Below are 135,192 nucleotides of genomic sequence, written 5' to 3'. Positions count from 1 at the left end.
CCTGCCATGCCCACAGCTCCCTCCTCGGGAAGTTCTTTAAGTGCATGTCTACTTTCAAAAGAATTATCAATATCAGCTTCAAACATCTCTTCCAATCTATTTTCTTGTTCTTCCTGCAAATCGAACAGGCGCATTAGAGTGACCATGTTGCATACATGCATACCCGATATTTTGTCGGTTGATTTGAGCGTCAAAAAATTATCTTAAGCATTTCACTCTCAAATTAAAGAAAAAGTCTAAAGCACATCAGTGTTCACAAAATATGATACCATGGGGAAGAAAGGTTCTTCAGTACGGTCCCAACGACGTATTGATCTATCATGAGACCCAGTGACAATAAAGTCACCACGGTCGCTAACTGCAAGACACCAAATTTCTGCATGGTGCCCCTCAAGAGTTAAAAGCAACTCAAACTTGTCGGCATCCCAATATTTTACACGGTGATCCTTCCCCACACTAAACATATAGTGGGTATTCCGCACAAATTTGACTGCCATAACACTGCAATAGAAATAATTATTAATTCTCTATCAGCTATATCGGAACTATAAGCCCATACCAAATCTAGAGAACGTATTAATGAGAACCTGTTAGAATGGGCAAAAATTGATTTGTGACAATCACCAAAATCTAAACCCCAAATCTTCAGATTTTTGTCCGCAGAGCCACTAACCATCAAATCTCCATCCGATGAAATATCCATACAAAGAACTGGGAGTTTATGACCATAAAGGGAAATAAAAAACTTCAGGGTATCCAGATAGAAGACCTGAAAAATTGTTGACATAGTGATCTTAGTATGATTAGCAGAAAGCCGACCATTTATTTGGTTGAAAACAACCACTTATGGTTGTGCATAAACTCAAATTACAATAACCAACTAGTGATCGCCTAACAGATTGTAAAGCTGAGAACAGTAACAATAAAGATAATCAATCGCGCAAATATACACAAAATTCACTATGCTGGCCGAGTTTCCTTTTTTTTTATTTTCTTTGAATAATTTGAATTAATTGAACGGGTTTCTCTTTCCTATCAGGAAGATCTATCTAAGCCATGGAAATTGGCCAAAAAGTGGAAAACAAAACAAATAAATAAATAAACTGACCTTGATTGTGCAATCCAACAGGGCAACTGCAATATATTTAGAATCAGGACTTACGACAACAGCAAGCACATCATTGTTCATTTTTGAACTCCTTATATTAGACACTGTTAGGTGTTTAGTATCCTGCAAAGTAAATCAGTAGACTCAGTAAAATAAAATTAACTAAGTGCCATAACTAAAAATTTAAGAAACAGGTAAGAGCACGTCAAATGTCTGGAAACAAAATTTGCTTCAGAAACCACCAACATCGTATACCCTCGTATACATTAACCAAGAAAAATGAAGGAAAGAAACGTAAAGATCCACTAGTGAGAGAACATACTTGACCAGGTTTCTGAATAAGCTGATACTCCCAGAATTTAATATCATGATCTTCACTTCCGGTGACGAACCCGCTTCCATCGGGAAGTGTTGTAATCGACTTGATAGAATCACCATGAGCTTCTACAACTTCCACGCAAGTACCACTACCAACATCAATAATTTCTAACTTCCCACTTTTGGTTCCAATGAACGCAAACCGGTTACCAGGAGCAAATGAAGCACATAAACCGTATCCAGAGTCAATGGTTCTAAGGCAGGAACCAGTACTTGGGTTCCAAATTTTAACGGCATTGTGACTAGTTGACATCAATAGTGTATTGTCGGAGCTCAGTGTAACACTTCTAACATCAGAACGATGTCCAGGAAGTTCAACAGATAGTGTCTTTGATATTGCTTCGGTTTCAACCGAATATATCTCTAACAGATTATTATTCAAAGACAATGCTAATGTGGCCAATGAGCTCTTAGGAGTGATAGGGGAGAAAGATATGGAGCAAATCTTCTTGTTTGTTCTCAAAGTCTGCAGAATCTTAAAAACATCGGGAACTGTAACCTCTATAGCTTTACTTTCGTCTCCAGGCACAGAGTCGACGTCTCCATTTTCAGTTGACCCACCTTTGGCTTTTTTCTCTTTCTTTCGATGGAGTCTCCTTTTAGCCTTGCGTTTGGATTCAGCTTCATCTAATACACGAAATATTTCTACCATCTTTCCTGCCACTTGACAAGCGAGTAGATTTCCGGACTTATTGAATCTCACAGTTCCAACCCTATCCTTGTTCTGTCGCTTAATGTCACCAAAATACTTCAATACCTCCCACTTGCTTTCAGGGGCAGACTCCTCGCTTTTAGCAACTTCGTTCCCTTGCAATTTAGAAGAATCGTCCCCAACCACTGACTCTTGCTTGATCGTGTAGAATCGAAGTTCTGGGTCAGCTGAACCAGTTACAAGATACCTCTCTTTCAAATCAACATCTATAGACCAAATTTCGCTATAATGACCACTAATTATTTGCACACAATGTTTTGTATCAAGATCCCACAACCTCAAAAATTTATCCTTCGAGGAACTAACAAGCTTTTTACCAGAATCCAAGAAAACGACATCTGTAACCTACATTGTGTTGGAACATTTGAACCAAGCAAAAAAAAAATACAGTTACACACATAACAATCAATCATGAATTTATTAAAGATTATACAAAATCAAACACAAATGAACATAATTAAAGAAAAACCTGATCTCTGTGTCCCAGAAGACGAAAAAGACCAGTCTCCCCCAAGACATCCCACAAAATGATATCATTATCTTTACTTCCAGAAGCAAGTAAAGACCCAAGTTTATTGTATCTAAGGGCAGAAACTGCACCCTTGTGGCCATTCAATGTGGTTTCACAAGTTCCAGTATTACTATCCCAAAATCTTATACTTCCATCTGAATAACCACTAGCTATCTGAAACCAGCAAACATTCAAAATTGAAGAACAACGAAAACCCTAATAAGAAACAAAAAATTACTAAAAAAAGACAGAACTACCCATAATGTAAAATGAAACAAGAAGATACCAATGAAGAGGGAGAAGAAGCAATGGACGTGACGGAAGGAGAAGGTCCGGTAGAGGAGACGGTGGAGAGAGCAAGGGTCTTAGAGCAAACACCTTGTCTGACGTTCCAAACTCCAACCTTTTCTAGGGCTGGAGACAGAATATGTTTTCCGGTACTGTCGTAGCTGATATTCGTATCAAGTGAAGCTATCACCCCAAATGCCGCCGCCGGCTCGTATCTCAGGTAAGATTTTACCATCGCCGCTGCTACTGGTAATGGAAGTTGCTACAGAGAAATAAGTACCTTGAATTTCTTTGTTCAGATTATGAGTTGATATTTATTTTTGGGTGGGGGGGGGGGGGGGGGGGGGGGGGGTTTTCTTGCTGGGTATTCTCGATAAACCCTAATTAAACCCTGTATGTTCAGCTAGTCACGGCCGCTCTCTCTGTCTCTATATTCCGCGGAAAGATAAAAGGGAAGTTTTATAAGACCTCCCCATTTTGTTAAAAGACCTCCCCATTAACTATTTGCAAATAATCATTGAGGGGGTCTTTTAATAAAAATGAAGGTCCTATAAAATCTCCAAGAGATAAATGGTGGTAAGGGAACGGATGTTTAACAATGTTATTGGGCCTTTTAATCCCAATAGGGAGCCTGCCATATGGAGTCTCCCTATGACCTTTTGGGCTAAAATTCTAGAAAGAAAGTTGTCTTTTAGCCCAAATAAATTAGACGGGTCACAGGGAGTCCCCATATGACGGACTCCCTAGACTTGTTGTTTTAATCCAAGATTTAAGACACATGATGTCCATAAGAGAGACTCCACAATGAGGCCCATAATGTAGGCCCAAATTATAACACAGCCAGAAGAACTACGGCAGTCAATTCAACGGTTGATCCAATATAAGTCAAGAATTGAGTCCGAACCATGTTCGAGTTTTCCTTTTCATAAGAAGTCTATTTAATCGGCCCATGTGGATACCCATGTGGATTTGATTGAAGGAAGGTACTATAACGGCTTAACTAGCATAATCTAATTATATATATATATACACATTAACGACAACATATTTTTGTGGGATGTGTTTACAATTGATGAATTACCTATAAAGACTACAAGGGCCACAAAGATTATGTTTAAGTATGATATGATATAACATGACATGTTCTACTTGTTCCTAGACAACCAGAAGCATGATTATTAGGGTCATTAATTAATAGTGGGTCATGCATGCAAGTATCACTTCCACTAAAGGCTAGCTAGGCTGCTACTATATGATGAACATCGTATCATCACTAGTGTCTTCTAAGCCTCAAATCATCCTCCACGTGGGATAAGAGGATGTCATAAGTCCCCTCGAGAACCTCGTGGGATTCTTCCTTCCCCCTCTTCCCACTCTCTCTCTCTCTCTCTCTCAGTATCGATGCATGCCATCGTGACCCTATCAACCTCTCGGTCTCCTCCTGCTACAATATATATATATATATATATATATATTTATTGTAGCTAGAAAATATATCTATCTACCGACTATTATAAAAAGAAATAAAGACAAACAACAAAAGATGAAAAACAAAAACACTAGTTTATGAAACAGAATCCCCATTCCTCTTCTAAAAACTTCCCTTTATATATTATTGAATACTTTGTGTTTTCCAAACTCAAATTTTGATATATACCTCTTTTCATCACCATCACTACCATTGCTATTACCAGGACGATTGTCGTCTGGGCGAGGTACAAGTGCACTTTAACTAAATGTTGCAAGAAGAAGAAGAGAATTTGATACCGTAAGATTCGAACTCTGGTACATGCATGCATGGTATATAAATATATATACATATGTGTAGGTACAGGTCAGGATGGCTGATGAAGATGGCCAGTACTGGGAAACAGCAGCAACAACACAAGAACAAGAAGAAGAAAAAGCAATGGAATTACCTCCGCATGAGGAACAAAACACATGTAGTATTAACTCTAGCAATGCAAACAAAGGGAAGAAGAAGAAGTTCATAGATGAAGATGAGAAAGGAGGAGGGTGGAGAAACTGGGGAAGTGATCATGTAGAATACGAAAGAGTTGATGAAGACGAAGTATCATCTTCATCGTCATTAACAACGGGGAAGCGGTCATTCACGCCGACTATAAGGATACGTAGAATATTGGAAGATTCTATAGAGATAACTAGTATGGTTGACAAAGATGTTTCTCTAACGTCGTCTCTGTTTAGTATTCTAGAAGAAGAGAAACTAGATGTAGTTTTCGAAAACCAATTCAGGGCTGAGACTAGAGTTTCTCATTCCATTCGAGTGAGAGTACAACCCGGTTACGATATAGACGGATTGGAGAAGAAACTTCAGTTGTGGGCTGGTTGTTCCTCCTGGTAAAAGTTGTACTACTCATTGATCACTAAATCACATTTTTCCAATTCAAAATCCGGCCAAGGAAATATATGGCGAAATATAAGTTAATTATTGTTAGAAATCTACCTAGATGATTGGAGTAGAACTATTATTATTTGATTGAGCTTCAAAATTTATGAGCCACATCAATGCCAGGAAACTCTATGTCAGACCCACCACAAAATCCTCAAAAGAGTTTCATTGGAACCATCCAACGAGATCCCATTTGTATAAGTTGAAGGTTGTTACGATGAAGGAAACACTTCCCTTCGTCAAAAAAGAGAGAGAGAGAGGAAGAGTGAAGGAGAGAGAGAAACGCACGAAGAGATAGAGGGATAAAAGAAGATGGCAGTAGTGGTCAGAGGTGGGAGATGAAGGTCAGAGGTGGTGGTCCCAGGTGAAGGGTGTGAAGATTAGAAGGCAAAATGCAAGAAAGTTAATTTTGGACTTAAAATTCCCTAAGGTCAAATTCAATTGATCAAAGTCTATTCCCGATATTTTTTTTGGATGCCCAAAAAGCAGCGATGAAAACTTTTGACTATAATAAAAAATAACAACCACAATATGATCTTCAAGTAACAAGCATCAACATACCTATTAATCTTCTCAAATCATCCAGCACAAAAAAAACTCACACTATTCATACTCCAGACGAGAAGAATGATTAAAGAACCCAATTTATAAATTTCACTTCATTCATCACCCCAAGGGCATATATTTTTGTTTTTGAACCTCTAAAGAAAGAAAAGAAGAGAACACAATCAGTTCACTTCTTCCCTTATAGTAGTTTGTCGTTCCCCTAAGAGTTGCAAAGAATAAAGTAGAACCTTCCAGCTCAGTAAAAGAATTAAACCCGGCCAATGATCCTGCTTTTACCCACATCAGAGATGGTAAACTGTCACCAGCGTTGCTTATCCTGCTATACCGAAGGAGGAAATCTAAGTTTTTGGTTCTCCAACATGACAAATCTTTTTCATTGGCATTTCCTGTCATGCTTCTAACGTGTGACATCCCACCAGTGACGTGGATTGAACCTGAAGATTGTGTGAATTGAGTTCTGTCGACTAGCAGCTTCCTCAATAGGAAATTCCGGAGCATTAGCTGGGGGAGCAGAAGATCGATTCCTAGCATTCGACTGACTTGTTTGGCAATGGTACTGTCCTGTCCCTTGTGGTTGTGTCATCTGCACCAGATTTAGAGGTACACGGTACCAGAGTATTAGAGGAAGGACATTGGTGATCCTTTATTCTGACTTTTAAGATGTTAGATGAAATTGGTTCTACACATGAGCTACTGCCCCATTCACCTGTAGATGATAATAGAGATTTTGATAGTTTGCAAGCAACTGATGGAAACTAAAGCTTCAATTGTGCCATTACCTCCTCAGGGACTGGACTGCTGATTTTTGCATTTCAGAATTATCAACATTCAAGCTTTTGGGATAAAATCAAAATTCAAATAGGAATCAACGTACGTAAGGTTCTCATCAAGCATTTCAAGCTATAGTGAAGCCTCAACGGGGTTGTCAATATCGGTTTAAGATTCCTCCTATATATGGCTGACACATTGTTGGTTGATCAATTCTATCAGCAAGGTTTGGCAGCATCCTGTCTGATTATATCAAGAGGATCCAATAGACCATCATTAAGCTCAAACTATTCAGTGAAATTTTGACCTTCATTGAGTAAGTTCACGGTGTCCTCGACAAAATTTAATAGTCTACTCATAAACATTAAGCACCATGAATTATTGAAATGCAGGCATGCAGCAACAACGGGATTATCTTTTCTGTGTATGAAATTGTCAAACCAAAATGACACTTTTGATAAAGTTAAATAATATCAGGCATTTCCTACCAGAGTTTCAAACTAGCAGGTCAACTAAGGCTTGCTGCTAGTATCACAACTTAGGGTTTACAAGAAGACAGACATTTCTAAGAAGACAATGCCTCATTCTACCCAGTACACAAAACCACAAACGATTCTAAAAAAATTACCTGATCAACTATACCCAATTTCCCTAATCCATCATCTCCAAGTCCATCCATAAACCCTTTTCGTCCCTTCAGCTCACAAGACTCTTATTTCTAACCCACATTCCCTCTCAATCCACCGATCCTTACCAGTCAGTCAGTCAGTTAGATGGAATTAACAAACCCTAATAAGTAATCTCAAATGATTTTCAACAAGAATTAGGGTTTTTCTGGTATCCAATCATTTGATTTGATTATTCTATACTTAAATGATGCGATATTAAATCTAAATTGACGAAGAAAAAAAAGTGATAAATTAGAAACCCTAATTTCAAGATGTTTCCCGTTTTGTTTTGGGCCGCGGGTAGATAATTTCGCGGTTGAAAAAATTACAAGGTCAAATCAAAATCTCAGGTGGTGGTGGTGGTTAGTTAACCTAAACTAAAACCTAACCACAGTCAAACGAGTCATCGTTTATCTTCTAGATTCAAAGATCAAACCTCATCCGTTCGATCTTCATTCAATTCTTAGATTGGTCCCAAATAAAGTCAAAATTAAACATCTAATTGACACGCGGAACAATTTAAAATACCGAGGGAGGAAATTTTGATGTCTTAGAAAGATGAGAGAACGGGTGTTGTTAAGGTTAAGGGCAAGGTGGGGAGGGAGATCTATAACCGTTTCGTCTTATATACATGAGTAATCTTTAGCTGTGGGTGTTATTTATTTCTGTTTGTCGTCTGTCTGATGACAAACAAAATCACTCTCTCACACCTACCCCTCATAGCTTTCTCTCTCTAAAGTTTACATTTTTACAGGAAGGAGGAGAGGAAGAAGAAGAAGAAGAAGATCTAGTGAGTGATGGCTACTTCTTCAGGTCATAATAATTATGATTTCTCATTTAAGATCTTGTTGATCGGTGATTCAGGTGTGGGTAAGAGTAGTTTATTACTCAGTTTCATCTCCCACTCTACTGAAGATCTTTCTCCCACCATTGGTAATTAAAGATTTCATTTTTTTTTTTTTTTTATCTCTGGGTTATTGTTTGATGTCTGGATCATGCATGTATTCATTTCTATTGTTTGTTGTTGGATTCTGTGGGTTTTGGGTGTTTTTTTGATTTTTCACTTCTGGGTTGGTTGAGCACCCAAATTTGTATTTGTAATTCCCATTGGATTTTTATTTCAATTTCCCCTAATTTGTTTGATTTTAGAGTTTTTTCACAGACATGATTGCTGGAGTAATTAAGGCATATGACTAAATTTTTTGTTTAGGGTTTGTGAGAAATTGGATTTCATAACTTGAATGCTTTCTTGATTACACTAGAATGATATTTTGCCATCTCTTAAATGGGTTCTTTTACCTGGGCATTTGTCGAATTCCTCTACTGAATATGTGCAGGTGTGGATTTTAAGATCAAGATGCTAACAGTCGGCGGGAAGAAACTGAAACTAACAATTTGGGACACTGGTATGACCATCTAATTGCTTTTACCATTCTACTATGAGTCCAATATGTAGTGTAGTCTTGGAATTTCTCTACATAATTGGTCGAATCGGTTTGAGTTTACCATCTATTGGTCTTCATTGGATTATATAAGATGAAAACAATTTGTTTGCTGCTTGCGAGGGCACTTTTCGATTGTGAAAACACACATTTTCGTTATCTTGAATTAGTACCCTTGGGATTTTATCAATACAAGTTTCTCTCGTATTTCAATTTCAGCTGGCCAGGAGAGGTTCAGGACAGTTACAAGCTCTTACTATAGAGGTGTTCAAGGGGTCATTCTTGGTATGCTATTTCAACTATGAAAGAGTTTTTATTTGTAGTCATACATCAGAGAACCAAAATTTCCAATTAGCTTGTTCTAGAGCATCCAACTGCTGGGTTATTGTAGTTAGTAATTACTATTACACTTGATGCTTAATTTTTCACTTCTCAGCTTCGAGGTCGGCGTATTTATTCATGTTAGGAGTTAATGCATTAAGCGAGTATTTGGGCAAAGCTTGTTATCTCTGATATTCACTGTAGTTTGGATTTAGCATGAGTTGCATACTTGCTCGAACCATATATTAATATGTGTATATGGTAGTATTTAAAACCATGCCCTAGTTGGGTCATTGATTCTATACTCATGTTTCTTTTGGCTATGTAACTGTGAGATATGCAATGTGTTCTGGTGTTTTTGCTCTGCTCTTTGCTATCCATTGAATAAAAAAATGATTTAGACTGTTGTATCGTTACTCTAGTTTATGATGTGACGAAGCGTGAAACATTTACAAGCTTGTCAGACTCATGGGCGAAGGACGTGGAGTTGTATTGCACTAATCCAGATTGCATCAAGATGCTTGTGGGCAATCAAGTTGACAAGGTACGTCTATTGCCTTCCATCCACTGAAGGTGTTATATTTTGATTTTGGACTTGGGTACCTAATCAGGAGTTTATGTAAAGTTAAACTCAAAACTGCAAGAAAATGACTTCTGATCTTGCATTAGTTAGCGATGTGTTACCTCATTTTTATTTGTAAAATTTGTACTAAGCATATTTTAGTTGGTGATCAGTTCCTTCATTAAAGTACTTAGTTGGAATATTTGACATTGCGAATAAGTTCCTTATCTTTATCATGGCTGTGATTAATTATCATCGTGATTGTGTTACTGTTTCACTTAGTGTGACAGGGTCATTTCATTAGCTTTTCTACAAGTGATTATACGTAATTTTTAGTTTGTATGGGCTTGATTGTGTGGGGAGTGAAATATCGACAATTACGTAATTCAGGATAGTGAAAGGGCTGTAAGTAGAGAAGAGGGGCTTTCTCTTGCACTGGATATTGGATGCTTATTTCTTGAATGTAGTGCAAAAACTCGAGAAAACGTGCAACAATGCTTCGAACAACTTGCTTTGAAGGTACATTTTTCTGAACAGAAGGCGTGTGAACTCTTTCAATATTCATTTAAACACGAAAATAGTTCTCATCTTCATTGTTTCTCCAGATACTTGAAGTTCCAAGTCTACTTGAAGAAGGATCTACTACTGGGAAGAGAAACATTTTGAAACAGAAACAAGAAAGCCAGGCACCACAGAGGGGTCGTTGTTGCTCTTAGATTACTAGTAACGAAATCCAATACCTGTAAATGAAGTTGAAGGCCCCTGGCCACGGGCTTGTGCCAGTTTCGAGGAACTGTTACATTGAATCCTTCCCTAAAAGCTTGAAAACTCGCCAGGAGATGACTGATGTAAATGGTGATTTGTTTTGTTATATCTTGTCGTTATCGTTTTTCTTATCAATTGGGAAGATTTTGTTCCAATATGAAACGGGTAGTAGTTAATGTATATTTGTCTTCTTTTTCTTTTCATTTTGGTAGAACTTTATCCTTTTGATTGATGTCAGAATCAGTTTGAGAATGGATCTTGTAAATGAAATCGACATTTAAGCTACTTTTAAGCTTATTGTCTTGTATTCTACTTCACTTCAGGCACTTCTCTTTCTTTTTCTTCTCCTTGGATATTACCCTGAGATAAACCCTAATAAAATTACCGAGGCAATTAGGGCTGGAAAATCTCTGAAAACTTCACCTGGTAAAGTATCAAAAGGACTCCAGAATCTAATCGAAATGGTCACTTTTTATGATTAATGATGTATGATTCAAGCTGATGTTCAGTCTAGTTAAGTCTATTCAAGTCGGACGACTCAGAGTCGGACACTGGAAAAACAGAAACACCATCTTATCTAATTCCTCCACTTTACATGGATTTTCAGTTCCCAGACTGCAACACCTGCAAGCCCAGTAGCAGCACTGGCAGCAGAACCAACTCCTTAGGCTTCTGGGTGATTGATGAACATCGGTTTTTATGTATCTAATGAAATCTTAATGAATCTGACCGACATTCTAGTAGCAGCCTAAGCTCACTGTACCAGCAAATCCAACAACAAAAACAAGTTCAATTATGTATTAATTTTGTTTTTACGAACTACTAAATCATTGTCGAACTGTATACCTAAAAGTTCTTTTGAAAAGGGGAACAAAATATCAGGCTATACTGCTAGGATCAATTAAAATGTTACTACGAACTATTTCCCACACCGTTACTCAAGGCCTCCAGAACTGTCCTTGCCTCTGTCCCTTCATCTGCGAGTTCAGCTGAGATCTGCAGAGATAAGCAAGTTAGAACCTTATCGAAACTAACAGAAAAATGAAAACTACAAGTAAAATTTCAATTTAGTGGTTTCACAGACCTTCCCGTAGATGTTTACTGCTGTTGGAGAAGCTCCTGTATCCAGTAACAATCTTACAATGTCTGCATGTCCGCCTCTGGCCGCATGATGAAGAGGCTATACATGTGCACTAAATCAGTACTCCAGAATCCAGATAGAAGAACAAAAAAGTAATTTAGAAAAAGTTAAAGTTATAGTTTTACTCACAGTATCACCTTCCACGTCAACAGTATCTAGCATCCTCTTGACAGACGACGGGTCCGAGTTATTTGCATACTCGATGAGAAGTCGAACAATTTCGGTGAATCCTGCAAACACCCAAAAATCGAAAGTGGGTAAACATTACAATCTATAAGGTTCGATAAGAAATGTAATTAAGTAGTGATTGATAAATTACCCCCGGCACAAGCATCGTGGAGAGGAATTCCCCCATCTTCATCCTTGACTTCCAAGCTAGCTCCCCGTAGCAGAAGTAGCTAAATCGAGGACACGACTTTAGTTTTGAACAATTGAAAACAAATAAAACATAATTGAAAATCAGATGGCGAACCTCGACACAAGACAGATGACCGTAAAGACAGGTCAAATGGAGGGCAGTGTCACCATCGTCCACAGGTTCATCAATACTTCCAGTAAAATTATCTGAATTGTTTCAAGAGAAGAAATCGGATGAGCGGAGATATCTATATACAAATACATTTAAGTGCCCGAACAATTAAACTCCTGATGCATAAGCAGCATAATAGTAAAGAATTAAGCAATTAGCAAGAATCTAGCACCAACATTAGCAGTCTGACTCGGCCGAGTAACTCGAGGATCTGCTAGGGCAGTCGGCTCGAGCCCTTCGACGACATGCCAAACCCAATGCACCAACAATTCAGGAGGTAAAAGAAGAGCTAGCGTGAAATGTGAGTAACCCTAATGTGCTATTATTATAAACAAGAATCGATAATAGATATTATCCATCACAATAATCATATTGCATCATTTGAGCAAGAACCCCCAATTATATATATCATACATTAATGTGCTGTTAAAACCCTAAAGTGTAGAAGAAGAAATCAACATACAGTCAAAACCCTAGTTTTAGATGGAGAAACAAATCAATTAATGAAAGAAACAATTGAAGAGAGAGATAGTTGGGGTTTATGGATAATTGATATACCTAGGGCTTGGCGAAGGAGGTTAACGTCGCCAATCTCAGAAGCATCGGAGAGGGGACGAAGGTGGGGAGGGATATCAGAATCAATCTCAAGAGCTATACCTTCTTCCTCAAATAATACTCCTTCCTCCTCTTCGTCTTCTTCCATTCCATTCCTTCTACCTGGAACCGCCATTTTCTCTTCTCTACCGCCGTTTTTTTCCCCTCCGTTTCTCAAGTCTCTTCTTCGTAAAGAGGGACTTAAGTTTTCTAGTGGGCTCACCTTTGTAGTGGGCTCACCACAACAAAGCCCAAGCATGAAAATCAGTGGACCAGAAAGCAAATAGTGTTTTCTTCTAGGACCAAATAGTGTGAATACAAAACATTTGTAAGAAGATTGTCTAAGTCAATTTAGTTTGACCCAATTTTTTTTTTTTTTTGAATATTGGCGACATAGTCATTACAAAGGCATTGATACATCAATACGATGTGATGAGCACGATAACTGTCGAACTGGCCCAAAGTCCAACTAAACTAATGACTCATAGTCGACGAATGAAATGGCCTAAAGCCTACATAAACTACTTTATTTATTCCTGAATTTGCACTTCTATGGGATCTAACCTGGAATCTCCGCATTGCAGAGTAGATGCAGTGACCAACTGGACTACAAAGTAATATGTCCTTTGATTTTTTGGTTGATCGAATAAGGGTCGGTCCTACTATAGTGAAATCTAAGCGATTTTTTTTTCAAAATAATAACTACTCCAAGTTCTTACACTTGGTAGAGACACAGGGTGTTATGCAGTTACTATCCGATGGCAAGGACTTCACATAGTGTTTCATGTAGTTGGGCATTTGTGCCTTTCATTTGAGTTGCTTGATATGTTTAAATTCAATTTTGCCTAAACTAACATTTTAAATCAACAACTCTATAAAAATGACACTTTTTGATGCATAATAATAACACCAATTATTATGTAACAAATGCTGGAAAGAAAATGAAGTGACAAGTAGTTGGAATGAAAAAGAAACCTAGGAAAAGTGTGTAAATAAGGAAGATTATGAGTTGGGATCACACATGGAATTGGCAATTACCTACTCACACTTCCTATCCCCTATTATTCCTTTGTCATTTTATTCAAAACCAACTAATGGAAGTACAGAAACAGATCAAACTCTCTTTTTAACCTTTCCTTGTAATCCAAACAAACAATGTTGAACCTAATCCATCACTTTTTGGTGGTGGAATCAAACTCCCTCAACCCCCCTATCTCTTTCTTTATGTCTATTATAACATGTGCCGTGTCACTACGTTTGTTTTCATTTCTACGCGATCTGATATCTGATTAGAGAACTGAATTAATTCAATTTTAGATTTTAGAATATTTACTTTGTCTATTTTATGATATAGACTCGCCTAGTGAATGGTTTTGATTGATTTCAGAATTCATTTGAGTCAAGTTATTCAGATCCCACTGAATTAGATTCATATAATTGCGAAACAGACCACCTCAAATACAACAACAAAATAAAGAAAAAATAACAACAATAAACTGAAGACCATTAGAGTTCTAACACGAACAATTTGATTACTTGTTTCAAAGAATTGAAAGAATCAAGAACTATAAATATTTATAATGAAAAAAAGAATGATTTAAATACACATTGAAGTACCCATTATGAAATATGAATTGAAAAGTTAGTGAATGATTTTGGGCATTTTATTTTAGTAATGACAACCCACCAAAGATGAGGCAGAGAAAACCAGAGATTGCTTAGAAGTATGGAAATTGTTAAATTTACCATCTCGATCATCTTCTGGTGCTGGAAGATTAAGATCTAAAGATAGAAACTTTCTTGATTTTTTGATTTCTTCATCATCTTCAACAGATTCAGATGAAGTAACTTGAATATCACTTGGGATTTGGGTGGTATTAATGGTGGTTGTTCTATGTTTTCTCATATGACCACCTAAAGCTTGACCAGAAGAAAATTCAGACCCACAAATTGAACATTCATGAACTTTAGATTTGTTACTTGAAGTTCTGATTTTGGGAATTTGAAGATGATGATTATTGAATTGTACTAATTGATTGCTACTTTGATCATCTTCTTCTAATAAACCCAAAGATTTCTTTTCTTGATCTTGATCAAGAACAACAACCATATTTTTAGGTTTCTTGTGACTTGCTCTATGACCACCCAAAGCTTGAAATGAAGAAAAACATCTATTACAAGTTTTACATTCATAAACAAAAAACCCAGATCCCTTTGAAGTTGTAGTAGTAATTGGTTTTGAATTGTGATAATTATGATGACCATTAGCAAGAAGAATTAAACAATTAGCCATATCTTCTTCTTCTTCAGTAGTATTAGTATCTGTAAAACCAGTTGATGAAGATTGAGAAACAGAGGTTTGATTGTAATGGTGGTGATGATTATTACCTGTTGATGAACTTGTAGCCATAGAAACAATAATTGGAGACATGGGTCTTTGACGTTTTGTACGCTTACCCTTTGCTATATATGTTAAATCATTAGAACCCATATTCATAGTCGATTCTTCCATGAAAAAGTAACTGAGAAATCTACAGTAACAGAGAGCAAAATTCTAGTGAGAGAAAGAGGTGATGGAGGAAGCAAGGTAGAGAGAGTGGGCAAACAATATGTATATATATATAGTTGAAGTTGAATAGGGAGGAGAATCTCTGTGAAAAGCGTGAATTGGTCTGCCAATTAATCTTCTTCTTGTGAATTGTGATGATTCCAGCCTTTGGAAGTTAATAGTTTAAATAAAGTAAATTTTCATTCTCTGGTCCAGCTGAGACTCTAGTGAGAGAAACAAGAGAGAGAAGAGGTTGATTGGTCCAGCTCTAGTGTATGAAAATGACACACCTCATCCATTTTTAGAGTTAGGAAATTGTTCACCACTTCCTAATAATAGGGTAAAAAAAAGCACAATTTTGTTATTGTTACAGGAAGATGCCCACCACCCTTGAGGATTGCAAGTATTATGTTTTAAAATGCTTAACTAGGGTGTTATCCTAGTAAGAGAAGCACCATATTCCGTCCCACTACAAATTTGGGATTGTCCACAACCGCTATTTAAAAGTTAGTTAACCCGAAATTCTACCCAAAGTGCGGATCACATTGATAATGTGGTCGCCGGTAGGAGTTGCAAATGGGTTTGTCGTGTCAATGCTCAGATCATGCTCAATAAATATTTTCGAACCATACGACATCATTGTTATTTTATTGAGTTTCTTCTAGACTTGGTACAAAAGAAATGATCAAATGTACGGGAAAAATGGGTTGAAATTGAATGTTCGTAGACAAATTGCCTAGATTTCACCCATTAGTTCTCTCTCGTGGCCCGTTAGGCGAGATCTTAAGCTCCACCTCAAATTTAGGCATGTTTCGTCGATCATCTTGTCGTTTGTTTGGGTATCAATTACATTTTAGATCAGGATATCAAACGCAAAACTAGCGAGCCTCAAACAAGAAAAACAATGGCCGGGGGATGTGGATAAAGAAATTTTCCGAGGTTCAAAGTTTTGGGTGGAAACAAAATTTTGAGCTTCTTCCCTCTTGTTTTTCTCCCACTTCCACGACCTCCACTATAAATTTCAGCAAGACTTTCACCATCTCCGGGGACACTTCTTCCTCTCTTTCTCTATATCACCGGCGAAGGGGATCCTCCCCTTTGCCAAAATCCTAGTTTCCAAAGGAAACTGATATGGTTTCTTCTGGAACCAGACTAGTCTCATCATGTTCCAAACCTCATGTCTAATTCTTTTTTTAACATTAGGCCAAAGTGGGAGTGTCCTTTAGATTTAGATCCTTACCATGAAGCAGGTAGTTGTTATAATGTGTTGTGTGGCCGAGAAGGACAACACTAACTTCATGAATAGTGGTGATATAAATGAGAGAGAGAGAAGATAGGAGAGAGAGAGAGAGAGAGAGAGAGTGAAAATAGGACAAAAATGAAGGTGAACAAAAGTGGAGGAATGGTATCAGTTAAAGTTAAGTGCGGTTCACACTCTCCTTCGCACACTTTGATAACCAATATGACACGCACAGGATCCCCATTATTCACTCCTCTCCCTCACTACTACTCTCTCTTGACAGACAAATTTAGAGAAAGAGAGAGCACTTTTCCTCAACGATTCTCTAGAAACAAAAATGATAGAGAACAAGAAAATCTAAACATATTCTAGACATACATTCTACGTGGCTTGCTGTAATTCGTGTTTTTGATAATTCTAATTCACTTGACATTCTAAACATACACCCTCAAAGGCTCCTCGATATGATGATGCAAGTTTGGAAATACGAAATTTGCGGTCCATTATCTTGTTTTCTCTACTTCTTGATATAACTCAATGTATACCTTTTAATTATTTAAACATAATTTGTGAAATTAGTCATATATAATTTTACTAATGTCTAAAATAAAACATAATTATCTCAAAAACAAAATAAAACCAATGGGCCGGGTGCATGTGCTTATTGACCTCCTCCCGATAACCCCGGACCATGAATTGCTCTACTCAACTACTTACAAATTTAATTCATATTTCATCTTTGACAATCATTGGGTTTCATTGTTTGTCTCAAAACTGTTAATTTTCGGAGAACATCCAAATATAGTTCGAGAGGTTAATACTGTTAATCACGTTCTAATAAAAATTATAAATAACTAAAAATTGATTATATTCTTTCATTCCGAGTAATTCCTTTTATTTACTGTATTTCGATATAGTTTGTCTATATTATTGCATAAAAATGAAGTGTAATCTTGTCATAACATTTATGATAAATTCAAATTAAAACAAAGTTGGGGCATTCAAGGACTTAAATCTCAACCACATAGAGTGATAGAGTAAACAAAGTACATATACTAAATGTGCTTAAGTTAAAAGAGGCCGGCCACCTTTTAGTTTTAATTCCAAAGTCAATCACCAAACTTTTCTTTTATCAAAGTATGATCCAACGTACACCTAAGTCACGTATACTACATTATGTCTCTACAACTATGTGGATCAGCTAATAAGTGTTTGACTAGTCGATTGTGCATTTTCTGTTCGAACCATATTTGATTTCTATTGGATCATTTATTAACTCGTGTTAAGGATCACAAATAAAATAACATAATAGTAAAAATAGATTTTTATTCCTTATGATTTTTAGGACTCAGTAGTTATACAGCTTATAGTATTTATGCAAAAAGAAAAAAAAAAATTGTGCCACCCTAATATAAGGGTTCAGTTTTGTTCAACACAAACTAATGGACTGTGTCAATCTCAGGATGTAGACAAATAAATGAGAAAATAAAAGCTTTGTATTAGGTGATTTTTCACATTGTAGGATTAAAAGTATTTTTTTTAATTAATTTAAACAGTAAGCTTTTCATGAAAGTGTTATTTTGAAATACAAAGGCTCTTCCTCCACAACGCACAAGGTAAACGATTAAGCTAAAAAGTTGACTACAAAATTAACCATCAAGGTTAAAGAGAGTGGACAGGGGAGGGGGAGGGGGGGCCAATTCTATGGTCGCATTAGTTATAAAATTCATGAATAATAAGTAATAGATAGACTCCTTCAACAAAAAAAAAAAAAAAAAAAGTAATAGATAGACTGATAGAGTAAGAGAGAAAGAGAGAGAGATAATGAGGCATAAAAAAAAGTGAAGGTCAATGGTGATTGGTGAGTGGGCAAAATTCTTGGCGTAAGGAGGATTATTCTAGTTAGTTGTGTGAAGCACGTAATAATAATAATAATAATAATAATAATAATAAGCCAGCCAGAGAGGAGTCAAGTACTAGTACTACAATCTAGATATCTAATGAGATTCTTTCCTCACCCACTTATCACTCACTTCCTCCTCTTTTCCACCCTACTTTCTCTCTCTAAAATACCTCAACATGTTATAAGACTTCTTCTCTCTAATAACAACTCAATACTACTAGTTTTCATGTTTTGCTTTAAAGTGTGGACATCACTAAGGTAGTATCTCTTAATCAGATTTGTAATACGACTCAAACCCCAAACGGTCTCGAATTAGATTTCAAGACATTATTTCCTCTATGTTAGTGCACCACCTTTTTGGTGCTATGTTTGCACACCCCTCTTAAGTACTTGAAGTCTTATAATCAAATCTCAGTAGAAGCAGTTTATCATCAAGACTTATCACATATAATTAAGACGACAAATAAAGTAAAGGAAGTAATAGATTTACACTCAAATTTCCAAAAATGACCTTAAGAATCTTTATATAATCTTTAGAGTTAAAGATATCTTACCGATAGCGGTTATAGTGTTTATTTAATTCATGGTGTATTCTATATTTTTTTTTTGTTTTTTTGTTGAACAGTACAGAGTTACATATCCAAGTCACGTCTAGCCTCACTAACCACGTTCCAAATCTTGCTTCTGTTGTTTACCCTACCCCACTTAGCCAGTTTGTCCGCCCATTTGTTGCATTCTCTTGATATGTGAGTGAATCTAATGGAGACGAAGTGGTTTTTGAGCTCGCTGATGCTTCCCATTATTTCCTCTGTCTGCCAATCTATTGCCCTGCCTCCATAATTTATGAATGTGATGATGTTTTGGTTATCACTTTCGATGTGGAGGTGAGAAATCTGCAGTTGAGCTGCCCATTCCATCGCTCTAAGTATCGCTAGACCTTCGCATTCTTCTGCCGTCTGACCTCTGATTTCGCCCGCCTTTGCGATGACGAATTCCGCCTTGTCATCGTGGATGATGCCACCATAGCCAGCAGGGTCATGCAATGTCTTAAAAGAAGCATCTACGTTACATTTCAGAAAAGGAGATTCTGGGGGCGCCCAAGAAGGTGGAGGTTTATTTAGAGGAACTTTTGTCGAGCTATTAAGGGAGAAACTGGAACCTTGGATACTGTTGATCACCTGAACCGGGGTTTGGGTCTTCGAGGCGAAGACATGTTCACATCTTGCTTTCCAAATAAACCATAGGATTTTGGCATAGAGAGATTGCCGCTCGAGATCGACATTTTTCCACTCCTTTATCCAATCCTGCAAATTAGTAATGCTATCTACCCTAATATTGTAGTGAAACCATATAGTGCGGGTAAAACTACAATGAAGCATAACATGAGTCAGCGTTTCCACCCTTTCACAGAAGGTGCAGTTAGTTACATTTCCAATATATTGACCTATTCTCCCCCTCACTGGAAGGCTATATTATATCCTTCATGTATCAAGTCTAATGTAAACAAAAAGATCTCTAGGTCAAGTTAAGAGTGATAATTTTGAGAGTGGTTACCTGTGGCGGTGGCAAGGCAAATATTTTATCTTATATCCAAAGCTTAAAGTTAGCTTCACTTTGCACGTCATTCACTGTTTTCACACGATGAGAGAGAGAGAGAACCAAGAGAGAGAGAGAGAGAAAGAGAGTCAGCCACTCATAGAACATGTTTGTTGCATCCAAGCATCTCCTTCTCTAATTCAACAAAAAAAAATAAAGCATCTCCTTCTCACAGTTAAGAATTGACAAAACCCAAACACCTAATCAATTGAAACAAAAAAAAACTACAAAGTATCTGATCAAAGATCTATCCAGTTCATCAATTTTAATGGATTATGGTATTCAATTAATCATGGGTTTATTCTAATTAATCATGAAACTTTAATAAGGACCCACAATTTGGGAACCCAAACCAATAAAAGTGAGACACTTAATTTTAACTATCTTCTAGTTTTAAAGTCTCTATCATTCATCATCTTATTTTATTAGACAAGTGAGAGAATTGGGTTGGCTTAGAGTGAGAGTCAATGTATCTTTTAAGTGTTCTATTTTTTAAGTAATAGGAGACTAGTAGTTAGTTAAGGAGTTGTGACTTAGTAAGATATATAACCAATTATTTTCCTAAAGTTATGGGGTGCTACTCAAATAATGCTTACAAGTTGGAGAGAGAAACAAATTTAAATGTAGAGAGAGAGAGAGAGAGAAAGGGAGATGGAACAACCAAAAACACAACACAAGCAAACTCTTGATTGTAGACTTGTAGTAGTAAAGTTGCTTTCCCTTTTTTTTAGTTACTAGTGGAAAGTGGTGGAATGAGTATGGGCAGCTAACTATGGGAAGTTGTAACTAATGCATATTTATAAGAAGACAAGGTTGGCATTGAATCATTGAACTTGTGACATTAATGACTACAACTTTTTGCCAACTCTACCCAAAATTAGGTATCTACCACTCTCCTATACTTGAGGTTCACTTAGTTTATGCAACAGAACACTCAACCAATTTTTACTGCATACCAAGCCGAGGTGAACCTCGTTAGAGGGTCGTGTTAGGGTTGATCCTAGACAGACTGGTGGGATAGAAGACTCGATCCTAACCCTAAACATAACTCATATTCCTAAAGTGTTAATTAGTTAAAGCTAGCTTTGTCGAATCAAGTCAATAGGTAGATTTTGTCATAAAAAAATGAAACAAGATGCGACTTGAGAGATACATAAACTCAGTTTGTGAATTAACAACAAAAAGTCAAGTGGAAAGTGGACGGTGGAGACGATAAAAGAATTGAAGATAAGCTGTGTGAAGTAAGGAATGATATCAGCAGCCGCAGGCTGCAGTCATCACATTTACTTGCTAACAGAAAAGCAAGTAGTTTACTTCATAAATGATAAAGTTGACAAAGTTTTTCATCTATAACAAGCTACTCCCTATATCAATTAAAAACTAAATACTCAAGAGATAAATACATGAAAGCTTTTTAACATACCTTATATGTACGAGCTGAGACCATAAGAGTTATGTAACTTGGCATAATTAATCGCTATTCGATCAGTAATTAGCAACAATCGAAGATGCTGTTCTCTGAGATCTCATCAACCTACATAGCTCTAGATGCGAAGTTTCAGTTATGTAAGGACATCTGTCAATTATGTTTCAGCGACACTACATAAGGACTTGTCCGTCAGCTATGAACTAAGAGTGTCCTGCCTCGCAGGTTACTTCAAACAATAATAGATATTGTATATACACACACATACCAAAGAAAAAAGAACGAGACGAACCATGGTATTACGATATCTCACACAGACTGTGGTGTTGCTTCTTTTTGGAATGATTGTTTCTTGTTTTCTAGCAATTTATATGCGTTTTGCAAGTGCAAATTCTGTGTTCTTGGAGCTGGGTTACACGTAAACAGTGACAAAGGGATGTTTGTTTGTGAAAATTTTGATGAAAGGCCCAAATTTTGGGCCCAAATACAAAAAAAAACCCAACAAGGTTTAATATCTCACCCAAAACCCAATAATCAAATAATAACTCATATCAAACCCAAATACACATCCCAATGTGCAATCCGGGCCCAACTCTTATCTCTAAGATTTCCTATTTTCTTTTAAACCCTCTTTTGCCCTCCTATATATATCCCTCAACTCTAACAACTCATATCTTTCTCTCTCCAAAATCTGATTTAGTTTCTCTCTCCAAAATCTTTTTCACTTTATCTCTCTACCTAAACCGAAATACAAACCCTTTTTTTCCACCTTCATCTATCTACAGTCTTCATCTCTTCGATCATCATCTTCGTTTTCACGTTTCTCTCTCTAATATTGTCATCATCTTCCTTCAGTCATCACCTACATCTCCAAACCGAGTTACAAAACCCTTTATTCCTTCAGTCATCATAGAGATAAGCCATCAACTTGTTTGTTTCTAGACTCATCAACTTGTTCGAATCACCATATTCTTGTCCTATAAATCCAGGTAACTGTTGATGTTGAATCTCTTTTTTATGATTTTTATGCTCTTGTTCTTCCTTCTCGTCTACTGTTTAGTTTCTGGAATGTCCGTACAGTTCTACCGCTGTCCGTACAATCTTTTGGTTTCTGGTACAACTTTAAAGTTTGTTTTAACATTTTCTAAAATGTCTGAACACATGGTACATGTTAAAAGTAGTTTATCATGTGTTAACACATTTGTTTCATAGCTATTGAACTAGCAGTTAGACCAACATTTGATAGAATGATTAGACATTGCTTCAACATTTGATAGAATGATCAGACATTGCTTCTTGGACCACCTGATTATACCACATATTCGAAACAATCAGTATAATGTTATCCATCATTTTCACATAAACTCACACATTACGTATAATTCTACGACATTCTCCATGATAACCAAACATTCCTACGCATGTCAAAACATTATGCTCGGTGTTTAGACATTACACTAGATGTTCACACATTTGTTAACATTTTAATACAATTGATGATACTTTTATAACATTTTATTCAATTTTGCAGTATGGAAACTGAAAGGTCACTTTCTACATCTCAAAATAATGAGAAGAAGTTAGTATGTGACTCATGGGGCGACGTATTTACGGAGATTGGGCAAATATTCCCCGGTGGTGTCAAAGCTTTTCGAGACGCTCTTGGTCGATATACCATTGCAACCAAGAACAACTACAAATATATCAAGAATGAACCAGGTCGTGTCACTGCCGTTTCTTCCAAACCCGGATGTAATTGGAGAGTGCACGGGGTTGCACCATTGGGATGTAAATCCGTTTTTTTGTTGAAAGAGTACGAACCGAATCACGCTTGTCTCGATGTTGTTCTCAAACCTGCGGATCCCAAGTTGTCTAGTAAACTTGTTGGCAGCCTAATGAATGAAGACATCAGAAGACACCCAAATTGGAGTACTGCTGAAGTTAAAGAAAAGTTTCAAGACGATTACGGTGTTGAGTTGACCTATTATTTTTCTTACGGTGGTAAGAAGGTAGCCATGGACAAAGTATTTGGGCAGGAGGGTGATTCCTACGCAAAGTTGAAGTGGTACGTAGATGCTTTGGAGAGTACTAATCCCAATAGCATAATTGATTTGCAAATCGAACCCACTACCAACAGATTTGTCCGAGTTTTTATTGCCCTTCACGCATCTATCCTTGGGTTTCAACACTGTCGCCCTGTGATCTATATTGATGGAACATTCGCCAAAACTCGTTTTAATGGCTGCATTTTGGCTGCGGTTACCAAGGACGGAAACGACGGTATGTTTTCATTTTCACATCACATGTTAACATTCTAGTGTTCCTGCTAACACGTGACAAAATGTTAGATCATGATCATTATCGACGCGACATAGATAAAGATGCGGCGTAATTTATTGAAGTCATACTTCATTCCCAAATATGGTTTTACATTTCCAAAAATGCTCATGCACTTTTGATTCATGCATCAACAGAACTAATTTTGTATTTCATTTTTTTTTGTTAGGTCTTTTCCCCATTGCTTACGCAGTTGTGGACATTGAGAATGATCAGAATTGGGATTGGTTTTTGCAAAATTTGAAATTAGCAGTAGATCCGATCAAACGTTACACCTTTATTTCGGACAGACATGCTGGAATTCTAAAAGGCGTGAAGAACGTTTTTCCCACCGCTCATCACTCATTCTGTGCTTGGCACTTACGATGTAATCTGAACTTGAGGATACGTAACGGGGCGCGCCAGTCACGTTATTTTCAGAGTCTTATGTTTACGGCGGCACGTGCATTACCCGAGAGCGAGTATCACGCAACCATTGAACAAATGGTTGAGATGGGTGGAACCAATGTCGAGAGGTTTTTCCAATCCCTTAATCCGGAATCATGGGCCGATTCCTTTTTCCCAGGGGATAGGTATTTTGTTTTCTCTTTTTCAGTTATTTTTTAACATTAATCATATCTTTCTGTTATGAATGGACATTTGTTCATGTGTTCCGTCAGGCATATACATGTTTATACATTTCGCGCAATGTTTTAACACGACACGATGTTTTACAAGCATCCCATTTAATGTTTTTTCACAGGTATGGCGCCATCACTTCCCAACTGTCTGAGAGCTTCAACAACATGGTCAAGAAAGCCCGTGTGCTCCCTATTACAGCATTGTTGGATGCCATAAGACAGAAGATTATGAACAAGATGCGAAAGCATAGAGACGCTTCTATTGGATGGAATACATTTCTTTGCCCATCCATTAACTTGGAGCAACAAGCGAAATACAAAGTTGCGGAGACTTGGAGATACGTCGAGGCAGCCCCACTTGTTTATGAAGTATATTCTACTCCACGCCATTCCGTAAATCTTGGTACTCTCACATGCTCTTGTCGGCGTTGGCAAGTAGATTCGCTTCCGTGTCAACATGCAATGTTATGCATCAACAAGACTCGTGGTGATAGTACATGTTTTTACGATCCGGTCTGGACCGTGGAGGCTTACAGGAACACTTACCAACATTGTGTTTACCCCGTTCCAAATTTTGACGAACCATATACTTTTGATCCATTAACCAAGACTCTTCCTCCACTAGTTAGAAGGGCACCAGGCAGACCACGTACAACAAGGTTGCAGAGTTCCGGAGATGTTACCAGGAGGAAAAGAATATGTCGCAGGTGCAACCAACCCGCTTATCACAACAGTGCGACATGTCGAGCCCAACTGTAGTCTCATTTTACTAAATGTTATAACACTCACCGATATGTCCCAACATGTAACAGAGTGTTGTTACATTGTGCTCAATGTTTAGTAAAATCTTTTGGTCTTTAGTACATATATTTTTGTCTAGTGAATATGTGATAACATTCTACAAAATGTTCAGTGAAAGAATTACTACATGTCTAGCTATTATTTACAATGTGTCCACATTATGATTTTTTTTAATACATTCGTATTAATGAAGGAACATTATAACATATTTCTCAAACATTTGTCAATTTGTCCCAGCATTGAAAGGAATGTTCTAACATATCTGTGTATGTTCTTCCCTGAAACAAAGTCTAAGGGGACAATGCATGTCACACATGTTGTTGAAGAAAAATAATAATATATTCAAATTTACTTCATATTGTTTTAACATAAACATCCCATCCAAAATCATTGTATGTTGTTAACATCCCAAAATAATTTACAAAGCATAGAGTTTGTTTGTAATCTAATCAAGAATGAAGTCGTTTCGGGTTTAGTGATATGAACATAACCCGTTACCTGAACAACTACTTCATTTTTGATTAAAAAAGATCCTTTACAAAAAATCCATACACAGGGGAAACTACTTCAAGCTCGGGCCATCCTCCAAGATATCGTATTCTCTTTCAAAATGTTGTGGGTTAGCTTGGCCCTCTTCCTTTGTGCCAGGGATACCCAATCTGGGTTTTCTGTACGCTGTTTGGGTCCTGTTGTCGTGCAGTCTGCCACGAGCTCTTCAATTTTCAAAATGACAAACAGACCGCAATCCGGGCTGTTCAAGACACAAACGAAATGTTAAAGCATAACCAATAATGTGTCTACAGTCACAGACAATTCTGAAACATAATGTTAAATGAGACTAAATTATTTATAACTACGTGTGTTTTTATCAAATTTCTAAAGACATACTCCCTCCGTCCCAAATTAAGAGTCCACTATTCCTTTTTGGGATGTCCCAAATTAAGAGTCCCATTCCAAATATATCATATAAAATCCCTTATTTTTCCATAAATACCCTTTCTTTAATTTTTCCAATATGGTGCATTAATTAAGCTAATTAAGGCATTTGACACTTTCCAATACAAAAATTGATTTTTCCAATCAACAAATTCTTTTTTTTAGATTAATATTGTTACTTTACATGACTAATGGTCAAATTTGATTGATAATCCTTGAATTACTCTATAAAAAGTTATCAAATAAATAAGGGTAAACTTGGAAGAAGGAAAACTACGAAAATAAGTTGGATTACCAATATGGGACTCTTAATTTGGGACGGAGGGAGTATAAGTTTTTGTTCCAACATTTCCAGGAATGTTGGAACAATGTCAAACTAACTAAAACATGCATCATAATGTTGGAACAAATAAAGAGTGAGAACACTTACTTTTCTCCCTGAGTAGGGAATTCTGGCTCCCCAACGACATCTGCATATTTTTGTTGGGTTCCAAACATTGTGAACCCAACTTCTTCCATTACATCCTCGACATATGCCGCGTACTCCCTGGCATTTTCGTAACAGTCCTTGACCTTCTTCTTGTCAAATGACATTGAGTCATAATGGGTCCACCTATGGAGAAATACATTGTATATCAATAGTGTCCAGTGCCCCCCCCTTTCTGCGTCCCCCGTTGTTGGGTGGCAGATTGGTGCACACACAAACAAGATCTCCGGTTTCCCAGCATTATTACTCAACGTGCGATTGAGCATATGTTCAATTGAAGCTTGGTTGACCTCCGACTTTATCATTGTCTGTCGAACAAACACAAAGTTATCAAAATGTTCTCTCATATAAAAGATGACGATAGGAAAACATTCTAATCTCTTCACTTACGTAGATCTCTGATGGGAGGCAAAGCACACACTTTTCTTTCAATTCTTTTTGGTTAGTGACGAAGGAACTGGCCCAGTTGATAATCTGTGAATCGCATTCTAGATTCATCATCAACATGTCGAGCTGCTTTCCACATATGTCGTTTATCCCGTCACTAAACCACACTTTAGTACTGGAAAACGTGGAAAAAACAGTGTCACTTTTTGCAATGATAGGACATATCAGTCAATGCTAGAACATTACAGTAAGCTAAAATTAATGTTACAACACAAACAAGAATGTTTAAACATTCTTGTCCGTGCATGAACATTACAGTAACCTACTCGTACCTTTTGTCACTTTTCCTGATGAATTCTTCCATCAGACCCTTTTCATCTTCCTTGACATTCTTCCAGACTGGGCTTCTTCTCCAGTTTCCAAGCTTCTTAACTTTCTCCTCTTCTGACTTTCCGGCTCCCAACTCTATAATGTCCTCTACATTGATTGTTTTCTTTTTCTCGAGTTGCTTGCCTTTCTCGGTCATGGTTCGGGTTCTTGGCTGTGTTTTAACCCTCTTCACCAAAGAGTTTGGTTTGTTTTTATCTTTCTTTTCCACAACTTCAGCCGTTTCAACCTTTGGCCTATCTACAAAATCGTCTTCAGAAGAACTTTCGTTCTCCACGATCTCGTAGTTTTCATATTCTTTGGCCACTTCACAAACCTCTGAAAAGAAAGCTGAAGGCCAAGTCAGCTGGAAGTCTACTTCTCCCGTCTCTGTTTCACCTACATTCAAAACACTTGCAAAAGACTTTTCACCTGTCCCCCACCACCACACGTTTAACTAGTCAACATTCGATATAAAACCCAAATCTTAACAAAAAGCATTCTCCAATTTTTGATCAATATATATAAACGTTATCACGGATGTTCCAACATTTTACGTATTTATGTGGGAGAAGAACACTTACTTGTTTGTTTCTTATTTATTACTTAGCCGACCAGTCTATTGTCGTTCGTGGTAAAAGAAATTCTTCAATTGTCGTGGTAAAAGACATCGTGGGAGTACGATAGAACTCTTTTACTTACCGTTTATCAAAAAACTTGTAACGATGGCCGAACAATTTATGTTCATACCAATCATCTGACAAGTAAGTAAGAATTTCAGAGAAGATAGATTGATTGCACACAAGTTAATACGTTGCTTTAAAAAAAAAACTAAAAAATAATACCAACTTTAATCTAAACAAAGACAATATCCATTAATTTTATAACAGTATCTCAAATGTTGAAGCATTCTGGTGTTTGCTCCAACATTTCCAAATTCTTATCAAGCAAAGACAGGAATGTCAACAGAAGTAAAGAATTGCGTGAGCATTTACTCACTTGACCCAGCAACTTGGCTCTCTTTCTGCTCCTGGTTGTGCCCCTCCCCTGAAGTTTGACCCTTTTCCAACTCATCAGAAATTGCCCTCTTACCCTTATTGTCTATTTCTGCTCCTTCAGCTTGGGCCTCGGCATCACTTTCTTTTTCGTTGCGGGCCTCTACGTTTACTTGTTCCGCATTTTTTGGGGCTACTTCCTGCTCCACTATCTTCTCTCCACCATCTCCACTCTCCACCTCTTGTCTAACCTCCCCACCCTCCACCTCCTCTCCAACAGTCACCAACTCTCTACCAACCTCGTCTCTAACATCCACCTCCCCTCCTACACCAAAATCAAATTCCAATACATCATTTTTCTCTCCTCTCTCTCTCTTCATCCTCTCCAACTCCTCTTTTAATACTTCTCTCTCTCTCTTAACCATCTCACTTTCTCTCTTAACCCTCTCACACTCTCTCTTAACCAACAAATTTTCTTCTCTCAACCTCTCCACTTCCTCCTTCAACTTTTCTACTTCCTCCTCATTCATCTCCTCCACCACCCTCTCCGTGAACTTTAACAACTCTTCCTCTTCCACAGACTCCGCCACCAACTCCACCTTCACCTACAAGAAGGGATACATAAGGTTATTATCTCAACACCTCTTAAAAAAACACATGCACTTAATTAAATGTTCCAACATTTTGTGCAAATGTTCCAACATTTCCTAAAATGTCACTCACACATCAGTTATGTTAGAACATTAGTTTAAATCACCGAGACATTATAAGAAATGTTAAAACAAATTACCTGCTCTTCTGTAATGCTTTCCAGCTCTTCTTCCAGTCCTTTAAGGAAGAATGGCTCGATCATCCATCGAGTTATTCTAGGACTGACCCCTACTTCTCCAACCAGGTCCTCATGGATCCTGGTGTGCATGCAATACCAGTACTGCAAAGAAATTAAACACTCTTAGGTCAGTACTGTTTTTCTTTATCACCATAAGAGATGGAAACACATTTTATAACATGCCCAAACATTCTCCAAAATGTTCCAGCATTACAGAAGCCTCAAAAAAATGATGAAACATTTAAAAGAATGTCAGAGCAAACTAATTTGAAATTTATCACTATAAGAAATTATGAAACATTTAAGTGCATGGTTATGAATACTTACGGGGAGAAGAGTCAGGCATCCTGAAGCTTTTGCCGGGTCTTCCGAGTGCTTGTTTATTCTCTCCATCATGTAGGAGTGAATAGCTCTCGCCCATGAAACTCTTTTCATCATTCTCTCCGTTTGGAGATTGTGATAAAAACTCCCGACAACCGAGGAGCCGGCAGCTGAAGCAAACAGGAATGTGGCTGCCATGTACATAATCCATAGTTTCAAGAACTCAATGGCCGGAGCCTTTGTTCTTGCAGCCACATGCAAAGCCTTTTCGATGCTGGGACCCCCAAAAGATGCAGCCTTTCCCTCAACAATACAGTCTTTGAAATACTTGCTCAAAAACTGGTCCTTAGCCACATCTATGGTGACATTGGTTGGGAATGCATCATATATTTGTCCTTCCATTGGGACTCCCAACAACAAAGCAACATCTCCGGGAGTGAACTGAATCAACTTCCCTCCGATGTTGAAGGCTTGGCTCTGTTTGTCATAGCAGTACAGAAGATCATAGATGGCTTTGTTCGGCTTCTCCATCACATTCTCTGATCGGAAACTAAAACTGGTCACTGCCTTAAATAAGGCCCCGAATGGTGAAGAAAGCAACATCTCCCTTTGCTCTTCAGTAATATATAACTGCAATTCCCGCGCCACCTTGAAAACTGCTTTGAAGTTGCATTTGTAATTGAAAGCAGCTTTCTTCTTCTGCTCTTTAGCCCCTGTTGGTTTTGGTTGAGGCTCCACCTTGTCCACTCTCGCCTTTGAAGTAAACCCACGGTGCTTCACAGAAACAATAACAGAAATGTCAGGGCATTCAACAAAATGTTACAACAGTAGACTTAATGCTTCATCACAATAAATAATGGGAGATCATTGTTTAATGTGTCTACACAATAAGCATAGGCCTCTACACAATAATGACAGATCAATAATTGAAGCAACAGTTTACAGAATGTTAACACACTAACAAATATGCATAACAATTATAAGAAATGTGAGAACACAAACATTATTGTCAGAACATAGTAAAAAATGTTTATACAATAACACACCTTTGCTTTTTGTGGGCTGGCAACTTTCTTGCCTTTCTTGCTGGGCCCAGCACTTGATGCCTCTTCAGCAGGTCTCTTCCTGGGGCTAGCCCTCACAGGAGTCTGTTGTTTCAATTCAGCACCATCTACTTTCTTGGTGTTAGTTTTAGCCATCTTTGGATTGTCTGCAAAAGTTCATATGTTTCAAACAAACACAAAGACAAACAAAAGCAGAATGTATATACACAACCAAATTGTATAAACATATACTAGTTTTTTTTATCACAACCATGAATGTTAAAAAAAAAACATTCTGTTAATCAACAACCCATAAATCTTGAACAAATGACTAAATTTCTCCACAGAAACATAAATGTTAAAACAACCCTAACCTAGAAACTTGATGTAGTATCATAAACACCCAAATGACCTTTATGTGTAGATGCATGCTTTCGAAATCACTAACAACTATCAAAATGTCTGAACATAATCCAACATTTCTTCAACACAACCCACAATGATAAACCAAATCATGCACTTCATAAACAAAGACAGACCCCCAAAAAACAAAGACAAAGTACTAAATGTCTCCACAGAAACCTAACTTTCGGATCACAACCCTAAATGTTAAAACAAAACTAACCTAGAAGCTTGATGAAGAACCATAAACACCCAAATGGTTCCGAAATCACAAAACAACAACCAAAATGTTTTATCACAAACTTTAGAGCAACTTAACCCTAAAACTTTTTCGGAAAACAACCCAAAATGATTTATCACAGACTATAGATCAGACTACTAAACTTGAAATCATAAACCCTAATTGTTTGAAAATCCCCCCAAATTTTCAAACACCCCTAAATCTGTACCAAAACCCACAGATGTGAAACAAGAAACCCAAAAAATGTTCCAACAATCATAATAATTTACCAACAACAGAGATAGGATCAAGAGTTAGAGGAAGAACAGAGATGTACCTGTTTGTGAAAGAGAGAGAAATCGAGAGAGAAGCTTTAGATTCGTTGAAACAGAGCGAAATAGAGAGAAAAAAGAGTAGATCCGGTTGCTTAAATAGGTTTGGTTGAGAGAGATAAGGCGGTAACGTTTCGAATCAAAGAGAGTTTAATGGCTGGAGATTGTTTCGCTTGAAAAAGAGAAAGAGAGAGATAGAGATGGACCGGTTTTCTGGTTTTGATCGAGATAGAGAGGAGAGATAGAGAGGAGAGATAGAGTGAATCGGTTGAATGAAGAGAGAGAGAGAGATAGAGAGGGTTGTGTCTTACCGGTTTGAATGAGGAGAGAGAGAGAAGAGAGAGAGTTTGATCGAAATAGAGAGAGAGATAGAGATGAAACGTTTTGATGGAGGGAGAAGATAGGATTTCAAGTTAGAGAGAGAGAGAGCGCGGAAGCCAAGAGAGGGATGTGTGTTGTGTCTAATCAAAGTCAGGGAGAGAAAGAGAAAGGCTGGGTGTGTTGGCGGGAAATGTGTGAGGGATAAGAGAGGGAACAATTTCTTTTGGAGGGATAGATAGGTAATCTAACATTTTGGGTTTTTTTTGAAATATAAATCCCTATTGGGTTGGATTTCCTATTTGGGCTGTGTTTTTGGGCCTTAGATTTATCCTCTCTTTGTTTGTTTCCCCCTCTCCTTTCAAGAGTATCTCTAATGCAATACCACTAGTGGGTGACCCACAATCCGTCAAACCCACTAAACCAAACTTGATCAAATGATATTCAACTGGATTCGACTACAAAAACGATCAATCCTTCTTGGTTTTGTTTGGTTTCAATTTGAGTTTTAATTTTTAAATCCCGCCAAAACATAACTCACCGAATTATACATATACAACAATTATTACTTAATGTGGGCTGTAAACTAAAGTTATATTTTTTTAGGTAATAAAATCTATAGTACTTAAGAAATGAAATGTGAGTTCATGTTTTTCTCATTTAAGTTTTTATTTTATTTTTTTATATTTGGTTTGGTTAATTGAATTCGACCGGGCCGATCAACTGTCGAGTCAAACATTTACAAATTTATTAGTTTGTAAATCTAGAATTTTTGTAACTTAAATTCTGATTTCCATTGTATAAGCTTTTGATTAGAGTGTTATGATAAGAGCTTTATTTTAGAGATATTGTCGAGTTAACTAAAATTTGAAAAAAAAAAAACAAATATTTTAATGTTTTTATAATACGGAGTACATAAAATTACTAGTTTTAAAATTCTTAAACTATAAAAATGTATCATCTAAGTGCAAGTTCTTGTCATGATATCATATCTTTTACAACAAATAACTTTTGTTGTTGTTGTCGAGTAGTACATAATGGTTTCTCCTTTTCCACAATGTTTTGGCTTATAAAATAGAAGAGATGACACATAGTGGAGTTATTTTGTATCTTTGTACACTTTTATAACATTTTGGTTGGCGCTATATAATTACATGGGAAATGATAAAGTTACAAAAGATTTGGACAAAAAAAGTTTCCCAGCTGATGTGGCGGTTGTGGTTTCAAACTTTGACCAAATCTAGGCCGTTGAGAGATGAAAATCACAACCGCCACATCAGCTGGGAATTTTTTTTTGCCAAAATCTTTTGTGATTCTAGCATCTCTCTAATTACATTCTTGGTCTCTAACATTGGTTTTACCACAAAACTTATATAATTATTCAATTCGTTTATTTTATATTGTATAAAGTAAGAAATGATAGATAGATACTTTAAAGTATTTGTTGCATAAACTAACAAATGATATCCTTTCAAAAAAAAAAACTAATAAAAAATACGCAACACAAAAATCTAAAAAGCAATAGACCGATACTTTGTCTGAAAAGAAGGGTAATAGATTTTTCACATTATTTAGGAGAACCAACTAAAAAAGTGATATCTGAAAGTGATTTCCCTTACCCTTTTCCAGTTGTGTTAGAGGCCGTCATTTCCAAAATCTCTTAGTGGGGGTTATTCACTAAGACCTTTGAAGTTTGAAGCCGTCATTAGAGAGGCCGTCATTTTAGAGAACCAACTATCGGATCTTTAAAGTTGTTAAGACCTTTGAAGTTTAGCGTTATTGGTTTCGACATTTTTTTAAGAACTTCGAAGTTTGGTGTTATTGGTTCAGACCTTTATTTAAGAACTTTAAAATTTTGCTTTATTAGTTTAAATCTTTTTTTAAGAATTTCAAAGTTTAGTGTTATTGGTTTCCAACTTTTTTAAGAACTTTAAAAGAACGCGTTATTCGTTTTTTATGAAAAATTAAGAACTTTTAATGAAAGATCTGGCTTAAAAACTTTTCGAGAAAAAATTATTTATAAATTAGTCAAATTCAAAAATCCAAAGTTTTAATCTTAAAAATATAATATTTAAAATTTTAATCTTAAAATATCTGCACCGGTGGTCATGAGCCTAAATCTTTCTCAACACCCTAACTTTTATCCAATCATAATGTTCCACAAAAACAACATATATCATTCGCCACTTTTAACCCTCAAGCACAGTCATGATTTCCATTTTTTTACTTATTATAAGTGGGAAGAAAGATGGATTCTCTTTGGTCCCAATCCCACAACTATACATGTTCCAGCAAAAGACAAGAGGGTGTTGGTGTATCAAAAACCAAACTGGTGTGTTGAAGAAATTCAGGAGCAAGATATGGAAAACCAATTCCAGTGGTTTTCTATAGGTATTATGTTTCTATAGGTATTATGTTTTTGAGGTGAGAAGGAAATAGATGAAGCCATCTTTTGTGAGTATGATGTTTCTAAAATCTCTTAGTGGGGGTTATTCCCTCAGAACTTGTTTAAAGTTTTAATCTTAAAACTGGTTTTGATAATTACAGTTTTTAAGTAAATATAAACTTTTGTTTTAATTATTTAAAACTTTAATCTTAAAAGTTTTAAAATTTAAAGTTTTAACCTTAAAAGTTTTAATTTTTAAGTTGTAATTTTAAAAGTTTTAAAACTTAAAAGCGTTAAAATTTAAATTTTTAATATTTAAAGTTTTAATAATAAAATTTTAATATTTAATATTTAAAGTTTTAATAATAAAATTTTAATATTTGAAGTTTTAATTACAATTTTTTTAATGTTTAAACTTTTATTTAAAAATTTAATTATAAAAGTTTTAATATTTAAAGTTTAATATTGTAGACGTCATTTTCCACTTTAATATTGTACACGAAGTCTGGTGGATGCTATTCCGAATAAAAATCTGCATCAAGAAGCAACATCATAATCAATAGAAAGCAGCAAAACAATCGAAGCAACATCAACATCGTTAATTAATTTCAGACTAATTAGAGTCGATTACATACTACAATTGGACCAATTTTAGACTAATTAAATTTAAACCAATTTCAGACTATCAAATTCAGTACTACAACATACAAATCAGAGACCAAAAATGGTTAACAAGTTAAACTGATGAGAATCGCATAACGTACAAATCATTGCATTTTCATTATTCCATATACAATATACAACAGATAGTGAGCATGAACCCATGAAATAACATCAGAAAACACCAAAATTTTAACCTATTGGTGTTGATGCATACTTATTTTTTTATTTAAATTGAAGGGTTCAGTTTAGTAACAATATTCTATACTAATTTCAGAAATTTCACAACACTTACACCACATATAATTAGAGCAATTTCTTCCAAATTCATCACATTAGACATCTAATCTTTTAAGCCCGTGCTTTGGAGAAAGCTAAATAGTTTCCGGGGTGTGAAATTTTAAAGGGAGTATGTAGAATTTTAAAAAATTTCCAGGGAAATAAATTTTAACGGGAAATAAATTTTAAGGGGAAATAAAAAAAATACTCCACCTCACCTCACCTCTCTCTCTTCTCTCTAAAAAACGTTTTTTTTTCTTCTCTCTCTCTAGAACAAATCTAGAGAGAGAAGATCTGTTAAAGGTCCCGAACAAATTTATTATTATTTTTTTTTTTAGTTTGAAGGTCGCCGGCCGGAAATTTGGCCGGCCGGCGACCACTGCCGGAGAAGGTGATGAGGTGGCGTAACAGATGATGTGACGTGACATGGCAGAGAGAGAAAAAGAGATGGAGGAGAGAGAGTGACGGAAAGTTAAAGTTAACGGAAAAATGGGGTCATATGGGTATTTCTCGTAAAGTAGGGGGCCAGGCGGGAAGCTAGTCACAAAGTTGGGGGCCATTACAGAAATAACCTTAAAATAAACGGTCTTGGACAATTAATGGACAAACAATTCTTAAAATTACCGTCCGAGACCGCCTGATTAAATAGTTGGTCACCAATATTTTATGTGCGAGTCGACCGAACGATGAAGTTAGAGACCGATATCGACCGTCTCGGACCGATTCCCACCCCTAAGTGTTGCCTTAATCTCACTTGTTCACTAGAACTCTAAGCTCGGCATCGGAGCTACTTTTCTTCTCTGTTATTATCTTCATCCATGGAAAAACACAAATCTTTCAGGAAAACTTCAAATGTTCATCAGTAACTAGACCAAGAAACCCTAATTTCTATCTCTCTATTCAATCCTTTAATGGACACACAAAACCCCTCTTCTCTTCGTGTCCTAATTCGACCTCCTTCCTCATCTACAACTTCAACATCTTCATCTTTTACTCCAACTCTAATTTCTCCATCAAACCTTCCAACTTCTACCTCTGCTCCTTCTTCTTCTTCGTCTATACAGTCTTCTTCTTCACAATCATCTCGATCTTCTGATGGAGTTGTTGTTGTTGGTTTCATTGGAAGGAGAGAAGCTGACCTAACTCAACTTATCAATCGAATTCTTGATTATAATGTATTTGGATCAGGTAAACTAGACAAAAGCTTCTCTATTGGAGAAGAAGAAGAAGTAGAAGTGAAGGAGTGGTTTCACTCTCGGCGGATTAGTTATTACAATGATGAAGAAAAAGGTACCGTCTTTCTGCAATTTGTATCCACTAGATGCCCAACAATGGAGGAATCATCGGATTGTTCTTCGGATTTTGATTCAATGTTGGAAGAGCAACAACATGGAGAACTTCAAGGAATGCTTCTTATGTTTTCTGTAAGTAATTTTGAATAATCCTTTTCGCTTCTTTCTTCTTTCTTAGTTTTAGGTTTTTATGGAATTAGGGTTTTTGTTTCAAAGGAATAATGCCATTAGAAATGCAGGTTTGTCATGTAATCATATATCTTCAAGAAGGATCGAGATTCAATACCAAATTATTGAAAAAGTTCAAAATACTACAGTCAGCAAAGCATGCTTTGGTTCCATTTATGAAATCTCAAATTAAACCTACTAGCTTGAACTCTAGGGTTTCATCATTATCATCCAATACCCAGACAGCTATTTCTGCAAATCTCTCCAATAATTCTTCTCCTGGTAGAGGTGGCGGGGTAAATAATCGCCATTCGTCAGCTATTTCGGTCATGCCGGGTTTGGGTTCATATTCCTCACTGTTTCCAGGCCAATGTACTCCTGTTGTTTTATTTGTTTTTCTTGACGATTTTCCGGAGGCTCCTAATATTGGGTCTAGTGTAGATGATTCAGCCGATTCTTCATCTTTGATTCAATCTCTTAGTTTTAGTGGCATACCTAGGCCAAGCTTGCCTGTGAAAAATTCTACTTCTGTTGTTATGTTGTCACGACCCGTGAGTAAATCCGGAGGTGGTCTAAAGAAGAAGCTACAATCATCTCTTGAAGCACAGATAAGGTTTTTGATTAAGAAATGTCGTACCCTAGCTGGGTCCGATGGGCACCATGCTGGATCAAGAGGTGGGGGAAATAACAATGCAGCATCTTTATTTTCCCTTGAAGCTTCACGGGCCGTTGCTCTGTTAAATAGGTCAAGTAATCAAAGAGGCGAATCTCTCAATTTTACTATTGGCCTTGTTGAAGAAGTTTTAAGTGGAAAACTTGCATCAGATGCACTTTTGCTGGAAAGTCATTATCAAAGTGCAAATAGAGAAGATATTCAATCCATAAAAGATTTTATTTATAGGCAATCCGATACTTTACGTGGAAGAGGTGGGTTAGTGACTAATACTAATACTGGTTCTGCTTCTGGTGTTGGTATGGTCGCTGTTGCTGCAGCAGCTGCTGCAGCCTCAGTTGCACCTCGGAAGCCTCATACAACTCCTGAACTCCCAAGTTTCAGGAGCTGGTTATCTTCCAGTCAACTAATTCTCGAGACATTGCTTTCAGTGAAACTCGGACTTCTTGATGAAAGTGAAGGTATTCAAGCGAGTACAAGAAAACCTGTTCGTCGGAATGCTTCTTCAGCGCCAAGTGAAAGAATTCCCCGTGGTGGGACAGATCCTGCACAAAGTGCTAGATCTTGGTTGGAAACTGGTAAAGGTCAAAATATGAAGTTTTCAACTTCATGGTGCAAGAGATCTCTTCCTGCTGCTATGGAGCTATACCTTAAAGGCTTGCCTGCTTGTTATCCAACTTCTGTGCATGAAGCTCAGTTGGAGAAGGCTTTAATTGCATTTCGTTCAATGGTAAAGGGGCCCGCTGTGGATAATTTTACAAAAAAATTGGAAGATGAATGCACATCGATTTGGAAGTCAGGAAGGCAACTTTGTGATGCTGTTAGTTTGACTGGAAAACCATGCATGCATCAAAGACACAATATCGAGGTTGATGGAACACTTTTAGGAGGTGAGGTCAAGCCACATTCAAGTGGATTTTCTTTTCTTCATGCTTGTGCTTGTGGTCGTTCAAGACGGCTTCGAGATGACCCTTTTGATTTTAAAACAGCGAATGTCACTTTCAATTGTTTCCCGAACTGTCATAATCTCCTTCCAGCTCTCCAACTACCAGAGATGAGCAATATTGAGTCTAACGGATCTGCCTGGTGGAGTCTAATTCGAATTGGAGGTGCAAGGTATTATGAACCGTCTAAAGGTTTGCTTCAGAGTGGGTTCTGCTCAACAGAGAAATTTCTTTTGAAGTGGACAATTTTGCTAGAGAAATGGACAAAATCAAGTAATACAATAGGAGCAGTAAATGAAGTATCTGCTCAAGATTCCAAGGTTAAGTCAGTTGCAGATGAACAAACAGTTGATGGGGCACAGCCTATTCCAGGAGGACTACCTGGAGCTGTAGAAAATCAAAAGAATCACGTGCTGAATAAAAATATCACTTCCGGTAGAGGCCTACCACATTTGAGAAGACCTTTTTCTGAGGTAGTTGCTGGATCGATTGCTACAGATGCAGCATTTCCTCCACTTCAGCAGAGAAAACAGTCCACAACAACTTCAGAAAAGAGTGTGAAACAAAGTACTGCACAAAATAAAGGTGAGGAAAACGTTCATGTAAGGGAGCACGAAGGACCTCAAAGATCTGAAAATCTTTCTTCTACTCGGGAAAGCTCAGATGGAATTGAGCCCAGTAGCTATGCTGAAGGTGAACCATTTATAAAGATTGGAAGCAATGTAATCCCAGTTACAATGAATGGTAGTGGAAAATCCAAACCAGACACTGTTTTGAAAAATGTCATTGTGTATTTTGGTTTCGAGTACGAGTGTCCCCATGGCCACCGTTTTATATTGACTTCAGAGCATCTTAATGAGCTTGGCTCCTTCTACGCGTCCACTGAAAATCACACCAGTTCTACCGAAAGTTCAGACAGAAAAGCAGAGGCGTCCAACTTTAATAAGAATATAGCATACGAAAAAGTTAATCCACGTGTTACCACTTCTAGGAACAAGGGGAGGAATTCAAGTAGGTCAAATAGGATAACAGCTAATTCTAGCCAAAATAGTGATAGACAAGTACCGTTCTCTGGACCTGGAAAAGATCAGAATCAGACTACTACTGGGCTAGGAGAGAGGCTTCAGTCTGCTAGTCTTGATGATGGTGGGAGTGGGAGTTCATCTTCCCTTTTGAACCGGAATTTACCTATATACATGAATTGCCCCCTCTGCAGGATCTCTAATAGAAACAAGGAACAAGAAAATATCACTTTTGCAAGTACAGTATCACAGCTACAAAGGATATTTCTGGTACTAAATCTTTTGATAACTTGTTCATTTATTTTAACCTTTGTTTTTCTGGGGTTTGGCGAGTTCTGTAAATATTGCCGCCTAGGAGTCCCTCGTTTTTCTCCCGTTTACTTCGTCACAAAAGTCATGTTCTTCTTGAGTTTCTAATCTTAAATCTGTCAAAAGTCATTACTTGGGGTCAGCTAATTGTGGTCTCTTCTTTTCTTGTTGAAGATCTAGCTTAGTACTCATTAGGTTGACTAGAACTCACCTTTTGGCCTTTTGGTTTATTTTTTTTACGTACCCTTAAACATGCTTTCTAGATAGCTCATTTCACTGTTAATAATCATTTATTCAGAATTCATATTTCTGCCTAATATGGCAATGATCCATAGTTAAATGGAAAATGTGTTGTCAATATTGCAGGAAAGGTTTTGGTTAGTGTAGTTTTCTCATGCTAACATTATGTTTTTGTCTAGCACCTCTTATATTTCTCTTTTGAACTCCTTTCAGGTCACACCTTCATTTCCAACCGTTTTGGCTACACACCCAGTTGTGCAATTTCAGGTATGCTGCAATTGCGTGATAACTTCTTGTATTTGTAATCTACAGTGCACCGGGATAACCATTCTAAGACATTCTTTTCGATGGGGAAGATAGAAAATAACCCCAACCTGCCCCACCCTTTTTAACACGCAGGCAATAGGAAATTAATTTGTTGATTTGTAGAATTCTAGATAAGGATTATTTGAGAGGATGCATCAAATATTTGGACTTGACCTGTTTTGTCATTTATCCTATGATTGAAGTATTTAGGTCATTGATGATCTTACTATGAAACCTTAACTTGCAAACATACCTTGGTTACCTAGTTCTTGCTATATATGCTTTTGTCTGGGTATATCGTTGCGAAGTTATTGTTCTTCAATGCAACTAATGAGTGGTTCAAATTTCTAGGCTTCATGCTTGCCTCTATTCGCTCCAGACTGTGAACGACAATCGCAGTTCAGCACTGGGTGTCGTGTTATCCTACCGCCAGAGAGCTTCCTTGTACTCAGATTTCCATTTGTCTATGGTGTTCAACTGGATGATAAAAGTCTGTATCCTCTTCACCACCTTGAACATCAGCCAGAACTAACTGCATGGTTATCGGGAGGAACGATATTGCAGCTTATGTCTAAGGGAAGCAATTCTGATTGGGATGTTCAGATGTAACGTGGAAAATTGAGTTGCGAAGTTGAAGTAGTTGACTTGTGCATGTTTTAATGATTTGACAGATGGAGACAGTTTCAACAGCTTCTATATCCAGCCTTGGGTAAGTTGAGTTAGGTTTTAAGCATGACGCTTTTTTGTCTTCCCGTTGTTTGTTTATATTGGCGAGTTGACAACTCTATATTGCCGTAAGCTCTCTTTCGATCATCCACGCTACTTGTCTGAACGTTACTATGATCTCGACTGATTCTCACCGAACTCTACAATTGGCAAGTGAATTTAGACCTCCTTAACAAATTTATAGAATACTTTATTGTTCAGGCTTCAGGGATATAAACCGACAATACATAATAACTTATATTCAGGAATGCCACTATTGAATTATTCTTAAGGTTTCATAATTTGCTTTCCTTTTTGTCGTTACTTTTGTCATATGCAGTTGAAGGATCTTTAAGAATGAAATTTGTAGTACAGAAGTCCAGGCGCTTTAAGCAATTTTCACTGTCATCAGGTTTTATATTCTACCTCTAATTCTTGTTCACCACCACTATTTAGGCCCTACTAAAACAATCACCTGCTTTACAACATTTCTCGATTCTATTTAATGGAGATCTTATCTGAGGTATCATTTCATGCAGTACCAAGTTTTAAGGGCTGTGCGAGTGAGGGAATCGCTGCAATATTTGCTTGCAGTATGACATCGTAGGGCTATGCAGGTGTTATTCATTAGACACCGAAGTTTCTCTCTTTATGGATCATGGGGCATAGAGAGAGGCGAGCAAAAGGTGAGTTATTCTGACATTTGCTTTAAAAGTAGGCATGTAGAGAAAACTAAAATCGAAACGGGACCTAGAAAAACACTTACTATTAATTATACTTGGTCTACTAATGGTATGTAATATATAGAAGACTGAACCAATATTAAGTGTATTTGGAAGAAACTGTTCGCCATTCAAATCTTGCAAGTCAATAGTCAATACAGACCTTGAGTCAATTCGAACCTCGAGTCACATGTCGGATCTGACTTGGAAAAAACACTGCATATGATAAGTATCGTAGAGTAGTCTTTGGGAGGTATGTGCATCCATTTCCGCATTGATACCAGTCTTTTTGGTGTTCCATGAAAAACACTGCCGTTACCAGCATTTTCCTCTGAAAGGCGGTCTTTGTAAGAGGGAAGATAGAGTGATTTAGTAGTTAAAGTGTTCCTTTGTTATGGTTATAGTATAAGAAGCAGTATCAAACTCAATAGACATGAATGAGATCTTTGGCTGAAAAATTTAGCTTGAGATCTCGACATTTATTTCATCTCTAATATTAAGACTTCAACAGGTGTATCCCAGACGTGTACTGGGAGATTATACTGAAGCCGCATAGTTGAAGTATTGTTTGATGAACTGAAGTACGAACTGTAAGTCTTATTTGTTAAACAAGTAAATTGTTCTTCTTCATTTTTATGTGAACTATCAAGTCTAGAAGATTGGGGAGTCTGGAGCTTGTCCCTTGCCCCCTTAGTAAGTCTATACCACACATTCATGTTATATTTTCTTTTTCTTGTCAGGAACTAAATTCTCGTTTCACCTTGCTTAACGTTAATAAAAAATCTACTCTTGTAATTCGTGGATCAGATCGGGACCGAGGTAGCCCGACCCCTATCCTGCCGAACTCGGCTGAATTCCACAATTCGGGTCGGTGGGATCAGTAGTTGGTCCTTCCCCAACCCCGAGTTGATCTCGCTCCCGTACTGCCTAATTCAGCAGTTTCAAAGTTACTTCAGATAGTAGATTCATACTTTCAACATTACCAAATCATTTTCCTAGTTGTTGAACAGAACATGTAACTCTTCCATCCTAACAAATCATATACCTAGGTTGTATAATTGAATTTCATTACGTATGGAGGTCCTAGCTCCTTATTATGATAATCATCAATCAATAAACTGATTACGTAAGAATAATTTGTATGTCACTCGAAATATTCTTAATAATATCTACTGATGCAGTTCATGGTGGTGATAATGCTTTGGACTGTATAAGTAAATTTCACGATCATTTAGTGGTTGAAGAGGTCTAGCATTTTTCTCGGAATTCTGCATCATAAAACATCATGAAATTATTAAACACGATGTTACCTAATCAATCAAATTTTTATAGTTAAAATGCAATTAGTTAACTACATTTTCTCAACTTACATCGCGAACGGCTTCTCTCAATAACATAATTTGTTTGTCTGAAACAGATCTCAGCTGAAAGTAAAACTCAAACTGTTAGAGTCGTGCAAAGTTAAGGAACTAAAACTCTTTCTCAATTAGCTAAGCAATAAATAAATTAGTAATTAGTGTAATATTAGTAATAATAGTACCCTTTTGTTGATGGTCCAAATAACACCTTCGGTACAAGGAGTAGTGAGAGAACCCAAGTATCTATAATACCTCTTACCACGAGTCTTTATGTGCCTTGGACCAACCACTCCTATGTTCACTTCCTTGCTGCTATCAGTTATGTGCTTGATATCATTTTCAATCTAAAACAATACCAACTTAGAGATCAGATACTGATTGACTGAAGAGGTTTTGGAGATTATTAAGATGCCTAATTACGATTTGATCTTAAGAATTTTGTTATCATGAATGGGCTAAGAATGGCCGAATTCCATCTCAACTCTAAAGCGAACTTTTGAGTCGAGTCTGGCCAAGTTGGGTTCTAGCTCATGAAATTGGGTTCTAGCTCATGAAATTGGGTTCTAGTCCCTCGTTTTTTTGAGTTAGGTTTTTAATTGAAACCGAGATACTACATGAATTACCTCGTTAAGAAATGTATCTCCTTCACCTGTTCTGTACAATGCCCCAATGACAGCGGTCTTGTTGAGTTTTAAATTGCGATGAACCATATGCAACTCTAATGCGAATCTGAGCAGATTAGCAAATAAATCCAAGGTTAATTAGGTTCCTAAGCACTTCTATAGTTCTATCTAGAAAGATGAGAATGAAGCACCTTTTGCCATTGATGGTGTGCTCAGAAGGTGAGTGCCAGTGGCATTGATCAAGATCGTAAGTGATGCCATTGATCTGAATTGAACCAGCAGTTCCAATCACGAAATGAATCTGCAACCGTAGATTAACCGTACTTACTAACATCAGATAAATGAATAGACGAAGGTTGTAACTAAAACCGTCACCATGGAAGTACGGGCAAGATCGAAACCAGTGGCATGGATAAATTAGAAGTGATGATAACTTACAGTAATATCATGTCCTCTGTTTTTGATAGTTGCATTTGCAGGTTTGTAGTTCTTCTGAAGTTGCCCTAATTCAGGCACAACTTCAACCCTTTCATGCATTAAATCAATTGGAGATTGCATATTTCCCTTCTTACAGTCTTCCCATCCTTCGTGATCTCCCCAACGTTCAGGTCCTTTTTCACTATCTTTTAGATAATCAAATTCTTTCTGATCCTCTGTTTCACTACCAATATTAGAAATCAAAACACTAACCCTAATTTCACCAAAACTTACAAAACAAAACCAAATTATCAAATACAAGAATCAAAATCAGATCGATAATTACTTGCCCACTTCTTGAGATGTAATAGACTTCCAATTCAATATCAGAATAAAAAAAAGAAATGTGTAAACTATAATGGGTTTGTTTGAATTCTTCATATTTGAATCAATTAGCATAGGTGAGAGAATAGTTCTTCTTGTTTGAAGAATGAACTTGGTCTATTCATGGGGTTTATATAAGAATTGTGAGTTTTGTGCTAGGTTCTTGTTTCCCTCTTAGGATTAGTTAGAGGTTTTACGTTTCATCATCGATGATGAAAGACTTGAAAAAGAAAAGTCGAAATTGTTTCTTGTCCACAAAGTCTTTATCTACTTTTGTTGTTTATGAAAAATAAATCACAATAGCCTTGTATAATTAAACTATCTAGATTCATGAAAAAAAAATCAAGTCCATTAACTTTGATTTCATATTATGAACAAAACCCTTAATTTAAGGTGACCTTTTCACCATTACTTACTTATATAAGCAATGTTTGAAACATAGTGAAAACATGAAATAACCGAGAGGATCTCGAAAATGATTTTCGGTCTGAAATGTCCATCGGAAAAAGAGTCATGGCAAACAAATGGGTGAAACTTCTAATAAAAAAAATGAGGCACTCTTGATTGGACATTAGTGGTGAGGTGATACCACTAAATCCCCCAAAATAGAATCGAGGTTGGAATAGTCTGGGATATATTTTAAAACTTTCAGCGGCCAGGAAGATTCTCATTTTTTAGCATATTAGATCATGGATCCATGCCCCAAATGACGTGCCGAGTTGTCCTAAGTCCGAACTGACTACGAATCCGAAAGGAGAAGAAACTCCGAAAGTAATGGTTGAGAATGTTTGAACTCTTTGGCAAGAATTTTAGTTTGAAATGTTATCAAATTAATTGAGAAAAATCAAAATAAAAGAAAGTTGAAATTACCCCGAAGATGCTATAATTCTTTTACTTGGGTTTTCCTATTTTTGGATTTTTCAGTCATGATCTCTGTCTTAGATTGATTTTGAATAACAATAATATCTGAGATGCAAATGCTAATTGATTTTGAATTAGATCTCTGCAAACATAGTTGAGCGTCAGAGTTATGCTCACATTCGACTGAATGTCATATGTGAACTCTAGTCATCTATCAGAAAGAATGGTATTGAGCTCAGTGAACGTCACACTCTATGAGGGCGTAAGAAATAGAATAGTCCCACGTGGAACTTCTACCGTCTAACCTAAATATATCTTTAACAAATATTAATACCACACAAAGATCTAACAGTAAACCCCATTAGTGTGTACTTACAGTATCAATGATGAAATATTTAATGGGACCTAAAATTAGATGAAGGTGGTGATATCCCATTAGTGAATACCTAAAGTGGAGACAATATTTACTGTTTACGACCATCTTCTATTATTAGAAAATTCTCCATTAACATGAGAAAGTTAATTGAGATCAGAATTGGAGCACTCTGATGGATATTTGCTGGTTGAAGTTAACCCCCACAATCAAAAATAATTTCAGAAAATAAAATCTTACTATATAAGAGAAGAGAATCCTTCACTTATCTTCATTCAAGGATCACTTAATTGAGTGATAATGAAGAAGATGAGTGGCTTCTACTTGATGTTATCATGGGTATTTCTTCTAATTGTATCAGCAAATATGGTGGTGGGATCAAGAAGAGTAAGGTTAATGGTGTCAACTATGAAGCAGCAAGAACAGCATCAGAGCCTAGTAGGTGTAAGTGCAGAAGAGATGGAGAAACGCACGATGAGTGTGGCAGATAAAGATGATCTTCATGGTGGGGAGCAGGAATATCATGAACATATTCCCGAAGATATTAACAATCACCATAACATTCCAAGGCAGAGGTTCGGTGATTGGGATAATTATGGTAACTCTTCTTCACCATCTAAGGATGGTAACTCGACCGATCATAGTGCAACTACCATTACTGTCAAAAACTGAATTAGTTAATGCTATTGACGATAAAAATGTATATATTTTGTGTGTATCTTTGTGTTTGTATTTAGTGAGATTGCGTATCATTCGGTACTTAACTAATATGGGAGCAATAACTCAACTAAGTTACATTATGCTTGAAGTAAGAAACAAGGTGTGCTTATGAACTTTTCACTCAAAAGAAAAAAAGTGTTATCGGATTTTCACTATAACTGTTGACCTCGGGATCAAATGGACGAAAACTCTAAGAGAGACTCTTCTCGTTATTTCTCCTGCTTTAGAGGGCTAATCGAAAAAATAACCCTCAGAAATGATATTAAAAATAAAAAACTTCCATTAAAAATTTATAAAATCTAAATTAATATTGAAAGTGAGGTGCATTTTATAGTCTCCAAACTTTTACACACAAGAAGACTTGAACCCTGCCCGAACACTTCCCCACTTAAAAACAAAGTCTTCAACCAACGGTTCAGATCAGTTCACAAGAAGACTAAAAATGACATTTCCCGCCATTTTCATCAACATTTACCCCTAAGTTGGTTGATTCTCCCGCCACTGCCCTAAAATAAACGAATTTCACTCACTGTCTCTCTCACTACTAGTTTAATTTGATGTTGTCTTTCCGCTCACATTGTTTATGCAAAATCCCCTTTTCTTCGACTCCCTTTCTCTCTCTTAAATTCTTAACCCCTTTTTGTTTCTTTGCTAGGGCTTTTGATTTGATTGCTAATGAGATTGCTCTGATTGAGCTTGGAATTGGAGATTCTTCTATCATTAAGGCTCTAGCTGAAGCTTATGGCAGGAAGGAAGAACACATTAAAACCCAATTCAAGGTTTTTCCATAATTTGATCTTGTTATTTGCTTAGTTAAATTCATGCTCACTATCAACATTGGCACCCAATATCATGCTTTTTTTTGGTGTTTTATTCATATCAATATTTTTCTCATTCAAGCTTTAATATCATGATTTAATGGTGTGTTTGGTTTCTTAGAAGCCCTTGTATGTAACCAATCTCTAAATTTGTTCTTTTAGTTAGTGTATGGGACTCACATTTCAGCAATGACCTTCACTTTTTTATTTGTATATTAGATTAATAAGTAAATAAAAAAAAAAAAAATCTACTCTTGTAATTTGTGGATCGGGACCGAGGTAGCTCGACTCGTATACTGCCGAGCTCGGCTGAATTCCACAATCTTATACCTAGGTTGTATAATTGAATTTCATCAAGTATGAACTAGTACTAGCTCCTTATTATAATAATCATCGATCGATAAACTGATTACATAAGTATAATTTGTATGACACTCGAAATATTCTTAATAAGATCTACTGATCCAGTTCATGGTGGTGATTATGCTTTTGGCCTGTATAAGGAAATTACACGAAGATTTAGTGGTTGAAGAGGTCTAGCATTTTCCTCGGAATCCTGCATCATATGGCATCATGAAATTATTAAACAAGATGTTTCCCAATCAATTAAATTATTATACTGTAGTTAAAATGCAATTAGTTAACTACATTTTCTCAACTTACTTTGCGGACGGCTTTTCTCAATAACATCACTTGTTCGTCCGAAACAGATCTCAGCTAAAAATAAAACTCAAACCATTAGAGTCGTGCCAAGTTAAGGAACTAACTCTTTCTCAATTAGCTAATCCATAATTAAATTAGTAATTAGTGTAGTATTAGTAATAATATTACCTTATTGTTGACGATCCAAGTAACATTTTCAGTACAATTAGGAGTAGTGAGAGAACCCATGTATCTATAATACTCGTTACCGCCAATCTGTATGTTCCTTGGATCAACCACTCCTATGTTCACTTCCTTGTTGCTATCAGTTATGTCCTTGATATAATCCTCCATCTAAAACAATACAAATTTTAGGTTTTGATCTCAAGAATTTTGTAATTATGAATGGGCTAAGAACGGCTGAATTCCGTCTCAACTCTAAGGCGAACTTTTGAGTCAGAGTCTTGCCAAGTTGAGTTCTAACTCATGAAATTGGGTTGTAGTCCCTCGTTCTTCGAGTTAGGTTTTTAATTGAAATCGAAATACTACATGAATTACCTCGTTAAGAAATGAATCTCCTTCACCCGTTTTGTACAGTTCCCCAATTACAGCAGTCTTGTTGTTGAGTTTTAGATTTTTATGAACCATATGCAACTCTAATGCGAATCTGATCATATTAGCAAATCAATCCAAGGTTAACTAGGTTCATACATAATGTCTGGAGAGAGAGAGAGAGAGAGAGAGATGGGAATTAAGTACTTTTCGCCATTGATGGTGTGCTCGGAAGGTGAGTGCCAGTGGCAAGAATCAAGATCGTAAGTGATGTCATTGATCTGAATTGAACCAGCAGTTCCAATTGCAAATTGAATCTGCAACCATAGATAAACCATGCTTACAAACATCAGATAAATGAATGGACAACCGTTGTGTCACCATGGAACTATGCTCAAGATGGAAACCAGTGGCAAGGGTAAATTAAAATGAAGTGATGATAACTTACACTAATATCATGGCCGCTGTTTTTGATAGTTGCATTTGCAGGTTTGTAGCTCCTCTTAAGTTGCCCTATTTCAGGCACAACTATGACCCTTTCGAGTGATAAATCAATGGGAGATTGCTTTTTTCCGTTCTTACAACGTTCCCATCCTCGGTAATCTCCCCACCGGTCAGGTCCATAGTCACTGCCTTTCAGATAATTAAAATCTTCTTTCGGATCCTCTGTTTCATTATCAATGTTAGAAATCAAAAGACTAACCCCAATTTCACCTAAATAAAACAAAACCAAATTATCAAATACAAGAATCAAAACCAGATCGATAAGTACTTACCCGATGTAATTGAATTCAAATTCAATACCAGAGCCATAAAAAGAAATGTGTAAGCTATTAAAGATTTGTTTAGGTTCTTCATATTTGAATCAATGAGCATAGGTGAGAGAATATCTCTTCTTGTATAAATAATTTGATTCTCATGGGGTTTATATAAGAATTATGAGCTTCTTTCGTGCTAGGCTCTTGTTATCGGCTTAGGATTAGTTAAGAGGTTTGACGTTTCATGGTAGATGATGAAAGACTTCGAAAAGAAAAGTCTAAATTGTTACTCGTCCACAATGCGTTTATCTACTTTTGTTATTTGTGAAAAATAAAACGTAATAGCCACGTTCGATAAATGTATCTAGATTCATGAAAAAAAAAAAAATCAAGTCCATTTACCTCAATTTCAGAATATAAACATAACCCTTAATTTAAGGCGGCCTTTTCACGATTACTTACTTATATAAGCAATGTTTGAAACGTAGTGAAAACTAGTAATAACCCAGAGGATCGCTAAAATGATTTTCGGTCCAAAATGTCAGTATTGGTGTCAAAATGAGTTTTTAACAACTTAAGCTTACTACTTAATCAGTAAGCAAAATATATCTTGTTTTTCATTTGTACATTGAATATTAAATCTTTGGAGAAACTATATGTAAACAAACAAAAAGTCGGGTTACCCCGACTTGTGAGCTTGTGTGTCTTCTCCTTTTCTGGAGTAGAAACCACTTCGTGGACAAGAAAAATAATACTTACCTAGGATGGCATTTAAAATTTTCAGCCACCAGCGAGGAAGATTCTCATTATTAATATTAGGTCATGGAGCCATGGCAAAATGACGTCCCTAGTGGTTCTAACTTACTATGAATATGAAACGAGAAGAAAGTAATGGTCGAAAATGTTTGAACTCTTGTCAAGATATTTAGTTTGAAAAGTTGTCAAATTAATCGAGAAAAATCAAAACAAAAGAAAGTTCAACTTACCTCGAAGATGCTTCAATTCTATTACTAGTCTTTTCCTATATTTGGATTTTTCAGCCATGATCTTGAATGACAATAATATCTAAGATATAAGTGCTAATTAATTTGAATTAGATCTCCGCAACCATAGTTGGGGTCAGAGTTAAGCTCACATTCGGCTGAATGTCATATGTGAACTCTAGTCAGGTATTAGAAAGACTAGTATTGGGATCAATGAACGTCACATTCTAAGAGAAGGTAAGCAATAGAATAGTGCATTCATATGCGCAAGGGTGGAGCTAGGTGGCGGCTACCCCAGGCTGAAATCAGGAACAGAACAATAAGAATAAAGGGAAAACACAACATAACAAAAGAGAGAACTCGGGTGGTTTGCTTTGCCCGTTATCTAGCTCGCGTGAGTTCGAGTCCCCTTTCCCAACTACCCTCTTTTAATTTCTATTTCTTAAATTAATTCCACATGGTCCTTATATCATATATATTTGCATGTCAGAGTTAAACTCACATTCGACTGAATGTCATATGTCAACTCTAGTCACCTATCAGAAAGACTAGTACAGGGATCAATGAACTTGACACTCCGGGAGAAGATAAGAAATAGAATAGTCCTACGTAGAACAAATATAAGTCTCACGTCCAAGCATTCATATACCATTAGCTTCTACCATCTAACCTCAATGTATCTTTAACAAATATTAATACCACACAAAGATCTAACAGTAAACCCCATTATTGTTAATGGGACCTAAAATTAGATCAAGGTGGTGATATCCCATTAGTGAATACCTAAAGTGGAGATAATATTTACTGTTTACACCATTTTCTATTATTAGAAAATTCTCCATTAACATAAGAAAATGTCAATTGAGATCAGAATTGGAGCACTCTCATGGATATTTGCTGGTGGATGTTAACTCCCACAATCGAAAATAATTTCAGAAACTAAAATCTTGCTATATAAGAGAAGAGAATCCTTCACTTGTATTCATTCAAGGATCACTTAATTTGAGTGATAATGAAGAAAATGAGTAGCTTCTACTTGATGTTATCATGGGTACTTGTTCTAATTGTATCAGCAAATATGGTTGTGGGATCAAGAAGAGTAAGGTTAATGGTGTCAACTATGAAGCAGCATGAGCAGCATCAGAGCCTAGTAAGTGTGGTGGATGAAGATAATCTTCATGGCCAGGAGCAGGAATATCATGAACATATTCCCGAAGATATTAACAATCACCATAACATTCCAAGGCAGCGGTTCGTTGATTGGGATAATTATGGTAACTCTTCTTCACCATCTAAGGATGGTAACTCAACCGATCGCGACACAACTACCATTACAGTCAGAAACTGAATTAGTTATAACTATCGGACGATCAATATGTATATATTCGTGTGTGTGTGTGTGTCTGCTTGTTTGTACTTATTAAAATTGTGTATGGTCGGTACTTATTTAATATAGGAGCAATAACTCAACTAAGTTACTTTCTCCTTAAAGTAAGAAACAAGTTATTCATAAACTTCTTGAAATCTAACGGTTGTAGCTAACTCTACAAATCTAAAAGCTTAAAATCAATCATATAGACGCACGGGTATAACGGGTAGGACAAATGAACGGATACGAAAGGGTTTGGTCTGGCGGACTATATAAACGGACGGATTCGGTCGGATCACCGGGTAAGGACCTATGCCCGCGTCTGTCCGCTTAAGCTCTTTCGGTCGGGCGAGTGCGGACCCGTTCAGGCAAAGGACTGTCACGGACCCTTCGGACTTGAACGATCGTGGGCGGGTTCCAGTTTTTCGGGCCAAAATCCCACCCCCTCCGCAAGAAGACTTGAACCCTGCCGGAACACTTGCCACTTAAAAACAAAACCTTCAATCAACGGTCGAGATCAGCTCTAAAGAAGACTAAAAATGGCATTTCCCGCCATTCTCATCAACATTTACCCCAAAGTTCGTTGATTCTCCCGCCACTGCCCTAAATAAACGAATTTGATGTTGTCTTTCCGCTCACATTGTTTGTTATGTAAAACCCCCTTTCTCTCTCTAAAATTCCCCACCCCTTCTTTAATCTCTTTCTCTCTCAAACCCTCACTCAGATCACTCTTCTTCTCTTCCGATTCTCACCGGAACCCTAATTCTTCTACTCCAATGTCTGCTAAACGTTCGGCCGTCGATGTCCTTATGGCGAGTGCCCGTCAACAAGCTGCTAAGAAGAAAGGAGCTCAAACTTCTTCTCCCTCCAAGAAACCTAAAACCCTAGAAGCAGAAAATGCCCAATCGCCCTCTAAGAAACCCAAAACCCTAGAAGAAGAAAATGCCCCAACGCCAGCGCCAGCACCACCCAAAGATCAAATCCCCTCTAAACCCAAAGATCAAATTCCCTCTAAACCCAAAGATCAAATTCCCTCTAAACCCAAAGAATTAACTCCAAGAACAGCGAAGAAAGAAGATACTAAGTCAATCAATCTTGAAGAAAAAATTGGGCATTTGAAAAAGAAAGCGTCTGAGTTCAAACCACAATCTGCTACGTATTGGAAAGATGGAGATTCTGTTCCTTTTTTGTTTCTTGCTAGGGCTTTTGATTTGATTGCTAATGAATCCGGTCGAATTACAATTACTGAGATTCTTGCTAATGTTTTTCGTACTGTGATTGCTACTACTCCTACAGATTTGATTTCTGTTGTTTATCTTTCGGCAAATAAGATTGCTCCTTCACACGAAGGTATTGAGCTTGGAATTGGAGATTCTTCTATCATTAAGGCGCTAGCTGAAGCTTATGGCAGGAAGGAAGAACACATTAAAACCCAACTCAAGGTTTTCTCAGATTCTCAGCTGATCATGTTATTTGATTACTTCAGTATTAGTATGAGTGTTAATAGTTGACAGCCATTTACAAGAAAGATGCTTTCTTGGTGTTTTATTCATCTCATCAATTTAATGGTGTTTGGTTTCTTAGTAGCCCTAGTACTGATTTCTAAATTTGTTCTTCTATTGCATGGACTAACAGTTTAGCAGTGACCTTCAAAATTTACGAATCCAAAAGAGCTTTGTCACCTAAAACCCATAATTGGAAAGTCGATACGATGTCCTAGACATCTTATGTCGTGCCTTGACTTTAAACTTAACTAGGTCCATTCTGGTAATACCTCTGGTCTAGATCTTATAACAGTACGGGAGGTCTGAGGAAGTCAGTCTTACACTCTTACTACATCGACTGAAATATTTTGGAGTGATCGATTAGGACTAAAACGTAGGTTCAAATCATTATGAAGTAAAAAATTCAGTAGATTTAAATTGATTTTGGTTTATAAAATCGATGGAACCTTACCACCACTAAATATGATAAGATCAATAGGCCCAGGTTGAAGTTGAAATAATTAGGTTGATTTTCAGGACATGTTTATAAAGTACGCAAATTCGCACTACATCTACTGATTTAGAGAAATAGAGTGGTCAAAGCAAATTAACCAAAGTAAATACAATTTGTAGTTTTAAATTTTTGAGTGGGTTACCTGTTGTTTTATTGATGAGAGATTGGAGCAATAATTTCCATTATGTTAGTTTTATGAATTTTATTCTTCGTTTATCATGTCTTAATGTCTTGATATTTCTGTGGTAGACATTGGGGGACTTGGGTCTTGTTGCAAAATCTAGCCGTTCATCTCAAAGTATGATGTTTAAGCCTCCTCCATTAACTGTTACAAAGGTTTTAGATACATTTCGTGTCATTGCCAAGGTTTGTTGTTCTTTCCATTATTTTACATCATATTTATGGCACTTACTCCATAGTTTTAAACATGCATTGTACGGAAATTCTTTAGTTATTTCATACTTTTGGAACCCAATATCTGCAAAACGAAGAAATCAATATTTGCTTCCCCATCTATATTTTATGGTGTTTAATCATATTCATCCTTGTCACTGTTGTCAGACTTGGTAATAGTATTACGAGGTCCATAAACTACAGTTTCGCTCTGCTTTTCTTCAGGAGTCAGGAAAAGATAGCCAGGAGAAGAAAAGGAACCATATCAAAGGACTTCTTGTTGCAGCTACTGACTGTGAACCTCAGTATATAATTCGTCTACTGCAGGTTTTAACTTAGAAATCTATTATTCATTTATTTATTTGGTTCTCCTTTGGTCTTCCTGAACTACAGTTACACTGTTTTCATAGTCAAAGTTGAGGATTGGTTTGGCGGAGCAGACTCTCTTAGTAGCTTTGGGTCAAGCTGCTGTGTATTCTGACAGTGCAACTCCACCTTCAAAATTGCAGTCGTCTCTTGAAGAAGTTAGTAGATCAAAGATCATGACATTTGTAATCTAGTATGTTCTTTCACTGGTAATTGGAAATGGACTTATTTCAGTAATTTATACTGATGTATTTCAGGCTCCAAAAGTCATCAAGCAGGTTTACTCTGTACTTCCTAACTACGATATAGTCATACCTGCTCTTCTTAAAGATGGCGTCTGGAAGCTCCCAGAGACATGTAGCTTCACACCAGGTGTTCCGGTTGGACCCATGTTAGCAAAACCAACTAAGGGTGTATCTGAGATCCTGAATAGATTCCAGGATTTAGAGTTCACCTGTGAATACAAATATGACGGGGAGCGTGCTCAGGTAGATTACTTCCTAGATCACCTCCCACACATTTTTGATATGCCATTTCCTTTATGCCATAGTTTCTCGCACTATATGCAGATACACTACCTGGAAGATGGTTCAGTTGAAATATATAGTAGAAATGCAGAAAGAAATACTGGAAAGTTCCCTGATGTCGTAAATTCAGTTGAAAGGTACTACTGCTTTAAGTCAAAATCATTCTGCTACTACCGATATGCTCTATGTTTACTTCACATGTTTAAATATTAAATTTTACTATTAAACTAATAGAGGAAGAAATCTTCGAGGAAGAATAACTGATGACCAGCTTGTACTGGTGTGATGCTAGTGTCTATCTATACTATAATCAAGTTATTTTCTTCTTTAATTCCAGTTTCCCATTTCTGTCCTACATCATTTTGGTATCAGAGTCAGGTTACGTATGGCAAATAGGTCCGGAAGAAATCTTCGAGGAAGAATAACTGATGACCAGCGTGACGAAATCCTTTTCAGAATTGTAGATCAACTCAATGTTCCCTGTGTTCATTTTCTTCTAGGCCTTTCTCCCTAAATTGAACGTATTTCAAAAGCATCCAGTGATTTACAGCTTGATGTTCGTAGGCCTGACCTGTTGACATTAGTTCTTTTTTCTTCTTTATTTGCTCCTGGGCTGTTTGATGTGGCGCATCACTGTTACACGTGTTCCCAAGGAATTTTCTGTATATTCTTTTCCTGAAGAAGAATCTGTGTGTGCTGCTGGTTCATCCAAAGATATTTATGTGCTCTTAACTTATAGATAGTCAGAATTATGTTATGTTAACTCATGATGTCAGAATACAGGTTCAAAAAGCCTTCAGTAACATCATTTGTTCTGGATGGTGAGGTAGTTGCTTATGATCGCGGAAAGAATAAAATTTTACCTTTCCAGGTAATATATGGCTACAAATCACTGTACTTGATGATTGTTCATTATGCAATTTTAGGTTCATATCTACCTAAAAATGAGGTACCCGTTTTTTGGTTGTAGAGGCAGAAGTTGCTCGTATTTGTTTTTCACCTGCACAATTTTTCCATTCTTCTAGTTTGAAGAGATTTAAGTGAACCATGAGAAAAGAAGAGCCCTTGTTTCATTTTGTTGAACCAATCAAAGGAAATGTGGCAGTCATCAGTCAGTTTACCATTTCAGTTACTGTGACATGTGTCTTTTGAACTATGCATGAAACATTGATGCTGATAACCTTTAATCATGTTAACTATTTCTGGTTACAGCTATTTCACCCACCTATATGTTTGTTTGATCAACTCTATTTCCGTCGCAACTTCTTAGAATTAGGTTCAGAAGCCAATAACATGTCTGTATAGTACCTCTCATTTACAGTTGACCCTTGCTTCATTAGCTACTCTTATACAGTTTACTTGGGTTTTCTTGTCAGACAAAAAGCCATGAAGTCGGGGACCTATTTTGATTTGAACAAGAAATGTTTTAAACACTAGAACACAAATTATTCACCCATTTCCGTTAATATTTACTACAGATTTTTTTTGTTGATTTGCTACTTTCTCCACACCAAGATAGTTAATGTTAATCATTAAACACCAAATATCTACTCATGGATACATATATTTCTGTCAGGTCCTTAGTACCCGTGCTCGAAAGGGTGTCATCGTGAGCGACATAACAGTCAGAGTTTGTATCTTTGCTTTTGATATTTTGTATCTCAATGGCCAATCACTACTCCAGGAGCAACTAAAAGTCCGTAGAGAGGTATAATGCGTCATTCTTTTTTAACTGTTAAAACGTTGCAGGTTTGACATTCTCTGAATTAGGTCTCAAACTCATCCCAGCTTGGGTTTAATCACATTATCTGGACCTTATTTTTATTTGTCGAACCTTTGTATCCGCATTTTTTCTTTACACGCTAGAATCACAAAAAGTAATCGCATCTCATGTGTGCAGCATCTTTACAATTCATTCGAGGAAGTACCAGGAGAGTTTAAGTTTGCGACAGCAGTGACCTCAAATGATCTTGAAGAAATACAAAAGTTTCTTGAAACTGCAGTTAATGACAGGTATTACTGAAGGCATCCATATATTATTGTAAGATGCATCTCGCTCGTTACAAGCTTAGTATGCTGATAAGGAAAGTGGCGTCATATATAATGCTCCAGTCGGTATACATGATTGACTGTGAATGTTGTTGCACTCATGTCCTGAAAAAGATTAGTTGCTTGGAATAGTTTTGCCTTTCGGTAACAAGAGTTACTTACATTATGAGAAATGTAGTTCAATGAGAACTTTTGAATAATGAAAGAAAGGTTGACCAGAAAAGATTACTCACTGTTAATATCTACACATTATAATGCTACCTCTACAGTGTGCACAATCTTTTAAAATATCATACTAGCACTTGGTCTTGAAATTGCAAGAAACTAGATATAAAGCGCAGGTCAACAATGAAAAAAAAGTATCATGTTTATAATTAATTTGTTTTTTATTTGCAGCTGTGAAGGTTTGATTGTCAAAACATTAAATAAAGATGCTACGTACGAGCCTGCAAAGCGATCACATAACTGGTTGAAATTGAAAAAGGATTATATGGACAGGTAAAGGGTGAATAACTTTGGTTTTGCTAGGATCCATGAGGTCTTATTCACAGTTCAATTTTTTGGCTTTTCCATAAAGATTGATATATTTTGTATACAGTGTTGGAGACTCACTAGATTTGGTACCTATAGCTGCATTTCATGGTCGTGGAAAACGTACAGGTAACCACCATATTAAGCTATCAAACTTTTCTTGTAGGCAATATAAAAACAATTTTTTTGGTATAGACTATTTGAAGTGTGGAACTTTCTTCTGTAGGTGTTTATGGAGCCTTTCTTCTTGCTTGTTACGATGCTGAGAATGACGAGTACCAAAGCATATGCAAAATAGGCAAGCATTTCTATGTTACTCTTGCAAATGGATATTGAAATTTTGGTTACCTACTAGTAGGAGTTGCTATACTACCAAAAATACATTCCTTTTAATACTAAACAACTTATCATGTTATATGTTTGTATGGTGAGTTTAGGCACTGGATTTTCAGAAGCAATGCTTGAAGAGCGTTCTACAAGTCTTCGGCCGAAAGTGATTCCTAATCCAAGGGTACCGCTTCTATTTGCCCTCCGTGAACAGTTTGAACTGAATTTAAGATGCATATTTCTGAATCTTGTTTAATTTCTAAATGACATTCTTCTGTCATTTCCAGCCTTACTACCGATATGCAGAAACAATTAATCCAGATGTATGGTTTGAACCAACTGAGGTAATAACTTATCCTTTGTTTTTCTTTATGTTAATATAACTACTATACCCTTACCCCTATCTTCGGGCTTTTACTGTTCCATATCTTCATTTATACATTAGAAGCAGTTGAACTATTCTGATTGTTTCTTCCGCTTGTTATCTTGTTACTTTTAACAAAAAAATAGTTATTTTTTCTGCATGCTCTGTGGTTGGGTTTAATTATTTCCCTCATTCAGGTTTGGGAGATTAAAGCTGCAGATTTGAGTATTAGTCCTGTTCATCGTGCTGCAGCTGGTATTGTGGATCCAAATAAGGTAACATGCTTGACATTACTGAGCTTCCATGCATGCTTATTTTATTACCTCTCTTTCTCTTCTGAATGCATCTTATACCTATTAATGTCAATATGTTATTTTTTTGAAAAGGGCATCTCCCTTCGGTTTCCACGTTTGCTTCGTCTCAGAGAGGACAAGAACCCAGAGCAAGCAACATCGTCAGATCAGGTAAAACAATATCAGAGATTCCAGTCACTTCTCCCCAATCAGTCTGTACAAAACCTAGAAGATGAATATTACCTTATTTTCTCTGAATTGTGGCGCTGATGCTCTGAACTCCTTTTCAGGTCGCTGATATGTACCGTGCTCAAAAGATCAACCATGTGAACAACCAAGATGAAGAGGATGATGATTGACAATAAACAGACTTCAATCACTTTTTCGTATGCATTGAATTGGCAATGTTGTTTGTGGAATCAGCTATATATGCTAGGCAAGTACCAAAATGCATTCACATTTGACTTGTCTAGTAGTTCCTCACATATAATCACATAGTTAACCTAACAAGGCTAATTGGTTGGCGCTTTAAACAGGGATTTTCTCCGTGAATGTCTTAACATCTCCGTCCTTAGTTATTGGGCAATCACAAGTATTACACTGCCTTGATCAAACTGGTTCCCGTTGTAAGAAACTTATCTGGAAATCTGTACGTGTGTGTTGGTATAAACGATACGTTTTTGTTGTATGTACTGTTTTTGCAACTGATCATCAAATGATATTGTTTTGTTGAAATTTGACTTGTTTTTTCTGTTGTCTCAGTAAATGTATCAGATTTTGGGTACTCTTCATCATTTTAATGCTTAGGACTAGTTCTGACCTGGTTCTTGAGCAATCAGATTGCTTGCTTGATGAAAGACCACCATGAAAAGTTGAACTTTTCCACCAGGTTAAGTATGATGCTTCTAGTGATCTAAGAGACCAACACCATATAGACCCATACTGGAGGGTAAAAACTCTTGGAGCCCTGGAACCCAAGGCGTATGGCCCTGGAACCCTTGACCTAGAGGGTGAAAACTCTTGTTGAGTGCAACACTATTCAGGTAAAAATTAGGGTAAATAATTCAGATCTAAGTGAAGAATTAGGTCTCATAATTGGAGCCCAACTCATCCAGACAAGGAGAATTCTGGTAGTTGGCCAGACCCACACCCACCCCCGAAACCCAACAACCTCCAAACCTTCCTAGAGTAATATGTCGCCTTCATATTATATATTATTACAAAATACATGGGAGATGAATCTAATGTAGAAATTTCAATACAATTAACTATTAATTACTCATGAGTCATGACTAATTAAAGAGAAAATGTGATGTCTCCCTCTACTGAAGAATTTAGACCTCTGAACCCTAAAACAACCTTACTGTACATAGTGTCAGATAGAGACATACCCATTATCCATTTCCTCCCACTCAATGTTATACACTAATATTATATCTAGGCTATAAATAGATCTAGGAACATATAATGTAGGTTAATCGGGCAGATTCTAGACAGAAATTCTCTACGGATTGCCGTGATTTGTGTTTTAGATGATTATGATCCACTAAACAGTGAATCACAACAAGTCACAAAGGATTTATTTACAAAGACTGTCTAGTTTTTCTTGTTCTCTAACATTGCTCATACTAGAAAACTGCAATCAATAGAAAAGAACCCTTTGATACTTGTGGGAATTGATGGATGAATCAGACCCTTCACATACCACTAAACTTCTTTTTCTCTTGTTAAGATTCCCACACCCATGGTTCTGAAAATCAAACATTGGTGGTGGAGATGGTGGTGGAGATGAAATGGCCACTCCCACTAGTGGGATTTCAAAGGATTCAAGTGGTGGAGGTGGATGTCTCCATTGAGGGAGTGGTCCAGCCAAGAGAAGAGTCTGAAGAAGTGGTCCTGCCTTCATCACTGCCTGTAAAAACTTCCCCTTTTCCGGCAACGGCTTCTCTGTTCTTAATTCCACATTGAGTAATGGGAATGGTGGTGGTGGTGGTGGTGGTAGAGGTAGAGGTGTCGGGTCGAAAGCCGCCACCACCGGAGACGAGACAATGCTCTCTCCACAGTCAGAGGAGGATATTCCAGCACTAGAATCTCCTCCTCTTCTCTTTGGGTCATCTTCAATGCTTGATATTCCAGACACATAAGTAGTAGTTTGTTGTTGTTGTTGTTGGAGTATAAGTTTGTCTATGAGAAGTCTCTGGCATTTTTCTTTAGCTTCATCTCTCTCAAAAATAGCTCTGTTCAGAAGATCACTCAGGTGGGTTAATTGTTCTTCTCTTCTAAATATCTCCTCTTGAGCTGCTAATCTTATTGTTTCCAGCTCCATAGTTGTGCATAACAGAGTATGCCCTAATTCTTCAACACTCTGCATAATTTGAAACAAACCCAATTACAAAATTACAGTCAAACTAACATAACTACCCAAAAAAGAAAAGGAAAAATGATGACCCTTAGAGAGAAAATGTCTGAATTCTTTACCTTTCCTTGATAGAAGTGTGCCCAATTCAGACAACTTCTTGAATTGTCCATCTGAACTGAGAAACAAATACTAGATAGAGAGAGAGAGAGAGAGAGAGGTGGGGGGTAGGAAGTGTTGAGGCTGCTAGTAATCTCTTATAATAAATTGGTTTAGTTACTGTTGAAGTATTGAAAGAGATTAGTATTTTATTTTGCTAATAGCAAGTAAAGTTAATATAGATTACAGTAGTATTTATTATTTATGGGTGAGTGAATTAAGCTTGAAATGTCAATCAAATATTTCTCTATACACATGATGATGGTATATATAGAAAAAGTGACCCTGTCAAAATCAATGCTTTTTTGTGTCTCTTTGTTTTCATTTTTCCCCCAAATCTCCAGTCTTCATTCTATTCACACATATATTTAGAGAGAGTGATATTTGGTGACTGTTGAATAAAGAAGCAGAGTAGCCTAACAATGTCAAATCTTTTCACCCTTTGCAAAGAAAGGGAAGGGGATACTATCTCTTTTAGAAATGATATTTGACCCGAAAATAGGAGTCGACCACAACAGGTAAGCTGGTGTTGCTGGCTTTCGTTGGTCAGAAAAATGCTCCAACCAATAGAAACTGGGGACATCAGCTTTTTGGCTCTGGTCGGCCCCGTTTTCAGCTCCACTAGCAATTGAGTTTCCAACAGTGAGATATACAAACCCACATTCTCACCTTATTAGCTAGTTATACTGCAATAATAGATCTACTCACATGTCTTTAGTTTTTTCTTAGTCAAAAATAGTGTACCTAAGATTCAATTTATGTTATACTAAAAAGTGATTATTGGTTCATATGTGTGGCCCTGTCTTTTCGAAAGAAATTTTGCCTTCTCATCATTTCTTACATTAATATCTACTTAGGTAGTTAGGTTATTATGATGGCACTAATCATAATTATACTTGTTCAACCTAAACAATAGTTAGAAAAATACTAATTACCAAGATTGCATACGAACCACTTGTTCAACCGAACCACTTGTTCAACCGAACCACTTGTTCAATTATGTTTTCTTATTTTTAGTTTGAGAATGTTAGAATATGAAAACACGACCTTAAATGGATTATTAGTATTTTACCATCTTATTATACTTTTTTTTTTTTTAGTTGTAGCTTGTTGTTACTTATTAATCTCAAAGAAACATTCAAGAATCAAGAGAGTATCATAAAATACTATAAATGGGGAGAAGAATTTAGAAATGGGAACCCCACTTTCATTCCAATGCCAAGGAAAAAACGGTTAAACTAGAAAATCATATGAGCAACCGAAAAAACAGGTCTTGGTTTTAGTGGTATTAAATTGTAGTTAGTGGGTTTTTTCTTTTAAGAAAGAAAAATCATTTAAATATTTACATTATATAGTAAAGGGAAAGAAAAATAAAAGTAAACACAAATTAGGGAGAGTCTAAAGTAATCATATGGTGTGTGTCGTAAGCTTGCTTTAAGTCCCATCGTTAAACCACCTTTTGCTTTCTCTCTCTTGTTTTGTAACATCGCAATACATATATTACCTGAATTACTTGATTAGGGATCATAACTTATTATTTTTGTTAGAGTAATTTTTTCTTTTTGATATTCGTAATTCAACCAACTATTTTTGAGATTTCAATGATTTAAGATCGATATATTAGTGGGTTGAATAAGACTTCAAATCGAACTTTAACTTAGTGTAATGCTCACCTCCCATGTAATTAAAATATTATTGTAACCTAATAGTCCATGGACTTCATTTTTCCTACATCATTCCCTATAGTTCACAAGAAAATCTTCACATCTTTCCTTTCTCCTCGTTTTATAATACTCCTAAACAACGACTCTTCAACTATGACTTTCCATTCATTTCATTATAAATAGAATTTTTGGGTTTATAGTCCAAAAAACGGGCCCTAATAAGACATTTAGTCCTCTCTAATCCTATAAAGGGTTTCAAAACCAAAAAAATAATATAAATGGATATCTAGTCCGTTTGGTGTCATCTAGAGAAAAAATACAAATCCCTATAATACCAAATAAATCATAATTCCTAATCTAACCTTCCTCATATATTATAACTGATTTATCTTCAAAATCCATAAAGATCTTCTTCCATTTTTATCTCCCACATTCTCTCTCCAATCACGTTTTTAAACAAAGAAATATATATTATAACTGATTTATCTTCAAAATCCATAAAGATCTTCTTTCATTTTTATCTCCCACATTCCCTCTCCAATCACGTTTCTAAACAAAGAAACGTGATTCATTATTTTCAGTAACCGAAATCTCTTTATTCTCTCTCTAAATCCGATTCACATAACAAAACCTCCATTAAACTCAGAAATCTTGTTTCATCTTCATTAGATTGTTTTTCAAACATTCGTCTTCTAATCCAATACACAAGCTCAGAACTTCATTTCCATTTATGTCTCTTCATATCAAGTTAATCAGGTAAAACATAAATCAATATAAGTTTTTGTGATTCTATTTCAGTTTATAGTAGTTGATTCTCTCTCTCTACATCTTAATCTACTGAAAATCTTCCATTAAAACAAAGAAATTGTTTCATATTCATTAGAGTTTTTCAAAATCAGTTTCTTAATTGTTAATCAGGTAAACAAAATTCTTCTTTAATGATTCTGTTTCAAATCGAGTATGTTATTATTGTATTTCTCTCTCTAAAAGTTTCTTTAATGATTTCGATATTGATGAGATAATCCTTCATTACTAATTCCTAAAAATTGAGTATACTTATTGTTGCAATCAATCATCATATCAGATATCTTTAGATATGTAATTTAAACAAAATTCTTCTTTAATGATTCTGTTTCAAATCGAGTATGTTATTATTGTATTTCTCTCTCTAAAAGTTTCTTTAATGATTTCGATATTGATGAGATAATCCTTCATTACTAATTCCTAAAAATTGAGTATACTTATTGTTGCAATCAATCATCATATCAGATATCTTTAGATATGTAATTTAAACCTAATGATATTCGTACTTTTTCTTCAGATCTGGTTTTCAATCCGTACGGATTTATGAAACGTGGTTTTTTCGTAGGGTTCCTCATAACAGAATTAACAGTACATGTACTTTATCATAAATTACCATAATTTATAGTAAATTATGCAAACATCTCCCGTACAATGTTTTTCAAAATGAGAACATGATATATGTATTTTCTGACAAATTATATATACTTTATCACGAATATTATATGGAACATTAATTATGCTTTAATCTCAAAAACAGTACTCATTTCATTATTAGAACAACTTCGCTTATATATGTAAATCCCGTGTACTTTGAAATAAATTACATATAATTTACGTAAATGTTCATGTAATTTATTGTAAATAATATACTTTTTTATATAATTTATATGTATTAATCTCTCTCCATTTGTTATCACAGATAGAGTTCCAGGCAGAATCATCAAATCAAAATAAGCAAATCAAACTTGAAATGCCCTTGTTCTTGTTACTTGACTTTTTGATTGGCTCCTCGAAATATTTCATAACAAATGCACACTTGAATGGATCTTGATCATGATTCCTTGGAAAAGCCTCATATTCGGCCCCCTCCATTAGCATTCCAAGCAATAGGGCAACATGGATGGACACCATTATTGAACCAGAGAAGATTCTGTACGTTTTTTTTGTAACAGAATGTAAACGATGTGTTATGTAAAAGAAATTATGTGTAATGTAAAAGAAATTATGTGTAATTTACTGAACAAGACCCAAATACATTTGATAAATTACGTTGTATACTTGACAAATGATGGTTTATTCGTCATAAATAATACATAATTTATGTATTTATTTCATAATTTGTATTCGATGAGTATTTATGTATGAGTAAAAACGAAAACAAATGCTGCTTTAATGTTCCCAGAAAAATATACTATTTCCAAAACTAAAAGTTAAGTGAGAGAAAGTGACATATATGTTTTGTATATTAGCCCCCAAATCACGCTAAATTGATCCTAGATTATATACTATTTCCAAATCTGAAAGGTAAGTGAGAGAAAATTGTTTTGAATCGAAGAAAAATTTACATAGTAAGATAGAGAAAATTGATTTGGTTTCCAAATCTGTAAAGAAGAGAGAGAAAATTGATTTGGAAATATCCGTGGTGATGGCGTTTTGGTTTTGGTTAGGATTTTGGTTTCTGATTGATTCGGATAATAGGAAAGAGAAAATTTGATTTCCAAATCTGTTTAGAGGAGAGAGAAATTATGATTTGTTTCTATCCATTTGTTTCTAATAAATCTTCATATTTTTGGCTAATAAATCTTCATATTAAATCTGTAAGAAGAGAGAGAAAATTGATTTGCAAAAGTTTGGATTTTGTTTCTAAACAGATTATAGAAGAGAGAGAAAATTTCGTGAGAATCTATCCGTTTTTTCCTAAATTTATCCTAAAATCAAGGTACATTAAACCGTTTGAAATTTTTGTCCGGCCCCACATATTAAAATCCCCCAAAAAACGACTGGGACATGGAAGGAATTATGTAATATATATTAAGGGTTTTTAGTCCCAAGAGCAAAAGGACTAAAAATCCATTTTTTTGGAAGATTGGACCCTAAATCCTTTTTGAACATTATTTTGGGCTATATACCCACGGACCCTTATAAATATGTGGGTTTTTTATGCATCGTATCTTAGAAAAGACAAAGAGTCGTATTAGTGGAGATCTCCTTTCGTGTTCTTTTTTTTGTATTAATTAACATAAGAAAACACAATGAGTAATATTAAAAGTATAATAAATTAAAATTAAGACGGAAAACCTGAAAGTTCGTTAAAGATTGTCAGGGGCCATCAACTAACCAACAAAAAAAACATAAAAAAACGGGGAGGAGACCCCATTTTTTGAAAAAACTATAGCTAAAATATAAACACAAACATGATAAAAGGGAAATAGTTTGGATTATTAAAACATACCATGGACAAAAAGAGGGGACATAGAAAATCATGATACGATCCCATTTACCAGCACAATCTCCTACAGTTCTCATTTATACTATATTTTATTTACAAAGCCGAACGAAAAATCTCAAAGATCATTGGGCCGCTTTAAGTTTATTTCTTATTTATTTCCAGAAAAAAAAATTTACTTCTTACCAATTCACCTATTATTAAATGTAAAACTTACTGACATAAAGTAACGGGAGGAAAAATAAGATGGAATGGTTTTTGGTAATACCTTAACTTAACTTCGAGTTAATGTACGGTAGAATTTGTACAATATAGTGAATATTTTTACATCTACTTGTTTCATGTAATGAGTCTAATGATGATCTACTACCATTTGTTGGAAACGTCATTGCTTTGAGAATGAAAGAAATTGTTGTGCTATTGTGCATACGTAACTTTTAAGCTTATGCCATGTGATTTTTTAGATTGTGAGAGCAAAAATATTTCCATGCTTTATTTTTTATTTCTTCGCCATTACTGTCGCCTCTAACCACCACCACCACCACTATCTCTCTGTCACTGGCACTGGTGGTAGAAGGTAAAAAGTGAATTGATGTTTAAAATTAGGGTTCCTCTCACTCTGCATGTGAGGGAGGATGAGTCTAACTTGACTTTTAGTTGTTTGTTTGTGCGTCTTGTCACCGACTTCCCCATATCCATCATCACCTTTCCTTTTCCTAAAAATATTACCCCACCCAAAACCCTATTTCAGCTGTTTTTTTAGAACAATGACATTGGTCTTCTCAAATACATTACTCCCTACCTCTTCACTATTTCTCTATTTTTTTTTCAACAAAAAGACTAAAAAGAGAAAGAGAGACTATGGTAGTCCGAGTCCGAGGTGGTGCTGGAAGGACAGGAAGATAAAAGGGTCACGGACCTTGCCGCCGTGAAAGAAAGATGGCGACAAACAAGATTCTTCCACCCAATTTTGGATGCCCTACAAACCTTTTACAATGCCTCAAAGCCCTCACCATTTTAGTATGGTGGCTGGCTTTGGGTTATAACTTATGTGCACGTATTTGGTTTATTAGTCAAATAAAATCTTTTTGGCAAGCGAAGTAAGTTATTAGGTTAGATTAGTAGAATATGCTCAATACCAGTTCAATTCTTGTTTCTACCCGTAGCATTAGTAAACTATGAATGAGACAATAAGACTACTACAAATATAAGGCAATTAAGACTCACTAACAGTGTTAAAAAGTAGGTTACGGTCAATATCAAAATAAATTAATGAACCTCTCTACAAGATAAATCTGATTTCAGTTTCAACCTAAATTGATTTATATTTCACTACAGTTCGTTCACTGTAAAGTTTCAACCTAACATGATTTAGGTTAAGTAAGCACCTTGATAAAGAAGTTCGCCATTTGTATTTCTTCTTGGCCAGGACTTAGACAAGCTGACACCCGATTATGTGCCACCTGCTGCTGACCGAGCAACCTCTGATTTTCCATAAACAAAATCTGGGATCTGCTGATTACTTTTGACTGCTAACGGACTCCGCAGGTAGTGTGCAATCAGTGCCATCAAAACATTAGTGTCTCACATATGAAGCTCGAATCACCAGTCTCCCGTTACCTGAGCTGATTGAACACCAATCAAGTCAGTTTTAAATTTACTCTGACAATTTAAAACTTGAATTACTTTAAGAATCGGGTATTAGATGCTGCAATATTAAAACAGGGAGACAAGATAAGCTATATACTAATTTGAACACGAAAGCTTCTCACTTGTACAAGAAAAGTACTTACTGGGTAGAGCAAATAACGAGTACTTCAATCTGAATTGTCTTTGTGGAAAATGGTTTGAAGAAGATACGAAGCTTTGTTACGTACCTGCATCAGATTGAAGACTTTATATAATTGAAAGTTAAAACTATATAAAAAGTAAGATAAGCTTTGTTGAGCACCTTCGAAGCATAGGACCTCATATCTGTGCTTGAAATTTGAACAGAACAATTCCGAAGATATATTCCCCACATTTCATGAACAAATGGTTTGACGTCTAGTGGAGGACGAAAGAAGAGCCAATTCTCAGTCAGAACTAAGTAAATATACATCGAAAAGAAGTCACAGCTTTTGTCCTTCACGTTGATCGCTATCATCAATCTAAGAATTTCTTCTCCGTCCAAAACCTGTAGTGAAGTTAGGAGAGATATAAATGTTATCTGTCCTTAATCTGGGCTAATGCATCAGAAAGATAGTAGCTAGCTCGAAACTCGAATCGCATAAACAGTAAACCTAGGAGGGTTTTAAACTTCTGAATAGAACATCGCAAAAAAGTTGTCTTGCAAGGACTTTAAGTAATGCTCTAAAAACAGCTATAGTAAATTAAATCCTAAATTGCAGATAGTGACATTTAAACAAATTTTTTTTTATGAACTCCTCGCTCATCTCCTTCTAGAAGTGAAGACACCGAAAGTCTATAGTAAGGAGAACAAGCGGAACCCAAACTTGGACATCAGTAAAGTTACAAAAAATATCATAAGCTTAATTTTCTTAAAAAGAAATACCATAAGCTACCTTTTCACCAGAGCAACTTAAAAGGATTTGAAGGGCCACTTCACTTCTGAGGTGCTTGCTACGGGTATCAACTCCAGATATGCACTCCACTAGTCTCAAGCAGTTTAAGTCCCTTTTTACCCTATATTTACCAGTTATAAATAAATCAAACCAATATCAACTGTAAAAGGAATGCAATCTTAAATATGCGCACAATGCTGCTAAGATATTAGCACTTATCATATTGAAATAGTTCTCAATTCTATTGATCTCCAGAAATCAGGTTCATATCAGCAGATTGGTCAAACTATTTGTAATCATATTATACAGGATACACTTCCTATAGTTAAAGTCAGAATCATCTACAGCTGATATCCACCAAATAACTCCTACAAAGCTGTTTATTTGGTATTATGTGCTCAACTATGTCGCAGTTCAGATCAGCAGTGACAATAAAACAAATGTAATGTTTTCTTTTAATTTCAGAAACCACAATAATACACTAAAGCAATGAGCACGAGTAGAAAGTCTAATAATGTGAATGGGTATGGAATAAAACTGGTAGAAAAATCAAATGTTATAGTCAACTATGTATACCTTGGACTTGAGTGCTTGACCGGGGGTGGCTTTACCTTCCTGTTCAAGGCATCGCGCTACTTCTTATTAATATGAGTGTAAGCAATCAACTATCCTTTAGAATAAGTTGCCTCATATATATCACCCCGAAGTCATTTCTCTTCAAATCCGAAATTATATGCATTTTAAACTACGTCTATTGATTTATCTATAGTTTATCGCTTTAGATGTCTTCATTCTTATTTGCAGATATTGTATAGTTTCCCTCGTAGATGCGAACTACCTACCAAGTCTCATTACACTAAAGAAAGCAGATCAGAAGATGATTGCATTTGTTATTTGGTTGTTAGTGTTAACCTGCAGGCAAGAGATTTGGCTACTTTCTCACAACTGATACTCCATTCGTTGTCTGTAAAGAAATTAATAATTGATACCATGCATTCATTGAAAAGCAACGATAGCCCTTGAAGTTGACGGTCTAGGAAGAGGCAGATGATCACAGATAAAAGTTCTTCTGCTTCCACAATCGAAAAGATACTCCGTGTTATTCTAAGAAAATCAGAAACAAAAGTGAAAACATTTATGTTATTGATAGGCACGTTTATGTAAAGGACAGTCTTTGACTCCAAAGATAGCACTCCTATATTATATATATCTAACCTTAATAAATAATGAGTTTCTCAGAACAACAGATGCAGTTTCAACATACCTTGCTTCACAACAAGCAGCTACAAACCTGACCCACCATCTAATATTCTGAGGTGGCCCTTGAGAGTCATAATCTGAATGACAAGTTTGACAATATTAAAAACTGAGAGAAAAACAAAAGATGACACATCAGGCACAGCACGCAGTCATGCACTTTCTGTCACGTTATATCCAAGCAACAAAGATAATACAAACAATTAGGCAATCTTCTCTTATTTGAGCAAATAAACGGATTTAGGTGTACTGAGTACTGACTACTGAGTGTATAATGGAAAGTGATGTGGCAGGAAATACTTGGCATAAGCAACATGTATAACGTATAAGCGAGTGTTTGGGGTACAAGAAACCGCTAGTCCGCAACCAAGCCTGGCATTTTGGCCTCTAAGACACGCTTGATCCCCATAATGCTCATAAGAGAAAAAACTTGCAAAGTAGAGATATTTTATTGATTTTACCTTCATGTACCATTTCTGAAGTAGGTGAAATTTGAATAGATGAATCAAGAAGATATCCATAAATAGCCAGAGCTTGTTTGATTTCGGCATAGGTAGGCAACCAGTCAATCTTCAGCGGTGGTTGACCAACCTGAAGAAGATGCCTAAATCAGATTTAATACAGATACAAGCAAGAGTATGACTTTAGACATGCTGAAATTAAGCTTTTAGTGAAAGTTATTTATGAGTAAGATACCTCATTTTTAGAGTTTAGGATACAGCACCAGAAGTCACATGCAGACTCACTCAAGTCCTCATTCAATGAGTACAACACTGATGATCCAAAACAGATATAGCACGAAACATGAGAAAGTGGCGAGATAGATAAACAAAAATAGACGAGAGAGCGTATAGAGGACTTACTCAAATTAAACAACCAACTCGCAATTGATTCTTCAACATGACGAGACCTAAAAACTAATCTTAAGAGCCATCCATTTATTAAGAATCCTTGAACCAAGTTTTCTCCTCCTACAAGGAACATTACTGTAAGTGATGGAAACGGAAAATGTTCACTGGTTACCGTTACGCCAAATTTCAATATGATAAGTGCAAGGATAAACTTCAATTAATGGTAGAATGAAATAGAAGCACAAGAACAGAGCTCGGAATAAGTAGAATCCTAGGTCATTCAATTAACTACCAGGCCATGTCAATGAACTTCAATCAAGGGTAAACTTCATCAGTGGTTGAATAAGAGGATTTCTTTTAATCCGTGAACCACAAATTTTCAAATGAATGAACCTGCTGAGCCATGCCAAGCTACGAATAATAAGATACGCATTTCCATAAGCAAACTGATGATTTATTGATAGCTTGGAAGTGATATTTTACAAGCACAAACTTAATGGTCGTATACTGATTCAAATAGTCAGTTCTTCATAGCCTGGTGATATAAGACGAACGTAGACAACTTTTAAAAGAAATAAGAAACCTGGCTCCAAATTCAACTCGAACACTTCGTTGAGCGCATTGTTCATGAAAGACTTCAAAAGGCTGCAACTTCCGATGTTGCAAACAATTGGTGGCAAAGATCTCTGCAAAACCAACACCTAATTAATAAACCATTGGTAATGCATTAGCAAGAAATTTATCTGGTAAAAATATACCTGATCTCCAAAAACCTGTACACCCCACAATGGAATTTCTTCTTCGGCTTTTATCCCTTGAACCTATCGAATATTTCAAACAAAGAATCATCAAAGTTAGATATTATAGAACAAATCAATATGCTTATAAGTTGAAATTACCTGTTTTTCGCATTCGTATACTAAGTTGGCCAGTTTTGCCTCATTTGTGTCATGTGTTGCCTCCTCTTCGTCGTCTGAGTTATAGGATTTCTTAGAAGTTGGTCGTTTAGATCCCTTGTCGATTAGTTTACTCTTATCCTTGTAGTAATCAGTGAGAAGATCATCCAACCCAATAACCTTCTTCCTGCAAGAAGATGAAAAAGAAAAAGATACCCATAATGACAACAGTTAGAGATTCTGAACAAGTTCCAGAGCATGAAAAAACATGGTGAATGAAAACCCTAATAGCAGAGTTGGTTAGTATCGCAATCATTCTTAAGACGTTCTGTAAGTTTCAATCGTTTAAGCAGAGTTCATGGAAACCCTAATTTTCAGAGTTGGGTAAAAAGAAAGAGAGATAAACCCTAAAAAAGAATAAATCAGAAACTCGAAACTAAAGAGAAGGGGAAAAGGATTAGGGTTTAAGGGACCTTTTTTTGGTTGGAAGTGCTGGTTCAACGATTCGATCTTCAGATTCAAAATCTAGGGGTTCGTCGAAATCCATCCCGTCTTCTTCTTCTTCTTGCTGTTGTTCTTCTTCTTCTTGAATTTTGAAATATCTGAGAAGACAAGAAGGATGAAGCGAGGGAAATGGCCAAATCGGGAAAAGGTCCAAAGAAACAAAATTACCCGCCAATATCTTGACATAGTCAAGCCAGGTTATATCACAATGTGCCACACAATATTAGTTTTTTTTTTTTTTTTTTTTTGTTGAAATATTATTAGTTGATTCTCACAATTTTTTTTTTTTTGTCAAATTTGTACCGCTTCAAAATGATGTGTCTGTTGCTTGGTAGTTGGACACTCACTCTTCATCCTTAGAAGATTTCAAGGTTTGATACACTCTTAGTGATGTAGATTGTTGCGGAAACGTAAAACTAATAGAATTCATCGATAAAACTAAGAATAAACGATAATAAACGAAGAATAAACTGAAATAATTAAAGGAAGAAGATGCAATCAAGGTGATTTGTATTTGATATTCAATTCAATTGTTCAATAGACAGACTGGACTGCTCTTTTATAGAGATTATTATTTCCTAGATAGACTCAAATAAGAAAGAAAATAAAAGAAGATAACAACTTAAGGATACTTTCCTTGATTGCTAGGACTCATAATTATAGGAACTCAAAATACTAAAATATAGAAACTATGCTAATATAGCAACTTGGCCATCGGGCCCCATAATATCCTGGCCGTGAGGCCCACTTGCCGGATGGTCTCCATCATACTCTCCCGCTGCGGAACAACTTGCCCCCAAGTTGGTGTTGTCATAAAGCGGACCGTCCAAGTAACGAGGATATATATCAGCGATGTTGAAGGTAACTTCGGCGACGAGTTTGAAGGCAATCCTTAGTTCCCACTTTTCACGAAAATTGCCGAAAATCCGAAGAAGAAAAATATTGACAATATCACCAATTATAATGTGAAACATATATTGCCAAGATACTCGCAAAAGCAATACCAACGTAGATACGTCTAGTAAATTGCGACATCGCCCGTCGTCGTTTAGTTTGACGAAAAAGGTCACATACACAACCTGTCTTGTTCTTGGAAAAACAATGGATGGCCATGAAGATTGGTTTGTATGATTCTTTAAAGTTGAAAGCCATGAAGAAATCAATGGAGGAGAAAGTATTTTATGATTCGACACAACTAATGCGTCTCCCGGAATCATATATGGATCAAACAACTTATTCGAGCTTGTGTTAGTTTGTTGAATTTCTTCTTCTTGATCTGTCTCATCGAAATTTTCTTCCTCCTTTTTCATCAAATCAACCTCGACTTCAATCTCATTCTTCTTAGTACAAATTATTTCATAATCACACTTGAGTTTCTTAACTTGAGATTCAAGTTTGTCATTCTTTTCCATCTGGGTTTTCAAGGATTCATCTTGTTTGGATGAAACAACTTTGGGATTACTTAATTCTTTCTGAAGCTCAGCAAACTCAATCTCACCATTGATCTTGTCCTGCTCAAGCTTTGCTTTTTTTTTTTACCTATCTTCTCTAATTCACTTGTCTGATTACTAAACTTCTCTAAAGCTTCTTTCAGTTTTCTACTGATCAAATCTTTTTCATCCTTCAATAATTCATGGGTTTCCTCTTTCTCTCTCTTCTCTTTAGCTGAAGCATCCAACTCCATTTTCAACAATTCAAGTTTCTCTAATGCTTCTGTATAATTCTTGTTCATCTCAATCGCTTTCGACTTCAATTCTTCTTCATTCTTTCGAATTGCAGAAATGGCAGCATGAAGCTTTTCAACTTCCTTTTCTAATTTCTCTATCTTCGCCAATTGATTAGTTCTCTGTTCTTCAATCTCATTCTTCTCTCTAACAATTTCTTCTTTCTCACTTTTCAAATTCGCAATTGACTTTGTCGAATCAACCAAATTTCTTTGAATAGAATCTCTATCGTTTACCAAGGATTTGATTTTTCTTTGAATAATCTTCCCTTCTTCAATAAGTTCGTCTCTTTCCTTCTCAATTTGATTGAGTTTCTCTTGAATCTTCGATTTACTCTCCTCTAATTCAAGAACTTTTGCTTTCACACTTTCCAATTCATTCGTCTTCAATTCGAGATTCTTCTGGATTGAGAATTTCTCACGAAGAACAGTTTCAGACACACTTTTTAAACGACCTAGATCTCCATTGACAACATCGACCTGATTCTTCAATGTACTTATCTCAACATTTATCTCAACATCCCGTTCAATCTTTTCTTTCTCAAGTTCCTTTCTCTCTCTAACAACATCAACCTTTTCTCTCTCTAGATTCCCAACATAAAGCTCCAATCCATCTTTCTTCTCCACAACCTCTTCATATTCCTTCCGAATCTGCTTATTCTCTTTCTGAGCTTCGCCATTATTCTTCTCCAAATCTTTCACTGACGATTTCAACCTATCAACTTCCGTTTGCTTCGTTTCTAGATCCTTCTTTACCTCATTCTGATAACTACTAAACTTCTTACTCACCTCATCAATCTCTCTGATCTTCTCTTTCACTTGATCTTTCAGTTCTTCCGTTTCTTTCTTCATCTGTTCCTCTAATGCCTTCTGTTTCTCATTAAATTGTTCAGAGACTGAAATTAGGGTTTCTTTATGTTGAGTTTCAGCCGCCGCTACTTTATCTTCAAGTATTTTCTTCTCCGATCCCATAAGCTTACTAACCTGTTCTCTCTTCTCTTTTGCTTCTTTGAGAGTGATTGGCTTTTCTTGATGAGAAACCTCTTCTTGTTTTTGGTGAGCAACCAGATCAGATGACTTTTCTTCTTGATGAGAATCTTGAGTATGAGAAGATTTCTTCTTTGCCATTGGATATTGAAAGTGAGGAAGTAAACTATCTGGATTACTGGTATCCAACTGAAGTGAATAATTTTGGTGTTGATGGGGAGTTGGTGTAATTGGTCGTGTGGAATAGTAAAGAGAAGATGGTATAAGAGGTGGTTGTGTAGAAAACACTGGTGGTGGTGACTGTTCGTCCGGTAGTGGTTGTAGTGTGATTCGTTTCCGGAACCATGTGAATTCGAACGTGTTGTTGCGACAATGGTGAGTAGCATTGACGTCGAAGATCCATGGTCTACCAAAGATAATGGGACAAATATCCATGTCTACTACGTCACACGTAATGGAGTCACGATAATGCGAACCAATGGAGAAAGAGAACGAACATTGTTGTTGTACGTGCAACTCTCTCTGAGAAGAAGTCCAACCGATTTTGTATGGAGTCGGATGGTCGGTTGTCGGAAGGTTTAGTACTTCGATAAGACGGCGAGAAACTATATTTTCCTCACTGCCATTATCAATCATAAAATCACATACCTTGTGGTTAATGGTTAGACGTGATTTGAAAACCTTATTTCTTTCGGGATGATTTGGTGATGAAAAAAAATTTGTCTCTTTTTGCTCAGGAATTTTAGGGCTCATGATACCAGCTGATGTAGATTGTTGCGGAAGCGTAAAACTAATAGAATTCATCGATAAAACTAAGAATAAACGATAATAAACGAAGAATAAACTGAAATAATTAAAGGAAGAAGATGCAATCAAGGTGATTTGTATTTGATATTCAATTCAATGGTTCAATAGACAGACTGGACTGCTCTTTTATAGAGATTATTATTTCCTAGATAGACTCAAATAAGAAAGAAAATAAAAGAAGATAACAACTTAAGGATACTTTCCTTGATTGCTAGGACTCATAATTATAGGAACTCAAAATACTAAAATATAGAAACTATGCTAATATAGCAACTTGGCCATCGGGCCCCATAATATCCTGGCCGTGAGGCCCACTTGCCGGATGGTCTCCATCACTTAGGGGTAGTGGATTGAGACTTTCACAGATTTTCATAAACAAATTGTCCCGGATACCTGATTTCCAGACGAAATCGAGATCTTGTTTCGTCTGGAAATCAGAAATCCGACGAAGGGGTTCCTCCCCATTCGCCGGAGTTAGAGAGAGAAAACAGAGGGAGAAATGAGAGAAGAGAGGGAGAAGAGAGAGAGAGAGAGGGAAGAGAAGAAAAAGAGAGAGAGAAACAAGAGAGAATAGGACACATGAAGTCGCCGATACTCTGCCGACGAACTTAAGGGTGCGTTTGGTTCTTATTTTTTTAATTTTCCTCTGTCTTCCCCGAAAATTTTTCTGCTTTCTCCAAAACAGTGGTCATTTATTAACATCCAGATGAGCTATACAAATATTCTTGCAGGTATTCATATTAATGTATCACATTAGGGCATTAGGCAATTGAAAACAAATGAAAGGAAGTGTAGAAAAAAAAAAGTAAAAGTGCTTTATGTAAAAGTGAAATTCAAATCCAATGGAAGTGTTTTTTATGATTTAGAGTGGGGATTAAACTAAGGACTAACACCAAGGCCCATTTCCAAATTTTTACCTCCTCTAACACATGATATTAAAAGGGTCCTCAAAAACCTCATTTGTTTTGTAGTAGTAGATCTTTAACGTTAGGATTAACAATGACTGTACATGTATTGTTGGAACATATAGCCCCACCACCACAGGGGCCACAAAGACTTTCTCACCTTTTTTTTCTGTTGAACTAGACTTTCCCACCTTATCCAACAACAATAGAATTCTCAACAAAAAAAAAAAAAAATCCAACAACAATAGAAGATGATTTGATTATGAGCAACCATTGTCAAAAAAGTGTTTGAGGGGCATGAGATTGTCCAACCCCCACTCCTAAAGCCATTGAAAATGTCTTCTAGCTAGAGATGTTTACAGCAACTTCACAATAGATTTAACTATCATATACAAGAGTTTTTCATCGTTTATAATTTCCTTATTGATTCAGTTTGATAATGCCCGCGCCCCTGCCAACTTGGACTAGGGAGAATGGATGCAATGTAACTGACCAATTTATCCGACCTATTTTCTGCCCCATATATCTCTTACTTACTCTCTAATATCAGTCGTTTGTCTATGGGTGCTACACGTCTTGAAAATCACATCAGTTAATGCTCTGAAAATCATGCACTAGTAGTTGGAATACTGTCGTGACATGCTCATTTCCTACTCCCATAATGCCATATCAGACTCGAACCATGATATGACGTGGTTTTCGCGCCAAGTATCATTTTCGTTGCATTTCATTATTCATGAACATTCAATTTTACATTTACAAGAAGGTAAATGAAAATTGAATGTATTATTCTAAAGAACTGAGAGAGGGAGAAAGGGATTCTTCCCCAATTTCTTCTCTGTGTTTGTCTCCCCAAACACCTCTCAATGCTCTTCCATTTTCTTCACTTTCTCATTGGAATAAACAAAAAGAGCAAATCCCCATCATCAAAAGTACTATTACACACTGTCTTTAATAATCATTCACTACATTGAAGCCAATATTCCCCTAAATCTTTTAAGTACATCCATCCATGAATTGATCTACCCAAAAACAAACCAACCTCATTTCCACCATTAAAGATGCTTCTAAACACCTGCATTCTCTTCCTCTGTCTCATATTCCCACTTTCCAAAGCTACCCACTTCAATCTCTCTCTTCCCCATCAACATCCTCACCCTGAATCACTCGTCCAACAAGTTCAAAGGTACCCAACTTCAATCTCTCTCTCTCTCTCTCTAATTCCAACATGGGTTTTCTTCTTCTCTCCCTATCTCTCTCTAGAATTTAAAGATTTAAACTTTGTGGGTTTTCTCTGTTTTTCTCTCACTTGCATTTTTACAGGAAAGTTAATGTGTCCATTACAAGAAGGCAACTTTTAGGGTTTAACAGCGAGGAAGATAAATCAAGTACCTGTCTGACCGGTAACCCAATTGACGATTGTTGGAGGTGCGATTCAAATTGGCAAACAAATCGACAACGACTCGCCGATTGTGCGATTGGGTTCGGTCAAGATGCACTTGGTGGTAAAGGAGGTCAAATCTATGTAGTAACCGATTCATCCGATTCTGACCCAGTAAACCCTAAACCGGGGACATTGAGATACGGTGTAATCCAAACTGAACCACTCTGGATCACCTTCTCCGGTAATATGCTCATAAAATTAAAACAAGAACTCATTTTTAACAGTTTTAAAACAATCGACGGTCGTGGTTCTAACGTTCATATCGTCGGTGGTGGATGTATCACCATCCAATATGTTACTAACATCATCATACATAACATTCACATCCATCATTGTTACCCATCACCCGTTGCTAATGTACGCTCGAGTCCAACACATTATGGTAGGAGAACTAAATCCGACGGCGATGGTATCTCCATCTTCGGTGGTTCGAAGATCTGGATCGATCATTGTTCATTATCGTTTTGTACAGACGGTTTGATTGATGTTATAATGGGGTCGACTAGTATAACAATATCAAATAATTTTTTCTCACACCACAATGAAGTTATGTTATTAGGTCATAGCGATGCTTACACCCCAGATACGGGGATGCAAGTTACGATAGCTTTTAACCATTTTGGTGAAGGATTAGTGCAACGAATGCCTAGGTGTAGACATGGTTACATCCACGTGGTTAATAACGATTTTACGCAGTGGGAAATGTACGCAATTGGAGGTAGTGCTAACCCTACGATTAATAGTCAAGGTAATCGTTATACTGCTCCGTCTGATATCAACGCGAAAGAGGTATGTGTTTTTTTTTTTTTTTTTTTTTGATTAGTGGGGTGGTAAATGAGAAAATGATGGTGGTGGAATGAGCATGCAGGTGACAAAGAGGGTGGAAACAAAGGATAAAGATTGGGTGGGGTGGGATTGGAGAAGTGAAGGAGATGTAATGGTGAATGGGGCATACTTTATACCCTCAGGAGGAGGGGTTGGTTACAAATATGATAAAGCTTCAAGTGTGGAACCTAAATCTGCAAGTCTTATTCAGCAACTAACCATGAATGCTGGGGTCCTAGGTGGCAATAGGTATCTTCTTCTTTCTCATTTTCTTTTTTTCAGATTCTGACCCATCTGAATTTGACTCATCTTAATCCGGAGCAAAATAAGAAACTATATGTGTATTTATTTGAATAGAGCATTGGTTACTAAAAGTGGTGGTGGTTATTGACAGGGATAATGGGATGAGCATATCCAACCCAGGGTATAGCGAGGGTGGAAGCGGCGGTCCTAGTGGTGGTGGCGGAGCTGCAGGTTTCTTGGCCATGATATTTGGGAGTGGGGCAGCGGCAACACCACCACCAGTATCTTACTTGACATTGTTTCTTTTAATCATGTCTTCCATTTCGATCTTGTCAACCACTTTTACCACTAGACTTGGTACATTCTTACTTTTATTACTATAGTATTTAAATATTAAATCAATGAAAGAAATTCTCGACAAGGAAATCCTACAAAAACGTTCAGTAATCTGTCTCAACAAAACACTTTTCTTTCTATGTCGAATTATCCTTCATTAGTAAATAAGGATGTTGGATCAATATTCAAAGTTTCTCCTTGTTTAAGAGTAAAAAAAATGCGAATAATTATTTTGGTTTTAGCTACTAAAAGTTTTGATACGCTTAATTTGGTGTAGTCTGCTTGGTGGGGGTTTTTCTTTCTGATTTAGGATTCCATGTGAATATCATCAAGAGAAGGTCGTCCATCGTTTTCTCCCTTTTAATCAAATGTCAAGATTAATAATAGCCATTGTCATACTTTTTAGGTTTTTGAGAACATGGGCATGCCTCAAATCTTGCATATTGATTTTGATTCCCATCACCATCATTTGATAATTGATATTCCCCTTTTACACTTTTACCTTCTCTTCTTTCAATATAGAAAAAATTTCATTTTTGTTCTATTTGCTTTTGAAGGGTTTATCCCCAAAAATGATAAAGAATTTTATTTTAGATAGTTCCAAGTATTGAATGACGAAAATTAGATTATTCTAATAGTCCAGGGATAGCCATAAGAACCTAAAATACAGGTTCAAACTCAAACTTAGTTAACGTTGAAGTGATTTTGGATCCTTCGTCAATAACAAACTTTGTACTGCTAGGGTCTCGGTAACATCAATAGCAACTAGAGCGTCCCTTGAAGCAATGTAAGAAATCAGTTTTCCCAGGTAAAAGGTGGGAAAAAGTTCAAGGCCATTTTCACACTTTCATTTTCTTAAGAAATCAATTTTCACACCCCAAGATGGTCAATCAAACAGCGGAAAATCGATTTTCTTACGAAAATCGATTTTCCCACTATATTTTCCTATGTAACAAACGGACCCTTAATGAAACTAATTGGCAAATGTCTTAGTGGAAATTACCAACATACCCTTTAATTAGAGGCATTAGCTCTTACTGGTGAAAGAGGTTGTTTGTAAACACAATGAGTAAAAAAAACCTAATTGTGTTGATTAAGTAGGTAGAGTATTAATTTATATATATATCGGTTGCATGAAACTAGATCATAAAGTAATTAATAGGATCTAAGTAGAGTAAGCAAGATCACCAAAGTAAGATTAAGTACTTAAACAATGAGAAAAAGAGTAATATTAGTTGTAGTAATCACAACTTCATAGCACTAATATTGAACTTAATAGTATATTAAGATAATCTTTTAACTTTGTTTAGAGAAGTGAGGGTAGCGTATAGAGTCCTTCTGCCTTCCACCAAAAAAGGAAACTATTTGTAATTCATAATAATAATAATAATAGTAATATAAAGAACTTGTTTGTGCATTTTTTCTGGCTGATGGCATCTCTCTCTCTCTCTCTCTCTCTCTCTCTCTCTCTCTCTCTCTCTCTCTCTCTCTCTCTCTGTAAAGTTGTCTCTTTTGGGTTCTACTTTAAATCCAATCTAGATAGATTAATAACTTATAATCAAACATTAAGAAATTAAGATAGATATTATTTTGGGTTGGTTTAATACTTTAATTTTGATACTAAATTCATACTCCCCATATTGTCGTTTTTGACAATAAGTATGATATGATATCTTGTTAAGTCTAATTGGAAAACATTATCTTCTTCCTTGTGATTAGAAACCAACTTTAGCTTTCTTCAAATTCATTTCATAGAATATGAGTATGTCATCTCACATTCGCAAGTTTTTTCATAATCTTTTTGGTTTACTTAAGATTATCATAACAAATATATTATATGAATTGAGTTAGATGTAGCGAAGCCCTATCGTCTTTCCATTATAAGCAATAGTCAAATTCCTTAAAGAGAAAGATTTAGAAGATGAAGATATGGGTATTAAGCATAATTAAGAATGTAAATTACCCTAATTAATTAAGATGCCACTACAATTGTAAACCAACTTCCTCTGTTTTGGCACATTGAGGAAATTCTGTCCTTGTCATTACTTAAGGGGTGCTAATAGATATGACATTCAATTCAGATTCATACACCCACAGAAAAACAAACACGACCCTAGAGAAGATTATCGCCTTTCCATGATAAACAATAGTACTTTTTTTTTCAAATTCCTTAAAGAGGATTTGAAGATTAAAATATGGGTATTAAACATAATTAAGAATGTTAAAATACCCTAATTAAGATGCCTTTACACCTATACACCAACTTCCTCTGTTTTGTCACATTGAGAAGTTCTGTCGTTATCAATACTTAAGGGGTGCTAATAGATATGACAATCAACCAATTCAAATTCAACCAATTCAGATTCAGACAGACACAGAAAACAAACACAAACGTACAGAAGATTATCGTCTTTCCACGATAAACAATACTAGTATTTTTTTTCAAATCCCTTGAAGATAAAGATTTAGAAGATGAAGATATGAGTCTTAAACATGATTAAGAATGTTAAATTACCCTAATTAAGATGTCACTAACTGTAAACCAACTTCATCTGTTTTGGCACATTCACAAGTTCTGTCCTTGACTCCTTGTCAATACTTAAGGGGGCTAATAGATATGATAATCATACTTATTTTTTTAATCTTTCTTACACCTTTTGTCTACCATATCATCTATCTGTATCTCTTAATAGTATTTCTTAATTACATCTAAACTCATCTACCAACTTTATGTCATCTTATAGTATAAAACATAAACTATCTACTTAATCTTCTAATCTCCTTCATAACTCTTTTAATAATTCATTCGAAAAGAAACCGAAAGCATAAGATATTTTAAAGCAAAACAATAACAAAAAGAAGCTCTTAATTTCTATTGAAGCTTAATTAAGATCCAAACTTGTACACAGGATTAATTATTCTTAAACAAACAAACAAACATGAGATTCATGAACAACATTTTCTACAACTGAAGATCGTTTGCCTGCATTTTATCTCTCAATTTGGTTCTCCCAATTCCAAAGAGACCCTGAAAAATTACCCCACACACCATCAAAATCTTGAGTCGGGTTACGAACCCAAGAATCCAAAATATTGTATTCTTCGTGTTGTTTCGATGAACTCGGATTGCTTGGTTCCCCTGATATCCATTCTGAAAGTCGGTTTTCATAAGGTGACATTGAAAATGCATAATCCAAAGACCCAAATGGATCAATGAGTTCTTCTTTTGATGTTGTCCAAGTTTCCTCCCAACTAGACCCATCAAAACTACTTGTTTGGGAGCTTAGATTACTTTCTTGTCTTGAAATATTTTCGGGTTTACTACTCATTGCCATTTCTATCTCTTTTTGCACCTTCTCTGTTCAAAATCAACATATATAGACGGTCAACATATAAAGACAAACAGACATACAGACAGACATACAAACAAACAGAAACACAAGAACAAATCCGAATACAAAATTAAGCACCTTGTTCTTGTCCTTGAGCTCTCTTTCTCAAATGAGTTCTCCAATAGTTCTTAATCTCATTATCGGTTCGTCCGGGCAACCGACGAGCAATTCTTGACCACCTAATGAACAAGATTGTTAGAGAGAATGAAAAAACTAACATGAATGTATTCAAGTGTTGTAAGCAAACTCAAAACTCATGATCATTTGACTTACTTGTTACCCCAATGTTCATGAAGTTGAAGAATTATAAGTTCTTCTTCAGAACTTATCTGTCCATGTTTAAGATCAGGTCTTAAATAATTCATCCACCTTAACCTGCAACTTTTGCCACTTCTTCTAAGACCCGATGTTTTTGCTATCGAATCCCATCGTCGTTCTCCCATTAACGTTACAAACATAGCTAACTTGTCGTCTTCCTCTTCTGCCCACGGGCCTTTACGGACCGTTTCTTCTTGAATGGAGGTTGGTCTATGCACCATTTTTAAGCATCTTAATAAGCTTAAGCGAACATCTACATATTTATATAAGAAACAAGATGATATTCATTAATGGTGGGAAGAAGAAGAAAAGAAAAAGAAGGATGATATCCTTAAGCTCCATACGTGGTACAATAGGTGGAAAACACTGAAATTGTGGGAACTCCACTTTTGGGTTATTTGTATCACTATTTTGGGAGTGTAATTAGGTCATTTGATTTGATTTTCATTATCCATATTCGACATAAATGGGGGATTTTTTTTGGCATCACCAAATTTGACATTTCTTTTGGCAAATGTTGTCTTTCTCTTCTCCTACAACTAATGCTACTTGTTATTATCTTGTCTCAAAAACTCTTCATTTAGACAATTATTTCAATGAAAAAGACGATAAAACAATATTTTGTTAATATTCCTTTTGGAATTTGACAATGTCATTATCTCATCACCCCATTTAGATTATTTTTTACTATTATATACTATAATTTAGTATTAAGCTTGTTATGCTTTTGTAAATTTGTTCTCCAATTCTATCAACACAACCAATAAAGTAGGAGTTGGTTCATTTAGTAGGAAATGGACAAAAGCTCGAGAGCCTAATATCAGACACGTTCACCCAAGTCATCAAATGAGCCGCATGAACGCCTGGACCACGAACCCACTAGATTTAGTGGGTCGAGTTTGCCCATGGGTGCCAGTGGCTCCCCAATTCCCACCTCTACTCCCAAGTGGTTCGATGGCTAGGAGGTTCTACGATTGAAACCTTGAAGACTAACGAGTAATGGCTCAGGGCTGTTGGTGGTTGACTGAATTTGCCCGCTACTGTCAATTCTGCGGGGATAGTGATCGGGCAGACTATCACTCTGAACACTGAGTGCTATTATATAAAAAAAAAGCCTCAGTTGACTACATTATATTTCTTCATAGATTGGGTTTTGTTGCTTTTTTGTTGTTCAATTATTATTCTTCTTTTTTGGTTTTTTTGGAAGTTTTCTTTTTTTGTTGCAAGTGGTTTTTTGGAGGTTAGTAAGGCATGTCCATATTTGGCAGGTAAGACTTGAATTATTTGGAGGATTACTTGCATAAACAATAGGATCAATATACAAAAAAAGAATTGTTTGTTTTGCCACTATTGTTCATTATTATCTTAAAAGTTTCAATCATTCATTACTTTTAATCGAAATATCGTAGCCACTATTCGCCGCCTTTTCAATACATAATTGAGCGGACAAGAATTCTCATTACCAAATTGTAAACTTGATTGAGTAGAAAACAAAACTTATCCGAACCGAGAAGAAGGCACTTCAAATCACTAGGAGACTAAAAGTTCACTAACAAGAAACAACCTCAAGCCTCTTATGTATAGAACCTAACATTGGTATATTTGATTTTCAGGGTTAAAATACACTAAGGTGGCGGTATTGTTTTCTTGATTGTCTGAAGTTGACTAGTCTGGCGGCTTGATTCTGAATTACATGACTGAAATAGACCCAAAATAAATCCAACTTAGCGATTTAGACAAGTTGGGGAAAAAAAACTAACACTCTGAAATCTGGCTCGAGTCAACTCAAAAAAGAAAACTTGCCTCTTTGATTGTAGACAAGAGTAAGAAAAGTTCTTACTCTCTAGAAATACTACATTTTTTAGGTTGAAAGTTGAAGACTTAGACTGCATCAAGAACAAAATTATCAGTATGCTCCACCTCCATTGAGTTGAAAACATAGTTGCATTTGATGAAGAAAGGAGAAAGAAAATGGCATACCTTTGCCAAGGTCACCGTTTTTCTTTAACAGTCTTCTTTCATTATAAATAAGCTTTCCTCCAAGGATATCAATAGCAGGGATAGCTCAGTTGGGAGAGCGTCAGACTGAAGATCTGAAGGTCGTGTGTTCGATCCACGCTCACCGCATTCAATTTTTTTTATTTTTTTGACTAAAAAATGTGAAATTTATTGCTGTTTGTTTTCAAGTTGTCCCCTTTTTCCCAATAGTATTAAGTTCTATAAACCTGATAAGGATCGATCAATTAAGATGGTCCCATTTGATTTTTTTTTTTTGTTGAAAGGTCCCATTTGAATTGTTCCAAGGAAAGTGGTGCATTAAAATTTAGACGACCTTATAAATTTGACCTACTTACTAAGGTACCAATTGTTATAATTTCATCAAAAAAAAAGGTACCAATTGTTATAGCTCCTATATAAATTGCTAATCCTTTTTTTATCCAAAATAGGTTTTGGTTTGATATTAACTACGTCTACTCATGAAGTAGATAAATTAAAAGGGAGATGATCCCCTAGATTCACAAAAAAATCCGACACGGACGTGACAAGATTCTTTTCAAACTTTGATGAATTTCGACCGTTCTTTTTACAAGCGAATTACGTTTTAATAGTCAGGATTCAGTCAAACTTTTCAAAAGAGACTTTTCACATCATTTTGTGAAAAATTTAATCAAATTATTTTTGTGAACTTAACATTTCTCAAATTAAAATATACTCATGGGAGACATGAGATAAGCCAGTAAACTGCTATAAAACATACATGAAATATTGCAACCATTATCCATGAGTTGATGAATGAAATGATCAAAGGATGGTGCAGGGGGGAGAATTATCATAGGGTGCTAAATCAACAACCCTAACAAGTTGGCAATCCTTGCAACAAACTGGGAGCGGATTAACACGGCGACTCTTTGATTTCTTATCGCTATCGGAATCATCCGAACGATTACCAAAACGCCCTCCATGTTTTGGTGACTTTGCCTTGTGAGCTTTGACGCTCATAACCTCCACGAATTTCTTCGTTTTCTTTCTTAGTTGGGTCGCCACCATCACAGGATCAGCATCTCCAATCACAGTTACAGTTCCCTTCTCCCCTTTTACGGCTATATGATCTACTCCTTCCCTCACAAATTAATTTAAGAAAAAAATATTATTAATCTCGTTTATTATTTCACACTGATGATTAATGGAATAAATAAATAAATAAATAAAACCGACTTGGTTACACAAAGTATATAATTTAATAATTGGATAGCCGGCCAAGGAAAATAGAGATGATAGTTATAGAGGTCCTTGGTTAAATATTAATAACGTACCAGCGATTTTAGCAACGACAGTCATCACCTGAGTCTTGCACTTGTCGCAGTTTATGCTTGTTTTTAACACGATAATTTTCTGCAATGAATTGAGATGTGTATTTATGTCCAACATACGTATATGTGACTATATATATATTATAAATAATATTTGATCATATACATGCAAAATATAAAAGCAAAATAAATACATATGCAGGGAAAGTATAGTAAAAAATTGTCAAAAACTTTTAGTCGTAGTGGTAAGAGGGTTAGTCTTCCACTTTCGAGACCAAAATTTTGAAGACAGGCAGACAATTCAAAAATATATATAACGTGCAGTATTACAATTTGACAGTCACTTATGCTTACCTTCATTGGTATATAGATGATCGTAAGTAGTACATAAGTGAGTAAGAGGAACCAAGCTTTACAAATGGCTATCTATCCAGCTACCTTTCTAACATAATAGCCTTGCTTATATATAGATCATTAGGCATTAGCTAGTGAGAGAGAGAGACTTTGAGAAGGCGTGGTCAATGAATTGTAGTGTTGACTTGTATAAGACATAAAATTTGTACTCCTTGTCATTAGACCATATCTCACTACATATTTTAAAGTGGGAAAATTCCTTTCTTGACCAACAAACCTCAATTTCTCTCTCCTTTGATAAAAATCATGAAGAATTCATTTCCAATGAAAAATGTCTTCATTTTTATCTAGAATCTAGAATTTTATTGACATATTTTAGTCACACTAATTTACTATGGTTTTTTCTACGGCATGTAACTTTTTTTTTTTGTTGAAATATTCCGGCATGTAACTTAGTTTAAATATACTACCTCCGTCCCAAAAAGAATGACTTAATTTCTATTTTAGATTGTCCCATTTTAGTGTCTTATTTCTAAAAATAACGAAATGAACTTTTTGCTCTTTCCAATAATACCCATTACTCTAAATTTAATGACAACTTTATTTAAAGGTAAGTTCAACTTTTTCATTGTAAATTAAAATATTTAATGAGGATACAATTGGAAAAACCATGTTCTCTTAATAAGTTGGGGTTTCAAAATAGGTCATTCATTTTGGGACTGAGGGAGTATTAAATTTAAACTAACTTGTCATAATTTATTCACGTAGAATTACGTAAACACATAATTCACCATGATCTCAGTCTCATGTGACGATATATCCCTAGTTGGTTTTACTTGGTTTTTGTTGTGTATCTTGATTGTGGGGAACCACATTGGTCATTTGGCAGTATCAAATTGTAATAAGGAAGGCCATAACTAAAATCTCTTTCATCATTTAAAAACATATTTTATTATCTATATTAGTTAATTATAAGGTAGTTAAATTATGTTCAAGAATAGATTACGACAAACGAATCAATATTGTCCAATAGTTTCATTTTAATTAGTGATTTTTTGACTAACTCAAAGTATCTTACGTCTTCTCTTCACCTTAACAACTAATCAACACGCTAAAATTATTTTTTTGGCAATTTACCTAAATTTTCAAAGAAGAAGCAACGTCGATAACTTTATGAATTGATTCATTGAATACCAAAGAACTACCTAACTAACACCAATGTTTTTCAGATGAATTCTCATCCTTTGGTATGAGTTGATAGATTACTCCCAAATTTAAGGAAACCAATCTTAGAGTAGTACTATAATGTAAAGTTTGAAAATTTCAGCCTTATAATTATGATATAAGATAATCATGAAAATGAATCAATTAGTTAAACATAATCTCATTATTAGTGGTAAACATATAGGTTTGACTTCATATTTTTTTTTAGCCTCTAACCTTCATTGCTAATTCCAATTTGGCTCGCGATTGCTGACAAGTGGGAAATTTAGCATCTATTTTTATCCAAAATATTCCTAAATAACCCCCCACATATGTGGTGAAGGTTATGGTGTTTGTGGTAAAGGAGATGGTGTTGATGGTGGATGATTCATGATTGTGGTCGGCGGAGGAGAGAAGGAGGGAGTGATGTAAATCGAAACGACCATATGTAGATAATCTATTTGAAGAATGAAAAAGGATAGGGAGAAACCAAGTACAAAAAAAAAGGTAAAAAAGATTATAATTAGATTCCACCGAAAATTCTTAGAATGTTTTATTTTTTTGGAAATTGACTACTATCAACGATAGTCATTACATTTGGCATTGATACATCTAAGATGTGATAAGCTCGTTAACCTGGGACCTCCAAGACTTTCTGGAATTTATGTCAACATCTTGGAATCACTTAAACTACCAACTGTTGACGAAAATAATTAGATGGACAAATGTAAAAGTCAAAATTTTCGGTTGGCTATGTACTTAGGTCAAATATTAACACTTTATGAAAAAAGAAAAAGTAGCTGAGAGATGATCAAAAGCTTATTAGGCTAATTAATTAACCTGTTCCATAATCCATAGGACCATAGGTACAACTATGTGTACGTATTAGTGTGGTTTTAATTATTGGGTACTAGACAAGTCGGTCAAGGATGTTTTTCTTTCTTCATTTTTAATGACTTGGAAATTAATAGGGTTGTCACATTATTTCTTAAATTATGGATAAGAAATCGAAAATCTTATATGATCGATGCTAATTTGTCACTGGTGTCGGACACAGTAGCTTAAATTGATGTTCCAATCATTAGAAAGGCTTAAAGCTAGGGAGTTCATTTCTTCTCTATTTCAAAGAAAATACAAACAAGTTTCATATTATACTATTATGCATTATTTGGTTAAGCTTTCCCTATCATTTTTTCTTAATGAAATAAAAGAGGAATTACACATAGTGTTGACGCTCTACCAAGCCTCTAGGCTACAAAGTAATTCCTACAAAAACTATTTCACAAACTTAACATATTTTATAGTTGGTCATCTGACGTAGAAATCTTCGGTTAGAAACACATTTGACTGTTAACTATTGTCTATCAACTTATGTAAATTGACGTAGTTAGTAGTGATCATTAAAAAAAAGTAAACTTCATTACATTTACATAAGCGGAAAAGAACAATTTTTTTTTGATTAATGTTCTTGGTAGGGATCAAACACATGGCCTTTACCTTACAACCCAACTTCTTAACCACTAAGCTATTGCATGTTTCTCAATCACATTTTAGTTATAGATATACTTGTTGAAACCAAATTACCACATAAACTCCGTAAGAGAGGCCCTCAGGTAGGTTGGGGCTCAAAGCAGCCGTTGTGCCTATTTTGGGCCTGGGCCACCCTTGCTTATAGGTTCCGGACCAAAGTATGAACAGTTATGTGTTCTAGTCGGCTGGTAGAATGTTTGCCTATTACGCTAACGGCTGCTTTGGGCCTGGGCCGCTCCTGCTTATAGGTTCCAGACCAAAGTATGAACAGTTTTGTGTTCTAGCCGGCTGGTAGAATGTTTGCCTATTACGCCTAAGTATGAACAGTTATGTTGACTAAAATTGATATTGTTGTGAGTTAAAGTTTGTTGTTGGAGAAAAAAATTCTTCATAGATCCACGAATTTAATTTAATTGTGCAATTATAATAATTATAAAGAGGAAAAATAGAGGTATATCCATCCTCTTCTAGCATTTAAATAATGAGGGGAAAAATATTTTCAAGAACATAGAATGTGTTGATTATTGATGCCTATATAGTTAGCTACATGCTGATACTATAGAAGTTCTTGAAATTTTGAAGAAGTGAAAAACTAGGTGATGTTTAACCATAGGAAGTAAGGTTAAAGACCAAAATTTGTGGCATTAATTTTCTTCAATTTGGACACCATGTCCAATACCTTTTTAATTTTGATTTCCTCTACAAACCTATGTAAATCGACATAGATATAATGTTAAATATATGTGCTTTCGTGCAAACCTTAGTTGCTCAAAATTTGAAGAGAAGAAAGTTATTGTGAATTTGGGCCCATTAAACGATGGATGGGTTACAGGCAATGTGAGTAGATTTGGCCTATAAACATTTAAACGTATTAGTAGATTTTGATGAAAGGGAACACAAATCAGAATGGGTTTCGTTGTTTGTGAGTTGATGGACAATTTTACCTTTTCCATTATCCCCTTCTATCTATACTGTATTTAAATAGGCCAATCGATTATGGCAGAGATAAATCTGGTAGTTCATCAGACGCGACAAACTTAGTTATAAACAAAGGCTAAACAATCTCAATCCTCTTTTTTAATCCTACTCCTTCCCTTGATTTATGTTAATTTGTTTTTTTCCTCTTCTTTTCAACTCATAGCTAATCGGTTTCAACAAAAAAAAAACTCATAGCTAATCCCAAACAAGCCCACATTAATAAATCATTTTTTCATGGTTTTAACAGAGGTATTCCAAATTTCTTTTGCCATGAGCCATAGACAAGCTACATTATTTGTAATTGGAATTGGTTTGCTTGGATTAGATCTATATCACAGGCTTCAATGTCTTTCTCAGACATAGTTACTGCTTGATTGACAAAACCAAACCCTAAAAATCTAAGAATCCATTCAGAACGGAAAGGTTTCTTACACTACATTTCTTTTTCTTATACTATATTTTATGGGTTCTCTCATAAATTCATCTTTAAAGTAATGTTAGATAAAACTTACTAGTTTATATTACTTCTTGATGAAATATACTGCCTATTGGGTCTCACTCTTCTCGAGAAACTTGAATTCTAGCTGTCTCGTACTTGTCTATTTTACAAATTTTATTTTCTGGGCGGTGTGACACGATGTTAGTACCTCTCCTCCGTTCGACACCCATCCTCCATACTAGAGTGAAATTACAAAATCCAACCATCTCTGAAACATAGGTACCATGTCAGGCCATTTTGGATGTAATTCTTCTTGAAAATCGGCTTTCAAGAAAAAAATTGCTCAAACCTAAGCTCCTTCGCAAATTCTAATATCTCGACAATATGGGATAATGTGATATTGAATAATCAATCATTCACTCCTTTGAAATATTTGTATGAATGACCCACATGTTAGGAGTCCAAGCACTTGGATTTCAAGCTCCCTTCACACTTCTACACAAAAGAAAAGTTATCCATAAGTTTTGTTTATTTCTAAATTTTTGCACATAATCTGTCTGTAAGATACTTTGATTTCCTACTTTCCTTGTCTATTTTGAATTCCATCATCTGGGTACATATAAGTTCAAGTTTAAAGAATAGGGAAAGATTTATTTTATTTTTTTAAATCTTATCCTTGATTTCTGTCCAATCGTAGACAAAAAAATTACAACTAACTTAATATGAAACATAATTTGTTCGATTATCTCTTTGTTGGACTTTCTAAGTGAGGATTATAGTCCAAATATCTCTTTGTTGTTTTGTTCGATTTGTTAAGATATAAGTCCACATAATTTTTTTTTTTTAAAATACACACTTTCTACAAAAAATTTGTGGACAATTTTAAGAATCAATGTTTTTTTTTTTTTTTTTTTTTTTGGTGAAAGGAGGTTAATACCTCAATTTATTAACTATTAGAGCCTGAATTCATGTTGGATAAATCTGTTTCCAACTGACTTACAAGATAACTCGGAATCTGATAGATTTCCGTAGTCTGATTTAGATCGCTATTATAAGCACGTTTAGCAAGAGTGTGAGCTACATTATTAGCTTCACGATTACAAAAAAAGAAGTCATTATTTTGTAGCCTCGAAGCTTCCTCTGTAATTTCCATGATAAGTGGTCTGATTCTCCACGGGATGTTGTCCTTCTCCTTCGAACAAGCCTTTATAATAGTCATTGCATCCCCCTCTAATAGACAACCATATTCCGGTAACTTAAGCGCTAGGTGAACTGCCAATCGAGCTGCAATAGCTTCGGCCTCCATTGCCGACGATGCGTTTGTTCTACTCGATAACGCCATTACAAAATTCCCCTCTTCATTTCTACACACTGCAGCTGCTCCCGCTATATTATTGCAATACGCCCCATCGAAATTGATTTTTAATAAACCCCTTGGAGGCGGCTTCCAACAATCCACTTCTTTCACCACCAGACGATTCATATGATGTTCCATATTGGTATTTCTATTCGAAAATTCAGTTTGCATGTCTTGAGCTTCTTTAATAATTTTATACCCGTCAGGTAGTATACCTTCGAAAACACAATTATTTCTAGCTTTCCACAGAAACCACATAACATAAATCCGAAGTTCAATTACCCCTTCTTCCTCATTACTTCCTAGCCAACGACATAATAATTGTTTGAAATTCTCTTCACCTTCAACTCTTAGGTTTAAAGGGTAACACAACCAAGTTTCTCTTGCCTTCTTACACATTCGGAACAAATGGTCACTATCTTCTACTTCCTCCTTGCAGACACTACAAAGTTTTGAAACTTTTGTATTATATCTAAGTGCTCTTGCCTTAGTAGGGAGAGCTTGATTTAACACCCTCCATAAGAAAAGTTTAACTCTTGGAGCTAATCTGAATTTCTTCCATACCACATTCCAACTTAATCCATTAAAGAGTTCCACCCTTCGTGAAGAAGATGGTTTCTCTTTTATAAGTGAGGTATATAATGATTTTGTAGTAAACTCACCTTTCAAAGTATGTACCCAAATCAACCTATCGGTATTATTACTCCTGGATAACGGTATTTCAACAATTGCTCTTGCCGACACTTCATCAAATAAATCATCTATAACCCTCTTCTTCCACTGTCCATGTATATCTATAAGGTCTTTTACCAAGAACACATCTGGAACCTCCATATCAATCTTTTTCTTACTTGGTCTAAAACCTCTTATATTAGGTATCCATGGGTCTTCCCAAATACGAATACTATTTCCATCTCCAATAGAATAACACGCCCCTTCTTTCACGAACTTCCTCATCTCGAGTATCCCTCTCCAAATAAATGTGTTACCCGGTTTTGCTAAATGGTCCCAAAAATTTTCGTTCTTGAGATATTTGGTCTTCAATAATTTAACCCACAACGCTTTAGGTTCCGTAAGGAATCTCCAAGTTAATTTTCCGACTAACGAGCAGTTAACAACTCCCATATCTCTAATACCCAATCCTCCATTTTTCTGACTAGCTTGCATTTTATCCCAACTCAAATAATGCATCTTCGCCTTCTCACCACTATGACCCCACCAAAAATTTCTCTGAATTTGCTCAATTTTCTCCACTACTGCTTTTGGAACAATATTGGTTGAAAGAAAATAAATAGGAATTGATGCAAGCTCACTTTTTAATAATATCGTCCTCCCTGCATGTGAAAGAGTATTTCTTTTCCATCCCATCAATTTATTTTCAATCTTCTTCAAAATAAAGTCATATGAGGCAATTTTGTGTTTAGGTTTCAATAAATAATTCCCCAGATAAATGTCGTCTTTCTTCATCTCCTTCACTCCCAATAATTTCAGAATTCTACCTCTTCTGTCGGAACTGCAATTTGCACTAAATTGTATTGAGGATTTCTGATAGTTAATTAGTTGTCCCGAACACCCTGCATAGGTTTCTAAAATACTCTTCAACTGCTCCACATTGTAATCTGATGCCTTCCCAAAGAAAAATAGGTCATCTGCGAACATGAGATGACTAATACTTGGCGCATACCTGTTTACCTTAAGCCCATTGTACAGCCCACATCTTTCTGCCTGAACCACTAATCTAGTGAGAGTTTCAGAACAAAGTATAAATAAGTATGGACTTAAGGGGCATCCTTGTCTAAGCCCTCTCTTACTAAAGAAAAACCCTTTAGGTCTTCCATTCGATAATAACGAAAAAGAGGGTGTAGTTACACAGTTCATAATAAGCTTATATGTGTTCGCTATAATCCCATACTTCTTCAAAACTGCACTTAAGAAATCCCATTCTATTCTATCGTAAGCCTTTGCCATATCAACCTTTAACGCAAATGCTCCTTCTTTAGCCGTCGTAAGTGAAATAGAATGAAATATTTCTTGAGCAATTATAATATTATCGGTGATTTGTCTCCCTGGAACAAAAGCATTTTGCACTTCGGAAATAACATTTCCTAATAATGGTCGAAGGCGATTACTGATAATTTTTGTTACTATCCGGTAGAGTACATTACACAACGAAATAGGTCTGAAGTCGACTGGAGATTCTGGTGCCTGCACTTTAGGAATAAGAGCAATAAAAGTATGGTTAAGCTTACCTGGTAATATGCCTGAGTCGAAGATCCTTTTAATTTGATTAGTAACCTCCTCTCTGATAACCGTCCAGCTCTTCTTGTAAAAAATTGCCGAGTACCCATCAGGTCCTGGTGCTTTACAAGCTTTCATCCCATTAATAACTTGCCATATTTCCTCCATTGAGGGTGCCTTGCTGATTAATAAATTCTCTGTTGCTAAAATTGGCCTCTGTGTTAATTCTAAACCACTTGGAAAACTAGATACATTCTCTGACCTTGAAGCTTTATAAAAGTGGTTAACAAAGGTGGTGGTGATCATTGACGGATCCGACGTCCAACAATGGTTCGGCATTTTTACCGATAGTATATTATTCTTTCGTCTTCTATTTAGTACTGACAAGTGAAAATATTTTGTGTTTCGATCATTATCCTCAACCCAAAACTTCTTCGCCCTTTGTCTCCAAAACACTTCCTCTAGGTCCCTTAACATCTCCAACTTCTTTACTACTTGTTTTTCCTCTTCAAGATTCTCAATAGATGGTACCCGAGATTGCACGTCTAATACCAATTTTTCGGTTTCTTTAATTTGTTCAAACAACTGCCCCACTGATTTCTTACTCCAATCTTTTAATGCCTTAGCTAATTGAGTAAGTTTATGTGTAAATGATCCCCTCATTAATTTCCATTGTTCATTCATAAAACCTTCGAACTCTTGATGTAAAGTCCAATGAGCCTCAAATCTAAAAGGAATACTACCTTTTAATTTTGCTCTCGACGTATTTAAAATTATCGGTGCATGATCACTATGAAATCTTGGTAAATGTTTAACTATAGCATCCGGAAACTTGACCCTCCAATCTGGGTTTGCTAACACTCTATCCAATCTTTCACGAATATGATGGTTAACCCCTCTTCCATTCACCCACGTATACGCCGGACCTGAAAAACCTAAATCAATCAATTCGCAATCCACTATCATTTGCCGAAATTGATCGACAACTTTCCTATTGAGTCCATTTCCTCCCCATTTTTCATCTTCATTCATGACTGCATTAAAGTCACCCATAACACACCACGGTTCCCGTACTTGTGCACTAAAGCCTCTAATGAAATCCCAAAATTCTTCTTTGTCACTCACAATAGGTGGTCCATAAACCAATAATAAACTCCATTTCTGCTTCTTTCCCGCCTCCTCCTGAACTCTGATATAAATATGATTAATCGAAGAAGAGATGATGTCTATTTTCACCTCATCGTCCCATAGAATCCATAACCCACCACTCAACCCTACTGCTGGAACAATATAATAATTTTTGTATAACACTTTTCTAATCCAATAATTTGAAGAAACTTGTGATAGTTTTGTTTCAGACAGAAAAACAATGGAAGGTTTAACTGCCCGGAGGAATGAATTTAAGGCCAGAATTGTCGGAGCATTCCCCACTCCCCGACAATTCCAACTTTGTACAATCATTGATCTTGCGGCCTTTGAGGGCTGGCCGCCACTACCCGGTTACTACCTTCACCATTTTCGAGTTTACTTCTCTTGTCTTCTACTTCGAGCATCTCTTCATCAACTATAACACACTCTCTGTCCCTCTTACTTCCTAGTAAACTTGGCTTAGAGGGGACAACCACATTACCTGTTCTTGCTAACTTCTTCAATGAATTTTTATTTACCTTAGTCACAATACGACCCATTTTCTTCCCTCTAACATCATTAATTGGTTGTGTTCCTGTCCCGATTCCAAAATGTAAAGTTACGTTCTCATTTGGACCTCCATCTAAACCTGCAGTCGAGTACAAATTTTTAACATTCGATAGTGAAAAACCTGTTGAAGAAGTCCCGGTTAGAACCAAAGACTCTTGATTTGTCTTCATCTTTTCATGGTCATTCGGGCACCCCATACCATGGAGGACTTCCTTGTCTGCCAATGCATTGTCGGGCACATCCCCAGAATTACACAGCGTCTTCGATAAGCCAACTTCTTCGCTTTCTTTCATACAGAGTTTCTGAACTTGAGTTATAATGGGCCTGGTCCCCATATTAGAAATAATTCCATTGTCTTTTGTTATATCTCGGCCCACATCATTAGTTGAACCAGATGCCTTTTTGATATATTTTGTTTCCAACTTCTCATTGCTCAAATCAACTTTGTTACTATCTATATCTTTTGAATTTGTGGATTCAATAATATTTTCCAAAGAAGCAGTGACAATTTTATTTAGCCTAAAAACTTGTTCACTTTCCATAGATAATGTTAAATTTCCTTCTCCTTCAGCTCTTACTTTAGGTAATTGATTTGATTGAGATTCTGATGAATCTTTTCCCGGCGATTTCCTTGAGCTCTCACCGGAAAGTTTTCCGGTGCTCAGATATCTGCTAGACTCCTCTGTTGATCTATCCCGTCCCCTGAAAGTTTTATTTTCTCTAAATTCAGCCTTCATATCTTCATTGAACCGAGGTAGTAACAACTTTCTAGCTTTTTCTTGCATTTCAATGGGCCATTTGCTAGAAATTTTCTCTCGAATGCCCGCTCTAGTAGGACAATCTGCCATTAAATGACCTACTCTCCCACAGAAATAACAACACTTGTACAATTTTTCATACTTAATTTGTAATGAGCATTGCTTGGAATCGACCAAATCAATCAATATTTTGGACTCGAGCGGCTTAGATATATCAATGCCGACTCTAATCCGAGCATATTTACCCCAATTTTTTGTCTCATTTCTATCAATTGGTTTCACTTCTCCTATAAGCTTCCCAATTTTTCCAATTGCTTCCACTGTCAGATATTCAATAGGTAATCCATGAATCTGTACATTAAATTCCATCTTTGTAAACACATAATCAGAAGGTAGTTTATTGCTACTGCATTGTTCCCATAACAATAAATCATTTTGAATGTACCATGGTGATCTCTCCTCAACGTGTTCTTTATCCGTTGTGAGTTCAAACTTGACAATATAAGCTTCTCCATGGAACTCCTTTAGCCATATGTTACCAATGGTTTCCAGACTTTCATCAATATATCCTTCAAAAGATTCCTATTCAATGATCTTCCTGAAATAAACTTGATGGCTAAACACCTTCTGCTCTCGTCAATCTCTACTGCATCTTCTTCTAAGAGCTTCAGTTTACTCTTATCTTTCTCACCCATTAAATCCCCCATAAGTGCAATCATATTTTCATACTCCTCTTCCATTAAACCCTAATAAAGTTTTCTTCAGTACCTAGCTTTTATCTTACCAATCACACTCTCCTATAGCTGGAGATTAATCAAAACTTTTGAAACTAACCGAGAAGATTACCTTCCCCACCAATCGTCTCCAGTTGAGACAGAGAAACCCTAGTCTTTGTTACTCTCTCCAGGGTAGTACTATTTAAGAATCAATGTATGACGCATTAATCACAATAGACAATAGTTGAATACGAAAGATATGATATGTTTTATTCCTTCTTTGTGTTGTTTTCTTTTGTTGGATTTTTCATTATAATTCAAATATTTATCCATATAATATTGTTAACTTAGAATTAATATATTTTGGGAAACAATTGTACTAGATGGACTACTAGTTTTTTTGTATTTTTGTTATGTTACAAGTTAATAGAAAAACTTCATGGCAATATAGTCGATATGGAAATATATATATATATATATATATATATATTTCTTATATACTATAGTATAATATATATCCAAAAAAAAAAAAATTTAATCCCCTAAATTTCTCAAATACCTTGTATACCTCAAATGTCTAATCTATAAATACAGACAATCACTTACCACAAAATTCATTAACCTTCAATCTAATCCTGCTATTGGTAATTGAGAAAGGGAAGTGACTTGTTTTCTCCTCTACTTTTAACAATCAAAATGGCTCAAATTACTTTCTTCAAATTATCCTTTTATCTATTAGGTGTATTTCTTTGTGCTCTTGCTCCAAGTTGGGCAGCAGACACCAAAGTTTCCATTTTTCCTTCTAATTGTGGCCGTATAGAATGTCCAAGTTTCGATGTCATTCATTCTGGAAACGACTTCGAAATTCGCCGATATAATTCTTCGTTGTGGATGTCCACTTCTCCAATCGAAAATATCTCCTTCGTAGATTCCACTAAAGTTGGTTTTCGACAGTAAGAATTTCAATCACCTTAAAAACGTTTGGAATTTGTTTAATTTCTAAAAATTTTCTAGTAACTTAATTGTTTTCACTTAAATAAATATATTGTGTAGTAGATATTTTGTCTAAAACAACTTACTTATTCATGTTTACACAGGCTATTTGCTTATATTCAAGGGAATAACAGTTACAACAAGAAAATAGAGATGACAGCTCCATTACTAACCCATGTCTCTCCAAGTGATGGTCCTTTATGTCATTCATCATTTATCATTAGCCTTTATATCCCTAAACGACATCATGCTAATCCACCTACGAGTAATGGTCTACAAGTTCAAAATTGGAGTACCAAATATGCCGCTGTTAGACAATTCGGTGGGTTTGCATCTGTTGACTCAGAAGTTGGACAAGAAGCTGCAACGCTCCATGCTAGTCTTGCAGGTTCTAAGTGGGCATCTCTGATTGAGAAAAGTCGGGCAACTAATCCTACTAAATCTAACTACACCGTGGCTCAATATAGTTCTCGATTCGATTACCAGAACAGGGTTAATGAGATCTGGATGCTGTTTGACATGGAGAATTAAAGAAGGTCATTGTTGTTAAATAATGCATTAAGTAGCTAAATTTTATCAAGATTCAATAAGTGTAGCAGTAGATTTTGACAAAATGGAACACAAATCAGAATGGGTGTTCTTGTTTGTGTTTTGATGAACAATTTTGCCTTTTCCATTATTTTCCTTCTATAATTAACAAAGAATAAACAATCTCAATCCTTTTCTTTAATCCCTACCCATTCCCTTGATTTATGTTGATTTGTTCTTTTTTTTTCTTCTTCAACTCATAACTAATCCCAAACAAACCCATATTAATAATAAATCATTTTTTCATGATTTTAATAAAGAATCCAAATTTCTTCTGCCATAGACAGGCTACATTATTTGTAATTGGAATTGGTTTGCTTGGATTAGGTCTATATCATAGGCTTCAATTTCTTTCTCAGACATAGTGTTATTGCTTGAGTGACAACACCAAACACTAAAAATCTGAAATCCATTGAAAACCAAAAGCTTTCTTATAATACCTTTCATTTTCTTATATTTTATGGCTTCTCTCACTAATTCATCCTTGAAGTAATGTTAGATAAAAACTACAAGAGTAACTGATTTAAAGACTGAGTGTCACTCTTTTTGAAAACTGGTCCTAAAGAAAAGTTGTCTAAAAAGTGCTTAGACAATGTTAATATCTCTTTTGAACGCCAAGGCTGGAGTAACTAGACACTCTCCTCCATGCATACTAGGACGAAGTTACAAAATACAACCATCTCTAAACCAATAGTTCATGTACCCGCATATTGGATCTAACTCTTCCTGAAAACTGACTTGTATGAAAATAATTGCTCAAGACTAATCTACTTTACAAGTTCTCCATTTCTTGTTTAAGAGTTTTTATTTTCGAAGACGATAATAGTTTAGTCTAAAACATTTCAAAATAGTAGAAAAATCCATTACTATTTCAAACTAAAAATAAATAGTGGTGCCTATATAATATATCGGTCGGGTTGGGTTGAGAAATGTCGGAGGTGCCTCTGGACAGCTACTTCAGTTTCTCTCTTTCTTTCTTTCTTTGAATTGTCAGCGTGCCTCGAACCCTTGACCCCTAAACGGAAGATTAAACTTCTTACAACTCCAACCAAGGTCGTTGGCAAGATGAATTAGGGTTCAACCGGTTCGAACCGGTCATGTACTCAAGTTGATTCTCATTCCTCTATGTTTTTGTTTGGGAAGTTTTATATACACTTACATTTACCATCATACATACACATCCACTTTGACTTGATCAATTTACTTGATCAAGTCAAAGTGTTATTCAGACACGCACTCTGGTTACCCTCTTCGTCTGATAAGTCGCTGACTCACATTCAAGTCTATGATTATTAGGGGTGGCGAGTATAGTAGAGTAGCCTATAGGAAATACAGGAGTGCTACATGTACAAAATTCTTGACTTAATGACTCATTTTCACTAAAAGACAAATACCTAAGCCTTCACCAGTATTCGCATTTTCTTGACCATGATAGGGAACCTTATTATCTGTATTGCCAAGAGTAGAATAGACATGTTGATTACCTCATGTATCTCCACACGAAGGATTCTCACCTCAAACGTTTGCCCTTGCTAACATTACTCCAAGATTGGCATGAGTACCATGACCTTCACCTTGGTAAGAGAAGTTGAGTCATTGACAACACTCATTTGCAAGATTACCAATTTTGTCACAGATTTGACAAATTGGCTTTTCATTACTACTTGCAGTCGCGTGTAACAATATGACTTCCCTTAAGAATTTTTTATGCAGCTTGAGATAACGGACAATCTAATAAAAACGACAACAAAAACCTAAACATAAAAAAGAGAAAACAAAATATAACGCTCGGCGATACAAATATGAAATAATAACAACTAACAAAACCAGGTAGTGTCCAATAAAACCATGCAAACTAAGAATATACTTGAACGGGAGATTTATGTTGTTCAACATGGAGGTTTCGCAATTAGACACCCACTCTGCAATATAGAGGTCACAGGTTCGATCTCATGGAAGTGCAAATACATTGATGGTGTATTAACTATCGAAGCCGATGTCCACAAAAAAAAAAAATAATCCTCTAAATAGCTGTGAAGTTTAGGAAATCGTATGACAGCGGGGATAGCTCAGTTGGGAGAGCGTCAGACTGAAGATCTGAAGGTCGCGTGTTCGATCCACGCTCACCGCAATCTAACATTTTTTTTTCCCTTTGACATATTTCCTTCATCTTTTTCCTATTTGGAGAATTAGCCAGGCAAAGTTGTCAGTTTATTCTTCTGACATTCTGTATTCTTTATTGCATTCCCAGTATATAAAAGACTCAAGTCTTATAAGGCTGTGTTTCTCAACTTCAACAAAGAAAGAAGAGGAGATGGATGAACAAAAAATTTCAACTTCCATCTGATTTTACTGTTAACAAAACCTTCTGAAGCAATACATGATTCATACAACAATATCCACATTTTGGTTTCATACATTTCTATATTAAAACGGCCATCCGAAGACTCCAAAAATCCCGTTTCCATTACTCGTCGATAACCATATTATCAACTCCCCCATCTGCATTTGATGCCGCTACATCTTCCAATCCCTTCCAAGTTAATTCTCGATGTTCTGCTAGTTCTTGCTTTTGGGCCTCTTTTTCTTGGTAATGTCTCTGACATTCTTCAAAAAGCTCGGCGTCCATCTCCAGAAACATTTTCCAGACATTACCAGTTAGCCCATGAACAGCCTGGTTCCAGTGGCCTTGTGTGTTTTTCTCCAGTGGTTCGAAAATGATCGGCAGAACTGTACTTCTGTTCTGAGCAATCAAGCTCACAATATGGTCGTTGTTCCACAAAAATAGGGCACGCTCCGCAACCTGTTGATGGATATCCATGAAAAAACTACTATAAGAATATAATTCAACAATCAAAGTTGCTTCTTTACTATCAAATATCATATGATTTTCCTTCATATATTTAGTGTTAATATCTTCTACTGACTTTCAACAATTTCCGTTAGCAATGTCTTTGCACCGCTATTATTTCATGCAAAAGATCAGAGAAGGTTCTAACTTCTAAGTTTAGCGGCACAATTTTGTGGTCTATTTCACACGAATTTCAATCGAAACTTCATTATTTCAACAAACTATTTTGGAAGAATCATAAAAAATCCCAGATGTAAATGACAACACTGTAGGCATGTGGCATAACTCAGAATAGGTTGGGCTCAGACTGTCTGCAATGAGATATTCGAGGAAAGCAATAACAGGTTGAGATTTCAAATTATCCAATAACTCAAGCTACAAAAAATGATCAGTGAATTTTGCGGATATTACTTCAGAGTCAGGTTTAAGCTTGGATGGTGTCTAACTACTATACCAACATATCTGCAGTTAGCCTCTTAGCCCACATGTCTTTCTAACAAAAATGGTGAAATTTGTAGTTTTTGGAAATATGAAAATTCACTCTTCTGTTTGTTAGATTCATGTCGACTAACAAAAATGGTGGTATTGCACCTAAATAGACACTACCAACCACCTACTCCCCCCAAGAGCTTCATGGTTTTATCAGTTTTCACATGCATATCATCTTGGTAAAGAAATGGCAAAACTACTTTTCACTGGATAAGAAAAACTTACCTAAAACTTCCGCAAATGTTTATTTTCCATCACATACTAACAATGGTCTGCCAGAAGGGTGTTTTCTACATTCATCGATGCATGGACATTTATTCTCCAAAATAAATTTCAGGATAATACTAAAGTCAAGTATGACTTGTCTATAGGTGTCCAAATAAGTATCATACTGCATCTATATTTTCAGTTTATCTATTGCATAAGTTAAAAGCTTAATGTTAGTCAGATGGCAACAATCCTCCGACTATAGACTCGAAGGCAAAGCCAAAAACTCATCTCTTGAGGAGGCTAAATTCCAAACGATTGTTCACAATGTCTATTGCTACTGATGTAATATGCTATAACTTTCTAAGCCAGTAAACATAAACCCTCAAAAGCATAAATATCCATTCATTGACGCAGTTTCACTTGCTCACATTTAAAAAGTACCAACCATATGATGATATAAATAGAACAAGGAATATCAAAGAAGAACTTGGTATCAAACCTGGAAATGTGAACTATTGAGACAGCGACCAATTTGTCTGAAAAGAGGAACCATGCAACGCTGAAACTCTGATGATTGGGTTGCCTCCAGCACTTCCTCTAGTTCTCCAAGAAAGAGAAGCTCCTTCTGACAGTTTATTACAGGCCAGTACTTCAATAACCCCCTTATAACAACTTCTGCTAGCTTGTAGTCCTTTTCAACAAATTGAGTAATGCAGTAAGCGAGCTGCTGATGATATAGAGCTAAAGATTTAGGCTTATGGAGAGGAATAAGAGCTCGAACAAGAAACAACTTATGTTCTTCTTTCATGGGAAGAGCAAAGCCATTTATTATGCTCCCCAAAATCTCTAATAATTCACTAATTCCACTATGTTTCCCTGTCTCAAATATAAACCGATAAAAAATATTATTGACCGCTTTCCTTATAAATGGACGATGAACCATGAACTTCCCATAAATCCGATGCAGGACGGTTTTTAAATAATCTCGTTCTCGAGGATCCTCAGAATCAAACAAATCAAGGATTTTCAAAACGAACGAATGATCAATATAACGTTTTGCAATCTTAGTATCTGTTTCAGATGACACAATGTATCTTAGCAGTAACTCGTATACAAGCTGTAAATGAGGCCAGGAAGGTTCAAGATATGGTTCTTCTTCCTCGGGATCGATATTCTCATTACCTGTATTCTCGTGGTAAGCTGGTGGCAGAGAACGGAAAATGTTTACCGATACCATTCGTATAAGTTCTTCTTGACATGATTCATTAAGCTTCCCTGAACCAGATTGGACATAATCTATAAGCTCGTGAAGGGCCTGACGCTTTGTTTCCTTCTCTCTAATCATTTTCATTGTATCGGAAAAATCGAAGAGAAGACTGCAAATCTGCAGCTTACGAATGAACAAGTTTTGACGATCCGAAACAGAAACATCTTTGAAATAGGGAAGGATTTCAACAACCCCTGAAGAACCTGGAATGGAAGCAGCAATGGCGGCCGGAGTTGGACCTCCACCACCCCCACCACCACCTTGTTGTTGTACATTGGAAACAGAAGAAGATACAGTAGTTCTAGATGCATGATTAACAGTTACATTAGATCCAGAATTCCTATAATCAGTGTGTAAAGGTTCATTTGCATCTGATTTAGGAACTTTTCGATGCCCAAGCTTTATAATTTTATTAAACATCTCTCTCACTTTATATTATATGAAACCCTAACTCAAAATCAGAACCCTAAAAATCTAAATTTTCTATATTTCCCTATTGTTCCACCAATTAATCAATAGAAAAAACTAGAAAACTGAATCTCTACAAAAATGTAAAATTTACAACACTAATTGTACCACACACAAAACAGAAATCTTTATTTTGTCTTCTTTGATTCTTTCTATCTATTCAATCTCCTTCTCTCTCTAAAATCTGGAAAGAAGAAAAAGGTAATACCTTTTCAAAATCAAATCTTCGAGAAACCCGAGCTAAATGACAAGGAATCACCGAAACCATCTGTAAGTGATGATCGGTGGAGTCTACCGGTACCGGAATAACACGTAGTTGATTTCCGGTAATAGATTTATCTGCATTCGTAAGAATTTTGATCGGTAGTTTAGAGAGAGAAAAATTGGGAGTGATGATGAAGAGAGAGAGAGAGAATTAACGATAAAACCTATAAACAGAAAAAAAGAAAACAAATGCTAAATTCTATATTTAACGGTCTAAAATATGTCGATTCTAAATTGAAATATTTTTGTTTTCGATAAATCTTGACGGTTGGATGTTCGATGTGTTTATAATCCTAGATAAGATGCTTTTCCACAAATAGATCAACATAGGATGGCTTTAGTAGCACGCACTTTAATACCTTTGGGCACTCATTTTATTTTTGGAGGTTCCAAATTCTTAATTTTTAGTTTTGCTTTATTAAGAAAAGAATATTAGTTTAATTACTAAGATTTTGTTTTAAGATTTGAATTTTTTTTTTCTTGGTTGTTAATAATTAACTAATATAGAACAAAAGTTGAAGGGAATCAAATCGATTCGAGTTACCACCCATAAAAGAGAACTGGAAAACGCTCTCGATTGTTGTTTTTAAACAAACGAGAGGGTGATTGAGAGACTTAAAACATTTTCTTTTACGAATAACTCGAGAATAACATTTTCTTTTAAAGAAAAGAAAAATGAAGAGAAAAAACTAATCTACCTCCTACAATGAGATGATAGAGTAAGACTCCAGAGCTTGATTGAATTACTACTACCCATTGATTAATGTCATTATAAGATAAGAAAAACATATAGAAGGATGAGTGGGTAGTATTGTTTTGTTTGCAAACTTATCCAAATGGGTTTCTTTCAATTCATCTCAAATTTTCAATATTTAATACTTGCAAGACTTTTGTGGCTATCACAATTGGACTATGACCCACTAATTAGATCAATCAAAAATACATTAACTAGCTAGATTTTGACATCTCATTTAAGAATGAGAGATAACTTCTAAGATTTTAAGAGTCCTTAATCTTTTCATTTAAAAAATTTCCTTGTTTCTCTACTTGTCTAAATTTCAGAGTATACGAGCTTAAAGTGTTCATAATCGTATCTCTGTGGGACCTTATTCCCCTTAGAAAAATACTATTTATAATACTTCGAGAACATTCGGTTCCCTAATGGTATAATTTCAGATTCGTATCTATAATAGTATTGGCTACAAGTAACCAACAAAGTCAGAGGTTAAGGGAAGCAACTCCTTTCAAATTGAAGGAGACATGTCTAGTATAATAAATTGAAGACAATCACTAAACCATCTTCTGGTTTGCTATATTTAGTGGTTAATCATCTACTTATTCCTCGTTGGATGTTGTGCATTCACAAGAGAGTAATAGGTGGGTAGTACTTTATATTCATGACTCATGAGAAAGCAAAACTTATACGATAAGGATTAAGCTAGTGTTGTACCTCTAAGATAGGCAAGCACGGTAATGCCAATAAAGAAGATAGAAGTGTGCGAAAGCTTCCCATGATTTCTTTTCTTGCATTTGAACTCTGTCATAACAAGAGATTAAAGAATGAAAAAAAAAATATCATCACTAACTTAAAAGTTTCAAGAATCAAACATAATGTGATTGAATTCATAAATCTATTGACTATGATGAGAAGATAACAAAATCAGAGTAAACAACAGCTCAGACCACTGACGAAATCTTCCTACAAGGATAGAAGCCGGTTTGCTATCTCATTGCTTTCCTTTTGGTATGAAGAGTCCTTATAAGATTATTAGCATCGTACCTCTTCTGTTTTCATTTGATCGAGGTTCGAAAAGCTTCTCTGAAGTTCAAAACTCAAGCTGAGAGATGTATAATGAATTTGTAGAAACAACTCAAAACAAGTAATGTTCTCACCAATAATCTCCACAAGAACAAAAGCCATCCTTGAAATGATGAAACCGATTTGCATCCCTAACAACTATCTCTCTTCCGACTAGCCTAGATATAACTTTAGTTGCTGCATGACAGTTAACACAAGCACGAAGGTTCTTTATTATTCTAAGAGTTGTACCAGGGGGTGTACTAATCAGTCCAAAAGCAATGGCTAGCCGTTCGCTATGATTACAAAGACTCTCCTCTTTATCTTCATTATTCAAGTCATGCAAATCCGAACTAGTATTAGGAACAAAACCTACTTCCTTCAACCTTCTCTCTAGGATATCAAGCTCTTGATAGATCTCTTTGGATTTCGGGTGTGATTTATCGCCCATCCGGAAAGCTTGAAGTTTACCATTTATCTCAATCATACTATACCCAAGATCTTTGCTTAGTCCTCTCTCTTTCATGAGGACTCGAACCTTGGAAACATGATTCCACATGCCAAGTGAAGCATAAAGATTCGAGAGTTGTACGTAGTGACCTGCATTTGATGGGTCTACAGAGAAAGCTTGTTCGGCTGCATATTCTCCTAACGTGACATGTCGATAGATTCTGCAAGCACTCAAGAGTGCTCCCCACACTGTAATTCCTGGTTCCATAGGCATTTTCGTAATGAAGTCATAAGCCTCGTCTAGATAACCACCACGGCCTAGAAGATCGACTACACAAGCATAGTGTTGATGTCGAGGCTCAATCTTGTAATTCTTCATCGATTGGAAATAGTCCCATCCTTCTTGAACTAAGCCTGAATGGTTGCAGGCCATTAGAAGCCCAAGAAAGGTTACATCATTTGGTTTTACTCCTGCCAATTTCATTTCATGGAAAAGTTCAATAGCTTCACGACCTCGTCCGTGCAATCCATAACCTACAATCATAGAGCTCCAAACTACCACATCTTTGTTCGATGTCCGATCAAATAAATTTCGCGCCGAAGCTATGCTTCCACATTTTGCGTACATGTCAATAAGAGCAGTGTTGACAAATACATCATTTTTATACTCACTTCCATCTATAATATCATCCATCCATCTTGCCAACTTTAGTGATCCTACTTGAGCACAAGCTATAATAGCAGATCGAACAGATACTGAATCAGGCTTCACATTCTTAGATATCATCTTACGAAAAAGCTCCACAGCTTCATCGGCATAGCCATTCTTTGCATACCCAGATATCATTGCATTCCATAGAATCACATTCGGCATCTCCATCTGATTAAACAACGATCTTGCTACCCTTACTTCCCCGCATTTTGCATACATTGCTGTAAGTGCAATTAGCAGGTCAGGTTCTAATTCGAGACCCATCTTAACAACAGAACTATGAACAGATTTCCCTTGTTCCAAGTCCTCAACGTCGGTATATGCCTTAAGAACACTCACAAGAGCAACCCAGTCTGGTTTTACATCCAGTTGTCTCATCTCACTAAAAATCTTCAAAGCTTCCAAAGGTTGGCCATTTTGGGCATAACCTGAAAGTATTGCAGTCCACGAAACAATAGTTCTATCACCCAAACAATCAAAACAAACACGGGCATGATTAATTTTCCCGCATTTAGCATATAATGCCACAATCCCATTCTGCACAAATACATCAGATTCAAATCCATGTCTGAATATCTGAGCATGAATTAACAAACCCATTCTCAATTCTGATGCACCACTACAAGCTTTGAGAATGGACGGAAGAGTAAACCTATCTGGACACACCCCTTCCATCTGCATCCTGGAATACATCTGAAGAGCTTCATTAAACAAGTTATGTCTCGAACACCCACGAATAATTGCATTCCAAAGAAAAATATTTGGTTCAGGCATTTCTTCAAACATCTTACGTGCATGATGAATCTCACCAACTTTTGAACAAGAATGTACAAATTTTGTTATTAGATAATTGCTTTCTTTCAATCCGGAAACAAGTAGTTGGGCATGGATTTGAAGGAGATGTCTTTTGTGGGTTGAATTATCTAACAGATTAGAGTAGAAAAAATCGAAATCAAAGTTCTTGTGGTGGTGGTGGTTTGAATCATGGTTGTATTGGTCGTCGTCTAAATGAAGTGATAATGAGGAAGAAGAAGAAGAAGAAAGATATTTGACCAACTGGGAAAAAGCGGGAAATTCAACTATATTTCTTGTTAAGGTGGTGGGAATTTTTCCAATATGATTCAAGGCCATGACTATTATTATGAGCTGATGATTTCATCAGCTTAATCGACAAACTTGAGAAGGAAATACAAATACATAGAAGAAGAAGAAGAAGAAGGAAATACTACGGATTACCGTTGGGAAGTTTTAAAGGGGCCTCCCTGTAGTGTTATTGGCACCCACCGTACCCGTTTAACTCCAATGTTCTGAAGCTGAAGGTAAACTAGAGCTTGGTTCCCACCTAATAGACTAAAGATTGATTTTGTTTTATAACCAAATCAACTTAGAACCAACTGATTTTAAATGGAAAAAGAGGGGGTACGTATTTCGAGAGAGAATGCATTTAACCGTTTTCTCTCGAAAATGAGTCTCCAATAACACACCATTGGGAGACAGATGCCTTTTGAAACTTCCCTATACCCTTTGCTTGCTTTAGTTGAAGGATTTAAGACCACAAAGCTATAAATCCCTATAGTATTTTAGGCTAATAAGAAGAATTAATTGTGCTTCATTGAATCAGAACTTAATAGATCATTTTTCTACCAAATCGTAACTTTGGATTGCAAGCATAGACACATTAAAGGATGATGAAATAATACTTTAAAAGTTAAAATGGAGTCTTCCCCTCAGCAATACTACTACTACTACTACTACTTCCTACTACGTAGTCTTTTAAGAACTTAACAAGTCTATACCTATACAAACATAAACTATCTAACATTCATACGAGGGCGGACTGAATATTACTTACAGCACCTTCAATTTTCCTCCTAAGATAGATAGATAGATACTTCCTGCTTTTTCCATCATCCATTCATATCATCGTTTCCAACCCAAAACAGAAAAACTCTTTCAATATGATCATGATGATGATATCGTCAATGACAAACCTACATCACCACCCACCACCACCCCCACTTGCATCACTTCCCTTTCCCCCCCAAGAGCTTGTTCCTCCTCCCTTCCCCCACTCATTTGCACCACCTGCTTCTTCCTTCTTCACACCTCCTGCTGGATTAGTACTACTCCCTGCCTTATTCCACTCTGAACCTCCCCCCTGACTACCCCCCCAACCACCTGCTTCTTCCTTTTTGGCACCTCCTGCTGGATTAGTACTATTATTCCAGTCTGAACCTCCCCCCTGACTACCCCAGCCACCACCACCACCACTTGCTTCTTGCTTACTACTTGGACCTCCCGTTTCTCCTCCTTTCCACCCACCACCTGATTCTTTTCCACCTCCCGTAGAGTTCCAGTTCGAGCTCCCCTGGCTATTCCAACCACCACGTGATTCTTTGCCCGAACCCCCTCCTTTGCTCCAACCACCTGATTCTTTAGCACCACCACCTGCACTCCAGTTTGAACCCCCTCCTTTGCCCCAGCCACCTGATCCTTTAGCACCACCGTCTGCATTCCAACTTGTGCCCTCGCTTTTCCAACCACCACTACCACCAGCAGAGGACTTGCTCCAACTGGAACCGCCAGGTTGATCCCCACTTGCACCACCACCTTCATTTCCTTGATTCCAACTGCCCTTCCACTGACCCCCCTTCTCGCCACCACCATCACTTCCCCAACTTTCCTTTTTATCACTTCCCCATCCACTGCCACCTCCATTATTGTCAGTTGAATCTCCTCCACCCCAGCTACCACCAGATTGGTCCCTTCTCCCACGGCCCCTATTCCCAAAACCTCCCCTATCTGAGCCTCCTCTGCCCCTAAAACCTCCCCTATCTGAGCCACCTCTGCCCCCAAAACCACCCCTATCTGAGCCACCTCTGCCGCCAAAACCTCTATCTGAATCTCCTCTGCCACCAAAACCTCCCCTATCGGAGCCTCCTCTGCCCCTAAAACCTCCTCTATCTGAACCACCTCTGCCCCTGAAACCTCCACTTCTCCCTCCTCCCCTCCAATTATCACCACCTGTATCTGGAGATCCAAGTACTCCTTTCCAATTGTCTGTTTGATCTTCATTACTACCTTTGCTATTGCTCCAATTATTACTGTTCTTCCAACCCCCACTGCCAAAGTCATTATCGTTCTTCTTCCAACCACCACTGCCAACATCATTATCGTTCTTTTTCCAGCCACCACCCCCACCACTGTCATTTCCTCCAGTTTGCCAGCCACCACTTGACTGACCTACATCAAAAGCTTTACTTTTGCCCCATCCGTCTCCTCCTTGATCTTTTCCCCAACCACCCGAGGACTGATTCCCGGCAGAAGCCTCTTTGCTGATTTTGCTCTCCCAACCAGACGTCTGATTTGCATTTTTATCTACTTCTCCACCTCCCCAACCACCTGTATTCTGACTTTCGCTCTTTTTACTGAATGTAGTGGATTTATCCCAGCTGCTGTTTTTATTATCCCAAGCGGAGTTTTGATTTCCACCAAAGTCACCATTACCACCACTATCTTCTGCTTTATTTTTATTCCAATTTGATGATGAATCTCCTCCTCCAAAAGGTTTCGTGCTTCCTTTGTTCCAAGTGGATCCACCATCACCTTGCCTTGAACTGTTCCAACCATCACCCTTGTTCTGACTTGAATTACCCCAACTGGGTTTTTCGTCACTGTCATTTTTCCAACCAGAAGAGCCTCCTGCATCATTGTTCCACGACCTCCCACGACCAGATCTTCCTCCTCTACCAAAATTTTCTCCTCCAAATCTTCCTCCTCTCCTTCCACCAGAACCACGGCCACCATCAAAAGACTTCCTTCCACCACCCCAGGTATCTTTCTGATCTCCTTCGCTATCACCTGATTTGTTCCAACCATAGCCCTTGTCCTCGTTAAAACCCTTCGATTTGTTCCAAGTATCTGTTTGGTTTCTTTTTTCATCCGCTTCGCCATCTTTACCAACAAAATTTCCTTTACTCCACGACGATGTTCCCTCACTCTTTGATTTGTTCCAACTCTCAGTGGCATCATTCGCATTACCCCAACCTGTTGACTGGGTCTGACCTAAACCTTTTGCTTTGCCCCAACCACTTGCTTCCTCTCCAGTTTCTGCTGGTGGTTGTCCCCAAGCACCAGACGCACCTCCCTGATTCCCGACCACCTCGTTGTTCCAACCATTTTTACCTCCACTATCATTTGCTTTCCAGCTCACAGAAGCTTTACCCCAACTATCTTCTAGATTTGGTTTACCAACATTGTCTTTAGCCTCAACTGCTTTTCCCCAGGCGCCGTCATCAATAGCTTTTCCTTTATCTGAAGAAGTTACAGGATTTTGCTTAGTTTCAGAATTCCAACCTCCTGTACTTTTTCCTGCACCCCAGCTATCTTCTGCAGCTTTTGTAGCCTTACCCCAACTACTAGTATCACTGCCACCAGCTCCTGTGTTGGGAGTAGCTTTTCCCCAACTACTAGTATCACTGCCACCAGCTCCTGTGTTTGCAGTAGCTTTCCCCCAACTATCACTGACAACTTGATTTTGTTCAGCATCAACGGCTTTATTCTCTTGTGATGAATTACCCCATGAAGATTTTTCCCAGCTATTTTCATTGTTCTTCGGAACTGGCTTCGCTCCCCATGCTTTATCATCTTCTTGATTACCTAATAACAAAAATAAAAAGGTCGACCATAAAATATGTTCAAATTAGAACGCTGAAGAGGTGCATGTTTTTGGTTTGAACCTGAATTGTCTAAATTTGAATTGTTTTGGTCAAAGGTACAATAGTCATTTAAGAATAATAGAGATAATGGACTCTGAAATCAGATATATTTTATATCCAACTTAAACAAACTACGAAATCGGCCCGCGTCAGCATTCAGATGATTCGGACAAAAAACAAACATTTTCAAAATCAGTCCGAGTCAGACCATTCCAACATGTCAGGGATGGATTAAAAAAACACCAGTTCAGTCTTAAACCTGGGCCAAAACTCTGAGACTCACCGCTACCAGAGCTTTCTCCCCACGCTCCAACATTAGTTTTCAAATCCACAGCTTTGTTCTCATTTGATGTGTTACCCCACGATGAATTGTCCCAACCGCCGCTTGTCTCTTTCTTAGGGATTGCCTTAGTAGCCCATGGGTCACTTTCGTCTTTACCACGTAACAATAAGAAATAGAATCAGTAAGGTTCCATGTTTGAGGTTAGAGGTAAACCATGAGAAGTAAAGCAAGTTACTTACTATAGGAGTCTTAACATACAGGACAAATTTGAGTTAAACATACCTTTTCCAGAACCATCATTGGCTACAGTAGCGCCAAAAGAACTCGTAAAAGTGGAGTCCAGCTAGGAGAACGACAAGTATAAAAACCCAAGTATTAGATCATTACTGAACCAAAATAGAAATGTAGATACATAATACAATACGAGATGGATATCTGAACCAACCAGTGCAGAAGAATCAGACCAAGGATTCCTGCAAGTAAACAATTAACATCATCATATAAAGATAATGGCATTTAAAATTTATGAAAAGCAAAAGACAGCATTAGAACTTAAATAATATGTGCACATAAAAAACGGTCAATAGATTGTTATGAAGAATTAAAGCCCGAATAGAGCTAACTGGCTAGGGAAAGAATAAATATTTCGAGAGCATCTTAGTAAAACTACAATATAACATGGAGGCACATATACAGGTAAATGTATCTAAACATAGGTAAAACGTCTCAGATACGGTGAGTGTAATATGCCAATATGATTGTACACAGGTGTATTTTTCTGTCCAGAGTTATTATGTCCTTCATTTCTTACTTGTAGTAAGAAAAAATTTGACACTTCACTATAACTTTTTACTTTTGAGCCAATCATTCTTCCATTATCATTATATACACAAAAGGTACTACTTCACGATGCATACAAATTACAAAACCCACATTATACAAAACAAAGAGACTACAATATCCAACAAGAATGATTGGCCCAAAAGTAAACAACTATTACTAACATTGTATTCATTAAAGGTACACTTTGCTGCACATGGAAAAACATATATAATATAACTAATTGTATCAAATCAGGGTAGAACTAGACAGATTAGTGAACGATTACAAATATTAAAATTACCTTTCAGTGCTCAGTGTACCAGAATTCCACCCATCATTGCCTGCTGGTGCTCCGGACCCATCCAGATCTTACAATAAAGATAAGCAAATCAATATATTATGAAGTTAGAAAGAGCTCACAGTCCTAAAAATTCAAAGCTTGGTTCAGAGTAAGGACCAAATAATTGTGTCGCGTAAAAGAATGGCCACACATGCACCTCAGAGAGATACAAACCAATAATGCAAATCAATACTAGTTTAATACAACATTATTGTGTTGCCTATAAGAACCTACCAGCAAATGGTTTTGAACTAGACCCCGAATACCTGGTTGAAGGAACACAGAAAATATAAGTATAAACTATAAACAAATACAGAAGAAATTTCGTACAAGTTGGTGTGAGGAAAATGAAGCGCAAAAAGAAAACAAACCTAACAGACTTAGTACCAGCTTCCGAAAGATGCTCGCTTTTGACTGCAGAAGTTAATTACAGTTAACATTAAAGCAAGAAATTGCAATAAATCTGGACAAAGCTTATTCCGAGTTACAACAAACCTGATATAACCTTCAGCTGAGAATCAAGCTTTACTGTAACATCAGAGCGATAAATGGATATGACACGGCACAGATGCCCCTTCAGAGGGCCAACTTTGATTCTCAAAGTTTGACCAACGGAAAAACCTCCTTCTCTGTCTCCTCGGCGATTACTATTGACTACATTCAAAGCACTACATTAGAAAACGCTGTGAAGCTTAACCAATATAAGTAAATTATGACAACAAGCTTGAGAAAAAACAGAACTAAACTAGACGGCATACATTCTCGAGTGGTTTCCTTTGCTTGCCATGGTGTTTTAGGTGATTGGGGAGATTTTGGAGACACCGCGGAATCCTCAAAACCTGAAGGACCTGTGACATCACCCTGGAGCATCCAAATACACATGGGGATAAGTAAAAGGGTATACAACGAAGGAGAGGGGTACATCTCAACAATGATTCTAAAACATACAGTTTTATCGTGCGAGTGATTAAACTGCTTTACTTTCTCACACAGCTGGGACCTAGTACAGAAGTAACCATCATTGTCCAGTTGCCCCTCATCATCATACACAAATAAGGTGCCTTTGTATATGAGCCTAACAATTCCTTGCCTTCCCTGCAATGCGTGAAGAATGTAAGCTCCGCATAGGACTCAACAAAGGACAAAAAGCAGGATATACGGTCAAGGGGGTCCAACAGTTGATCATACCTCAAGTGGACCTTCCAAAACCCTGATAGTATCATCAACGACTATGGATTTCATATGCTTGTCTAAACCGGTGAATTTCTTATCAGTACATCCCTTCTTTATCTCATGGGGCTGAACGCTTACTACTTTTGCTCCTTCAGAATCTTCCTTTATAACCTGAGTTGAACATTAAGAAGTGAAATAAGAAACAAAAACCAATAAATGAAATAAATTAAATATCAATACCTTGAGAGTGTCGCTTTCCATGCCTATGATTATACCAAAATTTTTTGATTCTTTACGGCTGCAACAGAAAATCAAATCAGAAGCGCATGAATATCAGAGAACTAGAAGAGAGACATTTCAAATACCAGTTATAGTAAAACTTGGCTTACCCAAAAAATACAAGATCATGCAATTCAAAACCTTCCACGTTCTTAGTGCCTGATGTACTAGTTTCAAATCCCTTCATTTTACCCCCTTTCTCTTCAGCAAAACCTTTTGTCGTTCCCTCAATTCCTTTTGATGGTTTCTCAATATTGCAATCTAGAGGACGCTTTTTTTTCCTTTGTGCACCGTAAAGGCCTGAAAGCCACTCCATATCAGCGGGTGCATCCTCCTTAGAAGTCTCAAATTTTATTAGCTCACTGCCAGAAGGCACTACACCGGAGCAGATTAGAGATTCAATGGCTATTTTTTTGTACAGATAACCATCCTTGAGCATTAAACCATCAAGACTCTCAAAAAGCTTCCCAGTAAGCCGATCTCGCCTAAGTTGAATATGAGGGCGGAAGTCCCTAAAGATGAAAAAGATTGAGAACATTAGAAGGGAATAATTCCCCACCATTTACCTACTAATCTACCAGACAGAATGGTTAAAAAAATTACTCAAGTTCCCTCGAACTGATCAATTTCGGAGTTGGCACGTCAGTTTGCTTTACACTTACTCCACCATTCTGCAGAAGCAATGAAATCAGGCACCATATACGTCATATATTAAACAAAACCATTAGAATTTCGGCCATTGTTGTACTAATAAAGGGTGTAGAAACGCAAGAGAAAGGACAATAAGCAATTTTTCATTAACCTCGAAGAACATACTGAAGCAACGAAATACTTTATGAAGTTACATCCATCACTCCAGGGACGTTTAACAAAAATTAGAGCATCCAAAAAATACTTAGAGCTGATACGAGGGTCAGACATGGTCATTTACGGTGCTTGACAATGTGTCAAAATGCTCAGAGATGAACTTGTGCATTCGCCTTCAAGAACACTGACCGACCCTTATCCTGGACAGGTGATATGTCGTAAGTTCAGGGTCTCCCTAACAAGGTCAGGCTAGAAACAATCCATGGGTACAGTCAAGCATTGCAACACTATGTATGATTAGCCTCGGCCTCCTATTACGGCCTTGAAAGGATCAGAGATTGGAGAACATAACTGGGCAATCAAATAAGGGTTGGGAGTTCTCAGTCTTTAACATCCCTGTAATAACATTGTACTCCTCATAATTCAGAATACAACAAAATCTATAGACATTTTCAGTTCAACAAAAATTTAAGGCCGAGATCTTTATACAAGTGCTTAGTAAATTAAGAGTGAGTTTCATATGAAGCTCTTATTAATAATTAACGTACAGGTACAACTATCTGTCGCAGAATGCATGTGTGGGAATGGGAATCTTCTTGGCACTGAAACATAGTCTACCATCTTGCATTGACAGAATTCAGCATTATCCCAAGTCTAATTACTGTACTCCTAAATTACAATAAATTTGGGCATGTCACTACACACTTCACTTCCGTATAGCATAACTCTCATTCTAACATGCTTATGCACTGCTGAGAAGGAATATTCACTTATTAATAGTTCATACCTAAGAGTCAAAGTTAACAACTAAACACTAAACCGATTACACTGATAGACTGATAGTAGCTAATCTAACAATGACTGAAATCCACAAATGGATTACTACTAGTTGTAGGAAAACCAAGCAAAGAAGAAATGATTCATAAACAGAAAATATTTTAGCTAACTAAAGTTAAGTACTATATTATAAGTAGTAACATAGAGGGGCCAGAGATACATCGATTCTTAGAAAGATAGTGACTGCTAAAAAAAAGAGTCTTGAGTAGGAAAATTAATACAAGTTTTTTCGCCAGGGCTTGTAAATCAATTCTTGGGACAAGCTTTACAGTCGCTTTTTTCTGGTCATCGTCAACAGCCGCGACCTACATGAAAAATTAACATAGAAACGGTAAGTACGTGATCCAACTCTGGCTCACTCACGGGTAAAGTACAATTCTATTACCTGTGCTAGGTCTCCTTTGTAGTTCCCGTACTTGACACGGACCCACGTGCCATTACAAACTCCAGTTTGTTTCTTTTGAAGAGAAACTAAGTGAGACAATTCGTTTTTCGGGACTCGTGAAATTCTAGTTGAATATATACTACAGAGCCCCTTGCATGCCTGGAATGAAAAATCTCAGTACCAGAAACATCTAGTACCTGTCACATAGAAATGATAATAACATCAACTATATAATACCTCAACAACATCAGATTCTTTCTCCGCTTCAATATATATATAACCTTTAGCCTGCTCAGGAGCAAATGCTGAAATCACTTGCACTTTAGTTCCAAGAGGCTGCAAATCCACAAACTTCTGCATCAGGCAGAAGACTGAATGGCGCTCACGTCCCGGCTACAGACAAACGATACTTATTATGATATTTCAACAAAAGAAGATATGTAGTATGATATTCCATTTGACACTTAACGAGCAAAATCTATAGAATAGCATCATACCGTGCATTTCACTTTAAATATAGGTGGACCATCATCCACATAAAGTATACTGGAATCATCATCCATTTTAACCTCATAATCATCTTCAGCATATCTAACTTTCCCTGATCCTGGCTTGTATCTTTCTTTCAGTAACTTCTCAATTTCATCGTCACTCAGCTCCTCTTCTTTTGGGAAGACTGGAAAGCTATGTGCCTTTCCAGTGTCAGTTTTGCCTTTGACTCCTCCTCCATCATCTTCATCCATAATATCTGCTTCCAATCAAAACATTAATGCTACTCTTTAGGTTAAGCGGCTAACCACAAAAACTAGTGGATGTCAAGATAAGAACCCCAATCCAGGAAAACAGCTGAAATCCAACCTTATACTGTAAAATATAACCCTGAAACCCTAACTAAACCATACAAAAATGCAAAAAAAAAAAATACATATAATAAGCCTAAAACCAGTATTACCTTAGCAATTTCAGAAGCACTTCCAAAACCTACTGAAATGAAAAGGAAAAAACCTCACTCCTAGGGTTTATGCATACAGAAAATAATCAAAACCAGCACTACTCTAACTGCATGTGACTATAAGAACACATGCACACAAAAAATGTCATCCATAGACACCGCGCACACGAACTTTACAACATTTCGCCCTAATCCGAAGTTAAACCCTAAATGAAAAAACATTACAAGTAAAAAAGGTATCCAAAGTCTTAGTACAGACACTTAAACCAGAAATAAAACCCTAGAAATCGAAAAGAAACCACAATGCGAGCGAAATGAAGAACAAGTTTACCGTGAATGAAGTTTTCTCGTTCTTCTTCATCACTATCGTCTTCATCATCGTCGACTTCGGCAGTAACATCAAAGAACTGAAGAACACCAGTCCTTTGCCTCTTTCTACGAACAGATTTATCAGTATTATCTTTCTTAGTCTTGGATGCGGTAACTTTTGCTACAACTTCTTTACCTTTTCCCACCATTTTTTCAGATGAGAAATTCAGAATCAGATCAAGAAATCACTAAGAAATAAGAAGATCATCAGATAGAGAGAGAAAGAGGGGAAAGAGAAAAAGAGTGAGAGCTGAGAAAAGAAGAAAGGAGCGAAACGAATAAAATGAGGGCGTACTGGGACGATACTGATTCTCTCGCTTGCCCTTTTTACTGAATTTCTTCTTGCTGGCCACGTTGCTTTCTTGCTCGAATATACCCTTCTCTGTACACCTAATTTACATTTATGCCATTAGAATTCGTAAGGGATTGATGCGCCTTTAATTCTTCTGGAGGCGCCAATAGAATGTTTTAAAGACCCTCTCTATAGTATGGGTAGCAAAAAGCAGTTGCGCTTCATGATTTTCCTAGGTTTTAGTCCCGTCTTATGGACACGACAGATCCCTCTCGACTAATGTCGGTAGATCTACTTTAGAGAGCAATTGTTTTAGAGAGATCGTAACTGATTGTTAACACTACTTACTACCCTTCTGTTTTCAGTCGATTGACAAAAAGAGAGATTTGTATCAGTCATCCGATGTGATCTCTATCAAACTCCCAGTAAAAATAGACAGTCAGACTTATCCCTCCAGTAACAGACTGTCCTGGTTTATTATAATAGATTGCTTAACAAAACTGATAAGAGGAGGATCAAAACTTTGGTCGATGGCCCAATTTTGTTTACTAGTTATCTGTCTGGGTTCTGTGGGTGAACTTAGGCCGTCCACCTCATATTTCGATCAAATTGCCAGCTCAAATTTTCGACTCCTCTACTATTTTTCTTTAATGACATAAATGAGTAGAAAAGATTACCGCAGTATAAAACCACTTAGCAGTGAAAAACAAAAACATTTTGAATATCATATAATAGTTGTGTAAAGATGTTACAAGTGCTTGGAACTCGTCTAAATAATTTTCTCGAGTTAATTTTTGATACATTTAAATAAGGAATAATGTTAGAAGAGGTTCTAAGTCAAAACCTACTCGAGACCTACAAGAAATCAACGGTTGATATCTTAAACTCGACTATATTTTTTTTTCAATCTTGATGGACTTTTTCACTTTCTATGGGCGATTGATCCCTATTTAAGTACGAGGTAACGTCATTGCTGTATTAGTCTCTTCTATTATGTTTATTAAATCAGACGTAAAATAAGTCAAATATAAGAAGTTGTCTAAAATAACTTGAAAGAACAGGTGCGTTTGTGATTAAAGCAATTCAGATTTCCCATGACTAGTGAGTAGTGAGTGACATACAATTAGATATTTGGTGCTTCCAAAGTGGAAAAGTTCAAATTTCTAAGGAATATATATGCTTCAAACTTTACTTCTTACATCAAAACACACTACAATATTTCCTTTCTAGTGGTGGTTGGGGTGGTTGTAGTGGTGGTTGTAGACTTGTAGTGGTGGTGTTGGTGGCATGGTGGCGGTAGCAGTTGCGGTGGTTTATTGCCCATCTTCTCTTACTTTTGAACTTTCGACGCCATTTTTTATCCCATCAATACGCGTATCTACCTCCTCTGAAGCTTCTCTAAACTTCTTGTATATATCACCTTTATAAAATTCTCTTGTCCTCCAAACCAAAATCAAGGAAATCATAGCACCAAAAATTGTTGCTGCAGTTATTATAATAAATGAAAGTCTATAACAATGAACTCCATGGCAAACCAAGTCCTTGCCTTCTCCTCTACTTAGGTCCATAGCTTTCATTTGTTTATGGGCCTCTTGATCATAAAGATATCCGGCAACACGCACGTTTAAGATATAAGAACCAATCGGGCTAGCAATCGAACCAAAATTATACAAAGTGGAATAGTATTTAAGCCCAAAAATTTCCGATATTATTGCAAATAGTAAAGGCCATTGAGCACCGAAACAGAACCCGATTATAACCGAAGCAATATAAACAGAACCCGGGAAGGCAAAGGCAATTAGAAGATGACCCGCACAAGAGACTAAAAGGATAACTGAAAGCATTAAAGGGCGAGGAAATCTATATTTTTGTAAGAGAATTTCGGAAGTGAAACCTGAAAATACGCGACCTAGATAATTCCATATACTTATTAGTGAAACAAATGTACTTATACCTCGTTTCGAATAACCTAACGAAGAACCAATTTGTCCGAGATTATCTATTGCTGTTAATGTTCCACCAACACCACAACTTGTAGCTAAGAATAGAACTAGCATGTCAATACTAAAAAGTGCTTGTAAAATTGTATAATCTTCACCTCTACTTGGTGGTTTGAACATAGTTCTAAAACAAGATCTTTTCTTTATCTCAGAATTTGATGTTGGTAGTTGAGTAGAACCAAGTATGGACGTTGGTTCTGGTCCTGGTTCTGATACATGAACTGGGACAGTCGGAAGTTCGATTTTGACTTTCATGATCTCATTATCACTAGTACTTAGTGAAGAATCTAATTTTTTGTTCTTGAAGAGCTGAATATCTTCTTTGACGGCAACGAATATCGGAGAAAATAGTATAACAAGAACAGCAGCGGTACTACCGAAATACTCAGCTCGCGAAAAACCCGGTATAGTCTTCTGAATTATGATCATAACCATTAAAAATCCAGCAAGAATAAGAGAAATATAAAGAAACCTATAAAAAACTTTGAGTTCATTCGCTTGTCGAATAACTTTCATAATCCTAATAGTATGAACAGATAAAACAGAAATAACAGCAGGAAGAACAGCAACAAGAAGAATCAAACCTTTAGAATCATCTCCATAAAAAGCATGATAAAGTTGAGTTATAATAGCACCACTTAATCCAACAAAACCTTTTAATAAACCAATAACGACGCCTCGACTTTCAGGGAAATTCTTAACACAAGTTACTAATGAACCAGTATTAGCAAAAGCTTGAGAATTAGCACCAATACAAATATAAAGACACATCTGCCAAATATGTGGTTTTTGTATATGATTTGTCACTGATAACCATATCATAAAATAACCAGCAAAATTCATGGCAGATCCAATTGATAAAATTACCCAAGGTGGTGAAACTTCATTGATTAAACCTGATAAAATTCCAACATTTGCTCCTAAATCTTTAAAGAAACTTAGTAAATTTAAAGTGGTCTGATCATAACCCAGACTAGATTTTATGTCAGATGAGTAAATACCAAAGATATAAGTTGCTCCTGATGCTGCCATTATTAGGAATGAAGCAAATACCATGAACCATCTTCCTCTGTAAATTTGCCATGCTAAGTGCAGAAAATTTTCACTACCAGAGTTATTTGATACCACCATTTTTATCTATCTAAAGCAAATACCAAGAGATTAAGTTTGGTTTATGTTTTTTGATTTTTTTTTGTTTGAGTGTGGGTATCTAATTTTCAGTGGGTTGTATAGATTTATATAGATATATTAGTTGACTAGGAATCTATAGGTGTAGATTACTTTTATGAAAAAGGTGAGATCTTGACCAATATTGTTGGAGTTATCATCCCACTTGAGTGGTAGGAAGTGATGGTGGTAGGGGTGGGAATCGGTCCGGACCGGTCGGTATCGGACTCTAACTTCATCGAACCGGTCGACTCGGACATAAACTGTTGGCGACCACCTATTTACTCGGGCGGACTCGGACGGTCACTCTCAAGAATTCTTTGTCCATTGACCGTCCAAGACCGTTTATTTTACCGGTCCAGTCGGACACCGGACGGTCTCGGTCCGGACTTTCCAACAAATTTACTTAATTTAGAACTTTATTTTTATCACCACAAAAAAAATTACTTACAAATGAAGATGTTTAGCCCAAGAAATCAAAAGTAAATATAAAAAAGAAAAAACACAGTTGATCATCATTTGACAAGATATAATTAAGCCATGCACTAATGTTTGGTCTTCCAGAGGACTATATGACTATAGCCAACGATCCTCATATATTCATATGTCTATAAAATTCAACGGTCAACTTCTAAAAATGAGGACAATTTAGTCGGTCAACCTATTCGGTCACTCGTACCGGTCGGTCAGCGGTCGGTCCTTCGACATAGAATTTTGACCGTGACCGTCCGCCAATTCTTTCGGGCCGGTCGGACACTGACCGTTATGACCATCGGGTGTCCATGGACACTTTTTATCTCGGTCGAACGGATCGGATAGCGGTCTTCCGGATCTTTTTCCCACCCCTAGATGGTGGTAAGTTTAAAGAGTGTGTGAAATACCCTTCTTAGTTTATTTTTTTATTTTTATTTTTTTAGGGTGAGAGAGGTCCAAGACTACCCGACAAATAGAACCAACCTCCAATTTTACTGAAAGTCATTCGTATCGTGTTGTCAGAGGAGAAGATAGTCTTCCAAATTTCAATGTCTGAACTGAAGAAAACTATTGTTATTATCTCACATCATTAGTGGAGGACACGTTGGTCAAAACGTAAGTGTGAGCGGAAGCTTTATTTCTCCTTATAGTATTTCTTGATACATTTTGTTGATATGAATCCGAGGCGACAAAAAAACCATAGACATTAAGTTTTGGTATCAGTATTCTGGTACATGTTAATTTAGAAAGTAAAGCCTTAGACAAGATAGGCCCCATACTAGTTAAAGTTAATGGCCCCAGTCTATTAAATTACTTATCTTCTCCTTCTCCCACACCTTATCACTAGTGAATGGGGCATGCTAGTTTAATTTTAGCTTCCTAGGGAGAAAAATATCCTCTTCTTTTCTACGAATCTAAAGATTTCAATGTCGAACAAAGAGTTTGAATTAAAAAGAGCGAAATTCGTAGTTAGTTTTTTTTTTTGGAAGTCGACTACGATCTACGTATGTCGTTACATTTGACACTTGATACATCATAGATATGATAAGCTCGATAACCGCCCACTCAAACACTAATAGAACCGTGCCTATAATCTTGAGTTCATCAGATTAGTCTTCAAACTTGAAAATTAAAGTCGACTAATTGGCAATTGCTTATTGTCATTATTCCCTAAATTCTTGGAAACTGGTTGCGAAAACATAAAAACTACTAGTCAGTAAGACGCCTGCTCATCCTTACTTGCGTGTTGTCGTCGGAGGACTTGAGTATTCTATCTTGATAATAATCTAAGTAAGAAAATTCTTGGGTAAATATCACATTATTAACAATAGTGACATGTTAATCTAAAGAAGTCCATTATTTATGTTCAATCATTGAACTAAAATCCAAAGAACATCATGTCATATCGTCACAAGCGTGGTCTAAAAAGTCATTTTCCGACAACCTTCTTATTTTTTTTCAAACTCCTTGAAATACCTTGTTATAGGATTTAGATTTGATTGTGGTAATTTCATTTTTATTCTAAAAATGTATGGAAATAATGCATCACCCACAAAGCTAAAGATCTCTGGTTTGGTTCCATGGCACTAAAGGTTAGCCAAATTCTCACCATTCAAAGGTGATCCGTCTGTGCACTTTGATTTTGAATGTCAAGTCATGACATTAATGTCATTGTATTTACATGTTTGGCATATATAAAGGTATGAATATTCTGCATTCATTACTCATCTACAAACATTTAACCAATATTTCCTTTCCTACTTACAACTCTCACTTTGGTGATTATTTTGACTAATTTTAAATGGGCCGAGTAGTCTTTATTTTTCATAAGAACTTTTTAGTACATACCAAAGATTAGAAATTCTCAAAACATATTCGTTGTTTCCGAACATGTCTATGAATTTCTTAACTCAGAGCTAGCGCCTTATCTAACTATTTTTTTATTTGAAATTATCAGCGGGTTGAAGGGACCCTACCCTAAACAAAAAACTGAATAAAAAAATAAACAAATGATGTAAATGAAATAGAACAAAAACCAGACTAAGACTGTCTAACTCTAATTACACCCATTTTATCATCGTTCACGATCTTCTTAAGTTCCTCTGTTAGTTTTGTCAGTAACATTTCTAAATACCTTCTAGTTGGTCGTATCTTTGATAGGAAGTCTGCAGGTTGATTAATCTCTCTAAACACATGTTTAATCGAGCATTCTTCTAGCTGGCAAGTGACTCGACATTGACTGTTTCTAGCCTTATCTAACTATGCTGACGCATATATCTGTATTCGTCTATCCAATCTTTTAGAAGTGCATCCTATTTTCTTCGAAATGAAATTAAAAGGCATAAATACAAATTAATGGTCTTCTATAACATGTTCAAAACAACGGATTAGTTGATTACCAACGACATCATTAACTTATGACTTTTCACCATCATCATAGGATATTCAACAACTTAAAAAAAATATAAGATATTCCACTAGTTAAAAAAAGTATAGGATATTCCACACTTTTCTTGATAATAAACGAGAGAATGTTTTTCTCAATATATGCATCATTGTATATCTTATAATGGTCCAATACTTATCATATATTCTTCTTCTTCATCTACTTTTGACATTCATATTCTTCACTAAAGTTTGATAGGTTTGGTTGGACTTTTTGTAAGACCCTTATCATGTCTAAGTTCTTATTTATGGTTCATCTATTTTATAGGTTGGGGAATGCACCAATTTCTTGTTTTCCCAAACTAATTTTTCACCTTATTGAGTAATTTAGTAGATTTTCATGGGACAATTTCCAATTATAAGTATAAATAAAGAGGCAAGAGCAATTTATATACGAAACAATGGAGGTATTTTAAGCAAAAACTAAAGACGTATGTCCAACTAAAAAGACAGGAATGGAATACGAGCAACTCCCAATTTAAATATGTGCAGGCAGAAAATCAAAGACATAATATATTTATATATAATAATTTTCTATAAATAATGCATAGTTGTATACTTGTATTAAACAGTTTTTAAAACAAGATTATAGAAATTTGTTGAGAAAGATGTTTTTTTTTTAATTTGTTGAGAGAGTTGAGAAAGATGTTACTATAACAAACATCAGAATTCCAATGAATTCTTAAAAACAGTGTAGTAGCTTGTAAATGACAAATTACTACGTAGCTATGCTGCAATCTTAAGGGTGCCTTTCAATCTTTGATTCTAAGGCCCAAAATTTGGGAATCATAGAAACCAAACTCAATTTGAAATAATATTTGAAAAACAACTTATTTTGTAAAAGTATAATTTTATCCCAAACTCAACGTGAAAAATATTTATGAAATTTTTTGAACAAATCTTAGTTTGCTCTCAACAATTTTGTACATTTCTAAACAAATTTGTACATTTCTGAACAAATTTGTTTTTGTTCAAAGATTAGTTTGCAAAAATGTTTTGCATTTTGTCTTTGTATTTGACAAACGTAGACGGACACTAATATTTTAGCTAAATTTTTTTTGACGAAAGAAATGTTTTCCGCATTTCTTTTGGGGTATTTAGCGATACCCCTTATCCCTAATGTCCAATTAGGGATGCCCCTTTTTTAATTGGATATTAGAGATACCCATTTTTGTACTTAAAAGTACAAAACTACCCTTGTTCTTATTGTTTCTTTTTATTTCTTCGATATCTTATATCTCTTCGATGTTATGTTTATCAACTTATTTTCGTTTCTCATAATTTTTTCTCGTATCTATCTTTTTTTGATTTACTAACAAAATTCATCAAAAATTTAAAAAATTGATAAATCACAACAATTCATTCAACCAAAATATCACAAGTCTCGTTAATGTAAATTCCCACAGCTGAGCCCAAACCCAAGCCCGCCCCACTTAATTCTCTTGGTTCGGGTGGGATCAGCATTCGGGTGCGGGCACCCCACAACTTTGTCGGACCCGGGTGTGGTGACGGGTATTTCAACAGTCGGGTGTTGTAGAAACAACACGTACAACCTCATTTGTTCTCCACGTGCTTCTCACTTTAGATAGCTACTATTGCATGCAAGCCACCTTTCCCATCGTTTGCTTCCTTCCTGCTAATCAAAAATTTCAGTTTCAGGCACCAAAAAACCATAAAACTCTCTTAATAAAATCCAAACTGAGAAGAAGAAGAAGAAGAGAGATGGAAAAAGTTCTAATCTTTACAGTGGGTTTTACAATACTACTGACCTGCGCAATTGCAGTTACTCATCATCATAGTGATGCAGTATTAGAAGAAGAAGAAGACCCAAGAATTTATCAAGTTACAGAAAACCAGAGCACTAACAGAAAATTTATACAGAATGGAATTCTGGGTGGTGATACAGAGAAGAATTTCCAGATGTTCATCAAAACTTATAGTAAAGAATACTCAACCAGAGAAGAGTATATTCATCGTTTGAAGATTTTCGCTAAAAACATGATCAGAGCTGCTGAACATCAAGCTTTAGATCCTACTGCTAAACATGGAGTTACACCTTTTTCTGATCTTTCTGAAGATGAATTTGAAAAGTTATTCACTGGTCTAAACCATGGTGGTAGTGGGTCTTCTTCTCAAGTACCATTTAATGAAGTTTCTTCAACAGCAAACACCTTGGAAGTTGATGGTTTGCCTTCAAGGTTTGATTGGAGAGAGAAAGGAGCTGTTACTGGTGTCAAGATGCAGGTAAATGAATTGTAAATCTCTCTGATATCATGATTCATGATGGGTAGACAAAATTTTGAGAAGAGGAGTTTGATTTTGGTGTTTGTTTTATTGAATTTGATGAAGGGAACTTGTGGGTCATGTTGGGCTTTTAGTACTACAGGAGCTGTTGAAGGAGCTAATTTCATAGCAACAGGGAAGCTTATTAATCTAAGTGAACAACAATTAGTAGATTGTGACAACAAGGTTAATTACTGATCTCTTTAATCTCTTTTTTATAAAATAGATTCAAAAATTAAATCTTGGGTCTTACTTATTTAGATCCTAAATTTGAACTTGATGAATACTTAAAAATTTGTCTTCTTTTCTTTTTTGTGTTTTGTGAAGTGTGATTTGAAGGACAAGAAATCATGTGATAATGGATGTAATGGTGGGCTAATGACAAATGCATATAATTATTTAATGGAAGCTGGAGGATTAGAAGAGGAAAAATCATACCCTTATGCAGGAAAGCGGGGAGAATGCAAATTCAATCCAGAGAAGGTTGCTGTTAGGGTTGTGAATTTCACCAATATCCCTCTTGATGAAAATCAAATAGCTGCACATTTAGTCCACCATGGCCCTCTTGCTGGTAAGAGTTCTGCAAAACCAAATTGCTACTATTTATTAGGTATGAAAATCAAATAACTAACATGATTTGATGATTTGAAATGCAGTGGGATTAAATGCAGTGTTTATGCAAACTTACATAGGTGGAGTTTCTTGCCCACTAATATGTGGAAAGAAGTGGATAAATCATGGAGTTCTGTTAGTGGGTTATGGTGACAAAGGATTTTCAATTCTAAGACTTGGGTATAAACCTTATTGGATCATAAAGAACTCATGGGGTGAGAAATGGGGAGAACAAGGTTACTATAAACTATGCAGAGGCCATGGCATGTGTGGGATGAATACAATGGTCTCTTCAGTTGTTACTGCAACAACCATTTGAGAATTTCACTTCTACCCATGTAAGTGCCAACCCAACTTTTAGGGATGATATCTAAGTTCCAACTCCTGTTAGTTTCTCTTCTAGGTTTTCTCTCTTCCTCTGCAAGATTAAAATGTTCATTTGATAATAGCACTCAATCAAATGAAATAGCAAGTTTATATGAATGAATCTACATGGGTGTTCAATCAAATGTTTGTATGTTCATACTATAAAGATGGAAACTTCAACAAGTGTTTCAGCTCTTTGAAACTATACTCATTTTTCTTGGGAATTTTGGATGCCTAAATTCTAGGGTTTCTTGAAGTACTTGGTTTCTTACTTGTATTCTCATTCTAAAAACAGATTGAATTTCGTCTGAACAAATACAAAACACACAAGAAATTGAACTAATCTGAAGGGAATATACAGGTTGAAGAAATCAAATAGAAGTAAAAGGAAACCCTAATTACTGAATAGAGTACGTACCAGGGGCGAAAGAGAAACCACATCTGAACAGAGGAAACTGATTAGGGTTTTCCCGCGCTTCTTTGCCCTAGCCCTAATCGATCAGTTCTTTTATCTCAACATCACGAATCCCCAATAGTTCTTCCCCGCACTCATTTCCCGCGAATTTGAGATGGGATAAATACCAATTTAGCCCCCAATTTGTGACGAACAGAAAATTTTGGGCCTCTATTGGTACAATGTTTTAGTTTGGCCCCTGAGACCAAGTTCCGCTGGCCTTCGTTAGTCAATCTTAATTCTTTTTTTACCTTGTATTTGAAAAATACATTTTCCTATGTTCATCATCTCAACAAAAAAAAAAAACCTATGTCCATCTCCGATCCTCTTTCTTTCTCATCGGATTAAGTCAACCGATAGGGTCTACCATTTCCAGATACCTTCAACCGATTTTATTTCCAATATTTTTCTCTTTTCTCCTTTCTCTCACCACCGCCACCATTGTCATCATCATTTTCTTTCTCCCTCGACCTCCAGTTTAACATAAGCTTTGATCTGAAGCTTTTGTTCTTCCAATTCTAACATAAGCTTTGATCTAAGGAGAGAGGGGATAAAAACTATGGTGGTGGTCAGAATGGAGGTAGTGCAGTGTGGTCAGAAGGCGAATAATATGGTGGTGGCATAGTGGTGGTCACAGTGGAGGTAGAGTAGTGGTGGTCAGGATGGAGGTGGCATGGTGGTGGTTGGAGGGGCTAAAATCAAGCCTTCCAATTGTTAGAAGATTTCTCCTCACATTTTCCTAGTTCCACGTTAGAGAAGGGCTGCTATCTAGCCACCTAAAATATAATGGGTGGAGCCTATGCACCTATTACCAATTGATTTTGAGTTTAGATGACCACAAGCTTTTTTTTTTTTGTTGAAATGACCGCAAGCTTAACATGATATAAGAGCTAGGTTCAAACGTGATACGTTTAGATACCACACGTGTTCCACATCTCACAAAAAAAAAATATGTTAAGCTCAGAAAACATCACACGTGAGGAGGGCGTGCGAGAATAGTCTCACATAGGAGAAGGAATGTCTTAAGGTTATCTCCATCCATTACCAATTGGTTTTGAGTTAGATGACCACAAACTCATTGAACACCCGGCAACCAAACCTGTGAAGAAAAACCCCTTTAACAAAAGTATATTTCTGAAAAAATTATTTGTTTTCATTAACAATAAGATAAAGAGAAAACAATACCAAACCCAAGAATACACTTACAATAAGATAAAGAGAAAACAATAACAAGTAAAATCAATTTCACACAAAAGCAAATACTGACTTCATAATCAGAAAAACAGAGGTTTTTTATTTACTATATGGAAACACTATTAGGAATTCCTTTACCTGTAAGCCCACCAAGTTTGCTAAGATCAGCAGTATTTGGAATCAACATTGTATATGGCATATTCACTGGCCCAAATCTATTCCTCAAGTTTCCTTGTTGATTCAAATCTATTATTCTTTCTTCAATCTCCACCAATGTCTTACCAAATTCTTTAAATGCATCAATTGCTTCTTTATCTGATGTCCAATCCTCTGGATAATCTCTTTGTCCTAGATAAACTTCATCGGCCGAATATCTAGAGAAACCCTCAATCAGTGAAACTACAAAAAGTGTGTCTAGTTGACTAGTGATTGTTTTCAAGAAAGCTAACTCAGGGTTCGTCTCAAGCTCAGTATACTCTTTCGTTCCGGGCTCGGGCATAAACCGTCGGCTCTTAGTAGGCCTATTAGGAATGTAACCAGCATAAGGATATTGTCCAAAGTTAACTGCAGCATGAAGTGCTGAGGCTACCCATATAATAGTGGTGCAAGTTTGAGTTAGGTCTGATAATGTTTCCATCTTGGGCCACCATGGTTCATCTTTCTTATCACAATGGCCTTCGGTTCGAACCTCTTCCCACCATGATTGTATCTCTGAGTCTTGTCGGATTAGATCGTCGGTTGGGTAGTAGAATGAACAATAGTCGTGAACCCATTTCTTTATAGCCGACCAAATCTCAAGCCCGTCCACTGCGAACGGGTAGTCTTCAATTAGTAGTCTCAACCCATGTTCTTGTGTTGGGTCTGGAACTGCAATTCCTCTGAATCAACCGAAATATCAAAAAATTAGTGACAAGAATGAGTTTATTGACAATGCACAACCGAAATTTTTGGTTTTGGCTAATTACCTCTTAATGAGATCTTCAGGGAGGGCTTGTTCTGGGAAAGTCCACTGAGTTTTATAGATAACAGCAGACATTTCCATGGAAAACTTCCCTTGGAATAGAGTTCTTTCGAGTCCACCATCTAAACTAATGAGAATCTGACGGGCTATAGCGTTTATATTCATCGTATCTCGATAATGAGGTTGTAGAAGTTTGAAAATTGGGTGAATAACACTCAATTGTCTATTAGTAGCAATTATGAAAGGCTCGATCGCTGCATGGGTGTTCAACCTACAGCACAGAAAACAGTTAGTGTTATTAACACTCAAATATTTATCTGATTCTCGTGTGTCTGACTTGTCTGAATAGATGAATCGTAGTTACAGAACCCTACCAATGACTGATAACTTGATGAACACCAGAGTCGTTCACGGCAGCATAAGCTTTAGCAAGCTGCCATATTGAGCCTTCAATTTCGTGTTGTTGTTCTTCTTTGGGCGGTGTATAAACCTTATTGACTGCACCATACTTCTCTCCATCCGGGTGCACCAAACTCAACTCAATAGCTAATGGCTTCAAAGTCCCATCCTTTTGCAATAAAAGGACTGTTCTTGCAGCATAAGTCTTTGTCGGCGTAGCATTTATTCGGTTCAAGAACGGCATTATTGTATCGTGATGGTCTAATATAAATAGCTTATTGGTGTTAAGTGCCTGCAAGAATAAACTTCAAATTTTCAGCTTTTACGGTCCGATCTGAGTAGCTCAGTAGGTGGGTGTATGAGAAAGCCTACTAATAGTGGTATTAGTACCTCTTCTACTGTTAGGCCGCTTAGGTTCTTTTCGATGTGTTCTTTGGTTATTGAACTTGTATGATCTCCATATTGTTCAGGATCAAGCTTGCTAACTGGTGGAAACTCCTGCAAATTATTGAGATAGAAACAAGAAAACCATTTCAATATTCCAATCTTGAAATCGAAAAGCATTTTAATTTAAGTTTGTATCTATACTTGGAGAAGGCGGATAACAACTGGGTTAAGTCCTGCAAGCATTTCTCGACCAAATTCTTCATCAGTACGCCAACCAAACTCGTTCTCTAAAGATAGAAAAGATAAAAAGAATAAGTTATTACTCTATATGGTGGTGTTTTTCTATTAACCGGATCTGATCTGCGTGAGTCTGACAATCTGACTTGTCTGAACCTGAGTTTTCTGAGTCAGATTTGTTTCTGAATCTAAGTTGTCTGGTTCAAACATAAATCTGACTCTAAAAGACCCAAAATCTGCCGCCCGAGTCAGTCATTCAGACGAGTCAGATGCACGGTCAAATTTAAAAAAAAATAACATTATGAAATCTGACTCCTGTCAATCCAGATCTCTAATCGAATTTCATATCTGAAATTGAAGAAAGACATACACCATAAGTCCATTCGATTCAAATAAACATCAAACTACCTTTTATGACACAAGGGAGGGGAAGTTGCAAGACTTTTTCGTTGGTACGAAAAACTTCTCTTAGACTCCGAAAAGGAATGGCGTCTCGAATTGTATGTAATATCTTTCCAGGAGAAAGATTAACTCCCCCTTTATAGAGGTTTAGAACGTCTTCGAAAGTGTCGAATTCATTTGGTGTTCTATCACACATTCCTTTGATTCCAGGGAGGAAGAGTTGAGCTAAAGTCTTTATAGAGTTTGCTACAAAATCTGACTTCTTCAAGAAGTTAAATTTTTCATCTCTTGGAACATAATTGTCTAAATTCAAAAGGAACAATCTGCTCTCACAAGAAGGATCTGTTCATACCAAAAAATACTAGTTAAAACCCGAAAACAATATATATAAATGATTGATCAAAGAGTAGATGAAACATAAAGCAGGACCTGTTTTTGTTGGTTTACGACCTGTTCTTCCTCTCCGTGGGTAAGGTAATTCAGTTGAGTTCCCTAGAGTCGGGCGAGAAAAGTTGGGGCCTTTGTCCGGCTCTCCTAAATCGTTGTATAATGCATAATCATAGACTCTGTCCCACTCCTTGAGCTCTCCTTTTCCATCTCCTCTGAGGTTTTTAAGCTCATCTTCCCTATATTTTCGAAGAGGTATTGGTGTTTGACATGTTGGGTAGCTCTGCAACAACACTCATGAATTTCAATCTTAGTTGCTCAAATTTCAATTTCAATAACATTGAAACGAAAAAGACAACAATTATAATAAATTCTTTGTTGAAATCGTAGATGTTTACCTTGTTAGTAAAGAAAACGCGATTGTAGTTGTAACGATAGGCGGGGTAGACCCAAGAATCGCAAATAAAGTGAACGGAACCGAATCCTGGAACGTCATAAAGAGTGAGCGTCTTGAGGAAGAACTCATTGTGGTGATGGTTCTTTATTAAAAATGCCCCCGGGAACCCAAACGATTCATCCCACTCGAGCGTTACCCCGAACTCAGATGACCCTGCTTTGGCCGACGATATCTTCTTGACCCATTCCTCTAAGTAGGCTTCTTTTCCCAATTTTCCTCTCATTTCATTACCTATATCATTCAAAGTGCAAGATTTTATTAGAAAGTCCTTCAAAACGAAGTGTTACAAGAATTTTGCTCCGACTATTGGTTTTAAATTTGACATAAACAAACTGAATACGTACGGCTACTCCACTTGGGCTAAAACCCATATAATATAAGAGTGCCTAAAAGGCTAAAATAGTCCCACATTTGGCTAATCTTGTATTGTGAAGAGAGATAGGCTAACAGGAAGCCGACCGACCACCCCTGGTGGTGACTCTAGTTGAAGGTGGTACAGAGGACAGGAGGAAGAAATAAGACAAATTAAAAATAAAAAAGAGATTGAGGAAGGAAAATGGGACTCGGCCCAACCTGTGAGTATGTGGCAGGACAGGATTCAGAGATAGGAAGTTGTACTTTCTCTCTGTAAGTCCTGTCTGCCCTTATACTTGGGTGGGAATTCAGCTGGGATAGTGGCAGGGTAAACTATCACTCTTGATCGTAAAACTACAAAGTGAAAAATAATCGTAAGAGAAACAGAAACATTATTTTCAGTTTGAAAGAGGGAGGGAGAGAGAGAGACCGGGGTCGCCGTGATCGGCACTGATAAGCTGCAAAGAGACACGTTTGCCGAAGACCTCAAAAAGACGATCAATGACAGAAGCACCAAGATCAGTATACTCCATAGCATTCTTCTTCATTAGCTCTACTTTCCCTTTTATGTTTATTATCTTTGTTTCACTTAATAAGTGTTCATCTTTCTCATCGTTCAATCCGAAACACTTATCAAACATCGCCATACTCCGATTCTATTACACTCCGATTAATCTTCTCTCCAAACCAAATAGCCAAGAAGTTGAGGAATTTAGCTAAAACTTTGATTCTTAAATAATGTAAGATTGAGACTGTTTCATGTGTTTATTTAATTTTAACAATAAATAATTAAAGAAACTAATTACTGTTAACCCTTAATTAAATCACGATAAATCATTAAAGAAACTAACCAATCACATGTACAAAGAAAGAGTTGACCATAGTTCTGTTGTCATGTTCATCCCCATACTAATTATCATGGATCTTACAAATATAAACAAATTGTAAATTCTATTACTACAAGGGCTAGTTACCTCTTTTTTTTTTCTCTTTTTTTTTGTTGAAAAGGGCGGGTTACCTCTTCAAAAGACACAAATAAATAGACCACTTACAGTTTATATATACGTACCCTTTGTTAAATCGATGGGGATAATAGAAATGGTTGACGTAGTTAATGGTGACAAGTCAATCCGTACCTAACTAATAAATTACTTGGTTGTGGTCTAGGTGTGGTATTTTATACTAACATCGACAGTATAATAAATGAAGTACAATAAAATATTTGACTTTTTTTTTGCATAAATAAAATATTTGACTTGTTGTGTGTATGGGCTGAATTTGTAGAATTTGTCAATGTCTTTTCATTTCTCAACAGAAAAAAAAAAGTCTTCTTCATAAAATATTTGAATATATTTTCAAACTTAATAGAGTAGTATATGGGGCTAAAATAGCCAGTTGGTCCTAGATTTGTTCCATGTATTTTTCAAGTGTATTGGGTGGCCTGTATCCGATTCAATAATTAGAAGTGCCTATAGAGTTCGGTTTCCTTTGTTATAGCCCATATTGAAGTGCACAGGGATTTCCTTTCTACCCATTCAAACACAAAAGTTGAAGGGAAGTTTTAAGAGCTCTCTCACAAATGTCAAAGTCGCCTTTAGCTCGTGATCTTGACTGGTATCAATCTAATGGGAGGGGACTCATTTAATAAATCACTCTCGCCCTGTTGGTCAGTACATATACTCTCCAATGCAGAGGTCCCAGGTTCGATCCTATATAAGTGCAAATCCAGAAATATTAAACTTGGGTTTATAAAAAGTAGTTTATGTACTATATTTTAGCCCATTTAATTCTTCAGGCTATAGGCCATTTAACTGGTCCGACTTTAGGCTCAGTAGTATTTCGGCAGTTATCGTGCTTACACATCGTCTCGATGTATCAATGTCTGGTTACGACTAACGTAGATCGTAGTCGATTTAT

The 135,192-nt window shown here is 36.3% G+C and overlaps 22 protein-coding genes, 2 long non-coding RNA genes and 2 other non-coding genes across 38 annotated transcripts in view; 9 read left to right on the top strand and 17 right to left on the bottom strand.

Annotated features, from left to right (window-relative positions):
* The window catches only part of LOC147546434 (transducin family protein / WD-40 repeat family protein), a 5,929-nt gene extending 2,346 nt beyond the window's left edge, over positions 1-3,583 (bottom strand). Inside the window, exons 1-7 of the mRNA XM_086673645.1 lie at positions 2,996-3,583; positions 2,668-2,883; positions 1,431-2,543; positions 1,109-1,231; positions 588-769; positions 270-501; positions 1-113 (exon numbers count right to left, since the gene is read on the bottom strand). The exon at positions 1-113 is cut by the window's left edge and continues 94 nt beyond it. Coding sequence (XP_086529771.1) covers positions 1-113; positions 270-501; positions 588-769; positions 1,109-1,231; positions 1,431-2,543; positions 2,668-2,883; positions 2,996-3,232 — 2,216 coding nt within the window. The 5' untranslated portion in view covers positions 3,233-3,583. The remainder of the gene's footprint in view (positions 114-269; positions 502-587; positions 770-1,108; positions 1,232-1,430; positions 2,544-2,667; positions 2,884-2,995) is intronic.
* A 4,351-nt stretch (positions 3,584-7,934) lies between these two features.
* LOC147546433 (ras-related protein RABC2a-like) lies at positions 7,935-10,813 on the top strand. Its single transcript, XM_086673643.1, has 6 exons — positions 7,935-8,346; positions 8,751-8,819; positions 9,075-9,140; positions 9,599-9,720; positions 10,129-10,257; positions 10,344-10,813. The coding sequence occupies exons 1-6, from the start codon at positions 8,211-8,213 to the stop codon at positions 10,452-10,454; spliced, it is 633 nt and encodes a 210-aa protein (XP_086529769.1). The 5' UTR covers positions 7,935-8,210; the 3' UTR covers positions 10,455-10,813.
* A 470-nt stretch (positions 10,814-11,283) lies between these two features.
* LOC147546432 (Ankyrin repeat family protein) lies at positions 11,284-13,020 on the bottom strand. Its single transcript, XM_086673644.1, has 6 exons — positions 12,732-13,020; positions 12,117-12,208; positions 11,964-12,042; positions 11,774-11,874; positions 11,588-11,683; positions 11,284-11,499 (listed from the first exon to the last, which is right to left on the bottom strand). The coding sequence occupies exons 1-6, from the start codon at positions 12,901-12,903 to the stop codon at positions 11,416-11,418; spliced, it is 624 nt and encodes a 207-aa protein (XP_086529770.1). The 5' UTR covers positions 12,904-13,020; the 3' UTR covers positions 11,284-11,415.
* Positions 13,021-14,273: 1,253 nt separating this feature from the next.
* On the bottom strand, positions 14,274-15,611 carry LOC147546431 (zinc finger protein ZAT5-like). The gene has a single exon (XM_086673642.1). The coding sequence runs from the start codon at positions 15,277-15,279 to the stop codon at positions 14,437-14,439; it is 843 nt and encodes a 280-aa protein (XP_086529768.1). The 5' UTR covers positions 15,280-15,611; the 3' UTR covers positions 14,274-14,436.
* Positions 15,612-18,955: 3,344 nt separating this feature from the next.
* LOC147546430 (uncharacterized) lies at positions 18,956-22,257 on the bottom strand. The gene is made up of 2 exons (XR_015239651.1): positions 21,478-22,257; positions 18,956-20,189 (listed from the first exon to the last, which is right to left on the bottom strand). It is a non-coding gene; the product is annotated as an uncharacterized LOC147546430 (long non-coding RNA).
* A 1,070-nt stretch (positions 22,258-23,327) lies between these two features.
* Positions 23,328-24,423, top strand: LOC147546429 (uncharacterized). Its single transcript, XM_086635913.1, has 2 exons — positions 23,328-23,760; positions 23,987-24,423. The coding sequence occupies exons 1-2, from the start codon at positions 23,376-23,378 to the stop codon at positions 24,421-24,423; spliced, it is 822 nt and encodes a 273-aa protein (XP_086492039.1). The 5' UTR covers positions 23,328-23,375.
* A 2,349-nt stretch (positions 24,424-26,772) lies between these two features.
* Positions 26,773-30,758, bottom strand: LOC147546428 (uncharacterized). Its single transcript, XM_086635912.1, has 8 exons — positions 30,606-30,758; positions 29,566-30,333; positions 29,200-29,340; positions 28,414-29,014; positions 27,381-27,813; positions 27,052-27,223; positions 26,877-26,969; positions 26,773-26,787 (listed from the first exon to the last, which is right to left on the bottom strand). Exons 1-8 carry the CDS (start codon positions 30,756-30,758, stop codon positions 26,773-26,775), a joined length of 2,376 nt encoding a protein of 791 aa, XP_086492038.1.
* A 5,063-nt stretch (positions 30,759-35,821) lies between these two features.
* Positions 35,822-43,374, top strand: LOC147546427 (uncharacterized). Of its 3 annotated transcripts, none has more exons than XM_086632773.1 (8): positions 35,822-36,623; positions 36,731-39,568; positions 40,061-40,114; positions 40,505-40,862; positions 41,199-41,270; positions 41,398-41,544; positions 42,092-42,170; positions 42,998-43,374. In XM_086632773.1, exons 1-4 carry the CDS (start codon positions 36,111-36,113, stop codon positions 40,760-40,762), a joined length of 3,663 nt encoding a protein of 1,220 aa, XP_086488899.1. In that variant the 5' UTR covers positions 35,822-36,110; the 3' UTR covers positions 40,763-40,862; positions 41,199-41,270; positions 41,398-41,544; positions 42,092-42,170; positions 42,998-43,374. The 3 variants fall into 3 exon arrangements, with proteins under 3 accessions (XP_086488899.1, XP_086488898.1, XP_086488897.1); XM_086632772.1 differs by lacking the exon at positions 42,998-43,374 and adding an exon at positions 42,321-42,375; XM_086632771.1 differs by lacking the exon at positions 42,998-43,374 and having other exon boundaries at positions 42,092-42,375.
* Positions 42,528-44,599, bottom strand: LOC147546426 (alpha carbonic anhydrase 7-like). Of its 2 annotated transcripts, none has more exons than XM_086632775.1 (7): positions 44,329-44,599; positions 44,000-44,222; positions 43,753-43,862; positions 43,562-43,667; positions 43,121-43,282; positions 42,951-43,004; positions 42,528-42,848 (listed from the first exon to the last, which is right to left on the bottom strand). In XM_086632775.1, the coding sequence occupies exons 2-7, from the start codon at positions 44,117-44,119 to the stop codon at positions 42,750-42,752; spliced, it is 651 nt and encodes a 216-aa protein (XP_086488901.1). In that variant the 5' UTR covers positions 44,120-44,222; positions 44,329-44,599; the 3' UTR covers positions 42,528-42,749. The 2 variants fall into 2 exon arrangements, with proteins under 2 accessions (XP_086488901.1, XP_086488900.1); XM_086632774.1 differs by having other exon boundaries at positions 44,000-44,214.
* A 2,895-nt stretch (positions 44,600-47,494) lies between these two features.
* LOC147546425 (alpha carbonic anhydrase 7-like) lies at positions 47,495-49,284 on the bottom strand. The gene is made up of 7 exons (XM_086632770.1): positions 49,105-49,284; positions 48,777-48,994; positions 48,536-48,645; positions 48,335-48,443; positions 47,966-48,130; positions 47,798-47,851; positions 47,495-47,690 (listed from the first exon to the last, which is right to left on the bottom strand). The coding sequence occupies exons 1-7, from the start codon at positions 49,202-49,204 to the stop codon at positions 47,616-47,618; spliced, it is 831 nt and encodes a 276-aa protein (XP_086488896.1). The 5' UTR covers positions 49,205-49,284; the 3' UTR covers positions 47,495-47,615.
* A 2,432-nt stretch (positions 49,285-51,716) lies between these two features.
* On the top strand, positions 51,717-59,021 carry LOC147546424 (DNA ligase 1-like). Of its 3 annotated transcripts, none has more exons than XR_015239881.1 (18): positions 51,717-52,880; positions 53,686-53,802; positions 54,055-54,156; positions 54,240-54,353; positions 54,453-54,683; positions 54,765-54,859; positions 55,506-55,593; positions 56,299-56,430; positions 56,623-56,735; positions 57,168-57,269; positions 57,370-57,431; positions 57,529-57,600; positions 57,740-57,813; positions 57,917-57,973; positions 58,191-58,268; positions 58,380-58,457; positions 58,577-58,722; positions 58,823-59,021. XR_015239881.1 is itself a non-coding variant. In XM_086674028.1 (17 exons), exons 1-17 carry the CDS (start codon positions 52,059-52,061, stop codon positions 58,643-58,645), a joined length of 2,406 nt encoding a protein of 801 aa, XP_086530154.1. In that variant the 5' UTR covers positions 51,718-52,058; the 3' UTR covers positions 58,646-59,021. The 3 variants fall into 3 exon arrangements, 1 of the variants encoding a protein (XP_086530154.1); XR_015239882.1 differs by having other exon boundaries at positions 51,993-53,115; positions 53,556-53,802; XM_086674028.1 differs by having other exon boundaries at positions 51,718-52,880; positions 58,577-59,021.
* A 449-nt stretch (positions 59,022-59,470) lies between these two features.
* On the bottom strand, positions 59,471-67,227 carry LOC147546423 (uncharacterized). Of its 2 annotated transcripts, none has more exons than XM_086674034.1 (2): positions 67,104-67,227; positions 59,471-60,651 (listed from the first exon to the last, which is right to left on the bottom strand). In XM_086674034.1, exons 1-2 carry the CDS (start codon positions 67,209-67,211, stop codon positions 59,929-59,931), a joined length of 831 nt encoding a protein of 276 aa, XP_086530160.1. In that variant the 5' UTR covers positions 67,212-67,227; the 3' UTR covers positions 59,471-59,928. The 2 variants fall into 2 exon arrangements, with proteins under 2 accessions (XP_086530160.1, XP_086530161.1); XM_086674035.1 differs by lacking the exon at positions 67,104-67,227 and adding an exon at positions 60,765-60,916.
* LOC147546422 (actin protein 2/3 complex subunit-like protein) lies at positions 66,899-71,990 on the bottom strand. 4 transcript variants are annotated; one of them, XM_086674032.1, is made up of 13 exons: positions 71,757-71,990; positions 71,287-71,470; positions 71,146-71,208; positions 70,971-71,073; positions 70,400-70,507; positions 70,233-70,309; positions 69,998-70,127; positions 69,544-69,616; positions 69,192-69,383; positions 68,280-68,400; positions 67,667-67,891; positions 67,509-67,592; positions 66,899-67,340 (listed from the first exon to the last, which is right to left on the bottom strand). In XM_086674032.1, the coding sequence occupies exons 1-12, from the start codon at positions 71,828-71,830 to the stop codon at positions 67,533-67,535; spliced, it is 1,410 nt and encodes a 469-aa protein (XP_086530158.1). In that variant the 5' UTR covers positions 71,831-71,990; the 3' UTR covers positions 66,899-67,340; positions 67,509-67,532. The 4 variants fall into 4 exon arrangements, with proteins under 4 accessions (XP_086530158.1, XP_086530159.1, XP_086530156.1 ...); XM_086674033.1 differs by having other exon boundaries at positions 66,899-67,335; positions 71,757-71,976; XM_086674030.1 differs by having other exon boundaries at positions 67,509-67,579; positions 71,757-71,976.
* Positions 71,991-76,988: 4,998 nt separating this feature from the next.
* LOC147546421 (putative pectate lyase 12) lies at positions 76,989-79,158 on the top strand. Its single transcript, XM_086674029.1, has 4 exons — positions 76,989-77,395; positions 77,533-78,442; positions 78,522-78,727; positions 78,873-79,158. Exons 1-4 carry the CDS (start codon positions 77,271-77,273, stop codon positions 79,102-79,104), a joined length of 1,473 nt encoding a protein of 490 aa, XP_086530155.1. The 5' UTR covers positions 76,989-77,270; the 3' UTR covers positions 79,105-79,158.
* Positions 79,159-81,890: 2,732 nt separating this feature from the next.
* LOC147546420 (transcription factor MYB27-like) lies at positions 81,891-83,163 on the bottom strand. Its single transcript, XM_086635229.1, has 3 exons — positions 82,723-83,163; positions 82,528-82,628; positions 81,891-82,415 (listed from the first exon to the last, which is right to left on the bottom strand). The coding sequence occupies exons 1-3, from the start codon at positions 82,986-82,988 to the stop codon at positions 82,048-82,050; spliced, it is 735 nt and encodes a 244-aa protein (XP_086491355.1). The 5' UTR covers positions 82,989-83,163; the 3' UTR covers positions 81,891-82,047.
* A 1,658-nt stretch (positions 83,164-84,821) lies between these two features.
* Positions 84,822-84,894, top strand: TRNAF-GAA (transfer RNA phenylalanine (anticodon GAA)). Its single transcript has one exon. It is a non-coding gene; the product is annotated as a tRNA-Phe (tRNA).
* Positions 84,895-85,418: 524 nt separating this feature from the next.
* On the bottom strand, positions 85,419-86,517 carry LOC147546418 (heavy metal-associated isoprenylated plant protein 2-like). The gene is made up of 3 exons (XM_086637763.1): positions 86,433-86,517; positions 86,082-86,160; positions 85,419-85,883 (listed from the first exon to the last, which is right to left on the bottom strand). Exons 1-3 carry the CDS (start codon positions 86,436-86,438, stop codon positions 85,570-85,572), a joined length of 399 nt encoding a protein of 132 aa, XP_086493889.1. The 5' UTR covers positions 86,439-86,517; the 3' UTR covers positions 85,419-85,569.
* Positions 86,518-98,045: 11,528 nt separating this feature from the next.
* Positions 98,046-98,873, top strand: LOC147546417 (uncharacterized). Its single transcript, XM_086635911.1, has 2 exons — positions 98,046-98,302; positions 98,447-98,873. Exons 1-2 carry the CDS (start codon positions 98,046-98,048, stop codon positions 98,871-98,873), a joined length of 684 nt encoding a protein of 227 aa, XP_086492037.1.
* Positions 98,874-100,988: 2,115 nt separating this feature from the next.
* TRNAF-GAA (transfer RNA phenylalanine (anticodon GAA)) lies at positions 100,989-101,061 on the top strand. Its single transcript has one exon. It is a non-coding gene; the product is annotated as a tRNA-Phe (tRNA).
* Positions 101,062-101,247: 186 nt separating this feature from the next.
* Positions 101,248-104,645, bottom strand: LOC147546415 (serine/threonine protein phosphatase 2A 57 kDa regulatory subunit B' beta isoform-like). Its single transcript, XM_086638456.1, has 2 exons — positions 102,980-104,645; positions 101,248-101,733 (listed from the first exon to the last, which is right to left on the bottom strand). Exons 1-2 carry the CDS (start codon positions 104,165-104,167, stop codon positions 101,398-101,400), a joined length of 1,524 nt encoding a protein of 507 aa, XP_086494582.1. The 5' UTR covers positions 104,168-104,645; the 3' UTR covers positions 101,248-101,397.
* A 1,329-nt stretch (positions 104,646-105,974) lies between these two features.
* Positions 105,975-108,701, bottom strand: MEF22 (mitochondrial editing factor 22). 2 transcript variants are annotated; one of them, XR_015224322.1, is made up of 2 exons: positions 106,260-108,646; positions 105,975-106,016 (listed from the first exon to the last, which is right to left on the bottom strand). XR_015224322.1 is itself a non-coding variant. In XM_086638455.1 (2 exons), coding segments are annotated over exons 1-2 (2,199 nt in total). In that variant the 5' UTR covers positions 108,571-108,701; the 3' UTR covers positions 105,975-106,015. The 2 variants fall into 2 exon arrangements, 1 of the variants encoding a protein (XP_086494581.1); XM_086638455.1 differs by having other exon boundaries at positions 106,373-108,701.
* A 330-nt stretch (positions 108,702-109,031) lies between these two features.
* KTF1 (kow domain-containing transcription factor 1) lies at positions 109,032-118,751 on the bottom strand. 2 transcript variants are annotated; one of them, XM_086638454.1, is made up of 19 exons: positions 118,367-118,751; positions 117,581-117,831; positions 117,321-117,476; positions 117,084-117,242; positions 116,920-117,003; positions 115,658-115,725; positions 115,165-115,566; positions 115,016-115,073; positions 114,791-114,946; positions 114,551-114,697; positions 114,361-114,463; positions 114,098-114,256; positions 113,974-114,016; positions 113,837-113,868; positions 113,564-113,630; positions 112,886-112,913; positions 112,723-112,783; positions 112,441-112,590; positions 109,032-112,098 (listed from the first exon to the last, which is right to left on the bottom strand). In XM_086638454.1, the coding sequence occupies exons 1-19, from the start codon at positions 118,551-118,553 to the stop codon at positions 109,436-109,438; spliced, it is 4,974 nt and encodes a 1,657-aa protein (XP_086494580.1). In that variant the 5' UTR covers positions 118,554-118,751; the 3' UTR covers positions 109,032-109,435. The 2 variants fall into 2 exon arrangements, with proteins under 2 accessions (XP_086494580.1, XP_086494579.1); XM_086638453.1 differs by having other exon boundaries at positions 114,361-114,697; positions 118,367-118,748.
* A 1,011-nt stretch (positions 118,752-119,762) lies between these two features.
* On the bottom strand, positions 119,763-122,034 carry LOC147546412 (protein NUCLEAR FUSION DEFECTIVE 4-like). The gene has a single exon (XM_086633685.1). It carries the CDS (start codon positions 121,825-121,827, stop codon positions 120,010-120,012), a length of 1,818 nt encoding a protein of 605 aa, XP_086489811.1. The 5' UTR covers positions 121,828-122,034; the 3' UTR covers positions 119,763-120,009.
* Positions 122,035-125,298: 3,264 nt separating this feature from the next.
* On the bottom strand, positions 125,299-128,614 carry LOC147546410 (uncharacterized). Its single transcript, XR_015223263.1, has 4 exons — positions 128,462-128,614; positions 127,504-127,645; positions 126,136-126,415; positions 125,299-125,547 (listed from the first exon to the last, which is right to left on the bottom strand). It is a non-coding gene; the product is annotated as an uncharacterized LOC147546410 (long non-coding RNA).
* Positions 126,413-128,186, top strand: LOC147546411 (Papain family cysteine protease). Its single transcript, XM_086633686.1, has 4 exons — positions 126,413-127,026; positions 127,132-127,251; positions 127,393-127,636; positions 127,722-128,186. The coding sequence occupies exons 1-4, from the start codon at positions 126,505-126,507 to the stop codon at positions 127,994-127,996; spliced, it is 1,161 nt and encodes a 386-aa protein (XP_086489812.1). The 5' UTR covers positions 126,413-126,504; the 3' UTR covers positions 127,997-128,186.
* Positions 128,615-129,628: 1,014 nt separating the features above from the next.
* Positions 129,629-134,338, bottom strand: LOC147546409 (putative linoleate 9S-lipoxygenase 5). Of its 2 annotated transcripts, none has more exons than XM_086634001.1 (9): positions 133,495-134,338; positions 132,863-133,152; positions 132,507-132,747; positions 132,084-132,419; positions 131,640-131,725; positions 131,442-131,549; positions 131,027-131,343; positions 130,657-130,923; positions 129,629-130,569 (listed from the first exon to the last, which is right to left on the bottom strand). In XM_086634001.1, the coding sequence occupies exons 2-9, from the start codon at positions 133,142-133,144 to the stop codon at positions 129,798-129,800; spliced, it is 2,409 nt and encodes an 802-aa protein (XP_086490127.1). In that variant the 5' UTR covers positions 133,145-133,152; positions 133,495-134,338; the 3' UTR covers positions 129,629-129,797. The 2 variants fall into 2 exon arrangements, with proteins under 2 accessions (XP_086490127.1, XP_086490126.1); XM_086634000.1 differs by having other exon boundaries at positions 133,706-134,031.
* Between the last annotated feature and the right edge of the window lie 854 nt (positions 134,339-135,192).

Source organism: Eschscholzia californica, unplaced genomic scaffold, assembly GCF_041429995.1.
Source record: "Eschscholzia californica isolate CP2 unplaced genomic scaffold, dmEscCali1.0.p SCAF_4, whole genome shotgun sequence".
NCBI lineage: Eukaryota > Viridiplantae > Streptophyta > Magnoliopsida > Ranunculales > Papaveraceae > Eschscholzia > Eschscholzia californica.
The sequence above is the reverse complement of the archived record's forward strand: the minus strand, read 5'-3'. Positions and strand labels throughout refer to the sequence as shown.

What these genes read in the sequence shown, in the direction of transcription:
- LOC147546433 (XM_086673643.1), top strand. Translation starts at nt 8,211, where the DNA reads ATGGCTACTTCTTCAGGTCATAATAATTATGATTTCTCATTTAAGATC. An exon ending in ACTAACAATTTGGGACACTG is followed by an intron (nt 8,820 to 9,074) that starts GTATGACCATCT and finishes TTTCAATTTCAG; the next exon opens with CTGGCCAGGAGAGGTTCAGG. An exon ending in TCGAACAACTTGCTTTGAAG is followed by an intron (nt 10,258 to 10,343) that starts GTACATTTTTCT and finishes TTGTTTCTCCAG; the next exon opens with ATACTTGAAGTTCCAAGTCT.
- LOC147546432 (XM_086673644.1), bottom strand. Translation starts at nt 12,903, where the DNA reads ATGGCGGTTCCAGGTAGAAGGAATGGAATGGAAGAAGACGAAGAGGAG. An exon ending in CCACGATGCTTGTGCCGGGG is followed by an intron (nt 11,875 to 11,963) that starts GTAATTTATCAA and finishes GGGTGTTTGCAG; the next exon opens with GATTCACCGAAATTGTTCGA. An exon ending in CAGTAAACATCTACGGGAAG is followed by an intron (nt 11,500 to 11,587) that starts GTCTGTGAAACC and finishes TTATCTCTGCAG; the next exon opens with ATCTCAGCTGAACTCGCAGA.
- LOC147546431 (XM_086673642.1), bottom strand. Translation starts at nt 15,279, where the DNA reads ATGGAAGAATCGACTATGAATATGGGTTCTAATGATTTAACATATATA.
- LOC147546429 (XM_086635913.1), top strand. Translation starts at nt 23,376, where the DNA reads ATGAATGAAGACATCAGAAGACACCCAAATTGGAGTACTGCTGAAGTT. An exon ending in TACCAAGGACGGAAACGACG is followed by an intron (nt 23,761 to 23,986) that starts GTATGTTTTCAT and finishes TTTTTTTGTTAG; the next exon opens with GTCTTTTCCCCATTGCTTAC.
- LOC147546428 (XM_086635912.1), bottom strand. Translation starts at nt 30,758, where the DNA reads ATGGCTAAAACTAACACCAAGAAAGTAGATGGTGCTGAATTGAAACAA. An exon ending in GAGCCAAGTTGCTGGGTCAA is followed by an intron (nt 27,814 to 28,413) that starts GTGAGTAAATGC and finishes TTTTGAATGTAG; the next exon opens with GTGAAACAGAGACGGGAGAA. An exon ending in ATCAGGAAAAGTGACAAAAG is followed by an intron (nt 27,224 to 27,380) that starts GTACGAGTAGGT and finishes CACGTTTTCCAG; the next exon opens with TACTAAAGTGTGGTTTAGTG.
- LOC147546427 (XM_086632773.1), top strand. Translation starts at nt 36,111, where the DNA reads ATGGACACACAAAACCCCTCTTCTCTTCGTGTCCTAATTCGACCTCCT. An exon ending in AGCTACAAAGGATATTTCTG is followed by an intron (nt 39,569 to 40,060) that starts GTACTAAATCTT and finishes AACTCCTTTCAG; the next exon opens with GTCACACCTTCATTTCCAAC. An exon ending in ACCCAGTTGTGCAATTTCAG is followed by an intron (nt 40,115 to 40,504) that starts GTATGCTGCAAT and finishes TCAAATTTCTAG; the next exon opens with GCTTCATGCTTGCCTCTATT.
- LOC147546426 (XM_086632774.1), bottom strand. Translation starts at nt 44,437, where the DNA reads ATGCTAATTGATTCAAATATGAAGAATTCAAACAAACCCATTATAGTT. An exon ending in ACAGAGGACATGATATTACT is followed by an intron (nt 43,863 to 43,999) that starts GTAAGTTATCAT and finishes CTACGGTTGCAG; the next exon opens with ATTCATTTCGTGATTGGAAC. An exon ending in TGAGAGAAGCCGTTCGCGAT is followed by an intron (nt 42,849 to 42,950) that starts GTAAGTTGAGAA and finishes TTTATGATGCAG; the next exon opens with AATTCCGAGAAAAATGCTAG.
- LOC147546425 (XM_086632770.1), bottom strand. Translation starts at nt 49,204, where the DNA reads ATGCTCATTGATTCAAATATGAAGAACCTAAACAAATCTTTAATAGCT. An exon ending in GAGATTCATTTCTTAACGAG is followed by an intron (nt 48,131 to 48,334) that starts GTAATTCATGTA and finishes GTATTGTTTTAG; the next exon opens with ATGGAGGATTATATCAAGGA. An exon ending in CTTGGATCGTCAACAATAAG is followed by an intron (nt 47,852 to 47,965) that starts GTAATATTATTA and finishes TTTTATTTTTAG; the next exon opens with CTGAGATCTGTTTCGGACGA.
- LOC147546424 (XM_086674028.1), top strand. Translation starts at nt 52,059, where the DNA reads ATGTTGTCTTTCCGCTCACATTGTTTGTTATGTAAAACCCCCTTTCTC. An exon ending in AAAAAGGATTATATGGACAG is followed by an intron (nt 57,270 to 57,369) that starts GTAAAGGGTGAA and finishes TTTTGTATACAG; the next exon opens with TGTTGGAGACTCACTAGATT. An exon ending in AAGCAACATCGTCAGATCAG is followed by an intron (nt 58,458 to 58,576) that starts GTAAAACAATAT and finishes ACTCCTTTTCAG; the next exon opens with GTCGCTGATATGTACCGTGC.
- LOC147546423 (XM_086674034.1), bottom strand. Translation starts at nt 67,211, where the DNA reads ATGGAAAATCAGAGGTTGCTCGGTCAGCAGCAGGTGGCACATAATCGG. An exon ending in TGGCGAACTTCTTTATCAAG is followed by an intron (nt 60,652 to 67,103) that starts GTGCTTACTTAA and finishes CAAATTATGCAG; the next exon opens with AGTGTTGAAGAATTAGGGCA.
- LOC147546422 (XM_086674030.1), bottom strand. Translation starts at nt 71,830, where the DNA reads ATGGATTTCGACGAACCCCTAGATTTTGAATCTGAAGATCGAATCGTT. An exon ending in TATACGAATGCGAAAAACAG is followed by an intron (nt 71,209 to 71,286) that starts GTAATTTCAACT and finishes AATATTCGATAG; the next exon opens with GTTCAAGGGATAAAAGCCGA. An exon ending in GAGTTGGTTGTTTAATTTGA is followed by an intron (nt 70,310 to 70,399) that starts GTAAGTCCTCTA and finishes TTGGATCATCAG; the next exon opens with TGTTGTACTCATTGAATGAG.
- LOC147546421 (XM_086674029.1), top strand. Translation starts at nt 77,271, where the DNA reads ATGCTTCTAAACACCTGCATTCTCTTCCTCTGTCTCATATTCCCACTT. An exon ending in CTCGTCCAACAAGTTCAAAG is followed by an intron (nt 77,396 to 77,532) that starts GTACCCAACTTC and finishes GCATTTTTACAG; the next exon opens with GAAAGTTAATGTGTCCATTA. An exon ending in CTGATATCAACGCGAAAGAG is followed by an intron (nt 78,443 to 78,521) that starts GTATGTGTTTTT and finishes ATGAGCATGCAG; the next exon opens with GTGACAAAGAGGGTGGAAAC.
- LOC147546420 (XM_086635229.1), bottom strand. Translation starts at nt 82,988, where the DNA reads ATGGTGCATAGACCAACCTCCATTCAAGAAGAAACGGTCCGTAAAGGC. An exon ending in CATGAACATTGGGGTAACAA is followed by an intron (nt 82,629 to 82,722) that starts GTAAGTCAAATG and finishes CTTGTTCATTAG; the next exon opens with GTGGTCAAGAATTGCTCGTC. An exon ending in AGCTCAAGGACAAGAACAAG is followed by an intron (nt 82,416 to 82,527) that starts GTGCTTAATTTT and finishes GATTTTGAACAG; the next exon opens with AGAAGGTGCAAAAAGAGATA.
- LOC147546418 (XM_086637763.1), bottom strand. An exon ending in TGTCGTTGCTAAAATCGCTG is followed by an intron (nt 85,884 to 86,081) that starts GTACGTTATTAA and finishes TTGTGAGGGAAG; the next exon opens with GAGTAGATCATATAGCCGTA.
- LOC147546417 (XM_086635911.1), top strand. Translation starts at nt 98,046, where the DNA reads ATGGCTCAAATTACTTTCTTCAAATTATCCTTTTATCTATTAGGTGTA. An exon ending in ACTAAAGTTGGTTTTCGACA is followed by an intron (nt 98,303 to 98,446) that starts GTAAGAATTTCA and finishes ATGTTTACACAG; the next exon opens with GCTATTTGCTTATATTCAAG.
- LOC147546415 (XM_086638456.1), bottom strand. Translation starts at nt 104,167, where the DNA reads ATGTTTAATAAAATTATAAAGCTTGGGCATCGAAAAGTTCCTAAATCA. An exon ending in TCAATAGTTCACATTTCCAG is followed by an intron (nt 101,734 to 102,979) that starts GTTTGATACCAA and finishes ATCCATCAACAG; the next exon opens with GTTGCGGAGCGTGCCCTATT.
- MEF22 (XM_086638455.1), bottom strand. Translation starts at nt 108,570, where the DNA reads ATGGCCTTGAATCATATTGGAAAAATTCCCACCACCTTAACAAGAAAT.
- KTF1 (XM_086638453.1), bottom strand. Translation starts at nt 118,553, where the DNA reads ATGGTGGGAAAAGGTAAAGAAGTTGTAGCAAAAGTTACCGCATCCAAG. An exon ending in ACAAAGGAGACCTAGCACAG is followed by an intron (nt 117,004 to 117,083) that starts GTAATAGAATTG and finishes TTTTTCATGTAG; the next exon opens with GTCGCGGCTGTTGACGATGA. An exon ending in TCAGCTGAAGGTTATATCAG is followed by an intron (nt 114,017 to 114,097) that starts GTTTGTTGTAAC and finishes TAACTTCTGCAG; the next exon opens with TCAAAAGCGAGCATCTTTCG.
- LOC147546412 (XM_086633685.1), bottom strand. Translation starts at nt 121,827, where the DNA reads ATGGTGGTATCAAATAACTCTGGTAGTGAAAATTTTCTGCACTTAGCA.
- LOC147546411 (XM_086633686.1), top strand. Translation starts at nt 126,505, where the DNA reads ATGGAAAAAGTTCTAATCTTTACAGTGGGTTTTACAATACTACTGACC. An exon ending in TAGTAGATTGTGACAACAAG is followed by an intron (nt 127,252 to 127,392) that starts GTTAATTACTGA and finishes TGTTTTGTGAAG; the next exon opens with TGTGATTTGAAGGACAAGAA. An exon ending in CCACCATGGCCCTCTTGCTG is followed by an intron (nt 127,637 to 127,721) that starts GTAAGAGTTCTG and finishes TTTGAAATGCAG; the next exon opens with TGGGATTAAATGCAGTGTTT.
- LOC147546409 (XM_086634000.1), bottom strand. Translation starts at nt 133,922, where the DNA reads ATGGCGATGTTTGATAAGTGTTTCGGATTGAACGATGAGAAAGATGAA. An exon ending in GCGTTTTCTTTACTAACAAG is followed by an intron (nt 132,748 to 132,862) that starts GTAAACATCTAC and finishes GTGTTGTTGCAG; the next exon opens with AGCTACCCAACATGTCAAAC. An exon ending in CATCAAGTTATCAGTCATTG is followed by an intron (nt 130,924 to 131,026) that starts GTAGGGTTCTGT and finishes TCTGTGCTGTAG; the next exon opens with GTTGAACACCCATGCAGCGA.